The sequence below is a fragment of the Astyanax mexicanus genome, chromosome 7 (genome assembly GCF_023375975.1).
Source record: "Astyanax mexicanus isolate ESR-SI-001 chromosome 7, AstMex3_surface, whole genome shotgun sequence".
In the NCBI taxonomy this organism is placed as follows: domain Eukaryota; kingdom Metazoa; phylum Chordata; class Actinopteri; order Characiformes; family Acestrorhamphidae; genus Astyanax; species Astyanax mexicanus.
Genome location: NC_064414.1, coordinates 33945800 through 34089978, shown reverse-complemented (window position 1 = coordinate 34089978; position 144179 = coordinate 33945800). Strand labels below are relative to the sequence as shown.

The window sequence follows — 144179 nt, the reverse complement described above, 5'->3', positions numbered from 1 at the left end:
TTTATTTTTAAAACGTATGTGTGAAATTTACAGATGAAAAATGTTATAGAACCTATAGAATAGTATCAGAACCTGGTCTGCTGAATTTTCATATGACTACAATCTAACCAAAAATTCTCCAGCACAAAATGTTTTAAATGAGAAATATATTTGACTGACAGAACACTGTACTGTACTGTACCTTCCCAAACCTTCAAGATGCGTAACAGGCAAAGCTGGGCTCTGCATAGCGCTATCCAAGCGTGTCTACATATCTTAATTGAGCCGACTATAAATACGCAAAAAAAAATAACGGCATGCCTGGTTTTGCAGCACACAATGCTCTTCATACATTTCCTGTGCTCCCCTGTACATTCATTACTACAACAGGAGACAGATTTAAACAGAATCAAAGATTCATATCGTAAGTATCTCTCCTAAAAAACAAGTCATCATGACACCAAATTAGCCCAGGCAGGGCTCTGGAGCAGCCCAAACTAATTAAGGTGTCGTGTGATTTTTGGGCTGGCGATCAAGCGGGTGCCGCCTCATCCCATTGGTAATTATGATGTCCATATGGTCAATGCAAAGCTATCTGAGCAGGGGAAATACTATCGGGCTGCTTCTGCTGCGCCTGAGCCAAAAGTTTGATCTTCTCCATTGTTGAGGTCCTGATCAGTGGGCTGAATTATTGATGGGAGCCTTTCTTGAGCAGAGCGCTGGACGTGCTGTAAGAGGAGGCTGGAGGGAGGCAGCTGGGGGGCAGCTCCTCGCCGCAGGCCCGTCCGCCCGTCCTCTCCATCAGCACCAAGTGAAACTCGAGGCTCTTTCCACTCGGCTGCTGTGAGTGAAGGTGCTGCTACCTTGGATGGCCTTCCATGGTTTTCACTTGAATGAAAAGGGCTGCGGCGCACCCGCCAAACGGGACTCGCATCTATTCATAATGGATACTCGGAAGAACAGGTTGTACTGTCTGTGCTACAGCAATGTTTAAAGTGCATCAACACCGCATCCCAGGTTAATATTTATTATGTTTAACATGTTAGATGACTTCTAAAGTTACTTTCCTACATATTTCATTCAAGTTACATAATTGTTTATACTCAATTAAATAAGTGATTACTGCATACACATAGTAACATTACATAACAAAAAGAAGTCAAGTTATTATTAGTATTGCCAAAAGAATAAGACTCTTCGGAGCAGGTAAGCATGAAACTATTGGTACCATGTCTAATGCAGGCTTGAGCTAAAGGGTATTCAATGCCAAACGTTACATTAATACATTAATGTTTTTTTTTTTTATTTAAGCCCCTTCATGAAATAAAAAAATAGTCTAAGTCTTACATTACATTTGGCAGACGCTTTTGTCCAAAGCGACTTACAATAGTCAAGTACAAAAGTAATAGAAGTTAACGGTAAAACATTTTTAGATAGGGCCTAAAGGAGTTCAAAGGGAAAGGATGGGATAGAGGAGTGAAGGAGGGGAAGAAGGAAAATTCTAAATGGGGTTAGAAGTAGTTAGTGTGTTAGAGGTGTTAAGAGAGTAAGTGCTCTTTGAAGAGCTCTGTCTTCAGGAGTTTATTAAAGATAGCGAGAGATTCTCCTGATCTGGTAGTGGAAGGTAGTTTGTTCCACCATTGGGGAACTCTGTATGAGAACAGTCTGGATTGCTTTGTGTGGATGTTTGGCAAAGTGAGGCGACGTTTATTGGAGGAGTGCAGTGGACGGGAGGTAGCGTAAGCCTTCAGGAGTGATCAGTGCAGGTAGGAAGGAGCTGTTCTGTCATCACCTTGTAGGCGATTGTTAGAGCTTTGAATTTGATGTGAGCAGCAACTGGTAGCCAATGGAGCTCAATACAGATCTGGAAAAAAATATGAGACCACTTTAGTTTCGGAATCAGTTTCTCTGATTTTGATATTTATAGGTGTATATTTGAATAAAATGTACATTGTTGTTTTATTCTATAAACTACAGACAACATTTCTCCCAAATTCCAAATAACAATACCGCATTTATAACATTTATTTGCAGAAAATGAGAAATGGCTGAAATAACAAAAAAAGACACAGAGCTTTCAGACCTCAAATAATACAAAGAAAACAAGATCATATTCGCAAAGGTTTAAGAGTTCAGAAATCAATATTTGATTTAATATTTTGATTTAACCCTGTTTTTTTATCACAGTTTTCATGCATCTTGGTATGTTCTCCTCCACCAGTCTTACACACTGTTTGTGATCATCCATCTTCCTATTGGTTATACTCCAGAGGTTTTCAATTTGGTTAAATCAGTGTTCTCTTAATTTTTTCCAGAGCATGGATTTAAGTTCTCAAAAATGTGGTCACATAAGCACAAAAGTGAGCTGATGTATTGGAACCGAGTCGCTGTGCTTTCCTCCGAGTGTGCTGTGATGCTACTCTGCAATGATACATCAGCAGTATTTGGAAAAGAGGCAGTGGCTGACTTCACATGTATCGGAGGAGGCATGTTCTAGTCTTCACCCTCCTGGTTTTGGGGCATCACCAGTAATAGGGGGAGTTGTAAAGAGTAGGTTGGGTAATTGGCTGTGTAAATTGGGGAGAAAATGGAAAAAAAAAGTTCAGATAGACTGCGACACAGAACTAATGGAAATGATGGAATATGAGTTAACACCAGGAGTAATAAAATATGTGGGTGATCGTAATGTTTTGGCTGGACCTAGACGGGGCACTAACATTCATTCTCAATTAACTTCACTAACTTTCCAGCAAGTTCTCACATAATGACAAAAGCTTTAGTGCCTGATAGCCTCTGTCTCATAGCTTACTCTATATACAGTGGAACCTAACTAAGCCCACTATCATGGATCAAATGATGAGCGATTACCTTTAGGCTCTGCTCTCTGGCTCTGGAGTGGGTACATTAGGTCCACTCTGGCCTGTGTCCGAGACCCCTGATCAAGCTCCCCCAGTCCACACTCCACTGCAGCCCACTGTTTACCTGCTCCAGCTTTAAAGCTGATAGACAACGCTGGCATCCAAGCTGAGTGAATCTGACAATTGAAATAGAGAAGCTAACAGAGAAGAAAAAGGTGCTTAGGTAAACTGTCTCTGCTGAAGTGCTCTCCTGACTGCAGCTCACGCGCTGTGTTTAAAGTTGACTTGTTTTCGCGGGCAAGCTAAAGAAGCAGAGCACGAACGTGTCAGTAAGTAAATGTGCTGCACTCGAGGCCGTGTACATACGCACTGCTAAAGGAGGAGCAAATTACACTGACTGAGTGTTAGCACTACATAGAATGATGATGAGAACACTATCTCTGCTGATACTGAAAGAGCCAGGAGTATCAAGAGTAAACAACTTAAGGGATATGTTTATAATACTTCATAGCAGTATTATAGTAGTAGTATTAGTGTTTTTATGAATGTAATGTTATAATGCTTCATGACCAGCCTGCTCTAAAAAGAGATTCATATATTTACAACTAATCGCAACAATTTTGAGTTTTGTACATTTTTTGTATTGTTACTAAATATAGTATTGTTACTAAACATAGTTAGACCCTAGTGCATGTGCACAAAATCTAACTACATAAACATACAACAAATAATGCAAAGTAACCAGTGTAGCTTTTTTTTACTTTAACCTACGCCTTAAACTAAACACAAACCTAACCTAAATCTTAAATTAAGCCAAAGAATAAACTTAACCTTCACCTCAACATTAATTTAACCAATACTTCAATCTAAACCTCAAAATAAACTTGACCTACATCTTAAATTAAACCTCAAACTAAACTTGACCTACACCCTAAATTAAACCTAAACGTAACCTTTAACTCCACCTAAACCCCAACTTAAACTTACCTTACAATTTAAATTAAACCTAAACTTAATATATGCCTTAAACTAAACCTTAACCTACACCTTAATCTAAACCTAAATTTAACCTACACCTTAATCTAAACTTAACCCACACCTAAACCATAACTTAACTAATACTTTAATCTGAAGCTCAACCTAAATTTAACCTATACCTTAAATTAAACTGCAACTTAATCTACACCTTAAACTAAACCTTAACTTTACCTACACCTAAACCTTAACCTAAATTTAACCTATACCTTAAATTAAACTGCAACTTAATCTACACCTTAAACTAAACCTTAACTTTACCGACACCTAAACCTTAACCTAAATTTAACCTATACCTTAAATGAAACTGCAACTTAACCTACACCTTAAACTAAACTTTAATTTAACCTTCATCTCAACCTTAACTTAACCTACACCTCAACTCAAACACAAACTACATCTCAAACTAAAAAGCATTACATCACTGTCTTCTCAGTTCTTCTTCGAGTACAAGTTGAAACATCTCAGTGTACTGGAGCTGTAGTGTAAATCATAGTGTAAAAATGATGCAAATGTTACACATTTTTTAAAATACATTTTTAGCAGATTTTTGCCCTAATTGTACGAGATCTTGTTGCAGTACAAAGCCAGACATGTCTGCCTAAGCGCTTTGATCATCTTCATTTCTGTCTCTCCCTCTCTCTTTCTCTTTCTGTAAATGCATGAACATAATGATCCACAAAACACAGTGTACAACTATATGGAGCGGCTAAAAATGTACCATACATTAACACGTATCTGTGTTCAGGATTGAACCAGAACTGTTTCAGTAATGATTACATACAATATCTGTATCACTTAAGAATCATGAAGAGCAACATTTTTTAAGCCTATTTATTTAATTCATTATTGAAGACCCCTGGCTGTTCTGTGCTCAGCACGCGTTCTGTGTGGAGTGGCAGCTCTGCTGAAGTGATAAGAGGATGTTTTATAACGTGTTAAATTAAAATCACATTTCACTCAGTAAATATGTAAATAAAGCATGTTTTGTCTTAAGAGCAGTTTAACCAGAAATTCAGAAATTCAATTTGGTGCTCAGAAAGACTTCACTGAAACGTTCTGTCCTAGATTTTGCCTGATCTGGTTGCCTGATCTGGATTCAAAAGCTAGTCAACTGTACCAGTATAATTAGTGAGGCCATGAGGCATAATCGAGTGTACATGAGTAAACAGAGTTTATGCTGAGTTTATCTCGAGGTCATGTGGGACGTGGAGTGAGTTTAAAACACAAGCAGGTTGCATTTTTTTTTCCTACCGAAAACAATCAAAAACAGAGACTCCACAGTAAAAAAAATACAAGTAATACACCTTTGACTTATCTGTACTTGTAGATCGTTAATTGGCCAAAAGTTTTGGGCACCTCTCAGAGTTGCCAGGTTTGTGGTTTTCCTGGCAATTTGGGCTTATTTGAAAATCCTGTCACGGGCGAAAATTTATGGGGTGGCGGGGTGCGTTTTTTTTTTTTTTTTTGGCTACTTTAAAAAATTACTGCGACCGCCAAAAAAACGAAACAAAAAGTAGGTATTGTCTTGGATGTTACATGAACACAGCGGGTAAATGGGTAGAAGTCCAGACTATTTATTTAAGATGAATAGCAATACATCCATCAAACCAAGCTGAACTGCATGAATTGTTTCACCAGGAGTGGCATAAAGTTATCCAAAAGCAGTGTGAGAGACTGGTGGAGGAGAACATGCCGAGATGCATGAAAACTGTGATAAAAACCAGGGTTATTCCACCAAATATTGATTTCTGAACTCTTAAAACATTATGAATATGAACTTGTTTTATTTGCATTATTTGATGTCTGAAAGCTCTGCATCTTTTTTGTTATTTAAGCCGTTTCAAATTTTCTGCAAATAAATGCTCTAAATGACAATATTTTTATTTGGAATGAGGAAGAAATGTTGTCCGTAGTTTATAGAATAAAACAACAATGTTCATTTTAACCAAATATATACTTTTAAATATCAAAATCAGAGAAACTGATTCAGAAACTGAAGTGCTTTTTTATTTTTTCCAGAGCTGTATTAGTATCATCTTCCTAATACGTGTAAGTCTACATATAGAATATATATCATATATGTAGCATTTGATGTCCTTTAACATTAACAAGAAAACAGTGTGTATATTCATATGAATGTTACACGCATTTAATTACCCCAGTATATGAAGAATGGAAAAGAAAATGGGAATTACTCTTCAGACTTATTCTAAGATGAGAAATTAACATAACCTCCTGATCCCCTATTATTTTTACTAGTGCTCTAGGGAACTGGCTCTTTAAGTTCTTTAAGTGCGCACACACACACACACACACACACACACACACACACTTTCACCAGTCTGGGCAGCTCTTTATTTCTCAGCCTACAGTAAATGGGAAAAAATGAGCAGAGAGGCAGATAAGAAGATGTGCAGCAGAATATAATTAATTAAATGAGACTAATTAGGAACATGAGAGCAGGTGCCAGGCTATGGGCTGACAGCACAGACAGTGAGACAACATGAGAGGGAGAGCGAGAGGGAGAGAGAGGGAGAGAGAGAGAGAAAGAGAGATAGATATAGAGAGAGCAAGCGAGAAAAGAGAGAGCAGTATAGAGAGAGAAAGAGAGAGAGGGAGAGAGGGAGAGCAGGGGGAGGGAGAAAACACTCTGGTTAAGGGGTGTAACATGACAGGAAGAGGGACAAAACAACTTTCTGCATTTTGTCATGTGAAACCCCACAGGAATACATATGACAGAAACTGTGGACCCTAGCACCATGGGGGTCTTTCCTTTGTCTGAGACAGATTATTTTTTTGGCAATTGGAAGTTTGCATAAGCGCAAGATTTTTTCCCCCTAATTATTTCAGCATATGCTCAGCACTGGTGGCAGCATAAATTGAGAGCATTTTTTTCCCCTCCTCTGCTTCTGTTTCAGGGAAAAGAATCAAGCCCCCCTCCTCGCCGCACCCCCCCCCCCCCCCCCTCCGGAGAGCTTAAGTGAGACTTCATATTTAAAAATCAAGATGACAATACTCGTTGCTGCATATACCTGTTACCTGAATTTAATATAGTGTATTTCCAGCACGTACTGTGTCTCTAGAGTAAAATTATTGCGTAACAAGATGCTCAAAAACATGTCCTTCAAACACTCTACATGGACAAAAGTATTGGGACACCTGCTCCTTTCTTTAAAGGACATTTAAAAAGGAGTTCACCCTGCTTTTGTTGGAGTCTCTATTAATCTCTATTAGATTTTGCAGCATTGCTGTGATAAATTGATGCAGCAATAAAAGCATTAGAGCATGAGAATATTGTAACAAAAAGTATCAGGCAAAAAGTAAGAAGTATCATATTAATAAAATAAAATAAACAAAATGTAAAAAGTTATTTGTAAACTCAAAAAAAGAAGGAATCATATGTCTTAACAAAATAAACAATAGATACAAAATACTTAGCTTAAGAGGTAAGCAAGCTTATAATACATGACCAAATGGACATTTTGATTATTCACCAAAATCAAGGGTATTAAAAAGAGTTTATCAAGCACACCCCTTGCCTCCCTTTTAAAGAGCTTAAATGACAATTTATATTTAAAAATTCAATGCATTCAGCGCATTGGTGATGTCAGAATGTGAAATGATTACTACCCTACCTCATCCACAACTCATCACTAATAGATAAACATAATAATTGCAGAGAACACAGTTCCAGTGTTACACAGCTCAAAGCTGTTGGCCTTTTATCTCTCTAGCTAATAGTTTCATGTGTTTCTTCTTCAGAGTGTCATATTCTATTGGCAGAGGTGGGTAGAGTAGCCTAAACTGAACTAGTAATTCCTCAGGTAAAAACAAAAGCAGTCTAGTAAGTTTAAGTCTTAAGTAGTATTTTAATGTAATAATATTAACAAGTTATTTGCATCTTAAATGAGTTGCATTATATATTCTTTAATAATCAGAAATAAAACAGAACTACAACTTCTAATTGCTATAATATAAACAAAATAGAAAATTGCCATTTGTCATGCTCAAATAAGTCCTATGTCATTATTCCAGACAGATAAAAATGCTTAGTTCAACAATTTCTGGAAGTTTTGGGCACCTGTTCTTTTATGATTTATTCTAAAATCAACCCCTTTTAGTGCACACCTGACATTAGCAAAGTTTCCAACACATTGATGTTTATCTGCTCCTCTTTATCTGCTCCAGAGAGTCCTATTCTATTGGCAGCACTCAACATGAGTTAGAGATCTGTGTACAAACAACCGGTGCAACTTAAAGTAACTGAATGGATCATTTTGCCCTTTCCTTACCTTGATAATAAAGAAACAGTCTGGAGTAACCACTATGTGCTGATGGAGGGTCAGCTAAAAATGTATATAAAAGTATACGGTACATGCTTATTACTTAGTAATTACAATGTGATGGGTAAAGAACATGCATACATTAAACAATACCAAGCAAAAGTAGAAAGACTGGTGAACAAAAAATCTTGGAATAATGATAAACGTATTTGATTGATGCAATAATAACTTCCTTTTTAATAATTGACAATCCACAAAAAAACATTATTTGCATTATTTTTTAAATATTTATAGCTGAATATAGGTGAATATTGTCACAGTCATGCAAAAAATTCTTTAAAATGTCAGCTTTTCAGAAGAGGGAAACCCTTCTTAATAATCAATTATTTTGAGCATTTCTATTAGTCTTTAAAATTTTAATAAAAAAGGTTTTATTCCAAAAGCGACAATTCATAATATTAGGATTCTTGTGCAAAAACTTGGGCAATTTATTGATTTCTACTATCAGAAAGAAGATTTATTCAAATTAACGTCACTATAATATTCACAATGTTTAGTTCTGTTCTTTAAATATTCAAAGTGCTATACTATAATTATAAATAGGGGTGGGTGATATGGCTCTAATATAAAATCACAATATTTTATGGTATTTTTGCGATAACGATACTCTTGGCGATATAAATTATACACAAAATTATACACGACAAAATGAAAATTGAATTTTAATATTGCATACGATTTATGTCAGACCCCTATCTGAGAAATAAAAAAATACAAGAATTTGATCAGACTTGTAACAGAAGTCAATGATCCAGAATGTCATGATGACTTATAATGCACTCCAAATATCTCCATGTAACCAGGATTAAAGTAAAATAAATGATACTGGACAGATATAATCTGTCTCTAGTAGATAAATATTGGAAAATGAAAACAGTGTGAAAAAAGTAGTGCCCTGATCTAATAAATAGGGGTGGGTGATGTGGCACGATATTTTAAGAGTATAATATCGTTCACGATATTTAAAAATGTTGGCGATATTATCGCGTACGATATGATATGGCACACCCCTAATTATAAACATCTCACAAATATTTTAAACATATATTAATAGCCTTTAATAGAATAGCAGCATATGACTGTAGGAAATCATAGCACTGGTCGGCTCCTTCTCCCGCCCCCTCTCTCTGTTAGCACAAGAGGAAGCAGGTCAAAGAGTAATTTCTGCCAGAATCTCACAGAGTTCATTAAACAGCTTCATCCGCTGATGTTATCTGTTTACTACAGATTAGGTTAAACACTTCTGACCAGCCTCGCAAATATAAAATGTCATATCTCTCGTTCTGTGGCCACAGCGACCTGCAGGCTGCTGTTTTCATCCAGACACGATGTATTCTGCAGTGTCAAAGTCTGCAGTGTAGGAGCGACTGCATGACAGAAGCTCCGCAGAAAATAACAGGGTGAAAGTCATCCAATTAACCCTCCCCTGCACCTATCAATGCAAAGGAACATCTCTGCACAGCCAATGAGGACGAGCGAGGGGGATCAGCCTCTCATCACAATTCACTCCCTAACAGGTTACAAATGTGGCATGTGATGAATATAATGAGGTCTGATGTCACTTAGCCTGTGGCCATGTGTGTGGAGAGGGACAACGCTGACAGAGAACGAGAGAAAGAGAGAGAGAGAGAGAGAGAGATATTATGAACTGACTGATCTTATTATTTATACCTTACATACATAACCATTGTTCCAATTAGGTTATTTTGCCCACGATCCGATGAGAGTCTTCTAATGTTGAGCATCAGCTGAGACCAATCCAATCCTGCTGCTGATTAACACTGAAGTAGAATCTCTTTATTTTTAGGAACAGATTTTATAATGAGACATTTGGGACTGATTTTGCACTGTTTTTTATGTGCTTAATATTTTATAATCTGATTCTTCTGCTTCACCGTTCAATTCCCAGTTTCTTTAAAACACTGCAATTAAGTCACTTCCTTTGACTCTGACTATGACTAATATCGTTTTTCATTAGTCAACTACTGATGTGTAATCTGTTGTGATGTTAAGGTGCTATGATTTTGGGTGTTATAACTTATATATAACTGTATATTAGCATTAGCTAATTCATGATGTTCATGATTTTCTCCTGGCTAAGGAAAAAATGTAGAACTCTCTTTTACCTACTGAGAACTCTCCTCAGTGCTTCCTGCCTGGCAATAATGTCCTTGAAAACACCAGATGGCGCTATGAACACTGTGCTTAAAACAAAGACATGGAACTGGATTATGCTTAAGCTAGCACATATCAGATCCATTAAATACATGCCTGGATCGAGAACGTTATAAAAACCTGTGACATAATAATGGTTTGCATCACGTTTTTACAATGCTTCTCATGTAAAGTTTCCAGCTAGACAAATACTACTAACATTATGTTAAAAGTACTGACACAAACACTGACACAAGTGACATTACAGAGATGTTTTATAAGATTAAAGCATTAATAAGATTATAAGAAAATCCAGGAAAATGTACAAATTGAACATTCTTGGAACGTTAATTGTAACATATAGAAAACAATTTGCTACCCAAAAACTGTTAGGGTCAAACATGGTAAACAAACAAGGAACTGTTACACACTGAAGTGTGTAGAGCTATACTTTTTGGTCAAATTCATTCCAATTCTGCAAATTCCAACAATGGCGAGTCAAACACTGTATATAGCTAATGACCCAAAACATCACGAACGCAACATAAAAGTATCTTTAGACAAAGATACAGTGACTAAATAAAAAAGGTCAATCATTTATGGACAAACAGAATAGTTAAAATACTGTTTAATTATTACACACAGGTCTATAAGCAGCCTGTCTCTAAATAACAGACTAAACCCATTTGTACATAGTTCACGTATATTATATTTGCATTAAAATACAAAAATAGAAACGGTAAAATACTGTTTACCATATTTTTTAGACTATAAGGCGCACTTAAAATCCTTCAATTTTCCCAAAAATTGACAGTGTGCCTTAAAATCCGGTGCACCCTATTTATAAATTCTACCAATCAGGTTGTAAGAAGCAGTAAAGCCTATTTGCTGAAGTACATTGTTATACAGGAGTTTCAGTGAAGTTTCTCCAGCACCAGGGCTGGAGCAGTATTAGCATTAGCCACTAACTGCGCTAAGCACTAGCTCTTTTGAAGTTCAAGCTGAGGCAAGTATATTGGACTGTGTGTTTACTGTGTTAAAACAAGCTACATGGGACGAACCGCTAGCTGAGTCATTACCGAAACACTCAGGGTTCCTCAGCATAGCGCTATTGGGCGGTGTTTACTAATGCTAAGTGCTGATAACAGTGCTGCTGATAAGCACGCTGTTTAAAATATTGGAGATCTAAGCGCATTACTCACTCAAATAAACAATTTTCAGAAGAGAAATCTGTGCAGATTAACATCCAGCTCTCCTTTGACCAGAAAATAGACCAGAAAATAGACTTTAATTGATACTGCGCCTTATAGTCCGATTTTACGTTGTGTGCAAATTAAAATGATAAGATTTTTGTTTGTTTCTATTTATATGATCATTTGTTTAAAAGCCAAGTTCTGCAACATGGAAATGGAAAAAAGAACAAAAAAAGGTTCTGCATCAACAAATCTATATTCACAGCATCACAAAGCCTTGTCAAGTGCTGACAGTGAGAACCAACAGCAAAAGAAAAGAAAGTTTAAAAGTCCTCTGTCAATCATGAGCAAAAGACCAGAGACCAATAAAAGTTTTTTTGTCTTTCTTTCTTTCTTTCTTTCTTTCTTTCTATCTAAAGAGAGCACAGGAGACTGCTTGAAGAGCTTGGTGTTGGCAGTCAAGATGCTGCCAAGAGGACAGCTCAATATTTCGTCTGAGCTCAGCTGTCAATGGGCCAAAAAAGTAAAGGCAGAGACAGAGAGGCCCAGCGTTTTTTTAATTATCTCCAGCCCAAGCCGACTGTGCATCATCATTAGAGAAACTAAGTAGCAGTGGTCACTGACTCAGGTAGTGGTAAACAGCACAATTAACAGGCTGAGGGGGGAGAACTGTATTCAATTTGAAAGCCTTCTCTCTTAATCCATCTCCACTGATCATGCCCTGTGCTGAGCTATGGGCTTTTACATTCAATTACATTAATCAAGTTAATTCTGGCTTAAGAAGTCAACATTTTAATCAACAACTGACAATTTATACATAAATCTACTGTTGAAACTACTGGAATGATGTTATATAAATATACCGGACAGCAACTTTGTGCCAGTTGGAAACTAACTGTAAATTGCAAACAGGGATTAGAGGAGTCTGAAGTTCATCTTGGTCGGCTGAAGATTTTAAGGCCAGTTAAACGAAATCAAAATTATTTGGCTTGAAATTGTCAGACCAGTTGATGTAGTCTGGTGCAGGCTGCACAATGCAAACAAACCGTTCACCTAACTTCCTCAAGTGTAGAAGTGCTGCTCAGACCGTGTATATATCCTGCCTCAGAAAGCACATTGGAAAAGAGCAAATTGTAAATTGTTGATGCATTAATTTGGTGGGAGAAAATATTTTCCATCTTGTAATAAATGGTTGAATGGACTTCAGCCCCTTGAACTATGTTTTCATGGTGTATTAAAACTACTTTACAAATGGGCAAAACTGTTTCAATAGCATAAAAATATAAGGCCTGTGGTTTAGTTTTTTTCACACTAATTAATGGCAAAGTCCTGAATGTTCATGAAGGGGGGCAAACTTTAACATATGCATGTTTTTCTTTTTGTTCCTCTGGTTTAGTCGCTTCACAGCCTCAAGGATAATCCATGAATGCAATAGTTCTGTTAACCAGACAGGTGCACCAGGAATTCATAAACACAGCTGGAGATTTCCCTGTTTTCCCCCAAAGTCCCTTGCCCTCCTCCCACGTGAGAAAGAAAATCAGTACCACTTCCTATGAACCCTGTATTCATAATGCCTTATGAATGCATTCATAGTGCATTATTTGAATGCCTTAATACCTTATAATGCCTGTAATAAGCCTGTATAATAACTCATTAGTACTTACAGCGACATTCATAGCACATTATAAACTACAAGTATAAGGGTTCATAAAGAAAGGGGTTATAATGCCATTGTACAGTGTAGAGTTGTAATGCACTATTACACAGATTTGGTATATTTTGGTGTAATGCACTATAATATGCAGCTATGATTTCTCAAATTAATATTACTTTTATATAAATGTATAACACATTATAAAGCCTTACATACAGTCATTACTGACTTTAAGTGAAGTGAATTTTCATATGCCTCACTGTAATATCTTGACAGTAATGACTATATAATGATATAAGGCTTTATAATGTGTTAAACACTTATATAAAAGCTTCATTTGAGAAATCATAGCTGCATAATATAATGCATTATAAATATATATATATCAAATCTTTGTTATAGTGCTTTATCAACACTACATTGTACAGTGTTCTTATGAACAGATATTATAAGGCATTATGAGTCATTTCTTTATAAACCCTTATACTTGTAGTTTATAATGTGCTATGAATGTCGCTGTAAGTACTTATGAGTTATTATACAGACTTATTACAGTCATTATAAGGTATTATTATAAATGCATTTATAATACATTATGAATACAGGGTTTATAGGAAGTGTTACCAGAAAATATTTCTAATACACACTAACACAAAATGCGCAAGCCATAAACACACTTCCGTTTGTTTCACACTTATTAAAATAAAAAAAGTAGCGCAGCAGTTATAAGACGTTATATGTTAAGATCTGGGAAAGTTTAGGGCTAAACTTTTTTTTTATTTTCTGAGTCTCCGTCCATCCAGGGGGATCTCTGTAAATCAATGCAGTGCGAATGTTGTGAGGATTGATATTTGCTTTGGCTTGTATACTCTCTTCTAGCTCTCTTTGCATTTTTGCTTGCTAAAGTGTCTCAAACACTAAGTGACCCTGAAAGCCGGTCCTGATTAACGAGGAAATTCACAGCATTCTCCGTTTAATCAGACCGGACAGAGGTTAGAACAGCTCAATATAAGAGATAACCACTCTTTGATCCAAACAGCCATGCAGAACCTGGCAGCAGCAGCAGCGTCAGAAAATGTACTGTCAGGGATTTTGGATTTAAATTTGACCTCATTAGCCTCGCAGGGATGAGTGGGAGAGCGAAGGGACAGTAGAGTAATATACTTCCCTCCGCTAAAAACGAACTCAACAAACTTTCACAGCCAGTGATCTCCACAGTATAAGAGGATATGTTAGGAATTTAAATGCAGTGAAGGATGATTATTGTTTCGGGTGAGTGTTATGACTAAAACCACACAATACTATTTAAATGTATAATATTAAGATTTTCTGAGGTTTGCAAACAAGTTTAAATGGACAATATACACAAGTAAAACAGAAGTGCCATATTAAAAAATATTTACTTCATTTACCTTTAATTGGATGCCATTGTTAACCGTCAATTTAGACCACGTCTTTTAGACAATTCTTCATTAAATGCTGAAAATAAAGTAAGGGACAGTAGATTCAAATTATGTAAAAAAAAGTGAAAAACATAATTTTAGAACTGATTCAGGTAAACATATACACAGTAAATTCAGTAAAATACAAAAATGCAGTAAAAAGTAACATCTTATTTTTTTATAAATATTAACGTTGTTCGAATTTTCTGAACTAGTTTAAAAATCAAAGCTTGGTTCCAGATTTCTCATGGACGCCTCCAGTCAGCTCATCACCGGCTTACCCAATTTAACACCACTAACCAATAATTTCCCAAACTGGTGACTGTGAAAAAAATGTAACTGTAAAACATATGTAAAAGAGGCCTTTTTTATGATCATTGTCACAGGTGTCTAAAACTTTTGCACAGTACAGTATATCATCACTGTTCCATGAAAAACAAATATCTCAATCTCCATTTCTGTTTTATTTTTTTTTAAATGTATACATAATTTGAACTGTGCTTTACACTGTATCAACATTTCATGATGAATGGCCAACAGAAATTCTCTAAAATGACCTGAAAATAAAATGTTTTCCATTGAAAAAAAAAAAGTTAAGAAAAAGTTTTTTTGTTAGAGATACATGTTATTCATGGGACAGCAACACAATATGTAGTACATACAGTATGAATATGATTTATTTTATATACTGTTGAAAGTGTCATAACAGGCTATTGCATACATGCAGTTACTTTTCAATGCTGGGTTTAATTTTTATATGTCTTTGCATAGCGTCCTAGAATAATGTACATTTCCCATCACACACTCAAAAAAATGCTCTAATAATTAATTTATCGCAATAATGATATGGTCATATCGACATATGTCCATCTCTAAGCACTGTGTTAATATTTTATTCTTTGTCCACAAACTGAAACAACACATGATGAGAATGCCAAAACCAAGTACTGTACCACCAATGTGCAATACATTCTGACAGAGGAATGGACTGTTATGAAGTGATATATATATATATATTCAATACTCAGGTGATCAGCCTGCAATACTTATGTATACAGGATCATCAGTGAACACACTGTGTAGTGTAGCATTTTTAAGCCTCAACTTGCTTGGTGAAATCTTCACACAGAGAGCCTCTCATAACTAAGGACTTATTTCCCCCCAGACCTAAATGTAAAATGTATTCACAGATAAGGAATGTTAATCCTTTCAGTCTAATGAAGTAACATGTCGCTAATTAATATATGCCTTTTAATCAGACATGCTGACATTCAGGAAGACACTGCCAGGCTTCCCTCTGCTCATAGAGGCTGTGTTAATTGTTCAGATATCAGCGGTGCCATCCAAATCCCTTGGACCCTTCAATTATCCGGAGGGAGCCACCGCACGGATTGCCTTCGTCTCGAGCTGCGGCTGAAACGGGCTGCTTTTTGTATCCACGCCATTCTCCAGTACGGCTTCCTTCAGCGGCACACACCTCAGGGGCAAGCGTCCGCCTTTGCTGTTGATTTTCATTAATTTACAGACACTAAATTTGCCAGTTTGGGGCACACCCTTCTAAACTGCGGCTGCTCCAGTGCTCCAGAGCAGCCAGAGAGCACTGCACTCCCTTTCCTCTCCTGGCAGTTAAATTAAATGGAGTCAGCCTGATTGCTGGAAATCACAGGGCTGGGTGATAAAGCAATTAAGGCCCTCTAATTCTTTAGCCAGGAAAGGGTCGGCCCAGGCCTAGGAGATAATTAACTATATATAATGAAATCCTTTTGTTGCCTCTTTTTTGATTCGATTTTTGTTTCCTGGTGCTGCTCGCGGCATAGGAGTGCAGGTCTGTGTGGCAGGGGTCTCCCCTCTGCTAGGTTGTCCAGCAGATGAAAACAGATCTTTAGTTAATAGGCTCTCTATGGACAGATGAGGTCTATTAGGAGGTTAATTTGAAAATGAATGGAGGGACCAAAAGAGAGAGGCCATGGATAGAGGCAGTGCACAGAGGCTCAAGCGCACAATGTCCACTCCAGTTCTTTTGTAACTCTCCTTGACTGTTTACTGCACCCCTTAAATACACACACTCTTCCAAAACTAAATTAAACGTAAAAGACAAATAAAATTAAAAAAATTTAATATAAAGAATCTTGAGAATTAAAGCTTAAGATTTAATGGCATTAAATTACAGATACAAATTTGTTTCAGTGAGTGTCAGTTATATAATGACAATTCTAATCGTGTAAAGAAATAGAACACTATTAAATACACAATCGATCACAATCGATTTTTAATGATTAGTTTATATGTAAAGATAAGGACAGACAGTGCTTCATTTTGTGCTGAGTTTAAACTCCGCCCACTAGACAGCAGTGTTGAACTCTACCATTAGATCACATTCTTATGACTGCATAAAAATGTAACTTTTTTTTGTAATTATATGTTTATTGAATTTTACAAACATTACAGTTGTATCAAAACAGATTTAAAATCTCTCGCCACATCAGTATCAGAGGAGGTTAACATAGCACTGAAACTGAAATAGTTAAAAAATAATTAAATAAAAAAAATATATAAGAGTAAGACAGGGCAAAATGAAATAAAATTAAATACAGATATGATACAAAAGAAAGAATTACAGATCGTCCAGTTTTGTCCAGACTGATGACCAAATTTGACAGAATTCTTTGTGTCTATTGTGAATTTCAAAAGTGAGTTTCTCAGATGGGAGAAGGTTAGATACCTGTGTCAACAACATATTGAGTGAAGGAACATTTGGAGATATCCACAGCAGTAAAATGCATTTTTTTGGCTAGATATGACAAGACTAACATGTAACTTATATAATTATGATTAATTATATTTTTAAGACTTTAAATGTTATTTAAACGATCACAATGTATGGTTTTGCTCAAAATATTGCAATATACACTGTATTATCTTAACCCCTGTGTCATAAAACATATAATTTTGCCAAGTTCTTACCAATACACAGCCCTATTTAATAATGGTAAAAAATTATAAACATAAACTACAGATACGGTTTAAAGTGTTATCTTGCTTGTTCTACATTTACAAAGCAAGATCCTCCATTTAAATCCTCCTCCACCAGAGGTTAAAACGCATTTTTCTTCAAGATACACCCTCTGATTTTCCCATAAGGTGCTCTAACTTGCACACAAATGGGTATTTCTATTCAGCAGCGCTGGTCCTAAACTTCTCCATGGAGCCATTTTAAAAAAACAGCAAAGCATTGTTCAAATGCATGGCACCACCCCGCCTCCCATTTCCATTTTTTCCCACTGCCCAGGAAAATATGATCCGAGCTCATTGGTGTGTGTATAATGAGGGGGTTACGGTGAGCTGAGAGAGGTCGTGTAATTCCCCGTACCGGGGGACAGGCTTTTTGGGGGAGTTGGCTGAGCACTGCTGCTCTGTGATGCATGCACTCGTGTGTGCCAGTGACGACCCTTCCAAATCCAAGGTCCGATTTAGGCATCGCCGGCATTAAACACAGTTGGACTGTATCAATTTCTCCAGCTATACATATATTTTTCCCCTACCAAAAACTAGAATTGATACTAAATGAATGATGTATGAAGTGGAGAAAAACATGCAATGGAGAGTTTCGTCATGAATAGAATGAACAGCATGGCGAGGGAAGGGAAGTGAAATCAAATCTTGCATGGTATCTTATTTCGATTTCTGTTTTTAAACAAAGATAGGTGCCACATAAGGGTTTTTTACAGAACCTAAATAAAGCACCACATTTGGCTCCACCCTTTAATAGATGGTTCTGTAAGTTTGGATCGCAAAGAACCTTTAAAAAGGTTTTGCACAGTGTTAAAGCTTAAATATCAAAGTTTTTTTTTTTTCCTGGAACTGTGTATCACATGTCATTTTCATCATTCCTAATAGCTACTAGCTGGCACAGGGAACCACATTCAGTAACATAACACAATAATTTCTAAAGGTGGATAATATGACAATATTTTATTATATTTGGTTAAATTTAGCTATCATAATACACAGTACAGTTTTCTGAGCACATTTTTTACATCATTAGCTGCATGTTTTATGAATTCCTTATTAATTACAAAGAGTGCAATTAATCTACTTTTTTAGGATGGGGCACAGCAGTTTTAAATAAAATATAAAAACAAAAAAATATATAAAAATGCTTCTGTTTTAGCATTGCTAAACAGTATTTTTTTCAGCATCTTGTGGGTTCTGTGCTAAATGCTGCTCACTTGCTTACTGTACTATGGTCTGTTTTCACACATGCACAGACTGAGACATACAAGATTACTAAGATTGCTGCCACTTTGCTTGGGAGGTCGCAGATTCAAATCCTCGTCATGCAGCTTGTCATCAGCTGCCGGAGCCCTGAGAGAGCACAATCGGCCTTGCTCTCTCTGGCTGGGTAAATGACACTCTTTTGCCTTATCACTCCTAGGGTGATGTCAATCAGCGCAAGGCGTCTGTAAGCTAAAATTAACACAATATAATGAAATATAGTCATATATAGTCTTCTCAGAACTATTTTGTAACATATGCATATTTATATATATATATTTATATGGAACATCAGTCACTTTTATAATCAAAGTCATTGCACCTTGCACTTTGCTCTGTTAATTATTTAATGACCATTAGCAACATCAACTGCACTGCTCCGTTTACAGATAGATCTTTACGTTGTATAATACGTTTTTTTTATAGCCTTATATATTTTGTATTCTTCTGTGTTTTAATTTATGTTTAATATGTTTTTTTATTGTATTGTGCTGTTGCTGCTGGATGCCTAAATTTCCTTTGGGATAAATAAAGTATCTATCTATCTATCTTATAGATAGATAGATAGATAGATAGATAGATAGATAGATAGATAGATAGATAGATAGATAGATAGATAGATAGATATAGTAATCAGATTATGAACACACTTAATGTGAGAACCAGTTTTTAAGGAATCTGCTGCTATTGGTGCATTTTGTCTGTGAGAAATAATATTGTGATAAATATTGTGTTTCATGAACATGTCATCTCTAAACATTGTGATATAATATTTTTACCATTTCGCCTGGCCCTAGTGACATCATATTATCACTGTCACACAAAAAGATTGTATCTAAATTTTTGTTACAATTTGAATTTGGATGTTCTATACAGAATATTCTAACAGAATAGAAATGCTTTTAAATGACAATAAACTGACTTCAAGTAAGAGTTAGGAAGGTCTGTTCCTTCTTTCTTTCTTTAAAAAAAGGACCTTTTTACAGATAAAATTTTTTTTGAACAACAATATGTTCATATAAATGTTTTTTTTTTCTCTTTTCTGATTCAAATTTCTTAATATCGTATCAAATAAAACCCATAATATGTATGTTAGTGGATTTCCACTCACGGTGTTGTACTGTATGACCTAGTTTATAGTGGAAATGCCCCATCCCCAACTTCATTAAGTGAGCCCAGTTCATCTTTCATCAGTGCAGCCTCTCAGACGTGGGAGTAGCCCCGCTCCAGCAGAGGTCACTGGCATTAGCATATCATTTGGCAATATGGCCAGGCATTGTGGGAGCTCTTCCCAAAGGTCTGTTTGTACCTCCCCACGGACCCAAAAAGCCATCTCAGTCCAGGGTTAAGTAGCCCCACTTAATTATGATAAAGACATACGGCGCAATGCTAGTGGCTCTCCGCCGCCTGTTTAAATACCCGGTATGGTCAACGCTCCTTTCCCTTTGACCGTCTGACCTCTTAGGAAAGCTTCATCCATCATCTAACTCCTCACCCCAGATCATCGCAAATCATTACGCCTCTACATGGTGATGGCCACACGCGGCCCCAGCCTGGATTGGGGGTAATCTGTTCAGGTGATCAATCATGCCGGGTGGCACCCTTACATCAGGCTGTGATGAAGCCTATTGGGCTCTGGGGGAGTGGGAGGAGCGAACCGTTCCACAGAGATTGCTCAACACATGTCAACACCACTCTATCTCAGCTAAAGCCATTGGACTTACATTAAAACCCATTTAATCACTGGGAAACACCATGGCCTATAATCACACAAAGGGCCTTAAACACCTGGGTATAGCTAAAACAGATTTTCTGTCATTTCATCTCAATGGCTCCTCTTTTCTGCCTATTTTCTAGCCTACATTCACAAATGTTTCAAATTTTTTTTTCCATAATAATTTTATATAGTGTGTAAACATCTTTAAAGTTTCAACACATCCCAAACAATCCAAATCTAGAGAGTAAAAACATTCCAAAATGTGTTTAGAATAAAATATACTGTTTATCCACCTATTTACCATGCAATAGTTTAGTCTCACTTATTTAAATTAAAGTTATAAGAAGTGTTTTAATCTGGACTGCAATAGAACGCAATACAGAATAGCCAATCAGAAGAGATCTCTTGAATATGCATATCACTATTAAAGACCCAGTATTAAAACTAGCTTATACAGATAAGAAAAAAGAGCCCATAACATGATATGCAAAAACTGTTATAATATAAACAAATATGAACAATCTTTTGTTGATGTAGAAACTTATTTTAGGATAATATTTTGATGATATATAAAAACTTATTTATTAATAGTTGTCATGCAATTACATATAACTGTATTGTCATGTAACACTTTGCCCTCACACTCTTCCTTGTCATTGCAGAGATGTTGAATTGAACCTTTTAAATTAGGCCCAAAAGTAAAGTAGGTTCTAAGTGGCTCAGCAGACTACGATTCAAAGATCATGGGTTTGAATCCTGAGTCATGCTGTTTCGCCACGAGCAGCCAGAGCCTAAGACAGCACAATTGGCCGTACTCTGTCTGGGTGGACAGATGGAGGTATCTGTCCAGCTCTGTTGGCTGATGTATCAGAGCTGGGGAGCCGACACTTTCTTCCAAGTACTGATTGTCTTGTGTTGCTGTGCTGGCAGCATTTTAAAATAAAGTGGTGTTAGACTTTGTATGAATTGAAGGAAGCATGTGATTTTGTGGTAGGTCAATTAAAAGGTTTGACCAAACTGCAGAGAAAAAATAAACGGTCAACAGACAAGAAAAATGCAGACTTGAGAATGTAGGCAGGCTTGTTGGTCTCAGTAACTGAATGAGAGAGGTAATATAAATAAAGTAAATGGGTCAATTTGAGGTAAATAACACAGCTTGTTTGACTATGAATTACTACTCAACTACATTTGACTATATGAACCTAATGGCCTTTTATGGTTTATGTTCAATAAAAGACAAAAATTAATATATTAATTTTGTTTGGGCACATACAGTGTTTGAGAAGTAGTTTGGAATCGGAGGGACTGTTATTGTATTTTGTTTAATTTAAGTTATAATTTTGTCTTAAAGAGGCCTGAAATGGGAAACAACAAGAAATTAGGTATTTTAAGTCTATGCCAGTTATTCATTCACTCATTTGCTCCTCGGCTAAAAAAAAAATGTGTACATTTTAAATTGCACAGTTTAAAACACTTTCTTAGCTAAAAAAAACGAATGTGATTAATTTATTTTAAATACCACAGAGCATTCATACGCTATATTTGTTTAATTGCTTGACAGAAATAATCATGTTATAGATTTTTCTATGTATCATCTATACATTTTAGGTTTTTTTAATTGGATAGTGCATTTTTTTATTGTATATTTTTTTAATCTAAAAAAAGGACCTTAAAAAGGGGTGATAAGTAAATAAATGATCATTGTTTTTGGAAGATAATCTCAAACAAACATCACAAATAAAAAGTAAAAAAAAAAAAACTTGGCCTACTCCCCCCCCTTCTAGATTTCCCCAAGCTGAAGATGAGCTAGTGACCCCACTTTGTTGTGGATCTGGTGCAGCGCTCTAACCCGAGGGCATGTGTTGTCATGCAAGTGAGATAAGTTTATTTTGCGCGCGGCCGGCATTTGTTCCGTCAGGCGGTATGGGCTCTGGACCCTGAGCAAGAGCAGTGGGGAGCCCAGCTCAGCACCTGCAGTGCTAGCAAGGTGGTTACGGAGATGCTTTGGCCGCAGCCCAAATATCTGCCTCTACCTTCTGTGCAGAGCCCAGCCTAGGGAAAGCAGGAGGCAGCAATATTGTGGAACAAATGTCCTCTAATGCGAGCCTGCTGGTCGGAGGCTCCAGTGGGGCCTGCCGCCGCACTGCCCCCGTTTACCCTTCACGCAGGCCGGCCGGCGGCACCACCGAGGTAGAGTTAAAGGCAGGTTAATGCTGTGGGGACTTCCAGATGCTCCATCGCCCTGATACTCAAGTCCAGCAACAAACAGGTGCTGACAGCCTGGGCCAGGACTGAGCTTCAGCAGGTTGGGTACACCGGTGGGTGCCGGAGACGAGGGGCTGACCAGGTGCAAGATAAATTCAAGCTAGATCCATATATGCTTCCGGACACCAAATCTGCTATTAAGTGCCTTAAAGCAGCAGTGCCCAATATTTTTTGTTTTAAATTGAAAACAGTAGTATTCCTAAATTGGGAGGGGAAAAATAGTCTAAACAATTCTGCAATGTCTAATAAATTTGTTCTAAAAACAATGGTCTGGTAGGTTTGTTCGGTGTAACTGATCTCTATATTCTGACAGTATTCCATACATTTATTTCTGGTGATTTTGAAGAGTTTCTATTTGGTCTGTTCATCAAGATATTTTGGCACAGTGTAAGGGACAGTTTGTGTGTTAAGCTTATTAAGTAAACTAAAAATTAACAAAAATGAAGATACGTGTTTTTCATAGGAGAGCGACGATATCGTGTGCAATTACACAATCTTACCACAGAGGTCTCTAAATTACCCCCTGCCACAATAATAAAAAAATAGCTAGCCAACTGTTTTTTTAACATTAGAACATAATATTTTAGGCACTTTTGGCATTCATTTTATTTTTACATTGAAAGCAGTAGTATTTCTATATTGGGAGGGGCAAAATATTATAAAATTATAAAATCTGTAATGTCTAATAACGTTGTTCTTAAAATCGTGGTCTGGTAGGTTTATCTCTTTTTTTTTTTTTTTTTTTTTACAGTATTCCATAAATTTACAACAAGAGCAAATCATTACACTAAAAACCAAAAAATAATTAAAACAATTAAATGTACTAATCTGCAATAAAAGTTGTCTTCTATATTGTTGCTTTTCAGTAAAAAACAGCAAATTTACAGGAGAGAAAAAAAACTGTAAAAAGACTTTATTTCAGGTCATTTTGGCACAGTGTAAGGGACAGTTTGTGTGTTCAAATTATTTAGTAAACTAAAAATGAACGAAAATTTAGATACTTGTATTTTACTGGACAGCGACGATATGCTTTGTGCAATTACATAATCCCACCATAGAGGTCTCTAAACAATAAGCCAACTAACCAACTGTCACTTTAACATTAGAACATAATGTTTTAGCAACTTTTGGCATTCTTTTTATTTTTAAATTGAAAGCAGTAGTACTCCTATATTGGAAGGGGTATTAAAATATTGTAAAATTATAAAATCTGAATTGTCTAATAATTTTAATAGTTCTTAAAACCGTGGTCTGGTGGGATTGTTTGATGTAACTGATCTCTTTTTTTTTACAGTATTCCATACATTTACAACACAAACAAAACATTACACTCAAAACCAGATTTTTTTCTGTTATTTATTTGTCATCCATTTTGTCGCTTTTCAGTAAAAAACAGCAAATTTACAAGACAGAGAATAAACCTTCTAAACTTTCAATGGAAGTCAATGTAAAAAGAGTTTATTTCAGGTCATTCTGAAGAGTTTCCTTTGGTCCATTCATCAAGAAATTTTATCACAGTGCAAGCGACAATTTGTGCATTTAAATTATGTAGTAAACAAAAACTCAACAAAAATGAAGATACTTGTTTTTCATTGGACAGCGACGATATGCTCTGTGCAATTACACAATCTCACCATAGAGGTCTCTAAATCCTTAAACCACCCCTCCCCCCAAAAACCTTACAAACTGTCACTTTAATATTAGAACTTGATAGAATGTTTTAGCCACGTTTAGCATTCTTTTTTATCATTTAAACCTTTTTATCATACATACAGTACCTCACCCTGAATACAGGTACTAACCTACTTATATTATATTATATTTCTATGTCACATCAGTCACTTTCGTAATCGATGTCATTGCACTTTACTCTGTTAATTATTTAATTATTTATGACCATTAGCAACATCTACTGCACTGCTCCGTTTACAGATAGATCCTTACCTTGTATAGTTTTTTTTTATATAGCCTTATATATTTTCTATTCTTCTGTGTTTTGATTTGTCTGAGTATGTTTCTTATTGTATTGTGTTGTTGCTGCTGGATGCCTACATTTCCTTCGGGATAAATAAAGTATCTATCTATCTATCTATCTATCTATCTATCTAATCTGGAGGCTGTGGATGGAAATGTCAAAATGCTTGTGAAACAGAACAAGCTTCTTATCAGTTCGTCACTAAAACAGATCTTTGAAGTTACATTTTATGGCTTTCAGTGAAACAACAGTAATTAGAGAGACAGCAGCACACAAGCTTGCTAATGTTTGCCCTGTGAGAGACAAGCGGGAGGGTGGAAGTGTTTTGTTTGCCTGTTGCTTTTGTTGCTCTGTGATTTGAGATTTAAAAATAACAGCAAGTCGTTGTGAGGGTTAACAGGATGTTGGTTAATAGACGCTGGACAGGTTAATCATTTACTGCAGGATGAAGACAAAACATGAGCTCTTCTTCTTCCTCTTACAAAAAAGAAGAAACAATTTATACTATAAAATGATGCTGATATACTATTTTAAATTGGTGATATTGTCCTGTTATGCCTTATATGTATAAAGCATGTATGAAGTTTCCTTCTCCTATTAAGCTGTATTTTGGTGACACAAGGTTATTGCTTGATAGCTGTAATATACTGCAATGTATTTTCTAGCATTTTCTAATTGAAAGATAAAAATAATAATTTTCTACTGGCACAATTCTCTATGCACATTTAGAATCAAGTTTCTAAATGTATGTCCAATTTATGAGTGAGAATGAATTAGCAAAATATACACTAATATTTCAGTGAAAATGTATTTTTGCACGAGTAGTACAAATGTAAAAAATAAAAAAATAATAAAAAATACAGCTGTTTAATGTTTTGAGAAAAAACCTGCTCTACATTTAAACTGAAACTAAACACATTTCTATTTTTTCATCTCTTTTTCCTAAACTTTTAATGGAAGGGGATGTTTCTCTTTGTTTCATTAACCTTTCAAGCTCATTAGGCATGAATTTAACCAGAAAAAAACTATACTAACATAAAAAACAAACAAAATAAATTAATTATATTGTGAAATACTGTACAAAAACTGTATAAAAATACGCAAAAGAAAGAATTTGTGAAATCATTATGATGCATGCAGTTGTGATGTAAGCTGAGATAGCATAAAGACACAGGTACAGTATATCTATTTTAAAAAACAGCTGAATAAACCCTGCGCGCAGAACATCAATAAGCACACCCCCCGTCCTTCAGCTATTATAAAGACCAATGCTGTGGGCCGTGTTATTGGCAGGGTTTTTGAAATAATTTTCCTGATCAGTGGCCTCACTATCAATTGGAAAGCTTCCATCTGCATTACTGTGCTCTGTAAGAGAGAGCAATACAAACTGAACGGAGCTTATCTCGTATGATTGGAATTTACTTTTAGTGTTCCAAAAATGACTTTCCATTTTTATGGGACTCGTTTAATTTGTGTGCAATTAAAAGTTGCAAATGCATGAAAACAAAGCAAGCACAGTGCAGCCAAAGGCCAAAAAAAAGGAGCTGAGGGATCGAGAGAAGGGGAAAAAGAGAGAGGAAGAATCATAAATAAGGAAGTGAGAGAAACAGCACAGCAGACACTGTGGAGGTTTACTGATCTGCAGATTGTTGTTTTATGTCTGGATGGACTGCTTCTGTCTCAAATAAGTAGTGTGGGGCACAGTGACACAACAGAGTAACTACAGTAGTTAACTATGGTCAGGTCCACTCATAATCGACAGTATGTATAATGTCAGCAACCATAATGATTACGAATCAAAAGACCACCCAAAATAAAAGAAAGAAAAAAATCCGATTCCTGCTATGAGGAATGTCCAGGACAATGGGAATGAAGGTATTCAAGCCTTCTCAAGACTAAGAAGACAAGCAACACATCTATTTTGAGTATACTGAGAACCCACGATTAAATTAAATTCAAATAAATGATAATTAAGCCTTTTCATATGAAAAAATTGGATATTTACAAACATTACTTAACTACTTTGATCAATTTTGGTGAACATTTGCGACCACATATACATTCAAATGGAATCTTTGAGTCGAATCAATTTATAATACATAGTTAATATAAATTTAGTCTACTGGGATTAGCAGATTCCACATTGGGGTTGTCCCCCAGTTTCTGACACTCACCATCAGTGTGTAGTCATTTTCACCAGGCTACCTTAGATAAACTTACATATCATAAACAGCTCTGGTAATTTAGAGCATTTATTTGCAGAAAATGAGAAATGGCTGAAATACCAAAAGATCCAGAGCTTTCAGACCTCAAATGATGCAAAGAAAACAAGTTCATATTCATAAAGTTTTGAGAGTCCAGAAATCAATATTTGGTGGAATAACCATGTTTTTTAAATATGAATCTGGTCATGTTCTCCTCCAGCAGTCTTACACACTGCTTTTGGATATCTTTATGCCACTCCTGGTGCAAGAATTCAAGCAGTTCAGCTTGGTTTGATGGCTTTTGATCATCCATCTTCCTCTCGATTATAATGTAGAGGTTTTCAATTTGGTATAATAAAAAAAAAACTAATAATTTTTAAGTGGCCTCTTTTTTTTCCAGAGCTGTATAATGATTAACTACTATCTCTATATTGTGGGGTAAAATCATGCAGCATTTCCTGAGCTAACTCACTGCCTGTAAGCTATACTGCTCACTATGATATTTTCTTCACCTGACCATACATTTTTTGTAGTTTGTAGAATTATTGTGAAAAGAAATTGATACAATAAAAAAGATTAAACACTAATGAAATCATTTACAATTTAGAAATAGGACATTTGAAGTTTTAAGTTGAATTGTTTAATTTTGGTAAACATTACCAAATTTTTTAAAGGTAAAATGTTTGCTTAAATTATTTAAGTAAATTAAACTGATCCAGGCTTATAGTGAGTGTACAGTTCTGAAACTGAGACAAAAAGACATCAAACCATTTCATTTTACGGTAAAACTCGAGATAAAACAAATGATAAAAGTGCTTCAAACGTTTTTTTAAGTGATGCTATAGAAGAGAGAGAGAAAAAGAGAAAAAGAGAGAAAGAGAGAATCATAAACAGGGAAGTGAGAGAAACAGCAGACAGTCTGGAAGTTTAGTGATCTGCAGATTGTTGTTTCATGTCTGGATGGACTGCTTCTGTCTCAAATGAGCAGTCTAGGGCACGGCGACGCAAAGGAGGGAGCGATAACCATAGCAACGGCCTAGTCCCCAGCTGTCACGCCGGAGTGGAGATGGGTGCCGTGAGCACGGAGACCACTTAACCTCGGCCGCACTTCAACTTAGGGGAGTCAAGATGCTGTTCAAATCTCCACAGAACTCCACTTAATATGGAGACAATGGGCCCCCCGAGTAGACAAAGGATGCCTTTGAAACAGGTAATGAATAAATGAGCTACGCAAGGGCTCTTCATGTACATTAGCAGCCTTATCGGAACCTCGGACGTCACCTTTCAGAACGGGAGGAGAGGGGAGCCGAGGCTGTGCTTGGTTAAGCTCTCAATAATGTTCACATCACATATTCATTATGATTCATGAAAATCACCAACATCCCTTTTATTTGTCCCAGCCAAGAATAACCTTCATTCAGATGTGCTGTAACCTATTCAACAGACACCAATGACAATATAGCTCTTTCAGCCGCTGCTCAGCGCACGCAGAAATGGGAGCTTGCCTGCCGCTGTATTCAATTACTGACCTGCATTCAATATGGGTAACTAGGTAACTAAGGTCAGGTCCAACCCATAATTGACAGCATGCATAATGTCAGCAACAATAATTTCAATTCCAGAGACGACCCGCTATGAGGAATGGCCAGGATAATAAGCATGAAGGTGTACAAGCCTCCTAGAAGAAGAGTAAGAATACAAGTAGCATATCTATTTTGAGTACGTCCTAAAACGAATGAGACCAAACTAACTTATTTTACAGTAAACATTACAGTAAATATACTTCATATTGTTCTTTGGCCGATGCCATAAACTATGGACCACTTCTGGTTCAGAAATTAATTTAATTAATATGTAATTTTAAATTGTAAAAATATTCTGAACATCCAGCAAAGGTCCTTTAAATCTTTAAAAAAACAATAAGCATGAAGGTAAAAGTCTCCTTAATAGCTAGAAGATAATAGGAAAAATCCTAAAACTAAGAGTAAGGCCGTCTCACCATGCTTAAACCTATGTCATTTAAATAGCAATAGTGCTTGAGAATATATCTATGCTGACAGGCGTGGTTGTCTCGAAATAAGGTAACTTCAGGTAAATTTCTGCTTATCTTGCTTTTTCTATCTTCACAAAGGAAAAAAATCCCAGATGCACCTCTGACTGAAAACAACCTAGACAGGCATCAATAGTCAGACATTCATTGCTATCTTGGCAGTGAACTGTCAAAACAGGCGTACGCACAATGCACGTACACCCCACTCTTGTTACGCACACATGGACACGCAGCAGGGCACAAACCCATAGCGCAAGCCAGTTAGCAGCTATTCAACACTTTTCATCAACAATAAACAAAATGCACAGTAAAATAACATTATACTACAACATTATTCTACAACACAAAATATAGTTTCTTATTACAATAACTTGTGTTAATGGTTGCTTATGCAACAAGCAGACAAGCAGAGCAGTTTCCTCAGCTAAGAAACATTGGATCCCTGAATTAGCAATTCACCAATGTCAGAGTGCATCTGGCTCTTAAAGGAAATGGCAAGTGACGGATTGGTGGATTGGTTTTTTCACATGTTACACCCCAAATCACACCGATGATTATTTAAGAGAATTAGTACATGCATCTTATGTGTTCCAGACACGCAATATGTTCTTTTACGTTGTTAAGTGGTTTTTGAGAGATGCTAAATGTAGAAGCAACATTTTTGGTTCCATAATGTGTAACACCATCAGGTAGTTAAGTTTCTATCAAGGGCCCAGCAGAGTCTCTAAAACTTTGGTCACTCATGAGTTTATCTTAAAACATTAAGATTACCTGCGTAGAAAAGCATACTGCATTTAAGTGCTCATTGGAAGATTGAATTGACCAGATAATTAACTAGCAAAAATAACTCCACTCAGTTTGGAAGCTTATTAGAAGATCCTCCCTTCAAGTATTCACTAAACAAAATTCCAAACAATATGAAGAAGTGGTCCAGAAACAATCTGAAGTACAACCCACAAAAAAATATATGTTATAAGGTACAGTCAGGAACAATAAGCAAGAAGATTCTAAAATCCTAAATAGAATTAAAAAGATTAACATACACCTGTTTTTAGTATATCCTTTGGAGATCAAACCAACTCATTTTGCAATAAAACTGGTGTTTCAAAGTATTCTTTGTGTAATGCCACGTGTAGAAGAACCACCTTGGGGTTAGTAATGTTCATATAACGATGAATATAAAGAGCCCCCTGATAGAATGGCAAGATTTTTGAGAAATGTTGAGTAAAGTTCCACACACTTGCACATCGCATACAAGCTTGATTCTCTATGAAATTAAAGTGGTCCAATTCATGGTTCCTATAGAATTTATTGATATACAGCTCTGGAAAAAATAAAGAGACCACTTTAATTTCTGAATCAGTTTCTCTGATTTAGTTATTTATAGGTATATATTTGAGTAAAATGAACATTGTTATTTTGTTCTATAAACTACGGAAAACATTTCTCCCAAATTGCAAATAAAAATACTGTCATTTAGAGCATTTATTTGCAGAAAATAAGAAATGGCTGAAATAACAAAAAAGATACAGAGCTTTCAGACCTCAAATAATGAAAAGGAAACAAGTTCATAATTATAAAATTTTAAGAGATCAGAAATCAATATTTGGTGGAATAACCCTGGTTTTCAATCACAGTTTTCATGCATCTTGGCATGTTCTCCTCCACCAGTCTTACACACTGATTTTGGATAACTTTATGCCACTACTGGTGCAAAAATTCAAGCAGTTCAGCTTGTATTGATGGCTTGTGATCATGCATCTTCCTTTCGATGATTTTCTAGAGGTTTTTAATTTGGTAAAATCAAGGAAACTCATCAGTTCTTTCTTAACTGGATTAGTGCATGTTTCTCATGTGAAATTGATGTAAAAATATGTCAAATATTTGGAATACTTTATAATAATTTATAATCTTTATATTTATAATATTTATTATCTTGCCCTGGCTTTTCTGTTGTAATACTGGAAACTGTGATCATATCCTACTCTAGCCCATTGCCTGTGTGTAAGACAGGGTGAATTTAGGGTGATTGAGACAGTTCTAAAGTTCTCTTGCCACTAATGGAAGAAATAGCCAAACAAATTATGCATTTCTGTAATACTGAAGATTTATACACAAGAAAATAAACCTTAAAGCTTAATTATGCCACTTGACAATATGTCCCCATCACTCTTAAATCCTATAAGTTTATAGATCTATAATCGGCTACACCACTCTGAACTACTCTTCAGAGGATGCTTCTGAGAAAAAGAGAAAATTCAGCAGTGAATAACTGCTTTCCCAAGTCCACACACTCTGAATCCGTGCCATGCATTGTGCAGCGCTAGAGGAAGACAACCTTTTTGAATCATTTCCAAAAAGCGCACAAGCCATTTGTTTTCCAAATGCATGTTTGAATGATTAATGCAGCGTAAACAATGCCACCAAACCAAATTCATAACATATGACTTTTTAGGGATTGCAAGGTTATGGGCGCCAATTTGAATATGACACTATGAAGCATAAGCATTTTGTGGCATATCATAAATAGCAATTGGTATGCATCACAATTTGGAGCTTAACAAAAGCCAGCCCCCTCCCGAGAAGGTCATCTCCATATTAACATGAGCGAGCAATACTCAGATGAGTAACGATCCATTCCAAATGACAGTGTTTGTTTCTAATGACCACTTCACCCAGGCTCTCCTCGTGGAAGCGTTCTGCAGTGACACACACCAGTGAGGACTGTACTGTTATCAATTCAGCCATCTGCTGAATCTGTCATATGTACAATGTAAACAATTTTATATGGAAAAAACTTCAAGCAGTGCTTTAGACTGGTGGCAGCTCACATGCTCAAATATAATGTTTCTGTCAGAACAAAATGCTGTGATTCCTTTTTGTTTGTTTACAAAGGGACCAATAAAAATGTTCCAAAGGTACTAAAAAATAGCAATGTTACAAATATTGTACTAAAATATTGTACAAATTACTAAATATCAACACTATCAAATAAAAAACAAGTATCTTGATCATTAGTTTACTACATAAACTGTTCCTTAAGCCCTATCCGAACGGGATTAGTTTCTCAGAGGGTCCTGGTGTAATGTTCTCTTTTGTGGGGGATCCTCTGTGATTTTATTCCTGTCCAGAACGACCATGTACATGTGTTTTTCTCTGAGAAAATTAAAGGCTGAATTAGCTACAGCCTTTCGCTGAACTCCATGGTCACCCAGTTTCCGCACCTCACGTTTAATAAAATAGCTATTTGTCCACTTCCACAACCCGTAATTACACTTTAGGTGTGCGTTTCCACAGAGATCCATGTAAACACAACAGAGAGTGGAACTGGAGGAGCTACTGAACGTGAGGTCATGTAACCGAGAAAGCCTGACAACACCGCTCCTCCTGTTTTTTCAATTGCAATTTGGATGTCAGAGTTTTATCACTTATGCATATTTTTCACAGACATCCCCCAGAGAAACTAATCCTGTACAGATAGGACTTTACACTGTGCCAAAATTTCTACAAAATTCCCTGAAATAAAATCTGAGTTCCATTGAAAGTTAAGGTTTTATCTCTCTCCTGTAAAGTTTTTGTTTTGGAGATACAGATACAATATTCACTAGTATTATGTTAGAAGGAAATCTGAACCAAAAGTGGGTTTATATAACACTGACACATTCTCAAAAAAACAGATACTTGGAAGTATCAAGATTGGAGCAACATCCTCATTCCTTTTTATGTCTTTTAACATTAAGAGGTCTCTCTATTGTCCAATACTCAAATTTTTGATTGAGTTAACAAGAAAACATTTGGAGAAGTTTTGGTAAAAGTCTACAGTGAAGGCTAAGTATAAACAGAAAGCTAGCACACATTGCATTGCAAAAATTATTGTTTTTTTATACAGCACTAGTGGTATAAAATGTCCCGAATTAGCTTACAGAAAACAGAAATGTTTAATTAGCTAAATAAAAGTTATTGTTTTCATAGACGTCTATTTTCTGGTCTATTTTTGTACACAAGGCGCGCTGGATTATAAGACGCATTATGCGACACTAGTAAGGAACAGGGGTGTTGCCATGTTTTCCTTCTAATTCAGCAGGTCTCACCGCTGGGTGGCGGCTTATAGTGACTTATGCTTATGCTGCTCCAGCAGTGCTACCCGAAGTTAGCAGCAGGCTAAAGGCTGATAATACTCAGTTCTGAAGGGCGAAAGAGCTAGCGCTTAGCACGATCAGCAGCTAATGCTAATTCTGCTCTAGTCTCGAGTCTTGGTGCTGGAGAACTAAACTAAACTAAACTACTGTATAACACTGCACTTAAACAGAGTAGCTTTACTGCTCCTTACAACCTGACTGGTAAAAGCAATACATAAGACACACTAGATAAGGCACACTGACAATTTTTGGGAAAATTAAAGGCTTTTAAATGTGCCTTACAGTTTGAAAAATATGGTAGTTTTCTGAAAAGACATTAATTGTGCTAGCATGATTATTTTATGTAAAAAAAAAAAAAAAAAAAAAAAATATATATATATATATATATATATATATATATATATATATATATATATATATATATATATATATATATATAGGAAATTAAATTAAATTTAAAGTAGCTTCAAAAAGCTTAGGGCTTGTTTTTTTCTTTATTTATATTTAAAATCTCTCTCTATACTTTTTTAAAAGAGAGCAGCTCTAGTGAGAAGCATTTGTGACAGCAGACCTCTGGCCTCTGCTCATCTTGGTGAGGCCATTATGGAACTTCATTTGTCAGCATCTCTTCCCTCTCCGGCTGCAGTGTCTGTGCATTGTTGATCAAATAGAAATTAACTGCACCTGAATGACATGGCAAAGACCCCCAGTGGGCCAGGAATCTGCACACAAACTCCCTCTTAATAGACTTGCACCTCATTTGGCCTCTAAAGCCCATTGAAAGGTCCCAGAGGATGAGTGGAGGCTGCAGGCTGGAGCTCCTCCAGCAGCGCCGCAGCAGCAGAGAGGAGAAAGCCTGATTAGAGCGTGCCTCCTAGCCTGAGGAGCTGCAGGGGACAATGCACAGCTTTCCTTTTCAAAACAACAGGCCATCCCGTCTGACCTCTGTCACTGCCAATGTGTGTCACTGCGAGGATGACACACCCACACACAGACACTCAAGCAGTCGCACAACACGTACACTCGCGCACAAACAAAAGCTCTTGTTGACAGATCTCATATTGGCTCGAGCCTCTGTGTACTGTACTTTATTTTCTATTCACTTCTCTATTGCTGATTTGTTTTCAGCTGTCAACGGGAGGTTCAGTACGAAATCACACCCCTCTGTAAACACGAATATTCTACTTTTGGAACTTGTGCTGAGATATTAGTCTAAAGCCTCCATTATTTTCTAATATATAGAATATAGTATAATATACAGCTCTGGAAAAAAATAAGAGGCCACTTAAAAATTATGAGTTTCTTTGATTTTACCAAATTGAAAACCTCTGGATAATATAATCAAGAGGAAGATTGATGATCACAAGCCACTGCTTGAATTTTTGCACCAGGAGTGGCATAAAGTTATCCAAAAGCAGTGTGTAAGACTGCTGGAGAAGAACATGCCAAGAAATAAGAAAAATATTGATTTCTGAACTCTTAAACATTTTTATGCATATGAACTTGTTTTCTTTGCATTGTTTGAGGTCTGAAATCTCAGGCTCTGCATCTTTTTTGTTATTTCAGTCTTTGTCATTGTCTGCAAATAAATGCTCTAAATGACAACATTTTTATGTGCAAATTGGGAGAAATGTTGTCCTTAGTTTGTAGAATAAAACAACAATGTTCATTTTACTGAAACATATACTTATAAACAGCAAAATCAAAGAAACTGATTCAGAAACTGAAGTGGTCTCTTTACTTTTTCCAGAGCTGTAGTTTCTATAGACCACAGCCTAAACTGTGGTCTATAGACTCTATTGACTCACTTTTTTCCTTCAAAATCTTTTAGATTTCATAAATTCTTGATTGTTTATATTATTATATACTGTACATACACATACATGCCAAAGGTCATAGGACAGGTCTAATAGACAGAATAGTTTCATGGCCAATGACTTTTTTTGCCATGACACACAAAAAAAAAAAAAAAATACTGCACTGACCTGCATATGGCACTAAATCTGTATGTGATTTCTAAGTCACTTATCTTTTCACATGGACAATTTAATGCAGATGCTCGTGATCATAATCATCCACTGTGCTGTCCACTGTGAGTGATAATGCCTTCTATGCTGTACTCCTGAGGAATCTTGAATGCACTCAATACTTTGTAGAACGTACCCACTGTCAGGCCTCATTAGACTTTATAGAGGTTAGAAAGAATAACTGGAGACGTGTTTGAGTGCCAAGTGTAAATGCATGTGGCTAAAATGTTGTAATGATACAATTCAGATACTAGTCACAATCCTGATTCACAACAGCCAGTGTATCTGCAGGTTTTAATTCCACTTGTTTAATCATGTGCTTTTTCTTGGCTAAAATGAAAACTTCGACACTTTACAGATAAGATTTGAGATCCGTAAGTTAACAAACTGGTGCCAGATACCACAGGACATCTTTATAGATGCTGTAGGAGTAGAAACTGGGAAATATTGTAGCCAGCTACTGTTCTGTTACAATAAATGTTATTAGAACATTCATTTAAATTTTTCTGTTTTTACTGAACATATTTTGGAAATTATACTTTTAAGGTTTTAATAATGTTAGTATTCATGTTATGTTAGAAACATTCTAATAACATTGGGATGTAATCCATGATTATGTCTATATGTCTATATTTTTATAAAGTTCCTGGAACCTTATTTCTGTAACGTTACAGGTTAGCCTTCATGCAACCTTTTCAAAATGTTGCTAAATGTTCTCATAACGTTCTTGGTTAGCTGGGTACCACGTTTGTCCAACTTGATGTACAAGTTTGTGAGATGTGATGTTTACCATATGTTCATTATATAGTTATTATATATTTGTTTTAATACACTTACATTTACATGCTTAATGGGTGGCTCCTCCGACAAACTGTCAAATAGAGTTAGGTTGTTTTCATGCAGCTTGGCATGTTCTCCTCCACCAGTCTTACACACTGCTTTTGGATAACTTTATGCCAAAGCTCCTGGTGCAAAAATTCAAGCATTTCAGTTTGGTTTGGTGGCTTGTGATCATCCATCTTCCTCTTGATTATATTCCAGGGGGTTTTTAATTTGGAAAAATCAAGGAAAAATATTTTTTAAAAACATGTAGTGATCTCTTTTTTGTATTGTTTGGACAGGTTAGGACTGGTTAGGCAAAAGTACTGAATGCTTACTGTAAAAAAAAAAAAAAACAGGCCAGGTTTTAGAAGGTTAACCTTGCACACTGAAAACATCAAATGACTATACATTATTTATTTATTTGTTTATTTATATTCTTTATATTCAAGTGCTGAGAAATGAATGCTTCTCTAGATACATTATTAACATTTTATTTGCACGTAAACCTAATATTTTACATACTTGTATAGTACTGTTTATTTGTAGCTCAGTAGTAATAAGAATTGTAAGGGTTTATTCTTATATATAAAATAGAATCAAAAAGATTTTTATTTCATTTGATTAATGTGGTACTGTGATCATTCCAGCCTTGTGCCAAGTGATGCCAGGTGGGCTCTGGACCCACATGGACCCTGGCCAGGAAGAAGTGGATATTTATTAAATACCATAAACAAAATACACAAGTAGAAATCAGATAAATACAAAAAAATATAAACATACATTTATGTAAATGCAGATGTACATTTAAGATTTAGGTTTTTGTCTTTGGTCAAGAAAGAGGAAAAGGGCCTCAGAGCACTTATTGCTTGTGTACCATGAACATCGGAATGTGTGTTTGTGTGTGCGTGTTTCTGTGTTGTGTGTGTGCATGCGCGTGAGTATAGGGTGTGAAGTTGCATATATGCACATACAGCACGGGGCCATATGCCTTGCAAACTGATGAAGGAAAGACAAATTAAATAGACCCTGTTTATTCATATGGAGGACTGAGATGAAAAATGAACCGCAGCAAGCAGCACGTTTTGGAGGACATAGTCGTCACACAATTCATTATATAGGAGTGCCTGTGGGTCACCATGCTTTATCTAAATCAGGTGCTAGCCCATTTTCTCCCATACCGCCAGGCAAGAGCCATGTGTTCTATGATTAACCTACTTCAGGAAGAGTCTTCAAGACTTGCCCTTTCAATGCTATCTCCTTGAAAAAAAATATGTAATATGTGTGGTTATTTTTGGTCAAGGGAAATAATTGTTAGAGCACTTATTATTGCGAATCATTAAACACTTACGAATCTCTAAAGGACAGGTACAGAAAAGGTACAGAACAGGTGCATAGTGAATTTACTGATATTTACTTTTAACATTGTTAAAATGTATTAACAGCTTCAGAAAACACAGTACAGCTTAAAAAATAAGACTACCTTTATAAAGGGTTTATGAATGTTTATAAGAGAGTTTATTAATAGTTATTAATTAGGTTGCAAATGCTTTAAAACCCAATAAAAAGCAGTTTTCAAGGATTCTAGCAGACTTTATAGTTATTCACATCACATCACATGTGGTACACTGAGCTGTTACTCAAAAGAGCAATTGTTAAAATAAGATAAATATAAGATCAAATAAAATAGAATAAAGTATATATCAAGATAAATACACAAAATATATAACAACACATACATTGAAATGACAACAGTGAGCTGAAAATTTGCAAAGTAGTGATTCCACACTCATTTATACTGTCAAACCTCAGATCTTTCTAGATTCTGATCTTACTTTGTGTATTCCATCAATCAGCATTAAACTGTCATATTAATATATTTGTAAGTATGTTTAAATATTAACTATTAAAAATTAAATGACTAAGCAAACTAATGATCACTGTTGCCTTTTCAATTAAAGTGTTGTAACTGCTTATCAATGTTTTTAAGGCATTTACAACCTTATCTATAATAATTATATTATAACATAATTAATAAACCATTTATAAACCTTTTATAATGGTAGTCTTACTTAAAAGTGGTTCCAAAAACACTCTACACTGGACATAGGCTTCTGTATTTGACTTTATACGTCCTTTGGTGCATTAAGGTGAGGTATCTTCATGTCTTTAAAAAGGGTCTATGGTGTAATACAGGTTAATCTGAACTTCCTCCACATTTAATTCCCAATCTGGGCGCATGGTGTTGCCAGTAAAGTCCTGCTGGATTCCAGTGTTTGCACAGATCAGGCGTTGTTTTTGTAGTAAGTCATTGTAATTCACCATAAGCCACTGACACGCCTTGATCCAAAATGGACTTAAAAAAGAGGGGGGAGAAACGTGACAAGAGGCAGCAATCTAATTCACCCAGAGCCAGACTGTCAGGGCTAATTACATGTGATTGTGAAAGTGTGCCTCAGAGCCGAAAAATTTAATTTGCTATTGATTTGCTACTTAAATGCCTCACGTCCATTCTTATCATTATTACATGGAAGCCACACTGCCAATATGTAGAGAGACCAGACACATCAAAGCACGGGTCCAGGCACAAGGTGCTTTCTTTAGCAAAAATCAGCCCCAACATCGTATTAATCCTTATTATCAACCTGGCCTCGGCATCTGACACCTCAGCATGTCAGCGCTACATGTACAACACGGGGCAAAAGAACCAGCTGATTAACATTCATCTAAATTTAATTTAATTGTGCTCTAAAAGACCCTGGGCCTACTTCTGTGGAGCAAATATTTAATAAATTATGGACACTTACTCCAATAGCATCAACAAGAACTTTGTAGTTCGAAATCAGTTAAATACACTGTTAGCACAAAGAATGAAACTCTGAAATTACACAGAACATCACAAACCTGTACTGAAACAAATTAGATTAATGGCTTATTAAATAAAAACAGAGCACAGAGTTATTAAGAGGGTAGGTATGGTGCATCAATAAACAAAAAAAAATTGCCACACAGGGTCAAAAGAATGAGAAAAATAATCCTTAACAATCCCATGCACAAAATGTTATTTTATGATAACTGTTACAAATGTATCAAACTATTAAAACACTATAGATATTTTATTTTATTTATATCACCCAAATGTACATATATTCATCCCACTAGTAAAAGCCCTTATATGTCTAAAGCTACAACACAGTGAAAAAAAACCATAACAGGTTGCTACACAAACTAGGCCTCACAACCATGGGGTTTCCTTTGCCAGTGTCCGCTGAAGGCTAACTCAAACTTAGCAAACTAAAAGTGCTGTAGCCAGGACAACTAGCAGTTTTTCATGCTAGGCTAAAAGCTACCCTGGCTATAAACGCTGCAGCCAGTGAATGGCAGACACACACACTACAATGTTACAGTGTTCCAATGGTACCGTATTTTTCGCACTATAAGTCACACTTAAAATCCTTTAATTTTCCCTAAAAATCGTCAGTACATTGTTAGGAGCAGTAAAGCCACTTATACAGGAGTTATAAAACAGCATTATACATGAGTTTCAGTTTAGTTCTCCAGCACCAAGTCTAGAGCAGTATTAACATTAGCCAATAACCATGCTAAATGCTAGCTCTTTCACTGTTCAGAGGCAGGTGTTATTGTCCTGTAGCCTGCTAGCATTGCTAGGGACAGTTTTCAGGAGAAAACTGCTGAATTAGAAGAGAAACATTGCGACATCCATGTTCCTTATTAGTGTCACATAATGTGCCTTATAATCTGGTGCACCTTCTATATGAAAATACATTACAGTACATTACATTACGCCTAGGCCAAAAATATCATACATTGATAGTGCACCTTATAATACATTGTTCTTTATAATCTAATCATAGCATAGCTTATTATTTTGTATAAGGCCACCATTAAAATATAATTAAATGTCATATGAGGCAGAATAACAGGGTTCTAAATAGTTATGGGAATGTAAAAAGCAATTTGAGCATTCTTCTCCACATCCAAAGTCTCTAATTCACTATGTACACAACAAAAAAAACAGCTTAAAATACTTAATATTTACTATCTACTTATTCTTTGACACATTTTAAAAACCTCCTTTATGTGATTGAACTGTAATTTGCTCTGGATATGAGTGATAAATTGGATGAATTATATAACACACTTTTAAATGTATTTGCAAATCATATTTTGCAGTAATATAGAAACGCTCTCAGTCCACAAGAAAAAGCTACTACTGTACATAAATGCTAGATTTAAAATGATTTTTCTTTTTAATGCAGTGTTTCCTTAATAAAAGACAAAAGAAAGATGAAAAAGTGACATGAAGGTACATGAAACAGGAATCATTTTCTCATGCAAACATTGCCCATAAGATGCAATGTCAATTCACAAAAACATCCTTATATATACATATGTAGCTCCAAAGGACACTACATTTGACTTGGCAATCTGCAACAGAATTTAACAGAACTGAGAAACCTATAAGCATTCATGCATTCTATACTTCATGTGTCTGATCCTCACAGCTTGGAAGCAGCATGTGATGAGGGAGGCCAAGGTAGCGGATGGAACAAGACAAAAAAGTGCCATGGCTCATTTACCTTGAAAATGCTGATATAATGGTGGGTTGCACTGTTGCCCTAGCATGCAGTGCTAAAAATACTGGACTAGATTCCTAACGGCATGCACCTACCTGTAATTAAATATATAAGTGCATATATAAGTATAAGTGCTGATGATGCTGATATGATGCTTATTACATATCAGCACTTCATTCAGTAGATTTAGTAGATCATAGATGTAGTAAAATCTCCATTCTCAATTGCCTATTGCTCTGTATCACCTATACATTCCTGTATGCTGGAGTACAAAAAAAATACAATAAATTATTAAATATTAGTGAAATATCAGTAAAATCTGTCAGCTGTATATTATGAGAGCAATTATTTACAAACACCATTACTACTACTTTTACTACTTTATTATTTACATATAGACCTGACATAGATGTATCTAAAGTAGGGCTGGGTATAATTTTAAAATGACATTTTAAAATTGCAACCAATTCATAAAAAGTACAAAAGTATTCTCACACAATGGATTTATTTAACAGCCAACATGAGTAATCTCATTCTCATACTGTCTCTATGACAGGCCAGGCCATATTTTTGGATCTTTTTGGAACAAACAATGAAAATGTTTGCGACACTTTTTTTAAGAACAAATAAAACACCATTACTTTAACTGCTTAAACTGCAAATATTTTTAAGGAATATCAGCATTAGATTGGCAAAATTCAATTATATTTATATCAGTGGTGTCAATCGCTTTAAATTGAAAAGAAATCATGATTCTTTTTTTAACGCTGGAATTTCAAGGATTCAAGGATTCAAGGAGATTTTATTGTCATTCGCATCACATGTGGTACATGAGGTGGAACGAAATTCTGTTCTCACGATCCAGTTTACACCCAAAGAGCTGTTATTAAAATAGATATATAGATTAAAAAAAGAGTACAATAAAAAATATAATATACAAAATAGATAGATAAATACCCAAAAAGAATAAGAGAAATAAATAGAGAGTAGGAAGGTTTCAGCAACATGAAGTCCAGAGTGCAAGTGTGCTATAGCAGCATGATATGGAATTAGAGCAGTATTATTGTGAGGGAAGAGGAATTATAGTGTAGTGTGGTTCAGATCTGGCAGACTAGATCATTTTGTATTGTATTATAATATATCAGGGTAGAGAAAGGGGGGACTGTGCAAGTGAGAGAGAGAGAGCAAGTGGTTGAGAGACTGAATGAGCGAGAGAGAAGGAGAGACAGCATAAATAAGAGCAAGAGAGAGAGAGACTTTATTTTAACACAGTGGCAGTGTGTGGAAAATTTGAATGAGCATTAATTTGACTGCATTTCTGCACAAGCTCTCTGCTTGTGTGTGTCAGGACACCGGCGCCGTTGTTTTTACGCATTTGGATGCAAAGACATTTCGATCAGTGTCTTTTTAGTATCGAATTTCGATTCCCAGCCCCTCTTCTTGAGAGGTTTTTTTTTCTGAGTACTAGTTTTCTGAAAAACAACCCTGATATGATCTCTCTGCCACCAAATCAGTTCAGAGTCTATTTATCTTGTCTCATAATCACAGTTCAAACCAAGCTGAAAAAAAAACTACAAAAACATGCACTCCCTATATCTTAATATCTTAACTGTGCTCAAAACCAGGTCTTAACCTATTTGTAAACATATTTGCCAGCTGTCACGTTGGTCCTTGGCTTTCTGATCTGATCTAAAAATCACAATCAGTATTACTGCTACTGTTGTGTGCTTGTTAGTGTAGCTGAGGAGCAAGAATTCTCAAGAGAACAGAGTATCTGTAGTTCTTTTTTTTTTCTTCTTCTTCTTCACAGAATTCTATACGCTGCTCATGTGAGAAGAACAGTTCCTTTTTTCCTTTTTTAAAGTGCTGCTTGCTTGTTGCATTGTGTAAACATTTCATGACCAATGGACCAATACATATAATTATTTGGTATAAAGTCTTGTTACATTAATGTGCATTAAGGTTAAGAGCATTTCTCCCACAAGTTGCTATTTTGGAGATATGAAGGCGCCGTGTGTTTTAGCTTTGCTTTAAACAGTGTTTTTCTCTAAAAGTCTTTAATTGTTTCATTAATCTTTAATACGCGTTTTATTACAGTGATGATTATATGAGCAGATACTGTATTTGTGTCCTCTTTACTCATGAGAATGTTTCTGAGGCTATTACTGTAGTAGTAGTAGTAGTAGTAGTAATAATAATAATAATAATAATAATAATAATCATAATAATAATACATTTTATTTATTTAGCGCTTTTCAAAATTCTCAAAGACACTTTATACACAAAGATAAGGCACAAAGTAAAAGGTACAGTTATACCAACAATAATAAGGGATACAGTCATTAAATTGAACATAAAAATAAGAATATAGGCTGTTTTACCAATGACAACTGGTTAAAAAAAAGAAAGAAAACTCAAATATAGTTTCTACAGGTTTTAATATTACATTACATTAAATTACATAAATTAAAAGCAGATCTGAAAAGGTGGGTTTTGATAAGTGACTTAAATGTAGACAAATCTGAACAGTCTCGAATGGGTTTGGGGAGAGATTTCCAAAGAGAACTCAGCTATGGAGAAGGCTCTGTCACCCCAGGTCCGGTACTTAGTCTTAACAGGAATGGACAATATATTAGCATCAGAAGAGCAAAGGCTGCGGGAAGGAGAATGGCGATGGTGCAGGTCAGTAAGGTAGGACAGGGCCTGGTTATGAAGAGCTTCTTAAGTAAACAGAAGAATTTTAAACTGAATGCGTTGCAGAACTGTATACCCTAATAATCCTCTCTGAGTTCATTTCTCTGCTCAGTCATCACACAGGACCCAAAGTGAGATAGTAGTAAGGCTAGTTGAGGTAATTTCAGTAAGTCAAAGGGCACAACCTGACCAATAAAATGCATATTGTTTGGTTTTAAAACACTGACTGCCCGCTATAATACTGTTCCCAGACATTTCACTCATGTTTACCAGCCACTTAAACAAGCGGTTTGATGATAGGGCTGACCAGCGCTGTCATATCCGATAAGTACCCCTTCCCTCCTCTTCCCGCTTCATCTCTACTGACATTTGAGGAATATAAAATTCTCAACCACAAAATGGATGCTAACACTGACAAAGAGGGCTCATGATTTGTTGAGCAAGCAATAACTGGCAGCTGATGAATATTTTGAGGAGCTGAACGGTGGTGTTTATTGAGTGGCTGGGAGGCACTGGAGGGGGAGTGGGTGTGTGAGATCAGGGGAAGTGTTTTAAGAAAGGGACGAGGCAGTGGGTAATGCTTGAGTGGCTGTGAATTAGAATTAGTGGCATAAATTGATTGCTATAAGCGGGCTGGCAGACGGGCGAGATGTTCTACCTGCTCCAGATTCCTAAAGATTTCCCTTCATCTGGCATCACCTGCAGCTCCGGCTCACTCCTCAAAACCATGTCACACACACTTTCTTTAATGACTACTCACCGCAACAGACTTTTTACAAGTATTACAAGTTCTTCAAGAACACCTCATGTAACCATTAGGCCTATTAGGCCTAATAGGTTATTATTTTAACTCTCTAGATACAGGCGAACAATTTTATACAGAATCAAAAAAATCTCCTATAGAATTTCCATAGTATTTGATAGGTTCAATTATTACAGTAAATGAGAATTTGTTGTTAATATACAAACTGCTTGTGCTCCCAAGATGCACAACTGGCTAAAAATCTATAACAAATTACTACTTAGGGCCAGAGGAGTGATCTATTGTAGAGTCACTTCAATCTATTGCCAAGGGAGCACAAGTCCAACCCCCAGCAATGCCACAGTTATCTGTAGCAGGTGTAGATGGTGTAAATGGCCTTTCTCTGTTGGTGGTTAGGATGGTACTCCTTGCCCTGCATTCTTTCAATGGAGTCCAATTGAGAAGTGTTGCCAATAGTATAGGACCCTGGGCAAGACATAGGCAAAGGGGGTATAAAGGGGTAAAAAGGATGTGGTGGGGTGATAATCATCCAACATCATGACCTCACTAATAATCTGACTGCTGATGGCGAAATCAAATCTTTACAATAATGCTCTGAAATGTAGTAGAAAGTCTTCCCTGGACAGTTGAGACGGTTACACCCACAAAAGTAGGATAAACTCTTTTTAATACAATTGATTTTTTAAATTAATAGTTATTACTTAACATTAGCTTGATAATGGTGTAGTGATTTTGGGTAACAATGCCCAGACTAGGGTTTAATTTTCCAGGCAAAAACACAATGATAAAAGCATCTTTATGCTTGACTTCGAACCCTACATTGGCCCACGTGTAAAATTATTAAATAGATTGTTTTTCTGGATAAGAGTATCATATATGTACCCTATTTTTCTGACTATAAAACACACCAGACTGTACAGTGAATTGTCAATAAACATCTACTTTCTGGTCTATTTTCATACAAAAGGGCACCGGATTATTAGGCGCATTAAGCAACACTAGTAAGGATGCCTACAATAAGTGAGCAAGGGTGTTGCAACTTTTCCTTCATATTTAGCAGGTCCTGCTGCTGGGGGTGCACCTAAGTAAACAAAATTGTAATTCTTTATGTAGCTTTACTGCTCCTTAATACCTGACTTTTCAAATTCATACATACAGTAAGGCGCACTGACAATTTCTGGGAAAAGTACAGGATTTTAAATGTGCCTTATAGTCCAAAAAATATGGTAAGCAAAACATCTACATGTAATATCTATATTTGGGCCTTACCACCCACACTTTATACTATAAAAATGAGAAGTAAGCGTTTTATTAGGAATAAGGAGTTTTCATATGAAAGACTACTATATACACATGCATTAACAAATAAACAAACAAGCAAACAAACAAAACAATAAAAAGATTGACTATATATTACATTTAAGTGGCTGTCAGCAAGTGTTTTTCTGTGCACACAAATTAAACTCAATGCTTAAACTTAAGTAAAATAAACCAGCTCGTAAATAAACCCTGGTTAAAAAAACTGATTAACCGAGACTAATGTAGAGAGATATCTTTTGCATGATTGTGAGAAATGATGTGTATAACTCCACTCAAAAACTTTGCAACAAATTAGCAACACATTGCACTTTTAATGTATGTTGTGGTCCGTTGGAAACCAAAGCACAGTGCTGCAGTCCAGCTGCAGTAAACCTATAACATAAATAATTTTTAAAAAATGTCATTGGGGGGAATAGGTGAAAAAAAAGAATATTATCATGAAAACCCATGATCATCCTGTGGGAAGGCTTGGGAACGTGCACACCTGTATAAGTTATGAGTGCAGGTGAAAACTGGCCAGTGTGCTCATGGTAAAGTGTCGTGAATTACAGGCGTGAGCTCAAGCGAGGCCTGATAGTGGGTGCCAGGTGTATTAGACATTCTGTTTCTGAAGTTGTGCAGGTATTTAACATTCCTTAATCCACTATGTCACGTGTGTAACAATTATACATCACAGAAGGCATTACCACCCACAGTGGACAGCGCACTGAGCTGTAATGATGATGAAAGGCGGAATCTGGCTAGAATTAACTAATTAACTAATTAATTGCAAATAGAGTAGCAATTCTTGCAGAAATCACATCCTGGGTGGGAAGAAGCCACTATCTCCCCACATCACTCCAAAAGTGATGTCAATCAGCACAAGTCGTCTGTGAGCTGATGTATCAGAACCGAGTCGCTGCACTTTCCTCCGAATGCGCTGTGATGCTACTCAGCAATGCTACATCAGCAGCAGTTCTAAAAGAGGCGGTGGCTGATTTCACATATATCGGAGGAGACATGTGCTAGTCTTCATCCTCCTGGAGTTGGGGCATTACTAGTGATAGGAAGATTACCTAATGAGTGTGTTGGGTAATTAGCCTTGTAATACAATGGGAGACAATGTGAAAAAATAGAAAATATTTTAAAAATCTATAATTTTGCAATAGAACAGGCTTTAACCAAAAAGTTAAATATCTGACAAATATTCCAGGTCAATGTACTAATAGCCTCTCCTACACTGTACAGGACAGCACAGTTCAAATTTCTCAATCTAAGTGTGGGTGTGTGTTGTGTGTGTGTGTTTGCCCCTGGAGACTGAAGCTGCCAGTGTAAAACCACTCCAGTATTTGTTGTCAGGGCTGAGGTCACCAGACCAGTATTGACCTTTGCAGGCCTATTTCAGTGATGGGCATTTGTCACTCTGCGGAGGCCGATGTGCTGTAATAGATTATTGACCAACACACAAGTCTCATCTCGCCATGTGGTCTGAGCCCTGCTGCTTTCTTTATTACTACAGAGGAAGCCTCCAGCCATGGAGAAAGAACCACCTCATCCACATTTCACACTTCAAATGCCGAATTACACACATAATGCAGAGTGTAAGGTATAGCGGAGCACAGCGCTGAAACATGGCTGTTCTTTTCAGCATGGGTAATGCTCTCACTAGCATTGCAAGACACGTGTAACTGCGCTTTATTTCACACCGCCAACTGCCTCTCCTTCTGGTGATTCTCCTTCTTACTGAGAAAAAAAAATCTGCGCGAGTTCTGTATAAGCTTCCGCTTAAAGACTAAATCAATCAGCAAATAGAGCACAAGAACACAGCAATATGGACTAAAAAAACTCACCATTTCAAAGTAAGGAAGCGAGGCTAGAAAAAAAGTGCAGCGATTTGCTCCATATTGTGTTTTGTTTTTGGCACAGTCTGGAATTTTTAATTGTATGATAATTCATCTCGGAGCTCTAATTTACCCCCCACCGTTCGCTTTATATGTTGGACCATTTTGTGAACCGTTCCCCAGAATGCTAAATGAGCTACCGGTTAAAAAAAGCCTGTCTCCCAGCTAAAGCACATATTTATGGGCATATTTGTTAGCTTTTTGTCAACATTAAACCTTTGGGCAAATGAGTGTCCGTATGTGATGTTTTCTGTTCACAGAGCAGAGTTCTATGAACTTCGGTATACTTCAGCCTCTGTATCTCTGTATCCAGCTTAAACGCAGGACACAGGCCATTTCAAAACACTCCCATGTGATCTAATTGCACTTCTAAAAATGCGTAAAATATTAAATAAAGCATATTAAAATGAGAACTGGACCAGGGCTCCACATTGGTTTAAGGAACAAAATATAAAAAGAGAAACAAACTCTATTTTGCTTGCAACAAAAATACAACATAAATATAACCCAACACTGCTTAATATAATCTAAACAATTTTAATTTGAAACATATATTACTGGTTAATTATGTTATTTTAGCATATATTCTGTATGTCTCACCTTCTTAGTTTCGAATATTTTTTGGATCACCACTATGTCTGACGATAATTTATTTTACATATCATTTTAAACACCTTAGTGGCATGTACTTGGTGTTGTAAATAGCATATAGATTCATTTTTAGTACAATCTCGAATGTTGTTTATACATGATGAGACATATTTCATAGTTGCATGTTGGATCAATTTACTGATTTACAAATTGATTATGCAATTTTAATGTCTATAGGCTTAAGGACTGACAGAGGAATATAAATAATCATAATTACCAGATCAAATTGCTTTCCAAACCTGCTATTTCATTTAATTAAACCTAAATACAGACTATGTACCAGGAGCTGAATTCCAAATCTTTTATTGTTGTTGCAACCAGTTCATGAACATTAAGTTGGGGTTGGAACACAAAAACAAAAGCGTTCAAATGTCAAATCTGCTCAGAGTAAAGTCTGGGGCATACTAGTAAAACAAATACAAGTAAAAGTAAAAGATCCCTTTAGGATAATTTTAGGGGAAGAATAAAGAGAATAAAATAATCAGGTGTGTAAATTGTATATAAGCAACAGATTAAAGAAAGATTATTATAACGGCACATTTTATTTACAAATAATTATTAATTAGTCCACTTAATTGGAAGAAATGTTGGACAGTTTAAACAAAAAATGTATGCCTGTATGTCATTATGGGATAGTATTTAAATTGTAGCTTCTAAACGGTCTGTCACTACTGAATCTTTTTGACTTTGATTGTGTGTTTAAAGATAAATATTATGTTTTGTGAAAATGTTTCTGAAAATCACGATATTTTACATGGTATTATTTTTCATCCTATTGCCCACACCCACAACAAGTTAAGTTACATATAGTTATTACATGTTATTTTATCATATAAGTATGCTAAACTAATCAAAATTAATTCATTAAACGTATCAATATTTCCCAGCATTATCTATATCCTTATTTCTGCCTCTACAGGGTTCTTTGTTGTTTATTTCTTATGCAAATAAACATCAAGAATGAATGGCATATAGTGGGCCTGTGGCAAATGAGCCTCTACTGTCGCTGTCTATAGCGGTGTGATATTTTTGATGTGGCACTCTAGGTCTGCAATATGTCCCTGCACTCTTGTACCGTGTAGTAACTACCCGCTGTTCTGAGTCTTTGGCCCTGTCTGTCAAACAATTCAGGGACATTTAGTATTATTTTACCATAGCTTATTTAACCGCAGGAGGCCTATTAATTTCACTGGGCTCTGTCCTCTCCAGAGGCTATCGATGTACGGCGGGTGCCCCATTATTTCAATATATTTACATCTGTGGTCAATGAATAATAAACGAACAGCCTCACCAATAACTCACTGCGTAAAAACACACACATGGGGGGAAAAAAAGAACACAATCCGAGATCATTATATTATAGGGTTATCGCACAAATATCCCCAAAGCACATCAAACATGACTTCTCAATCACAAATATTAACATTATGTCAGTGATATTAGTAAAGGCGTCCGTGTGATTTATTTTACTTCTGTAACATGTCCAAGGGGGATAGAACAGCAGGCTGCTGCAAAGAAAGTCTGCAGCAAGATGAATTTGGGCTATTCTTGGCATTGTCCCAAACATGTCTGACCCTTTGGGTGAACTACATCCCCGTCTATAGCGCCGGGCTAATGGAGGTTTATTTTCTATTGGACGCTGCATCCTCCTGGCACGGATCAGCCCGGTTTGACTGGCTGCGGAAGCAGTGCCAACGGAAAACATCATAGAATATTAACCCTTTTTGTTGTCTGGCATCAGCACCAGATGGTGCAGCACATCGGAGCACGGTAACAGCTGTCAATTTCAAGGTACTGCCTCTAGTGGAGCCTTTTTTTACTCACAGGGAGTGGGAGAGGATTTTTTAAAACATAATAAGCGAAACTGAATCAGACTGCTTCATTTGGGAGGCAGATACAGCCTGGCAAATTCCCTACTGTAAAATAAAAAAAAAAGAAGAAGAAAAAAAAAAAAACGAACCTACAGACTCGTATCAGTGGCACATGCAGGCATATCCACACTGGCTGGGTTGGAGATGTGTGTGGTGTGTTGGAGGGGAGAAGGGGAGAGAAGTCAGCCGAGGTTTGCCCTCCCTCGTGAGAGCACACAGAGAAACACACACACACATACTCACGAAGAACGCTGAGTCCCGCTCCCTTGAGTCACTGCTGACTCCTTTTAAATTAAAACTGAGTCTTCCAAATAAATTCCTCATTGTGGGCCCTCAAAGCACAGGAAAGTTGCATTTCGCCCAAGTGGCGGCTTGGGAATTGTCCTCCTAACCCACTCCCGATTCTCTGATTTACATGATAAAGGCAGAGGCTCGGCAAACTGGCCCTGGAGCGCCGCTGCGTCTCATTTATTCATTTCTTTACCAACATCACTTGCCTTCTATCCAAGGCGAGTGAGGAAATCATAGGAGCAATTTAGATTTGGTTTAACATTCTCCCAGCGAGAGAGGACAGGGAATTGCCTCTGTGTAGACTTTCTCCCTCTCCACTCGCACCTGGCAGCTCAGTGGAACTCTGGGAGGGAATAAGTTGGAGAGAGTACACAGCAATGCCTGACCTGTCAGTCAGCATGGCAACACAGATGCTGCCCCATTATTGCTTTAAATGTAGATTATCCTCTCCAGCCTAATTTGCCTCTGACACAAATACTGTAGCTTTAAAGCCAATTGACGGCACACAGAGATCAGCAATTACCGAAAGCCGATCATACGTGCCACATGGCTCAAAGACACCCCTGCACACATCCTTTCATTTATCGCTTTAATTGTACGCCATTCCTCCCAAACGTAATTCGCATTAGACCCAAACCCGACACGCGGAAATCAGCAGTGACTGATAACTGATCACAAACTGAACACAAGGCTCAGCTGCACTCTTGATTCCAGTGCATTTCAACACTGTGAACAACTCTACTGCTCGATTCTAATTCAAGACCCAAAAGCACATACTCAATTGCAATGAGAAAGTTTCAAGCAAATGGACTACATCAATTCCAAACCTGAAGTAAATCAATTGGGAACTGCTGCATGACCTCAACCACCTCATCATCTGCGATGGCAGTCTTTATATATATATGCCTGTCTGGCTCAGACCTGCTCACCATGCTCTGCTGATGTTCACACAGCCCTCAGACTTCTCTATCTACAACACAACTCACCACAGCACAACTTTTCTATTAGCATTTCTATTAGCAACACACACCTTCAATAGTAGTAGTGATTGGTGATTTATACAATCATCGCACCAAAAAAAACAAGCTGTACCAAGAAGGATAATCTTCAGTAATGAGTCCCACTGATGGCTTGATGGAGAAAACCAACAGATCAACGTGTAAAGGTGCTGTGGTCAGTTTGTGTCACATGTCATGGTGTGGTGCACAATTTCATACAATTTTGAAACAATTCCAGATAACCATTGATCTTATATTCAGGCACTTTGACAGTCTAACGTTATATTAATGAGGTTCCGCAACCAGTGGCCCTACCTTTTCTAAACACACACTCTAGTGCACTATTCCTACAGGACAATGCTCATCCACAAACTGCTGCAATCTCAAGAGCTTGTCCTGAAAACAGATAATATGCTACTAGATACTTGGCCAGATCTATTCCTGACTGTAAATCAAAAATGAGGATGCACCTGTGTGAATTTTAAAGCTATATGGGACATATTATCACAGGACACCATTAGGAACCTCTACAAATCTATGCAGAGACATGCTGTATTAGACATGCGTTACACACTACTTCCGCATGTGTTTCTCACTGAATATGACCAAGAGCTGCCCATATCATACCATCTAAAAAACAATCATTTTATAATCACCTGATAACCAGATAATATTCTTTCTGAATAGCACTGCAATCAGGGGTGCAGCTATGTTTGCAATTATTTCTTCGATGATGAGTGCGTATTCAATAAAACATATAAAATACATGACATAACATGCTATGTTTGATTAATGGTCATTTGAGTTGCAAGTTAGAAACCATGGGAAAAAAACAAACATGTAAATTGTAAATTTGGTAAAAAAAACAAAAAACAAAACAAAAGAATCCTTTTTCTTCCTGAACAAGACAAACAATGGAGCTTAAAAGAGAAGCATATCATTTCCATACAAAAATATTCTCTGAGTTTTCATTTTCACAATTAGCATAGTTTACTGTTCAGGCTCTCGCTACATCCTCCTAAGCCCCCCCCCCCCCCTTCATTTATCTTAAATGGTATCCTCCCCCAGAAAGATTAATTGAGGCTGGAATAAAACAAAATGGCTCCCAGGGGGTGGACGACTGTTTGTTATTCATGTTGGTCTGAAAACGGCAACAGTAAATCCTCTAAGTTGTTGTTAAGCTGAGGGTATTACCATATGTGTGCCATTTCCATAGAGTGACAGCCCCCCTGGATCAACTGGGGACTATTGATCCAGCAGCACTCCATTTCAAGTTAATTGTGCTTGAAATGAGGTGCACACTCCCGAGCATACCTTTGTTTGAAAGGTGGTTATTTATTTTTATTTGGCCGGATGTTGATATCTGGGAACAGGAAATATTCCATACTCCAATCATTCTTTTCGCTTCACAAATGCGATGATTAGCATACTTAAATCTGTCGATAGGTTGAATACTGTGTCGTTTGGTTTCAGAGACACGTGTGAAATGTTTAGACAAAGCATTTCTAATAGCTGTTTGAAAGGAGGAGGACTCTCTTATATAAGCAATCACAACAGGGCAGAGTTTAGGTTTTAAGGATATTAGACTTTATGTTTGATTGGTGTTTGATTTAGTCAATCATGCATTTGTTCATTGCTCATTGATTTTCTACAACAGGAGTTTAGATTCTGAAAAGAAAGAAAGAGAACATTAGTGAAAACTGCCATATGAGAAATCATTTTCTAGCTGATTGAAACAACAAAAAAAGGATTTTTAGTGTTTAAAGCAGCCGTGTCCATGTGCAGCTGCTTATGCAACACTTCCTGAGGATTATGCTCAATTCGGAAGTTCAGAAATGGGAATAAAATAAATGTAAAAGAGGAGCAAAAAGAAACACAGATAAGTGACTGGTGTTGATCTGAGAGCTGTGCCTCTCTCGCTCATGGGCAATTTGGGCTATTCTCTCCTGTGGGAAGTAGTTGTAGAACTGTACAGAATGTTGCTAGATTGCTAAAGCATAACAGTTTTAGTATTACAAAATAAAACTTTAAGTTTGATTGTGGTTTGATTTAGTCACTCATTCCTTTGTTCGTAATTCATTGAATTTTTTCTGCAGCATTTCAGGTTCTGAAAAAGAAAGCGGAAGAACATCAGCAAGAACTGCCTTATGAGAAATAATTTTCTAGCTGATTGAAACAACAATAAAGAGACGTGTTTGAAGCAAGCCTGTCTATAAAACTAGCATAATGTGCAGCTGCTTATGCAACGCTTCCTGAGGATTTTCTCTGAGAAGCTAGTTTAGTGTTAATTCCTGATCAGAATGAAATGCATCTGCTGAAGAAACCTAATTTCAGGTGGGCAAAGCTTGCCTGAGACACCACCCAGAGAATATGAGCCGGAGCTTTGTGCACTGTATAATCTCCGTCATCATTAAGGCCAAAGCCGATTAGTGTACGTGACACAAGCCGGGCTGTGTACCTTCGACTTCTGACAAAGATGCACAGAAAGTGGATGTAAAGAAAAGCACTCTCTCATTAGTTAAAGATGGAGAGAGGTAGAGAGGAGGTGGAGGAGGAGTAGGAGGAAGAGGGAAAAAAAACAGGATAAGCTCAGTTACAGACCAAACAGTAGCACTCTCTTGGATTAGAGTCCTAAGTGGCTGCTGCGTGGTAATCCCCATCGAGAGACAGCAGTGAATAGAAGGAAAATGAGAGTGGATCTAAAGGAGAGAAATGACAAAATATGCCTCGTTCCTCTAGTGGGATACGGCTTCTCCTAAAGCAGATTGAGCCTCACAACACATCATCGTCTCAAGTCATTACGGTTAGGCCTGCTCCGCCAGGCTGCAGTTTACAGGGCCTATATCTGAAGCAATATCAGATCTAAACAAATAAAAGGGGTGTAATGGATCGCATTAAATGGACAAGCATACTGACACACTATTTAATTTGCATGCCAGATTAGCCTACTACTGGTAGCACTCTGGCCTCAGGGGCACCCCCTCCTTTTATTAATAGGATCTAGTCCCTTAAAATCCATTAAGTCAATTGAGCAAACCCATGTATAATCTGATTTCAAATCCACCATGAAAATGCTTAACCAGTAGCCCCTGCCCCAGGCTGCCTTTCCCAGCCGCCCAACGCCATGCCAAGCAACGACCGGCCAGGCCAACAACCCGCAGAGAGCAGCCCACACAGGAGAAAGCTAAGCCCTCACTCCATGTACTGCAAGAGAAACCAAACCTTCATTATCCACAAAACATCACATGCCTCGAATACCATCCGCACCACTCACTACTGTGCTCGCACTACAGATCGAGCCAAGTCCGAACTATGTGTGCGGCACATAGATTTTCATATTTATTTTGTTCTATTTAATGTGTACTGTATAACAATTGTGCTGACTCATAAATTAATATACATACCATTAAAAATAAAGATTTAAAAAATATTTATATTCCTTGGCATTGTTCCTCATCTTGCTTTTCAAGTACAATTTTACAAACAACAAAGATTTTACACCCAAAATACACTATATGGACAAAAGTATTCAGACACCTGCTCATTCTTTTTACCAACAAATTCAAGGATTTTGACTATTTAAAACTACTACTATTTTGGAGCATATCTGTGAGGATTTGATTGAATTCAACAAAAAGAACATTTATGAGTTCAGGATGTGAGGGAGTTCATCATTAACCACTCCTCAACCACTCCCCCAACTCCCCCACTGCTCCACAACTCAACAGTGGATAGGCATTAGGCATAGTGTCTCATAATTATCTAAGTTCTGTTTTATTGGCAATGTTTTTTAAAAGGGATTCAGCATGCTGTGTGTTTACATCTGAACAACTAATCCAAGGCAGGTGACATAAGCTGGTTGCTTAGTACCTTTGATTTTTAAAGCAACATTGGATGAGTAAATGTTTATAAACCAGTTATAAATCAGTTTATTTTCTAAATGTTGTAAGTTGTTTCATAAGTGCCTTTATTAAAAAAATAAATAAAAGTCTAAATAAAGCACATTATATTTTTTTATGTTTTTATGTAGAAAAAGAAAACAAATGTTGCTATATATGTATTAATTGAAAGTTCTTATTTAATGAAATCTAACATTGAATTAAACTAGTAGTCATTTAGTAAGTTACTGTTTTTGCCCTAACAAAACCTCTATAGTAACAAACCTCTACCTCTGTAATGGTAGATCCTAATGGCGTACCTAAAAAAGAATTGGATTATTTATTTTCCATCGGTTCAACTGGTTATTTGTCAGAAAATGTATATTGACATCTGCATAAGATTATATGTAACATTCATTAAATATTTGCATATTTGCATTCAAAAAATAATGCAGTACTTGTTAAGCACATATTGCTTTTAAACACAAAACTGCTGCAATTCATTCCTTTTTTAAAAAACAGAAAAGCACTGTTATAAAAATGGGCTTTTGACTGCAATCAGATCGTGACATCAAATGTCTCAGCATCGGGTGTAAAGTCTTTCCTGAAAAGTAGAGTTTTCTGTTACTACTACAAATGAGGGATAAACATTGTATTCATATCAAAGTCAAATCTAATTGGTTCATATAGTGCTTTTTAGAACTGATGTCATAAAGCAGCTTTACAGAAATTTGGTAGCAAGATAAATAATCAGACAAAACATAAAACATCAAACATACGGCAGCAATTAGAAAACTGCTAGTTGTGAGTGCATGTAAACATCAATATAGTCTGCAGTGGAGGGTGAACAAGTAATTGAAGGCAGGTGACATAAGCTGGTTGTTTAATACCTTTGATTTTTAAAGAAACATTGGATAAGCAAATGTTTATAAACCTATAAAACTAGAATCTAGGGCTGTCAACGTTAAAGTATTAATGCACATGATTAATTTGGAATCAGTAAGATTATATATATTTTTTTAACACGATTTATTATACCACCAAGTCATCAAATATACTTTTTTTTTAATTGAGCTAAACTGTTGACAAGGCACAGTTTAATCTGCTATATTAGCCAGATAAAATACTACTGTGAACAAATGCTGGCTCTGCTGCTTCATGCTGTTTACATGCACGGTATGTGCAGCATTCACTGTTTGCTGAAGCAAACCATTAAAAAAAAAAGGTTCTTTAGGAAACCAAAAGTGATTCTTCTCTGCAATTTCTTTTAATAAAGCCTGATTTTCTAAAGAAAGTGTCCTAAAGTGTTTCTAAAGAAAATTGTCCACAGATTTCAATGATCTGCTGAATTTACAAACAAGCCTTACACTGAAAAGGAAGATGAGCAACGGAAGACTTTATACGTTCAATTATTTTAAAGCTGTGGCTGAATCAGGACAGCTCAGAGCTGCAGGGGTGCAGAGCTATGTAAGAGATGAGCAGGCAGAGTGTGCTGTGTATTAAAGAGGATGGAAGGGTGTCCACTGGCAGCTGTTTGTGGGCTTGGTGGAGCTCACTGCTGGAGGCACTCTGCTCTGTGCCCCCAGCACACACGGCCTGACATGGTCAGGGTCATGCCTGAGTGCCCCGGCCTGCCGCCCATTTACAGCTGCTCCCCCTGTTTCTCTCTCTCTCTTTCTCTCTCTTTCTCTCTCTCTCTCTTTATTTCTCTCTCTCTTTCTCTCTCTCTCGGCGACTGGGGGATAGACAGTCAGAGAGCATAGATCCACACTGGGCAGCTGCACAGGCCAGGAGGACGCACTCGTTTGGGAAAAATTCATGTAGTTTATAATTGGGGCCAGAACTGGAGGGGGATGTGGAAAATGTTTCAGAAAGCCAACAAGAGGGCATGCATTAAGCTCCTCTTGTTTTGGCTGCTGACATGTGCAGACAAGTGCTTTTTTTTGCCTTCTCAGCGAACCAAGTGTGAATTGTAAAGAAATTTAAAGCAGTTTACTTTTTATATTGTTAACATATCAGAGAATGATCAGTTTGCTTTGCTTAAGTTCGCGTAAGAGCATATAAGTCTTTTTACAAATAACCATATATCTACTTACGGAGAAATCAATTATTTTCCTAAATGCTGTAAGTTGTTTTATAAGTGCCTTCATGAAAAAATAAATATAAGTCATAATAAGGCAAATTATATTTTTATATGTTTTTATGTAAAAAAAAAAAAAATAATCTAACACTGAATTAAACAAGTAGTCATCAAGTAAGTTATTGTGGTACCACTTTAAAATAAGACTACCTTTATAAAGGGTTTATAAATGGTTTACAATTAGTTTATTAATGGTTACTAATCAGGTTGTAAATGCCTTACAAATAATCAGTTATAACACATACTTAGAAAGGGCAACAATAAAGATGGCTGTGGGTTCACTATTTGGCAAACAACAGGTCATTGTTGCCCATTCCTACATATGTGTTATAACTCATTATTAATGATTTTTAAGGTATTTACAACTTAATTAATCACCATTAATAAACGAATTGTAAACCATTTATAAACCTTTATAAAGGTAGTCTTATTTTAAAGTGGTACCATTATTGTTTTTGCCCTAACACCTCTATAGTAACAAACCTCTACCTCTTTAATGGTAGACTGTCATGGAGCATCTTAAAAAAAAAAGAAAAAAAGTTAGGATTATTTCTTTTTAATCAGTTCAACTGGTGATTTGTCAGAAAATATATATTTAAAACACAACAGTTAATGTAACGTAACTGATGTATTTATTACACTTACTATTCACATCCATGCTATGATGTAAATACAGTGTCTACTACCAAGAATGAATGGGGCACAAGACTGAACAAAAAAAAAGTGCCACATAATAATTCCCCTCGCCTTACTACGAAATATTGACGTGCTGTTTATTCACCATTGCATGCAAAGTTTTCATAAGGTCTGCCAGCTGCTTCCCTCTCCAATGGCGCATTATGAAAATACTGATGTTGGCCCTGAATTACATCTGTGTTCTTTTCCTGTCTGAATCCCATTAACATATAAAGTACTGCAAGAGCGAGGTTTGATAACAGTTCATGCATTAACACACAAGGGACGCCCGTGCATCCCTGCATTTCAAACACCAAACGCTCCCAAGTGCCATGTTGTATCAACAGAATCTTGCAAATCAGAGCCGCTTTGTCTCCTTCCTGGAGGAAGCCCCCCCTTACACCCACCACCACTGACAGCTGACCGTAGAGCAGTTTGCCCATCACTGATTAATAAAATCTCCATTCTTCCAGCCGGCACCCAACCGGCACACACACGTTGTCTGTGGATGTTGACAACAACATCAGCAAGCAAACCATTCAGCGTGGCTACAATAGCACTGAGCGAGACTCGGCGGTGAGCATCAGTGCTCATTTCATTTGTAAAACACCAACCACAAGAAAAAAAAACCTTAATCGAACCGAGCAATTAGTAGCCATCCTCCTGGGGACTTTGCTTTGCCCCTAACCTTTACGCAACGGTTTATGTCAAAGGATTTGTCACCTCCACTGTGAAGCCTTCTTGGCTTTTCAAAAATACACAATAGGAGGAAAGAAAGGAGGAAAAAAAAAGTCCTCCAATCCTCCGCTGAGGATTTGGGCACTTATATAACTCCCAATTATCAAAACTTCTCCAGGCAGCCTCACAGCCCTCTGCTCTGTTTATATGACTCACAAAATATCTAATACTCAACTGTGTATAATGCCAGTATGGCCACATGACTGCAGCAAAGGCTCTCGCACTTTCTGCCCCACTGAGTCAGGCATAATGGGTGTCTTGAAGGCTCCAGGCTCAGGCCAGCAATGCTAACAAAGCCTCGGTGGCTTGCAGGGAAGAGCATGTCTTCAAGCAACTTGCCAAAAACTCATTTTCAGGAGCACTCAGGGATTTCTGCAGGACGCTTTGGTAGCGCCATGACATGTCGGGCTTTAGATATCATGGCACAGGGGGGATTTGAGGGTGCGGCGTGAAGTGAAAGGTACCAAAATAAATGGCTTGAGGACATTTACCACAGAAAAACAAAAAGGAAAACAAAACAAAACAAAAAATATATGCTTGAATGGATTTTGCAGAGGTGATTTAACTTTGTGATTATTTTACTACGAGCTGGATTGCACTAGATATAAAGTTAAATAAAAAAAAAATCAGAACAGAAAAACAGAAAAAAACACTAGTAATAAAAATCTTCTGCTAATAAAAATAAAAGTCTTCTGCTCAACCATTTGGTAGAACATATTTGAGTCACTGACACATAATACAGAAAGTGCTGAAATTAACCCAACCTGACTGTTCCATCTCTACCAATCAGCAGATGTACAGTACCAGTTAAACCTTTGAACACCTTCAATTAAATGTTTTTTATTATTTAAAAAAAAACTGTATTGTGGATTAATACAATGCAGAGTTCATACAAAAAGTCATCCAAACTATAAAGAACATGTGGAATTATTTAGTAAACAAAAAAGTGATAAACCACAATATGTTTTAGATTTTAGATTATTTTTTTAAAAGGCACCTCCTGCTTAGATGACAGCTGTGCACATCTTGGCTGGATTTTCTCAGTCAACTTTATGAGGTAGAGTCACCTGGAATGGCTTTTAGTTAACAGCTGTGCTGAACTTGTCAAGAGTTAATTACCTGAATTTATTGTCTCTTAATGTGTTTGAGAGCATCAGTTGTAAAGTTTTGAAGAGGTAGAGTTTGTATACAGTGAATAGCTCTATTTAAATAATATTCTAATCCGTATTATGGCAAGAACTACTCAACTAAGTAAAGAAAAATCTTTAAGATTAAGGTCAATCCACGAACTTTGAAAGTTTCCTCAAGTGCAGTCACAAAGACCATCAAAAACATTAGGATGAAACCGGCTCTCATCAGGAATGCAGCAGGAAAGTAAGAGCAAAAGTTACCTCTGTTGTTCAGGAAATGTTCATCAGAGTTACCAGCCTCAGAAACTGCAAGGTAAGAGCACCCCAGATAAAAGCAATTTAAATGCTTTTAAGTTATTACATGATTCCTTATGTGTATCCTTATGAATGACTTCAGTGTGAATTAACAATATTGAAAAAAAAAAAGAAAAACAGTAAAGAAAATACCTGAATGAAAAGGTGTGTCCCAACATTTGTCTGGCTCTGTAAAACACACCAGAAATGTGGATGTTTTAGGTGGAATTTTGGAAGGTAAATATATAATTTTAGCATATTTAGGTTTCAGGGGATTTGATGAACGGAATTATGTAACTTTGTACAACATACACTTTACACTTTATTATTATATTGTATTTGTTGTTTTTTTACCACACGTTATCTCAAACATTTGGCATTTTAAGACTGGGGCCTTTAAAAAGGATATTACCTTAATAAACCTTTTAATATTAATATTTAATAACCTATAATAATATTTACAAATAAAAATTTAAAATATACAGCTTTGGAGAAATAAGAGACCACTTAAAATGTTAAGCTTCTTTAATTTTACCAAATTGAAAACCTTCATCAAGTCTGATGATCACAAGCCTTCAAACCAAACTGAACTGCTTGAATTTTTGCACCAGGAGTGGTATGAAGCTATCCAAAAGTAGTGTGTAAGACTAGTGGAGGAGAACATGCCAAGATGCATGGAAAAAACTGTGATTAAAAACCAGGGTTATTCCACCAAATATTTATTTCTGATCTCTTAAAACTTTATGAATATGAACTTGTTTGAAGGCGCTACAATTTTTTTCAAGAATTACAAGAATTTTTGGGAGATTTGGGAGAAATGTACTTCATAGTTTATAGAATAAAACTCCAACATACACTTTTAAATAAAAATAGAAAAATCAGAGAAACTGATTTAGAAACTGAAGTGGTCTCTTGATTTTTTTAATTTTAAACATTGGGTTGATGAGGATCTCTTGGTTGATGAGGAACTTAAGTATTTTTCATTTAGAGAAAAACAGAAATAACTCCATACACTTCATAGATACACACCACACACCTGCTCCTGGAGGTCACATTACACGTGGATAAAACATATTCATGATCCAGACTGAAAGACTGATGGGGGCATTACACTTTATGCAGCCTGGCCCAAGCCTCACTGACCAAGCCCCACCCCCCCCCCCCCCCCCCACCTCACCTTCTATCTCATTCTTTTTTTCTCCTCTCTTGCTCCTTCTCTTCTCAAGCCTTGACTCTTGTCTCTCTCTCTCTAGGGCCACATTAATGTACCTGTTTACCTGATGGGTGGTCTTGAGCCGGGCTCAAATAAAGCCCCTTTCCCCGCAGATCTAAGTGTAGAGTAGCTGCTAATCCGATTTCAGGAAACAGCCAAGCCGCCCTCTAGCTTCCCAGCTTATTTCTACACCGCCGTTGGACGGAGTTGGGAGGGAGGGTGAGTTGGAGGAGTTGGGGGGGTGGGTTTGGGAGTGCATCATTCAGCAAATATTCAAAGCCAGACTTTGGGACCACCTAACCTGTGGCTTTTATTGCCGACCCCGTAATGAGGGGGGGAATATTACCTTTTCACTGCCTGTGCTTTCTTAACTATGTTCTGCCCTCACAGGGACATTACAGTGGCCAAATATAAAGCCGGGTTTCATGGAGCCCGGGCTTATCTGGCCTCTGAAAGTATGTGAGACATGCCGGCGAACAAAGGGCCGTCTCTCCGCCAGCAAGCAGGGTGAGGGGATCTCTTTCAGTGGCCACAGATTGCCCTGTGTTCCCTTAATTGACAGACCCTGGCCGGCTGGGACAGAATTGACATGCAGCTGCCCCTGGCCTAGCCCCGTGCAGGTAGACCACCTTTCAGCAGGGAAATTGTCTCCAATCCTCTGCTCTGTGTGGGGGTCCTCTCTGCACCGGCCCCACAAGCTCACTGTGGAGCATGTTCTCTCCAAAACAGGCAAAATAATAATAAATAAATAAAAAAAACGACCATAAGCATTCACCTGGCTCTTACCATACGAACAATTTGCCTTAGATTCAATTTGCTGTTCTACTTACTGCACAGGTACGTTTTGCATTTGAGTTATTTGCAAACCAATGTATTAAATAATCTAAATGTTCTGCAAAGTTATGTAGAAAAGCAAGCATCATAGCCCAACACCTGTCCAGGTTTGAGCACTTAAGTCTTTAGGGTCTGCAGGATATCCTACACAGAGGCTCAGAAAAGGGGGGGGTGGAAACCTGCTCCCTTTCCTGCTCTTCCTTTTACCCAGTCTGGGGAAAGCATGGCCTCAGCTGGCCAAATGCAGGCAATGCAACTTGCTCCCGAAATGCTTTTTTCTGACTTAATCAGGTAACATTAGTAAGACCTTTGCAAAATTAAGCAAACCTAAAATTAACTATTTAACTCTGATGTCATTTTGTTTTTTAAACATGAAGCAAATAAATAAACAAATAAATAAATAGATTAAAGAAGAAGAAGAAGAAGAAGAAGAAGAAGAAGAAGAAGAAGAAGAAATAAATAAAGGATAAAAAAAGAAATATAAAAATGATGGTACACAAAATACCATCACACACAAAACTAGCTAGAACTAGAAGAGCTAGAAACTATATGCTTTAAGCATTCTTATTCTTAGTGTGCTTATCCACGATAGTCACACTGGAGGACATGTAATGCCTTATGCAATGTTAAATTAAATAAATTAAATTACTAACACATTTTCCTACTTTTGTACAAAAGTAAATTCACATTTTACAAGGCATTAGTACCAGAAGAAGATTATATCTGCCATAATTTCTTAATTTCTTATGTTTTAAATATTGGGACATGTTGGATTATTCACTCCTGGTGACTTCTGATGAAAATTTTGATTTAAAAAATCCTGTTTTTTATTGGAAAGATTGGAAAGAGTATGTTATAAATGTAAAAAATACTGTATTTTGTATCATCAGAATAAGATATGTATTGCAATGTCAGGTGTTATAAATATTGCACAGCATTACAGTGAATCCTTTCAGTTGTACACATTTTTAAAAATACAATTTGTTTATTGCCACTGCAAAACACACATTATTTTAAAATGAATAGAGTGATGTTTAGGTCAGGTAGCTGCAATACACACCAAGACCACACAATTACACTATTAAAAGTAAATAAAAGTAAAAAATTAAATTAAATAGGAATAGATTAATTATAGATAAATAAGCCAACCAAGTGAAATCCAAGGTATAAAACAAACAGTAAAAAAAGGATATTATGGGAGCAAAGTTAATGGAACAGTACTTATAGTAGGCAGTAGGCAATTTGATGTTCAGCCAGATATTGGTCAAATTTGCACATTTTAAAATAAGACCACAAAGGTTTATACTATTTTCAGCTGCTACGTAATCATGGAAATTGTACTTGCATCCAAGGAAACATCATACCAAATAATTCAGAAAGCTAATTACAAATAGCACAAAACTGAAAAACATAAAAAAAAAGTTAAAGCCTAAACTTCCACTTCATCAGGGTCAGTAACTTCCAGTCCTCTAGCACATGTACTGTGTTACGCTCCTCCATCGTCCCTCTAAACGTATGACTTCAACCATAACAGACAGCTTACATTCTCCTTATTTAATCACCTCATTGTGTGGAACCCAGCCAAACAAAATTATTAGCACATTTATTCCTATTTATAAATTCAGAAGCAGCAGCAGAAGAAAAAAAAGGCTCTGATGTGCACTAAATAGAGCATAGCCATGCACATCACTTGACAGATGACACCAGCTTTTAGGAGCTTCTTCCAGCATGGGGCAGTGTGTATGTACATACAGTATGCAATGGCATCAGGAGACATGAGTGTCAGTGCTGATCCCTGGTGTACTGTCAGATGTCAGCGGACCCCAGGGACTTCCCTTTCAGCAGGGAATACAGCCGGCCATACGGCATCTGTCGCTGCCACTCAAATCAGCCTCCACACCGAGCCTCACCCACACCAGACCGGACCAGTGCTGCAACACAGCCAACTGATGGTCAGATTTAATAAGGCTCTTCAGCCCTTTTCCTTTTTTCTCTTTTTTTTTTAAGTTTTGTAGTGCTGGATGGGATTCATAAAATTTATAGAAATGTATTTCTTTAAAAAAATAGTATGATATCCGATGACATTACACTGCAGCCAGGTAAACTTCTGTAAACTGTAAGTTGTTAGAAAGTGTATGTACTGAAAAGAAACTTACTTGGAGCTAGAGTTGCACAAAATATTCAAACTTCAATATGTTCATGTGCAAAAAAAATCTTATCAAACAATTAAAAACCTAACTTTAATACTTTTAAAAATATTGCAGCTGTCACAGAAAAAAGCATGTGCACTTCCATTTGTGCTGTTTTTATTCTACTTTTTTATATAATTTCTGCAAATGTTTTGTCTCAAAATTTCATGATGAATTGACCAATAAAAAAGCCCAAAATGAATTTGTGAAAATTCAGATAGTTGTTCTTTACATTTACATTTACAAATTTTCTCAGCTGTTCTTTACATAATCTCAAAAAGTTCATTATTAACGGACCAAAATATATTCTTAACAATTACTTGGTATTAAATCCTTTTTTACTCTGTCTTCCACTGAAAGCTAAAAAGGGTTTTTCTTTCTCTTTAATTAACTGTTTTTTGTGACAGCAACAATATGTTAGTTAGAAAAAATTAAACAGCTTGTGTTCAGACAAAATTCTTCGCCATAACATTGTGTGACAACACTTGTTTTTGAAATCATGCCAGTCCAAGTTTTAACTGGCCTTCTGAAGCCCATCCTAGCGCACAAAAATATTTATTGTTTTTTTAAATGCACTGAAATGAACTTATGATATTCTGTCAAAATAGATAGAACTACAAATCAATGTTTTTTTTGCAACACCAAATCCAAAATACGGGACAGCAGATACATATACTGCCTAACTCTGGTTTCCCTGAAAGTTTTCCATTAATAAAATGGTACGTGGATGGACACCTTTGAAAGCACATCAGAAGCTCAGGTAACATACAGCAGTCAGGAGCGCACTGCACTATCCATTCCTAAATACTCCGGGTGCAGGTAGTGAGTGTATTTGATGTGGGGCCAAGCAGGATGGCGAGGGGGCCCACACAGCGGAGGTAACTCCAGTCTGAGAGAAAGGGCGAGATAAGACCGTCCCATCTCAGCGCTGCCTCACTGTTACCTGAGGAACGCCGCCCGAGTCAATAAAAGCCCTCTTGTGTCTGTCAGGGCTCTTTCAGTGCTCCGTTTGATGGCCCATCATTCCGCTGCTGCTCCGAGATGACCTTGATCCCACACTTAGCCACGGTGCAGCGAGAGCCCGTAAACACAGCCCACAGAGTCCAGCTCTCAGCTCCCTAACTGCCCCGCGCATTACAAACAAAGGTAAATAACACATGGCTGTGAATGCGACTGGGGCCATTTGCTCTGATACCTGGACGTCCACGAGCCCCCCTAAGGGAGAGAGTCTTCATTACTCATCTCTGAGAAGAGCAGTGCAATGAAAGCCAAGCCTACAGCAAATCAATAAACTACTGCTTTATGGAACAGGTATGGGAGAAAGCAAGCGTATATGTTTATTTCACTGTTTAATCAGATTACAGACATGTTTTAAACGTAATTGTAACCCACAGATTTAATGTTAAACAATTACTTATTCCCCTGAACCCTAGACTTAATTATATTATACAGCTAATAATCCTCAGCCTTATTAGTCTGTAACTCCTGTAAATTATTTAACAACTACATTGTAAGTAATAGTTTTGAGGTTAGCACTTGTGAGGGTGAGCATCTGAAACATAGGCCTCATACTGGTCCTTGAGTTAAGAGGTTGACTTTAAATAATTGATGATTTTTGAGAGACAGCAGGCCTGACTCATCAATCGTTATTAGTACCAAGTTCTTACACAGTTTTCTAAAAGATTGGGATTTGTTCAGTTAACAAGGAAAGCGATTAAAAATGGGTTCCATCATTACATATAAAAAACAAGACCAGTTTAAAGCAATAGTCTGTTTTCTTTAGGGGATTTGGAGATTTAGCTCTGGTGAGAATGTGTATTTTCACACATGCAGAAGAGTACTTATAAAACGTGCACTGTGGTGCAGTCCCTTTTTAAAGCAGGTGAATCTGATCAAAATGTGGAGATAAAAATTTCTTCAGAGGAATCAAGAGAATTACATAGCTACTATTGTTCATTATTACCAGCATAATAACTTGACTTAGGATTCAAACCATTTAAATGCAGATATACCTGTATATTGTCTACAGAAACACACGTCAATATATTATAGTGAATGTTCAGATAAAGCAAGCACAATTACTGGGTAAAATTCTATGTTTTTTAGTATATTGTTTTTTTTTGTTCTTTTTTTTTGTAATTTATAAAATACTGTTAGAATGCAGAGCGCATTTACATCCAACAAATACAAAAGAATAGCATATTAAAAATGGGGAAACTATGCCAGAAGATCTTCTTTCAGGAAAACTCCAGCAAAAACCTACCAGGTCACTGTTTTTTGGACTAAATCTACAGTATTAGACTTTGCAGGGATTTTGTTTATATATATTAAGTCTCTGTCTCAGGAATACTATTTCTTTTAATATGAAGGAAAAAATCTTAAATACTGGTGTTATTGGTGAATGAGACCAACCATGGTAGGTTACATATCATATAATTAGATATTTAAAAACACATTCGCCTTTTGTCTAGTTTAATGTCTGTTTGGCAAGTCCTAAAAGGGAGATTCCTAAAGAGAGACTAAAAGAACAGCACAAAAAAAGTGAGTGAGTGCTGACTAGGTGAAGAGGCATGATGTTCTCTCCACTGGCTCCTCCAGTCCTCTCAGAGACGTGAGTCTCGTCTCAAGCACTTCAAATGTTATTGCAAGCTCAGTGGAGCTCTTACCAGGGCACCAACATTAGCCGCCTCCGCTAAAGAGCTTTCTGGCTCCAGCAGGGGTCAGAGAAACTAAAAGAAAACAATACGGACGCTCTAGCAGCATGGGAACAACAAATAGCCCGATAGATGAAATGGATATTTAGGCTTTACCGTCTGGCAATAATGTATATTAAATATTTACACGACTCCTGTATCCTGGGGTGCTTCCGTACACAGAGAAGAGATAATACATTGGTTTAGAAAAAAATGCATTGATATGATATTGCTATTTGCTATTCAAAAAGTATTACATCTATAATACATCAAAATATTTGCAGTTTTTAACCACTTGAAATAATGAACAAATCTGTACATTATTTAGGGTCAGAATTGTTTGCATTTATGGACTAATATGACTTTACATTGACTTTTATTGAAAGTTAAGAGCTTTTTTTATTTTAAAGTTGTCATCTTAGAATTTTGCATTTATTTGATATTTGGTTACAATTTGATTATCCTTTTTTCATTTAATCACATTTTAAAATGGCAAAGTAAACCTGTATGAAAATCATTCCAATATTCAATGTTTTCACATATTTTTTATGTTACAACAGCAAATATTGAATAGAAATAGTTTGATGCATTATCATTATCAACAACACTTTTAGCATGTTCTTACTATCATTCTGTATACCAAATTTATACTGTATATTAATATTAATATTAATGTCACTAAAAAATAATGTTTCATACCCTCTGCTGTCTGATCAAAAATAATAAATTCTGCAATTATGATCCCAGCACAACCCCAAACTCAACTGTTTTTTTTTACATCACATCCTGGCAATGTGCTATATTGGTAAAGTGTACTTTGCACAGTTCACACTCCTACATTACACCTCATGTAACAACCAACATGTATCCATAAGTAAATTAACAGTAATAGAGTTACACCCACTTTTTTCCCTGTTCTTCATGCTGTATATCAAACAGATTTTGGTATTCAGCAAAGGATATACAAATAATTCCTTCAAATAACTCATTTGAAAAAGCTCTAATAACCTCATAAACTCTTAACATGACCATAGCAATAAAGAATATGCAGATGTCTGTTGTCATGCACTGATTCTCAATGAGCTTTAACCAGAACAGAGATTTATTTGCCCAGATGTATTCTTCAGGATAGTGACAGTGAGCTAGACTACACCAGCAGCAAACACAATCATGCATTTCCAAGTGCTTCTTGATAGCCGTGCTCATCGCTATAATTTTCCAACTCCTGGCCACTGATTGCTTTTCAGCCCAGAGGTGAATATTACATGCTCACTTAGCACCTGAGATCAGCAAGGCCGCTGTGTCTTCCCCTCCAGTGGCTACTTGGAAAAGGCAGACCCTGTGAACTCGACACGCCATGCAACCATCTACCACAGGCAGCAGCAGCTAGTGAATGAGGTATCCTGCTAACAACCTATTTGTGTGTATGGGTGTGTGTGTAAATACCCAAAGCCTTCAACAACTTTCCAATACAGCAGCTTGACATGTTGTGCATTGAGGAGAAATGAAGCAAAACCCAAATAATAATAAAATAATTTGTATAGAAACGACAGCAGTAATAATTAGGGGTTTGGGACTGGAGAAATAATAAAACAGTTGCTCGTTCTTTATTGTGCGCTAGATGCATTAGAGTGCAGTCAGTGTGGCTGAGAGGTGTTTTGTGTATTCACAGGCAGCGAAGGACTTAACCCTGCTATCCAGGGGTGAGAATACAATGGCTCAGGCACCAGGGGTCTGAAACTATACACTTTAATAAAGTCACCAATGGCTAAATGAGGAGCTGCGATCGCACTCACATTACCAACAACAAGGGCCGCACTATGCCTCAAGGGGTTTTGTTTTCCACAAATATGCTAAGCTAATGCAGACCCAAAAACACAGAAACTTGATCACAACTTGGGTTGGTCAGGTTTTGGAGGTTTTAGCCACCGCAGAGAGCTTTTTTTCTTCCTTTTTTTTTTTTTTGCTTTCAACCAACAACCAATACCAAAAGCTTGGACCACCACAGCTATGAGACCTGAGCTTAAAAATATATCCTATGTCCTAAAACCTGCAGCCGAGCAGCTTAGCTGGTGGCAGGTTACTACCTGGTGGCCTCTGTGGCGAAACAGGCTCAGCAAAATACAGTAGACCTGTCATTTTTCTTTGTGTTTGGTCCAAAGGTCCACTCCTCTTACGTTCTGTTATGTTGCTGGAAAATGTATAGAGAACATGACATAGACAGGATGAGAGAGAGAGAGAGAGAGAGAGAGATTGAAAGACAGAAAGAAAAAGAGAGGGAGAGAGAACACAAACTTTGGAGGCTCTCCTTTGGGCCTCCCATTTGGACACAAGAGAGGTCGCAACCTCCCTCTTTATTTTTCCCAAGGCTGTTGGGCTAATGAAGTAACAACAAACTGGGCCGGCGGCTAATTTGGAGTGGCATTTCCTGGCCCCTCTTGGCCCACAGAGATGTGTTTCATTTTCTCTTATCAGTGCTTCAGTCATGTGGCTTTCCGCATGGACGCCCCTGTCTCCCCCCATCGTTGGCCTAATGGAAACTTCGTTAATGTCATTAATCTGCCGACTAGGACATGCACTAAACACACATCAGCCTGTTTGTACCAGCTTTAGGGGGAAAATGCCAGGGGCTGTTTAGACTTGAGCATGACATAAAAGACGCTCCAAAAACGAGATTTCGTCATCATCACTGGTTTGTGTGGCAGCGTGTGCGCTCTTCGTTCAGGCCGCTGTCTCGTAATTCCTTGCCAAAACAGTGTGCGGCATGTGCACCACATCCTCAAAAACTTCACTTCTGTGTGTGTGAACACTCACTGTCTTATACACCATAAGTGACAATTTGATAAGATGATGAGAATAACATGACTGGTGATCACTATTCAGATAATGCGTGCAGATACTGCACTACAAAACTAAAAATGTCACAAATCAGATGTCAAATGATGAATAAAAAGTACAAATTTTTAACACTACTAAAATATAACTATTTAATCGCTTAATCACAGCAACAATAAAGCACTGGGGGAAATAATAGAAGAATGAAAAAAAGGACATAAAGTGTCAGAAAAGGTAGAAAAGAGGGCTAATTCTGTACAAACATACATGAGCACAACTTCACATATGAGCACACCATATCAGCTTTGTAGTCTTTTTGTCTGTTGGTGTAATTTTGGCAATACCAAGCTTTTTAGGAATTCATTTAGTTTCATTTTGTTATATTTAAAAGGCCCATCTCAAAGGCCTGTGTGGTAGCTGCCATGTTGAGCTGGCTGGCACACAAAGAGATGCTCCTTCCCCTCCTCACATCAAAACAGAGAGCCTGCATAAAGCCACCTTAATGATGAGTCAGGTGACTCTGAGAGGCCTCTCTAATTAAGAGACTTCATTCACACATTCCCTCCACTCCATGAATGGCCACTCTCAGACTGACATGTCATATAGCTCCATTCATAGCGAGCAAAAACATGGGGGGGTGCAGAGCTCAGCTGGGAGGGGATGGGTAACGGAGGGGACATTTTCTTTTGTGCGGCGCTAAGCTTCTGGGGCCAAATGCCAGCAGGCTTACCCTAGCGCTGGCTGCCCATGTGTTTCTCCTTTCTCCCACATGGAGTAATTAGGAAGATCTTAATGGGTTTCCAGGTTTATTAGTGTCCAAGAAAAGCTTCAAATGTCACTTTAATTAAAGGGGATTCTGCAGACAGCTTGTGTGGCAATGTCACCCGTTCAGAAGAAAAAAAAAAATCCCTGTTTGGGCACAAGGGGAGTAATGGGCCAGGCCCTCAATACACACAAAGAGACCTGAAGTCCTAAATGGAGACCATCTAGACCCATGGTCAGAGACAAACTAGATCATTTGACCTCGACAGAACATTGAACTGACAGCAATTATCTGCTTAAAATGCCACACAGGCCTACACAAGGCCCCTCCTTTCATATCAGCATCAGCAATTCTCCTCCAAAAAACCCGTCCCATTGAAAAAAAAAAAAGAAAAAAAAAATCACTCCCAAATTATTTTGGAGGATAAATTTATTCCTGGCATATCCTATGCTCGTTCATGCAGAATATAAAATCCTAGATTATTTCTTGCTTGGTTAACTCGCATCCGGTCTCCTCGTTCACAAAGCCACTCTAATGTTGCCATTAGTTATGCTTCTCTGGTGGCCAAAAGATGAATCCTGAGGTCTTCGCATCCAATAAATGTGTACATGAATGGTGGAGGGAGATAAAATATATCACCAAGATAGAGAAGAGGCCAGTTCATTGCTGGAACATCAAAGTGGAAGATAATTAATCAATATGAAAATGACATGGCTTTCAATGTTAAATCTTCAGCTCATGAAAGTCTTTTTTTTTTAACTTAAGCATTTTCACTCAGAATGGTGCTCCACTCTCGATTATTAAAAATAAAAAGGAAATGGATCATATAAAGAGTATGTCAAATAATTTTTTACTTTAAATATAGAAATGTATTATTTACAGAAAAACACAACATGTTTTAAAAAATCAGGAGAAATGTTGTTTTTATTCCCCTATTAAATATGGATGAGTTGCACATTAAATATGATTTTTATTTTAATATTATTCAAATATACAAATTTAAATTCTAAAATGTATTATTTCAATATTAATGCACATACAATATAATCAGCATAAAATATAATTAAAACAACCAATCTTTAATTTTGATAAAATCACAAATTAAATTGGGCACACAGAACATACATAAAAAAAAAAAATCACAATTTCTGCTAATGTTTAATGTTTAACTGTAATAAAGCCTTAAATTCACAGGTGCCCAAACACAAAATTTCCAGCGCAAAGGCTGAAAGCTACTATGGTTGTCTTGCTGAGCAAAGAAAGACAACATTTCTGAGTTTTATGGCCCAGGTGTGTAATCGTATGGGCTTGGAGCCTGGAAAGGTGATCTGATAATTGGCCACTGGGGAAACAACTGTGTGTCTAGGGATTGTCTGAAGAAGATAAGGGACAGGAACTTGTAATCAGGTATTTTATTAAGTGTCAATTTGCCACAACAGTGTATCCTCACAGACACAACATTAGGGCTCCGCAAGTTCTGTGAAAATTCCTCTTCGTTACGAAGACACATTTTTAGCTAATTTTCTTCAAAAACCTATAGAATGAAAATCTCTGTGACTATTTTCTACCAGTTTAGCTTAATAAAAAAATACGAAACACATAAATCAATATAACAAAAAACAGTGTAGATTAGTGTTAATTTAAAGACAAAAAAAGTAAAAATACAAGTTCTATTTTTTTTTTGCATCAGTTTTACAGTGATATCAGCAGGATATATAGTTCATACTATGTACTGTGTTAAAAATTACAGTGCTTTCTAGTCTAAGCTCAAACTTAGTACAAAGGCTGCTGCCACTTTTTCATGCTGCACAATTGCATCTGGTGGCAGCAAAGCGAAACGGCAAGCTTTATTTTCCTCAGACAGTAATGCTAGCGTACCTTTGGCACAGAAAACCAGTGCCTCATACCTCACTCAGGGCAGCTCAGTCAATGGAACAAAGTTAGAAGAATGGAATACAGTCACAGAACAAAACACACACGCCAGAGTGCCAGTGGAGAGACTACGGCTGGAATTCCACTCTCTCTGTGTGCAAGATGAGCAAAACGGTGACAGGAAGGAGTGGGATGGGGCCTTTACTCCTAAGCCACGCATGTTTTGAGCCAAGAATAATTTCCATTTTCACAGGCAAGACTATAGCCATGGAATACATCCATCAGTGTAACTACCTAGCTTCAAACATCTACTTGTGTGAACTCTGCACTAATACAAGTATGTTTTCTGTGTTATACTAAACAAAATGTATTTCTATTTTGTCATGGAACGTAGTTTAAAGGCCAACAAGGCAAAGATCCCTGCATAACAACTCCCAAAATCATCTATGAACAGTTTATTAAAGATAGCCTTAAATCAAATTAAATTAATTTAATTCAAATCAGGTCTATTTTCACAGCACATTTGAAAAACTTTTGCATCTTAGTCGTTACAAAACACTTTTTATACAAAATAAATAATATATACACTGAACTTATGTGATAAACACTTCATTTACACTATAAGTGTAGATAAATAAAGTTTAAAAAAAAAAACGACAAGGTATTTATATATAAGCTATGAAATATACAGATGTAAATATCTATCTAAACAGATATGCATTGGCTAGATGTGAATGCAGATGTATGCCTCTTAATCGCTGTTGGATAATGAAGGAAATAAATATTAGTTGCACATGCAGTGCATGTACAGTCAGTTAAAAATAACTTATGTCAGAGTAAACATATTAAAAGCTCACATTTTGCTGTAGCAAAAAATAAATAAATGAATAATTAAATAAAAATTATTGAAATTAAAAAAAAAAAAAATGTCAAACATACCCTAGATGTCCTGTGTATGTGTATAGTGATTCAATGTGATGCTCGGTTTTGTCTCGGCACAGTTATAAGTGAAAAGAGATAAAGGTTGAGCTGTTTGCTCAGACAGAGAGGTCCACCCTTATTTATGGATTCCTAGCAGCGGCGCAGACATCAGTCCAGCCCAGTGTTTTGACGGGACACTAATGTTGAGCTCAGATGAGGAATCACTTTAAGGTGCTTTCTGACACAAGATAAATGGCATCTGACCTGAAGACACTGAGAGGTGAGAAGCCTTGTGGCACTGTTGTGGTGCCGTTCTGAAAACATTTCCTGTGTTGCTTGAGAAGCTGCACACCTTCAGGTCCCTTTCTGTACACCAAATAAGCTTTCCACAGTTGCAGGAGAGAGAAAGTAATAGCACTTAGTTTATTGACAGGCAGAGAAACTTAGTTTATCGTAACCAAAGACAATCAAGTGAGAATTAAAGCCTGCGGTTCAAGAGTTACAGTTCAGAAGTGGATCTTGCAACATGACAACTAACACAACCGTGAGATGACAGCCCCTATATTCTGTGGAAATAAAAGAATCGTTTAGCTTATCATTTCTATTTAATTCATCCATGTCAGTCTCTCTAAAACGAACAAACAAACAAAAAAAATCAGATACTGTAAAAACCAATGGCACAAAGTTCCTGAACTGAATGAACGCATGCGTGATTTCTTACATTCTTCTCTCAGCCACATAAATGATCAAACCTGATGACAGTCTAAGTCTGAGGAAGAGACAGAGCTTACAAAAGGGAAAGTGACAGGCCCTTCTACAACAGATGTTTCTACCGAGGGGAGTCTACTCTCCACTGAGCAGTCTCACACATGAGAGACACCCAAAGCTTTGGAAACAGTCCTGAAAATGTATGTTCACTAGTAAGTATGCTGTCTCCCATAGTGACTGCCGCTTACACAAAATATCCCTGCCATGTGCAAATTTACAGGGGAGCGTTCAAATCCTCCTGCAAATATAAACATCTCTTTATGTACCTGATGAGAATGACATCTCCGTTAGCGCCAAAACAAAGGCAAGCAAACTATGTTGCACCTTATCATAAAAAGATAAGCTTCTATCGATCCATAATCTGGACCAAAGCCAGACTATTGACAGGAAGACAAAAGACACCGGCGTGGTCATTTGTCAAAAATGTTGTGCCCTTACTCTATCATGGAAACTGAAATTTTCCCACTGGAAGTGATAACACGCTTGTTCTTGAGGTTCAGCGGATCAATATTAATATGTGGGGGGCCCAGAAGACAGATGCAGGACACAGTTTAACCAGTTCAGCACTGAGTTATACACTCACTTGCTGTTCTGTCGCAGAAGTCCCTTACAACCCAGAGTGAGTTGTTTGAATTATATGCTGAGCGTCTGTGTTACACAAAGATAACCTACAGTGTTAATGTACTGGATAAAGATCTCAGCTTTTCACAGCTTTAAAGTTGACTTTCTGAGTGGACAAACTGCCCTTTGAAATGTTTGCAAAACTAGCAGTAAAACGAGTAGGTCTCTTTTAGGAGTGCCAAAATCTGTGGTTACTTCACAGGAGCATAAAAATGGCAAAACAGTGATGCACATTTATGCGCAGAGAACATGAACATTACAGTACAATACAGACAAAGAAACACATTTATTTTATGCAGTCTGACCAATACAGTCTCTAATTCTAATTCTGAATTTTAAAAATAATATTAGGAATATTATGAACTGATTATCTTATCTATTTAACTATGTAGTGAATAAACTAAAAATGTCCCCTTACTGGGCTACAAAATATAGTAGAACATAAACAAAAAATCTTTTTTTTCTTTCTCTAAGCTCTAAATATCGCTTTATAACAAGCGATTTTTAGCAGTGCGTTCAAGCAAAAACATGGCATGTTCCTCGTCTAAACTAGGCTAAAGCTGTGTCCACTTCACAAGACGGCATTATGCCTCCTGTTCATGGTGGGTCTTGTGGAGCTTTGGCCAGTCTGGTGCCCATTTCCTTGAGACAGGATCTAAGCAGGAGCCAGACGGGAAGGCAAGCATGGCTCGCAGGAGGCCGGATAAGCCAGCTCTGATGGCTTGATACAGCTCCAGACCCCCAAGCCTGATACGCTGGCCACAGAAGCAGGAAAAGTTTGCTCAGTCTGTCAATAGGCTTCAAGGAATTACACTGCTTGTTCATTTAATTATAAATCATAAAGCACCATAAAGCTGTATGCATGTATATTTAAAACTTTACAGGAAATAAATATATTATAATTCAAACCAAACGCAGACTTTCAATGTGAAAAATATTTAGATGCAAACAAAGAACAAGTTAAAGTACATTCCCAAACTAAAAAGCCCTACATTTATATTTTATTATTAACATTATACTATTATTATACTAAATTATATTATCATATTTAAAAATACTACTGTTATTACTGCTATTACTCCAATTACTATTACGATAACTCATATTAATAATGAACAATATTAAATACTAATACTAAAACAATAACAACTTCTACTACCTCACATAACATTAGTAATAGTTTAATATGGATATTAATAAAATGAATAATAATATATAATAAAAAATATATTAAATACTATTAAGACACATTACTACTACAATTACTAATAATTATAATAACACTGTAAAAATAGTAATAACACTGCATATTATCACAGTTATATACATATAAACCATGTAAATAAATTTTAAATATTAAAATAAGAATGATGTTCATTACTGCAATGTCCTTCCCTCTCTTCAGCAGATAATCTGCACTGTCTTTTCATTTTCTATAACACATATTAAAGTCTGAGCAATGCCATGAAATGATACATTCAAGCAGCTCAATTACAGAACAGATTTGCACAATTTCTATCAATTTCTGTGCAGAGCAAACAAAATCCACTGATTTGATTTGGGCACTTAGGTAATTTAATTCAAGGTAACATATAAATCTGAGCTAATACATTTTGTGATGCAACAATATACATTCAAGAAAATATAATAACATTTAAATTTGAAATCACTGTGCCTGAACCGCAAATCATGCATTAATAAAATAATTAGAAAAGTGTTCCGAAAGACAGCTCCTGGTATTATTGTCTAAAGTCGAGTAAAAGGTAATTAATTTGGCAGTAAATTATTTGCACTGTGTTTGGTTCATCTAACGAAGGAGAGGAAATTGCAAATCAGAACTGAAGTCTTCTGCCATTGTCTCTAATAAGATGGAAATCTTTTACATTAAGCACAATATACACATTGTGTATCCTGACCCTCCATTGTGATGATGACATGCTTGAGTGTGCCACTTTCTGCACGTACAAATCTGATACTTCTTTGACTACAAATTGTTTCCAATAAATTAATGTACCTAATTTACCTCAGAAAGTTAAGAAATTAAAAATTCTATTTAGAATTAGCTTTAGAATTTACAATAAGAACATAGAAACTCATTCATTGGTTGCAGTGCAAAGGATACACATGACTTAGACAAACAAAAACATAATACTGCAATTCAAGTGAAAAATTACACCACCTACTATAAACATTTATTTAGGATTTAATACAATAAAAAATCGAATCTGGTTTAGTGACTAAAAAATAGCATTTGTTATTTGTACTATTACTTGTATTATACTCTTCATCTTTCATAACTTGTTCTATAGCTAAAGCTAATTAATAACGGAGGCATAATGATATATAAATGCATTATGCAGGTCCCTGCAGGTTAGGTGATGGTGGTCTCTGTGGCCCACCTCATGCTCCAGGGTTTTGGCACACTGGCAGATGGGGCAAATCATGCCATCAAGTGGAAAACGACTGGATGCCAAGGAAACATGAATGAGTGGCTCAACTAGAACCTCTAAAAGCTAGTTCCCTCAAAAGCGACAAAGCAAAAAATTAAAGTTGGTTAAAAAATGATCTTTATAAAAGGAATAAGGCTTTAAAGATAATAATCAGGATTGTACATTTGTTTTTAAGTAAGGTTTTATTACAAAATATTATATTACAAGCAGCAGGATTTATAGTAAGATCATTCATTTTAAGAACATAAAAACTAAAAGCAGCATGAAAAATGTATAATTAATATTTAAATAATTATTTGTAATTAAGATCATTAAATGGTTTATATATTTACAAAACAGCAGTGCATTATACATGTTATCAATTACCATGCAATAGGGGACAAAACGTTATAAATGAAATTATAATAAGCCTAAGCAGCGGCATGTGTAGATAGGAATGTGACTCAATGCAGCCATCTAGTGTTGAACTGAGCTTTATATTTGTCTGCTTATAAATTTATACTAATTTCCTAAATTGTATATTTCATTGTAGATTTTAAATATAGAAACTGTTATACACACATAAAACTGCTTTTATTAAAATATTTAAAAGACAAAATGTATTACATTTAAAAATAGAATAATTCTTTCTATGTTTATTTTACATACTAGATTTTGATATTTTCTTATTATGAAAATTAGTTTTTAAATATATTTAAAAAAAATAATTTAGCATTTTACTCAAAGTCAGATCTAACAATGAAAGCTTTATTCTATTGTGAGCATGCTTTTGTATTTTTCTGTCAGATGTATTCCATTTTTATTATACTATATATATATATATATATATATATATATATATATATATATATATATATATATATATATATATATATATATATATATATATATACATATATTACTACTGTCATTGATATAATAATAATTTTAATACAGCCTTAATACAGCCTAAGTAGAACAAATGTTTAATTACATACAATATTCAAAACTAAATAAAAAAAACAAAAATGTTAACATATTCTATTAAGTAAAACATAAATAAGATGAAACAGTTGTTTTTAACCAGCTGTGTTCAAGTTAACAGCTTGGTCATATTAATGTGCTGCTCTCTCTAAGAGAAACACAATGAGCAATATCAAGGTCTGTTATTGAGGTCATGTCCATATTGTATGGAATTATTGTGACAGGCCTAATTTTAATTATTTATTTTATATATTTATTTATAAAAATATATATATATATCATTTTACATTTTTCCACCAGTTTGGAATACCAATTATCATTTTTATAAAAATAAAAAACATATAGTAATATTGAGATATATTAATATTTACTTTTAATTAATTATTTGCAGTTTGTATGCTGCCTTTTTTTGTGGTAGTTTTGTTGTTACATTACTTTATTTTTGTTAAATTTTTTATTTTGTCACACTAAATTGTGTCTTGATAAGTTGCAGTTTACGAAACAGACAAATATTTATATCTTTTTTAGTTTCTACTAAATAAATACAGCTGTTTTATTTGTACTAAATAAAACTTATTTATATGTATTTTGTTGCAGGAGCATATTTTAGCATTAAAATATTTTTTAAAAATGCAATGTTTATGTCATGTCGCCAATGTGTCATGTCATGTTTATGTCATATCGCCAAGAATGTCTTTCACAAAAATATCCTGAAATTTCATGATATTATTTCAGGGCCATATCACAGACCCATATTCGTTTTTAACAAATGTGTATTACTATGTATATCATTAATATTATTCTTTTTAGATATATGTTACCACATGTATATTATGTACATTGCATATTAGTTTTTAGTGATGTGTTAAGACAATATTTGCCCGTCACAGTAACTGCAAACATGAAGTGTAGTTAAATATTCTGATATATTCTTACACCATCTACTTTGTTTTCTCCACAGTACAAGGATAGGTTTCATTCACGCATTCATTTCGTAAGACAATTCCATGCGCCTCTGACCTGAGAGGGTTTAAACAGAGTCCAGCCAAGTTGCAACGTCTTCTTCTAGACTCATTATCAGCTACATGTACTGTGTTTCCAGGTCTGGGCTGACGGAACTAGGCAGCTAGCAAGAGATGACTCGAGAGAAGCCGAAAATGGAAACTCGCACACACACACACACACACACACACACACACACACACACACACAGACACACACACACACACATAACTCTACATTAATTATGTAAAAGTACACATCTATAGTGCCAGTATGTGTCCAGGAGGCGTGGCAGTGTGAATGAGTATAACAACACTGAACCATCTGAGACCATGTGAGCTCATTCACTCTTACCTATTGCCAAGATGTAACTCACACTGACAGTGTACCTCTTTGTTTATGGTACAATAAACCAATAAACATCCAAATAAACAAACAAAACTCATCCTAATTTAAGAAAATAAATAAATAAATAGGTCATACGCATACACTCATCACAGGATATGTGAATATATATATATATTTACCTCAGTATTAATCATAAAATGTATTCAATTCATTGCTCAAACTTTAAGTTAAGTATGTATTTAATAATTAAAGTGTACCGTTGCAGATAAACTGTTTGAAATTGAAATCATCTCATTGAAGAGCACCAACATGAGCAATAAGATACAAAGCACATGATACTAGTTTCCCATGTCAAAACAATGAAACCCAAGTCTTGCATTCAATCTTGCAATCAGCTGTGCGACGATATTTTGCCCAGCTTGTAAGTGATACTGAGACTAATTAGCTAGTACCTCTAGCTGAGTCCACGATGATTAGTTGAATGAAAAAAATTGCAGACAGTTTGCATTGGATAAACAGATGTGCAAGGCTGTCTAAAAACACATAGTGTGATATTCTGTGACACATACTGTGACATTTTTTTACTTCTTGAAAAAAAATGTGATACGATAAATACATGAAATCCACACAAAATACTACTCTGAAATTAATGTTTTACATTGTCTTAAGCAGTCTGCACTTCATAATGTAGGCCAGTTCTGTTTGAAATGTGAGATGTTGAAATGTAGGCAAAAAATACAATTTTGTGCACAGTACTTTTACCACGTACAATGTTATGTCTGCTATAAAATGTAAGCTTATAGGGGAGGATGTTACATGTTACAAATTACTAGAAGAGTTTTGATGATTTCATAGCTGTCATGAAAAAATGTTGTGTCTCCACTTTTGATGTTTTTCACTTTTTGACTTAATTCTTCTTGAATCTGTCAGTTTTTATTTATATTGCCAAAAAATTACCAATAGAAATGACAGAGAAATAAATGTTTTTACAATGACTAGTACTGGGTACAATGTAAAAGTGTCCCACCTGTGTTTTGAATATAATTTAATGCTGTAAAGTTTGTCCCTGCTTTACAGTTCCCCTCACAATGGAAAAACTGTATTTGATAGTAAAACAAAAATTGTCTTTAATGATGACACAAACTTTGAGAAACCCATTATGTTTATACCCATTTAAGTTTTCAATGTTAGTCATCCCTGTGTAGAAAGAACACTTAGAAGCCAGGGCACAATCCCATTTCACCCGCTTCCACTTAGCCCTACCTCTCTGTTTAGTTTGTGCACGTCTAGGGGTAGGGTGAACCAATTCTTGTTAAGTTCAAGGGTTTAGGGGAAGTGTTAGGCCCTTCAAACTGATTTTTCAAAGGCACACTAAAAACAGAGAGAGAATATGAAACTACGAGAATCACTGGCAAATTAACGACCGCATATTGTGATAACCACGATGTGATGAGGTCAGTAAAACTGCTCATCACCAGCAGTGTATGCATTGTAATACTTACCTGTAATATTTACCAGGTTTTACTTACCTTGATCATCTGTATGTATATTTTAGAATGTGGGGGGTTACTCACTCCATAGGGTACGCTGAAGGGCCCACTGCTTATTCTGGTGGGGGTGAGGTCAGTCCTAAAAAGTATATTTTGTTGTTAATTGTGTACACTATGTTTATGTCAACCGGTATTGTCACAAGCCTAACTGATTTTAAATGTTATTATTTTTACCTACCTCCATAAGTTAGCACACCTGTGGAGAAAGAAATAATGGTTAGTTCCATGTGAAGGGGTGGGGTTAGGCCCATAAAAAGGGCGGGGCAAAGTGACCAGGGGGCACAGTTGCCAGATTTGCAGTTTTCCCACCAAATTGAGCTTGTTTAAAAATCCAGTCGTGGGTGAAAATTCAGGGGTGGCGGGGTGCGTTTTTTGGCTTAATTACCGCAGCTGCAAAACAGAAATTGGGTGTTGCCTTGGATGTAACGTCAACACGGCGGGCAAACTTGTATAAGTGACAATACAATTAATCTTCCTTGGATTGATTACAATATTAAGAACCAGGAGAACATAACGACTTAAGCGAGAGAGAGAGAGAGAGAGAGAGAGAGAGAGAGAGAGAGAGAGAGAGAGAGAGAGAGAGAGAGAGAGAAATCACATTGTAATCAAAAATCACAAGGTGATGAAAAACATGACGAACAGAGGAAAGAAAATACTTTAGGAGGGGCAAGAACATAAATGAGTAAGTAAAGGTAAATTCTTTATTTTTGCTAATTATGTTGCTATTAATTGGTCTTGGCTTGGATATAAAACTGTTGTAAAACTAATAAAACACTAATGTTACAAAAATATTAATGACTTTAAGATAAATTACAATACTAATAATAAATCCCTTATAAACAAAGTACTAAGTCGTACATTTACAGTTGTTTAGCCATTTGCTTCAAAGTGTGAAAGACAAATATTTTGGGCTAGTTTAAGCTTCTAAAGGGCGGGTTTTAGACTGAGTTTGGGCTGGATATTTTTGTCTGACCTGGCAACCCTGCCAGAAGGGGCTCTGTAGTACTACTAAGCTATACTATCCAGTAACTTCATGTCACCCTGTACGGGAGTCCGACGAAGCATCTTCACACTATATTACCAAAGTTCAGTTTGTAGTTTTAATGTTTTATCGCAGTTTTCCTCATACCAAGCATAATCATCTCGGTCCCTAACTACATTCTTCGTCCTACCTTAAAGCTGCATCATTTAGGAAAACAGAAAAATAAATTAAGACGTACGATGCCCTAAAATGTACTAGGTTGCTGAAATTTAGCACTCCACTTCTATTAAATTAGCCCGGAGGGTGGCCCACTGGTTCTTGAAGGGTTGTTTCAATTCTTAGGGGAGGGATTTCACACATTCCCTTGTAACTCTGTTTTAAACAAGTAGTAGGGGCACAAAATAGAAATTGGATTGGGACTAAATATGGTCTGTAACACAGTCTGTATTCTGTACCCCTAAAATACTACTGCAGTGTGTGTGAGGTAAGAAAGCAAGATTTCTTTGAGTGGCAAAAGGTATGTTTAGACTAATACAGTAATATTAATCTTAATCAAGGATAAAGACTTTTATAATACATTTGTTTATTTTGACTGAATCGCCATTTTTTTTTTTTTAAACAGCTTGACTCAAAGTCACTGTTTAATCTTTCTATGGCATTGAATGTTTATGTTTGTATGTTTAGTTATATTCGTGTATCAAGGAAGAGAGTTGGACATTCTTACAAAATTGGATTTACCACATTTTCTTCACTTCAAAACACATAAAATAGGGGGGGGGAAACAAGTAAGAAAGTGCTCAGGTAAGAAGAGCGTGTGAGGACATGCCCCTGCAGCACGAGTGTGTGTGTTTACATTCAGAAGGAAATGATGTAAGAGATTTTGAACATACGCCGGCGCGCAGGGTTAACCACTTAGCCATTGGAAGCTCACATTACATGGCTGTGTAACACAAACAGCTTTATTTGCAAGTTTTTTTATCCTGTCAGTTTAATTGAATCTCGCTTCGTTTTTTCTCGGATTTTCCTTAAAGGTAAGCTGTTTCTGTTTGCTTGCTAATGAGCTAAGTAAGGCAAGCAAGCTACTCATAGTTAACAGTAAATTCACAGTGATGTTGTTGGTTAGCGTTATTTTAGCTCCAAATTGTCGTTTACCTTGCTATCTGTGTGCATTGTGATATAAATTAGCACACAGTTAGGGGTTATCGCTAGTTAGGTCGGAAGCTGTTTTGTTCATAAACCTCAATAGGCTGTATAACTCCTCTCACAGCTAACAGCTAGGCTAAGCGAGGTGCTCAAAACAAATGGTGCTAAGCTAAACTTATGAAAGGTAGCTAGCAGAAGCTTGCTTGCTAGCTAGATTAATCTACTGCTAGCATTAATGTTTTCTCCCTAAATGCCATTTAACTTATATTCACAAACTTACAGAAAACGACTCTGCGCAAATGTAACTTTAGTTGTTGCCAAGGGAGACAGGGGATAGCTAGTTAGATTAGCTGGGTTAACGTTGCCTGGCTCGGGTAGGTAGCTAACTAGGTTAGCAAAATAGCATTCTTCCAAGTAGACTGTGGTCTTCACAGATAACGTTACTTGCTTCTTCGCGCATCTAACGTTAAACATTATCAAGTGTAAAGACTAAAACAGCTAACAGCTAGGTTAGCTAAGATAACTACAGTCTGCTGTTTGCAGCTCTAAACATGTAATATTATCAATTCAGCTAATGCTATTTATGTCCCTAGCTAGCTGGCTAGCGCTTTGCTGTCCTCTGCTGCTGAATGCACTTAAAGGGTTTATTAGCTAACGCTAATTAACCTAACTGCGTAACTAACGTTAGTGCCTACGCTGTTTAATTTGCACGTTATTACCCTGCATTCGAAAATACATGTAACGGTCGTGTAATAATCTGCGTTTTGCCCAGTTTCAGGTGGAATGGAGCTCCAGAACATTATTCACGATGCATTGTACGACTTCGTCCGCTCGCACATACCGCACGCAGATCTGAGGTGATTCTCTTCTCAAACCATCACTTTATGGAAACCAATGACGCCTAATTCAGTTTTTAACAACTATTATAGTTGTTCAAGATTTAGAGTAATTTAGTTTTTACTAGTAGAAACTTACATTTTACATATAAGTTGTGTTACTCTCTCTTTTATCTTCAAATACATGTTACTACTAAGAACCTCAGTTATCTAATTACTTTTATATTAGTAGAAATTGTAATTCCAGACTGCAATGTTATGTTCTACTAGGACAAAAGAATAGTAGATATCTGTAACCAGAGTTTTAAACCAGTAATTACAGATAAGAGAGAGTAAAATTCCATGTAAATAACACATAACCAGAGATGTATAATCTACTACACACCCAGACTTGAGTAAAAGTATAAGTTCTCTAGTGGTTATCAAAAAAGTGACTTGAGTATTCCAAAATGTACTACTCAAGTACTGAAAGTAAAAGTACAACAATTGTGTTATGTAGTTATTACAGAAAGCAGTCAACATTTTTTAAAGTGAATTTTTATAATTTAAACCAGCAACAATGCAGTGCATAAAAATGTATTGAAGTAAAAGTATTAACTCACCGTACATATGTAGTAAAGTAAAAGTGGAATTAGGAGTAAAATGTAATACTCCAGTAGATACAGTTACAGCATTTTAGTATTTAAGTACTGTAGTGAAGGAGTTTTGTTCTACTTCAAACTTCATTAAAGAGATAAAATGTCTCTCTCAGCACAAATACAAGAGAAACAGCCATTCCTTTAACGTTTCCCTTTTCTCATCCTTTCGTTCTCAGCACTCTAGACGATGTGCTGCTTTCCTACATCACTGGTGTTTTGGAGGATTTGGGGTCACAATCAGGCATTGAGGAAAACTTTGATGTGGAAGTGTTTGTTGAGATGCTGGAAGCTTATATTCCAGGATTTTCTGATATTGACAGGTAAAACAACTAGTACACATTTTGTAGATGGTTGTACAGTGGTCTTTAATATACTTACTAATCTGTACTAAATATACTTCCTTTCCTTCCTTTCAGTGTTCAGGTTTGCGAAATGATGTTTAATTTGGCTTCGAAATTAGCCTCAGCACGGAACTCGGGTAATAAATACATCCTAGCATAGGGATCTTTATATTGGAATAATTCTATTACGTTATTTAATATTGTTTATGTGGTGTAAAGAGACAGTTTTGCATATATGAAGCTAAACTGTGTTTTGTAATGATGGTTCAAGAATCATTTGAGGAGAAGTCTGGAGAGTGGGATGTGCCTTTGACCACTGTCTCAGTTAAGGAGGCCTCTGGACCGAAGGTGCAAAGCCATTCATCACAGGCAGAGGGAGCCACAGCCAAGGTATTGAAACTGCGTCTGAGTTTTCAGTATTTTCCTGTTATAAATGTATAGCCCAAGCAAGATTACTGGCAAAATAGTTGAAGTTTCTAAAAGCATCTTATAATTCTTTTGTTACAGTCTACATACACTATATGGACATATATACTATATGGTCTTGGGACACCTGCTCATTCTTTTTTTTTCTGAGATCAAATTTGTTAGAAAAGAGTTCTGTAAGAGTATTCAGTTTTTCTTGAAGAATCTGTCTCCATTGTCCAGAGCAGGCTTTCAGTGAGATTTTTGATCATTGCTGTGTAGATGTGACTGCATTCAACAACAGGTTCAGAATCATTTGCAATTGAAATCTTGTTGATTACTTCAGTTAGCATGAATGTATCTCACATTAAGGTACAGTGGCAGTATTTAATTAGTGTGTGTGTGTGTGTGTGTGTCTGTGTCTGTCTGGTAGACAAGCATTTCAGAGTGGGAAGAACAAGAACAGCACCTTCTGGAGATGTTCCCTAAGTGCAGTGTGACAGAAGCCAGAAGTGCATTGTCCATTGCTAAAGGAGACATGGAGGAAGCTGTTAGACTCATCATTGAGGGAGATGTACAAGTTAACCACAGCCCTCTGCCCAGTGTGAGTAACCTAACCATAATGATGTCATTTGTTTATGGAATAGGTATTTGTTAGGATATATGTCTTTTAAATTAAAACAAATCATAATTATGAATTTAAATTTAAATTTGCAAGTAATATGACTTCACAAAATTATGTTTTTAGGCAAACCAAGGAAAAAATGTTTCTCTACAGGCAGATGACAAACTTAAAGCAAGTATTTTGGAAAAGTAAGTTTGCACAAAGCGTTACTATTTTTAATAATTTTATACTATTCAATTTACATAAATAGTAATTTTTTGGAAGAATTTCAAGTAATTATCCAAATGTACACCGTGTTATTTAACATATATTGTCTTTTAGATATATGTTGGTTGATAATGAGGAAGATAAGAAAATCCACAGACCAGTTATTCCTAAAGACGTGAGTATTTTTGTTAGTTTTTTGTTTTTAAAGATACCTCATTGGAAAACACTATGGGCAGTGTCCCAGACTGGGATTAAGCCTTGTATTGAAATACAACATTTTGAATGGAAATGTTACATTGAATGGAACATATAGTCTATGACTAGGCCCTCTGTCTGGTGGAACTGCCCCTAAGTGTGTGTGTAGTTCTGCAATACTAATATCTTGCTTTTTGTCTTTAAGGCTCCAAAGAAACTGGTGCGTTATCATGGCAACCAAGTGGTGACTACCAAAGGAGAGCGCTATCACCTAGTCAAGAAAGATGAATCGGAGGATATGAAAAAGACTTATGTTAGCCTCAAGCCAGCACGCAAATACCGCTTTCATTGATGAACAGTCGCATATCTTTTTAAACTTTATTTATTTTTACACACGTGTTTAACCTACTGGTTGTTGCTCTTTTTTTTTCTTTCTTTTTTCAATTACATCCCTTGACAGCTGTACTCACTGTTTAAATGTAATATACAATTTATTTTTTCTTTATAAAATGTAACATAACTACATGAACATTTGATATCTGGGTAACATGAGCTTGAAAGATAATACCAGATATAGGTGTAATGAACGATCTCTTGAAGGATGTTTCTTTGTGGCTATTCTGTCAAACAACTAGTTCAGCAGTTACTCAGTTAATAATTTTAATTTCTGGGTGATTTAAAGTTTAATTCCCAATTATTCTCAAGTATAAAATATTCACTGTTTATTTTTTTATGCTAATGTATAGATTACAGAAAGATTTCAAAATTTCGTATCATTACCATGCAGTCAACTTTTCTCAAGCTGGGCTTGGGTGAGAACACACTCCAGTGTTATTTCACATTTCATCTTAAAGATGAACTCCAGTGTCAAAAACACTCAAATGTTTAAGTTGTCTTGAGTGCTTTTGTTTCGATTAAAATATGTGTCCAGTACCACCCCCATTTCATTGCTTGAAATGCCTATCCTTATCTGTGCCTATGAAATACAGCCAGATACAAACTTTGGTGGTTGGATGCTCTTGGTGGCTGTTATCAGGCTCTCTTGAACTAATTTATACATTATTTTCTATAACTGGACTACATTCTGCCTTCAGTAGAGAAGACTACCGAAGGACAGTAAAAGGCAATATACAAAGTAAAGAATATGTTGCCTTACTGTTATGAGCTTCACGTGTCTGTCTTTAAGCTAAAATTATCATTACATGTGAAATATACACATTACGACTAGTTTGGTGCTAACACAGTAAAGCAAAATTCCAACAGGAAGCTTGGGGAAATCATTATGCTAGTAGTAGCTGGACAAGTGAATGCTAGTAAAAAGTTCAATCAAAATAATAGGCAACAATATGTCAATTCCAACTGGCTCAGTACATGCCACTGTTACAAAATTGCATGCTGGTGTATGCCATCAGGCCAGTGTTATCAGTTAACATTAGTGCCTATTTCCTAGCTAGCATGTATCATTCTATTACATCTGTACCTTCCCTAGGAAGGCGTGTCCCACTCCTCCTCATTTGTCTGAAAACTGCACTCCTGACATGATAAGATATATGAAAAGGGTGTAATGCATGTAGAAATAAGCTCTCTCATGCTGTTCTGGTGTATGAGAATCAGGTGGGGAAATCACTCACACTGCTGTCACTGTTGATGCCTTGATCTCTTCTACATGTGCAAGCTGTTTCTCCAGATTTTTTAAGACACTGCCCACTTTGTGGTTTATATTATTTCATGACTAGGGATGCACTGATTTTTTTTTTTTTTTTACCAAAACTGGACTAAACAAAACATGTTGCTAATTGTCAGATACCAAATATCAAACATTTGTTTGCAGGTTTTCATTAAATTTACTACTTAAGAATGCATATAATTACATTTATTCTCAGCCAAATAACTTTGGTGTGTCCCTAATCGTGAAATAATGTCATACGTACATTTGGCTCTGGAGTGCATCTGTTGTGATCTTAGATTTAGTCTGGTTATACAGTGTATCATATTGTATCCTACCAAGTTAATTTACTTATTTCATTTATTATTCTGTTTTAGAAGTATTGTGTACTTTGGTGCTTACAGGTCTGCATGGTTTTTGATTATGAAATTACGTTCATGTAACCCATTCTCACTATTCATAACTGTATTGTATCTCAGTGTTTCACATTTATGTTGTTATACTCAATTTGTGCAGTGTTTCAGAGAGGGGATGGCTACTATATGATCCGCTAAACTGTAAACTCTAATCTGCATAAGCAAAAGTTTGGGATGCTGATGTCAAAATTATTTTTGCTGTGTTTTTCTTGGAATTAAAGATGAAGTGAGATATGTTATCTTGTATTTGCTTAAAGAAACATTGTAGCATGTAGCATTTTTACCTTTGTGACTCCAGAAATGCGGAAATGCATGCAGGCTGTCTTTCGAGAGAGGGTCTAAGTGTCCAACATCGTTTCTAAAACGCTTCATGTGACCATATTCCCCCCCCCCCCACAATAGTTGAGATGGGTATCGCCATTTAAGTTTTATCAGTACTTATGCCATAGTAGAAACTGTTAACATATATTTTTTATTTTAACTTCTTCTTTTGTATGAGGCAACAAACTTGCATATTCAAACACATCAAGCTAACAAGGCATGGCCAGTGCTCCCACTAAGTAGTTGACCAGTGTTGACACGCATGTAGGTTTTATATTTAACCCTCTGTCTCGCAGGCTCTCCCTTCTCATGTGTACCTGAGCCGCATTCAGCTCCTACAAAACATAGTAAATCTATTTTTAAACAACATTAAATCACAGTAGTCATAAGGACAAGCTAATTTGTAGAGGAGTTTATGGCCCAGTCCCAGTTCTCACCCTGAGAGCCCCTTCTGCAACAGAAACTTTTTAATGGTGTTATTGAAGGGCAGCTACAAGGGGTGTAAGCTTTACATTCCTTTACTTGTATTTTCACTGTGCTGCTGCTAAAACAGATACATGGTCAAGCTTTCAAGTATAAGGAAACCTTAACATCACTATAGCAAATTAGATAATAGTGTTTCAGTAAGGGTGCTTGTGAACTCGTTTTAGATATGCTAAATGATAAATGAAACACCCTAAAGCCAGCCTTGTGGTCCTCGCAGGTACAGATGAGGACTACAACTAGGGCTGGGTATCAATTCGATTTTTTTTCTGTGCCTTTTTCAAAATTTGAACCAAAAAATACAAAAAGCTATAATTGTTCTCACAAAACATGTTTATATTACAGCTGACATAAGTAATATCATTCTCATACTGTCACCATATGAGGCTACCATACTGGATCTTGTTGGAACAAAAACAATGAGCATGTATATTTGTAACAATGTATATTTTGGGATCAAATTTCGATACCCAGTCCTAACTACAACAAGGCCCCAAGTGCATATTTTGAACTGGGGTACAGTTCGAGACTGAACGCCGAGATCCCACCCAAGAGGCAGCAATGAAAAAAGCTGTGTTCACAGTGTTTGAGCTGTGTTTTAGGTGGTTTATTATATCTTATTTTATCACCTGTGTTATTACTACTTTAGTTGATTTGTGGCACTTGGGGTTTCAAACAGGAAAGAGAGAAGCACCCATACCTATCTCTGGCAGAAAATGATTTCCTATTGTAGATAAAGCTTTAACCAAAATAACACTGCAATAATTTACTGGTTATTCACGATGCCAGTTTAAAAAAATATATTTTATCTTGACCTTTTAACCCGATTTTCTGGACAGAATGACCAAATATATGGTCGTACTGATTCTTATTAGTTGATTTGCCAGGAGAGACCATAGTCCTAATGTATTTTTTTTAAGACATCACACACTAGAATGGTATGCTGTATTACATTTCTCTCATCAAGTATTCAGAACCTGCCTACCACAAGTGGCAGCCTTATGAGGAACCGATTTCTCAAACACAATGTTGCTTTTAAGAAGTACAACAAAAGACTGGTTTCTAGAAAGTCTTCTTTTATTTATGAACTACATGCACGAGAGGTCATAACATTGTCAGTTTTCAGTAGCCATCCAATTCAACAATACAGCAGAGTGAGTAGTTCAAGGTAACAAAAGGTCAATAAAAAGGGGGCATAGGGCAGGATCATGCTAAACATTTTTGTATATTATAGCTTGCTTGTTGGTAGAACACCAGCATTTTAATTTCTCTCAGAGAAACGTCTAAAATAGCTGTTACTCCCAAGGACTACCACAGAAAAGGCCAGTGCCTTATATCTTGGTGATATTCCCAACCAAAATGGAGAATACAGTAAAGTGGGGGGTTCATTTAGATGTGACTTCTAGCCCTGAATACAGTGTGGAGTCAGCAGAGCCCAGGCACACATCAAAGTTAACGGGAAAAACCAAAATCAAATGGGTTGGAATCACAAAGACTATATTCCTTTAGCTTTTCAGAGGGCGAATACAGAAATACAGAAAATATTCTTCCATTTATTCATGACATCCCTATTGACAAGAACAAATTCTACATCACCAATCCTAATCCAAAAAGCTTTAGGAATACAGGCCCTGAACTTGTACTTGGTTTGCAGTAATTTATTTATTTATGTATGTATTAACAGTTTTCACCCAATAAAAAAAAGAAATAAAGTCTTTACTTCCATATTCTATAGTCCCCATCTCAGCTTGTTAGGTTAAGTAGTAGGTTGAAATACTTCAAACTGTTTTCATAGATAAAAATCAGGCATTCAGTTGTAATTGCAGTCTTTTATTTTCACCCTTCAGAGCTAAATCAGAAGGAGTTGCAAGTGTTTTCTACATCGCTACGATTACTATTGGGATATTTTTTAAATCATTTAAGTGCTCAAATTCTTAGTTAGGTTAAGTGCTGTAACAACTTTCTCTCCTTCAACCTCCATTATAAAAGACAATGTTGTCTTTAGGCTTTTAAAAAGATTTCTAAAAACGATTTGTTTTTTAACTAAATCCATTAATCAGATGTTCAAGCATATTCGACTCCATGTTAGGAAAATGAATTTGGCACATATGCAGGAAGTAACATACACTAACCAACACTACATTCTACCATGTTCAATGCATAATAGCCCACGTTATATAATCAAAAGTATAAACGTGGGCTGATTCATTGTGATCATTTATGGACTATACAAAAATGCTTAATGCATTGTATTTTATTTTTTCTTTAAACAGAGTACCATGGCCAAGATAACAAATACTGACATCTTAAACTGAAATCATGAATGATGTTACCTACATTATACAGATAAACTAATAGATAAATAAGATCAAGGTTAATCAAATCTGTGGCATTAAGCACATCAGAGACTCCGCATTCTTTTTGCTTGATTTTGGATTATAGAATTATTTATAAATACTATAACAGAAAACAGTAATAATACTTGTTTTCAGATCATTACCATTATCAAAAGCCTGACGGGTTTTAATAATGATAATACTTGAGTTATATCCATAACATTGCTTTTATTGATTTTAGACAGCAATTTACTGAAAATGCCTTGTAAATACAGTACATTAAATTACATACTTGCCCTCACTTGCAATTACAGTCCTGAAAATGTACCACATGTAAAACAAAATATGTTACATTCAAACAAATATACAAGTCGAACAAGAGGTGAATAAAACATATGCCTGAATGAACAGAAAAAAAAAAAAAAAACAATGTAGAAATACTTAGCAATCATCAGACTTCATTTAGTTATCCATCTATGACAGGGCCACGTGTTCCTTCAGCATTTTAAAACAATACTTCCTGTTGACTGCTCCTGTTAACCTCAAACCTAGTGACAAAACATTTTAGGCCATAACAGGGATAATACAACTAGATACAACTTAGATTTTAAATCATTCAAAAGAGGGTTTTTTGTTGTTTTTTTTTTTGGTTGCACAAATTACTTTTATACTTTAAAATTGTAAGTGTGAGTGATTCTAGTTAAGCTTACTTGAAACCTGCTAAATAACCGTCATGTTTTGTGGATAACCTTTGCTTATGAACAAGGTCTACAAACTGTAGGAATTCAATATATTGTTTTGGCACCATGCAATCAACAATGAAAAGAGGTGGTACGGTAGATGTATCTGTGCTTTGAATGGTTCTTCCCCCTCCTTGCTGCAGCATGTCACTCATCAATATGCACCAACTATATGCTTATGACTCAAATGATGCACCAAGTTCTGTATAGTGGTACCTTCCTTGAATAGATATAGGACTAACAAGACAATAACTTGAGACAATCAAAGCAGACTTAAATACAGGCAGCCAAAACACTGCCAGACATTGTCAATTTAACAGTCTAAATGTAGACAAGCAAACACTCGCACATCCCTACACTCTCACAAACAGCATCCGTCCAAACGCACACAAAACCAAGTGCGAAGTCGATTAGCTTGGACCTTGCTCGTAACGCCCCTTGATCATCATGTTCAGTAATGGGCCGACCTGTGGAACAAAGACATACTGCATGTTAAATGGCTAAAGTGCTATTCTGACTTGATTGTTGAAGCATCAGCAGCAATATTCAGACATATTGTGAACATACATTATTAGGTACAATATAAATGCTCAATTCAATTCTGCCTGAAACCAGGTTTGCTACAAATATATCCGTAACTAGGTTATTGTCAGGGTCAAAATACAGAGGGAATTTCTGCAACGCACTAATCTTGCAGACGAGTTTAAAATAGAATAGCATTATGATTAACTGCTCTACTTTTTAGTACCTCATGTGGGTCCCCCAGGGCCTCTCCCAACATCTTTTCAATGTTCCTCATAATGGCCACCTTCTGATGGGCTTTCAGTGGGTACTCTATCCTCTTTGGAGTAGGAGCTCCCTAAAAAAAAAAGACAACAATCAAACTTAATGGTTAATTTGTAATGCCAGAGATCTCAATACTCTGTATTGTACTCGCAATGTTGTTGTGTGTTTTGGGGCAATAATATTTTTCAATACAGCATGTGCATGGTGTTCTCTGCTTACTTGCGCTAAGATGCCTAGTTCTGATCATTGTCAGTAGATGATTAAACAAATGATTCATCCCTCACGTTAAATCGTTTCAGAAGTTTGTGTGTAAAATAAAACCACAGGTTCAGGTAATATGTGCTTTTTGGGCTGTCCAAGCCAAAACACACAACAACAACAACAGCAGTATAAGTCAAAAAGCTAGGAGCATGTGAGGCACTTCAGTAATCAGTACGGGTTCATTTGGAAGATGTCCATCTGGTGTGCCTTTCTATTTTTAGGAATGCTCCTGCATTTGCTGACACCTCTTCAGCTTCTATATTCGAAATACATTTGCAAATGTGTTCAACTGGATAAGTTGTAAACATATACATCCTTAAATTTAAAATGTTAAGTTTAACATTCTACTGTGGGAAAGTAAAGCATCAAACACCCAGATGTTAAGTACAGTCATACCTTGTACCAGAAGTTGACAGTGATTGTAACCCCTCCATCTAATAGGGACTCAATGTGATGCCACCTACAGTAATAAAACAAACATAGCCTACATTACCAACACCATAAATTCAATGTCACCCACTCTCTGCACAGGTAGAGTTCATCAATAAGTCATTAGATAGTGAGCACTTGTTCTGGCTCTTCGCTGGGTGAAAATGAAAACAGTGAGTGTGTAAAAAGACCTGTCTATATGTCTGTTCATGTTACTATACTGTATTTTTAATTATGTTTTTTAAATAAACGTAATACAAAACTATTTAAAATGCTAAATACTACAGAGAGAAAACAACAACAGCTTTCATAAAAAAAATGTATGTTCCAAGTATTTGCAATGATTCTATTATACATACAGTACAAGTTATAAGCATCTCTTACCAGTACATTGGGATGTGTAACACATCACCTGGTCCAACAACAGCCTCATACCCAACAACATCTTTAAATTTTGGAAACCTTTCATAATCAGGGTTTTCAAAATCAACCTACAATGAAAATAAATGTCATTAGCAACAATATTATTCATGTATATTTATTCTCTAATAGATTCAAATTATTAATGCAATCTTTGTACGTATTAAACAATACATCCCAAACACGGGATTATCATACATTTTTACTTTACCACTAAGCAAACTACTTAATATATAAAACTAAATGTTATTGTTTGAAAGATTTAATACCTGGCTCTGTCTGTCACATGGATGATGAACAGGGTAGGGGTAGAGACACTCAAACTGGTCCGGAGGAAAAAGAATACACCTCTTGTGACCTTTTATTTGTGCAAAAAAATTCTGCTGCTCATCATAGTGTGCTGGTGTCACATTTCCTGATCATGGCAAGAGGATAAGGGGAAATACATAAACATATAACAGATACACATTAGAATGTTAATGAAAAACAAAATGTGAAATATAGATCAATACTCCACAGTGTTGTACCTTCCATGCCTATGAGCAGCAGATTAGATGTTAGCTGTCCCCAGTTTCTTTTGGTTTGCTGTTTGTTGATCCAGTTCCAGTTGAATCCCAAGAAATCCACAACAATTTTCCGCCCAACTGTGTCGTTTAGGGTTTGCTGCAAGTATACTCTGGGAAAAAAAATTATACAATTAGTAGATCAATAAATTAAAGGCTTACCCTAAAACTGAAAACAAATGTAGTTGTAATTCAGTAAAATGAAAGATATAGTAAAATGAAAAATCTATTTTCCCCCAAGTGTAATCAATCAATTAATCAAGACATCCTTGAATTACAAAGTTTGTTTCTTCAGTTTTGCACTGGAGCTATGCAGCTACATATAGCAAACAAGTAATGAAAGCACAAATCCACCAATCGGCCCTGTACAAACCTAGGGATACATGACATGAAATGGCATAAATGGCAGTGTTTGTGATTACTCACAGTTTGAAATACACTCACCGAGCACTTCTTTGAAAAAAATAAATTTACACGATATTTACACAGTATTTCTTTAACCAATCTCCTGGGAGTTCCGGCACCACACTTGTTACAGAGTTTACTCAGAACTAACAAAAAAAAATCCTGAAAGCGACAAACAGAAATGCTTTGTTGATGAAAGAGGTCAGCAGAGATTGGTCATACTGGTGACAGAAAGGCTACAGTAACCCAACAAACCCACTCTCTCTAGCTGTGATGAGCAGAAAAGCATCGTAGAGCCTGTTTACACATGGTCACTTCATGCATCTTAAGTAAAATGTAAAATAGCAGTGCAAACCAGTGGTGTGCAGTAAGGCCACTAAGAGGGGGGGGGGTGTTATTGCAGAAGTGGTACCCACTATATTAACTGCACGCCACTGGTGTAAACGCAGCCATCTCTCCAAGGTGCATTTGGCAAAGAAAAAAAAAACAACAGTAATAACTGCAGTACAACGAGCAAATATGCATGATCTGTCCCACATAGCAATTTGATTTCAGTATGATTAACTGGATACAAATTTGTCTACACAGTGTACCCACATGTGGTTAAAATCTAATGAGGACACAATCTAGTCACATGAAGTGACCAGATGTAAATTTGGTCTCAGAGTGCATACAATGTTGTACATTGTGACAGACGGGTTACAATAGTAGAAAAACAAATTGAGTTGTTACTATTGTCAGCCAACAGATAGCTGAGGTTGTAATAGGAACATGCTTACCAAAACTAGACAGTTGAATAAAGAAAACATAGCCTCTTGTAATGAAACACGGTTTATGCTAAGCCACACAGACAGTAATGTCAGAATTTGACACCAACAGCATAAATCAATTGACCTAAGCTGCCAACAGTCCAGGTTGGTGGCAGTATTGTAATGGTTTATGGTATTGTTAAGGGAGTTTCTTCTTGATACATTTTGGGCCTTTTAATACCAACCAATCATCACTTGAATGCCACAGACTATTTGAGTATTGTTGGTGACCATGTGCATCTATTCATGGATAATATGAACTCATGTTTGAATATCTTGATAATGCACCATGTCATACAACTGTCATGTTATGCAATTACTGGTGTTTTAGTTGCTGAATTGTCTTGGAGAGAAGGATGCACTTACAATGCTGTAACATGACTCAGATGGCTCAAATTATCAGTTTTAAATGTCTTTGGTGTGTTCCACCTTGCATTTTTGTGTGGCTTGGCCTTATTCATATATAATCTTGATACACAAAATACATTAAGTAAGCAGGTGGAAACTTTCACAATACTTTCACAATAACAATGTTAAGACTTTAAAATAGGCTTGTAATATCGGTACTTTCTGACAAACCAATATTTTAAACATTCCCCATGCCTGCAGCATTTTTTCACCATCTTTTCTATCCATGAGCACATAAATGGACCTGAATATAGTAAATCTCTCAGCCGTGAATAATAATTCACTCTGCCATAAAATCAGTCAGCAAACTTTTGGAATTGTGAAAATGTAATGTGCAAATATAAAACAAAAATCTGTGGCATTTTATGACCTTTGGGAAATAGATTTGAGACTAATTCACATATTTTTTCTTAGGTAAACAGTTATAAAAACCTTTTAAAACTTTGTAAGGCTCTGCAGACATCCTGTAATGAACTGAGTGTAGTAAATGTAGTTTGAGCCAAGTCTGAGATGATTCAGACATGTATTCTCCTTCAGGTAAATGAATGATCATAGGCTTTCTAGTTTACTAGCCAGCTTACTTCATTAGATCATATATCTAATGTAAAATAAACCTAGCAAATACAGGGCACCCATCATGTCCAGCTGAGTATATTTAGGGTGTGTTCAAGAAACCTTTACCAAATTATTACTAAATCTAGGTATCCATAGTTTTCTTAACCCCATTGCCTGTGTATATTAGTACTGACTCTGCTGTTGTGGCACAAGGAAACATTCTAAGCTGAAATGTCACGTTCTGAAGAAAGGTTTTAAATATCGTTAAGGGTAGGTCACATGATATAAAACAAACTGAACCACTCCCTTACACAGCGCGGTACAGAGGTGACCGCTCCTGGTCTTGATGATCCACCACCAAGGAGAGTTTAGCACCTCCAACCCTAATATAACCTGCATTTTTCAGGTAATAAAAGCAATTTAGGTGCACCTGAATACTGTTTCAAGATGGTATATATCCAGAATAATGATTGGGCAGTCCTGCTTTAGTAATTGTGCCAGAAACTGAAAAAAGATATTCTGACTAAAAAACAGATATGCCATGCAAACAAAGACTTTTAAATTGACAAAAGCATTTCAATAAGTTTAAGGCTAAATAAACAAAAATGACCAATGTCACCTTACTTTACATTCCACATTTGTCCTAAGAAGCCAGCTGTCTACTTACTAAGGAGTTAAATCATGTGTGGAAAATGACTTGAGAAGCTGACTGCTCATCTGTAGGATAGGGTTTGGAGCATGCTTTTGGAAATCGGTACCTTCAGAAACATCCTCCATATTATTGAATGCATCCATATATTACCCAATCTTTCCATTACTAACATTACTATACTGGGCTGACATTTAGCTATACATGTAGCATTCATGAAGCTCATGGGGCAGTATATAAAATGGCAAGCATTCCAATGGCATGAATCACAACCTACCATTTTTTCAGAACTACCATGCGGAAAATGAGACTATATGTTACAGTTTGGGGAAAATGTACATCTAGGGACAACAAACAAAATATTTGAGCCCAGACTAGAACACAGTAAACCATTATTCATAAAGAAGTGAGAACAATATGGCTTGAACAGAAATAAGGCAAACAATATTTTTTTTCACTGTTCCTATGGCTATTCCTTTTCTGTAACAATACAGCTTGCAAATATTACGGCATGGGTATGGTAGTCAAACCCTAAATGAAGATGTCAGTGGTCTGTCTGTCTTCCGGCTGGGTAACTGCTTTCTCATGCCCTGCAGCAGTTTTATTTTCTCTACTGGATTTCTAGGGCCTCAACAGTTTTGCAACTTTGCAAAACTGCTGTTTACAGCATTTCATTCTAGATTTATAATTCCAAACCCAAAATAATAAACCGCATACAAGCTATATAAACCATGCACTCAATTCTGAACTATGCTGGTGAAAGAAAAACCCACATTAATTGTGTACATATAAAAAGGCCTGGCACAATAATTACAATATTGATTTATCCCACAATAACATTTCCAATTGCAATATTTAAATATTCTTAATAATTAAAAGTTAACTGCAATGTGCATTTGCCTTATTATGCTATTACATTATATTACATTATATCAGTGAAGTTAAATTCTCTTAAAATGACAATATTGCTTATCGCAATTATTTATAAAAAATATATATAGATTATTCCAAACAAATTAACAAACATACAGAATCAGTAATTACACATCCCCACTCACCTCTCTTTTCCATCCAGCTCCTGTGTTTGATGCATCTTTTCTACAAATTCGGAAAACTTCATCTCTATCCGGCGTGATTTTGGCACAAAGTTCTCAAAGTTTGACATTTTCTTCTCATCGTAATATAAGAATTTATGGTTTTCAGCAATGTACACAGAGAAGTCCCCATTGCCGATGTTCTCTTGCAAGTAATTTATGTCCCACTTGAGTGCTGGATACACCAAGTTGGTGTCTGTTAATACAACAGGTTCCTGTCAAGAAGAGAGCAAAAGTTAGCTGTAATGCAATAATACATCAAGCAATAAACATATTTAGGTTGGTATATATACTTAATTCATTCATGTTAATATTTGTCGCCTTAAAATACATTTTACCAAAAATATAAACAGTCAATAGTAAAGAAAAGTTAGAGTAATGTAATGCGTAACACAACCATCTGCCTTATGGTAGAGCAGGGGGCCTTATGGTAGAGCAACATGCAAAACTCATAGGCTAACACCTATCTCTAAAAATGATTCAAATTTAAGGTCACTCTGGATAAGAGCTTTAATCAAATGGCATAATTGTAAACATAAATAAATTAAAATTAGTGCCACTAATTTTACCAGGTCTATCAGCAGCACTAACAGTGGTTGACTGTAACAAAATAAGTGGGACTGTAAGTTACTGTAGATTTTTGTGCATCTTATTTATTTCCATTTTGAGTGTTTTTTTTACTTTAACTTCACAACATTTTAAATATCTCACGTTTTACTTTATTACATTATGTGGAACCTGTCATTCCCTTTGGTTTGCAAAATTGTAACATGGCAAAAAAAACATGGTGTAACATGGCGTCCCAATCTGGGTACAGTGCGCATTTTGTTTTGAAGCTGTTTTGGCCTGTTGGACATAGCTACCCAGTGCAAGCATGCAGTTTAACATAAGTGCACCTATATAAATCATGGACAGATGTTGTATAGTAAAGGAAAAGGAAAGTAAAACATGTTGCAAATAAATGTTAAACTGAAACTTTTGTTGTTCACAAAAAGTTATTTACAGCAACTTAGTTCCACCTAATAAAAAAAATTGTTTGCCCTCAGTGTTTTGTGTTTATGCTCATTTTAAAAAAACATTAGTGTCTGACTAATTAATGACATTCTATTAAAAGACATTTAAAGTCAAGTACTTTTCTACTTTTACCAAAGTGGGGGTTGAAAGAGATGACCACTTTTATTGGAGTAATATTTTACCTTAAGAGTCTCTAATTTAACTCATAACTCATCCACAAATAGATATAACTTACACACCATATCATGTTCATTGGCTTTTGTCACCTGAGTCAGGCTTGTGAAGAAAATGTGAAAATGTTTTAAAGACAGGAACATGTAAGGATTAGGATCTCTTCCACCCAACCCCCACTGCCACCCCACCCCCATACCATTGTCTTTCAGGAGCCAATGTGTGTGCTGTAAACCATATTAACAAATACAGACTTATTTCAGTATATTTGCTTGTCTTTTAGCATGCACGCCTACATGCATGCATTCCTTCAATGTTGCAATCAGACATATGACATGGTGAAACCAGGGTCTATGTAAGTATGTGCATAGTTAGGCCTCGTAAAGTAAGATTTCCTACAAAATTATTATCCTAAAAGTTAATTAACTTTCAGAAAAAAACATTTAATCATAACACACTTCTTAGAATACAATACCTTTGTTATAAGATTATCACTTCTATGTGATATATGTGATAAAAGTGTATGAATAAGGGCGCTATTTGGCAAAACAAGACACTGTGCTGCTGCAGCCGCTGCCAGTGAGAAAGTGAGAAGTGCTACGTGACCGAAGGAACGTACACAGTCCAGCACGTAGGCGTGCAGCCTGCCTGAGCTCCGACCGCTCCTGCCCGTAGCGCGCGATAAAGCGAGGAGACGGAAGCGCCGGGCGGCAGATTAAAGAGAAAAGCCAAGAAAACGTAGCGTTAATTAGAAAGAAGCATTTTGAGTGCTTTGTTTTTTTTTAATCCTGTTTTTTTTTTGTAATTAATTATGTACTGATGACTTTTTTTACATTATTGTTTAAACCATGAACCAGATCATATTTATTTTATAGCCAATGATATTTGCGTCTTTGCACTTTTGTTCTGTTAACTAGAGTGTTTATTGGCTGACTGCACGGTTTTCTACCAAAGGTTTTTTAAACCATTAGTCTATCTGTCTATCTATCTATCTATCTATCTATCTATCTATCTATCTATCTATCATAAAAGTAACGTTATAGTTATATAGTCTGCAATCTACGTGACACAAAGAACTAGGTACATGCACGAATTTCTCACTTAAATCCCAATGTCGTACGATTATTAAAACACTCCATGTGCCACACTTGCAGCAGCGGAGGCGTGGAGCCCTGATTACACCGACAGCGTGTGTTATTGTAGCAGCCCGAGTGCAGCTACACAGAACCGCTAGGTAGCTAGCCAGGCAGTAGCAAGCAGCAGAAGAAAGTGTAACAGCTACATTATTTAGCTGTTTTAGTACAATATTCATATTTACTGCACAACCTGAGCCAACGGTCTACTAGCTACCAAGATAACATGCTAACCCGTCCAACTTTTCCTTTCACCAGGGCATAGATTTAGCTCAAACTAACAGTTAGTTTATTTGTAACATGTCACTGGGCTATGCTGAGAAATATCACCTGCTATTAAAATCCCCACGTGTGCCTAAATCTTTATAGTAACAAAACGCAAACTAGTTAACGTAGCTAACTTGCTATGTAGTTACCGTCTTTATCCTTTCAACAATTGTGTAAAGTCCATTTTATCTGTTGTTTTACTAGCTAAGGTTTACAAAGATGTATTTTAATCAATTGAAACGAAACGAAAATCATTCGCATTTTGCACTTTTTCTATGAATAAATACGTACATTTTATATTGGCTGATCTCATCATATAACGTAGCTAGCTAGTGCACTGTTACGCATTTTTATACCTTTTGCACAGTTAACCAGCTATTTATTCTTCTGAATTCAACTTCTAACATACAAGCCAACTGTGGAGAATCTAGGTCCACAAAGTATAAATCCGCGCCTGGATTTTGTTCCGACTGCCTGAACAGAGCTCCAGTTGCAGCAGCACGGGCCACGCAGTCGGAACAAAATCCAGGTGCGGATTTCTATTTTCTGGACCTGGATTCTTCACCTATGGTAAAAGCTAGCTAGCTGAATCCCATAATGTAGTGTAAGACTGGGAGGGCGTATGTAAACACAAGTAAGCACAAGTCAGTAGTTATTTAAGCTAGCTCGCTAGAACATTACTATATTATAGATAAACTTATTCAACATTTTTCTAGTTTGGCTAACTTAGCATACAACACTTCACCTAACCTAGCTAGCTTCAGAAACCTCCAATGCTACTGTTATCTGCTGGCTGGTGAATTTAACGTAAGTTAACCTAACCTACATGATTCAGCCGGCTAACTGCTAGCTAGCAAGCTAAGCAACTCCAAGACAGCGTTACCTCGTTATCGATTAGCAGCTCTGCCCGAGGGTCCGTGTGCGATAGCCGCGGGATCTGTCGCGTTTGGAAAGGGTACTGCCGAAGCTGAGAGTCAGTCCAGGCTGAAGTGTGAACACCTGAATAAGCGCTAGCACCATCATCGGCGGTCGTGGGGTCGGCTTCTACCACTGTCGCTGTTGCCATTTCCTCCGTTTCTTTGTTCGGCTGCTGATTGTCCCCGCAGACTGAACGCTGAGTTCTCCTGGTGTGAGTTAAACTAGCTGCGCGGGCTAAAGCGAAACGGTTCAGAGCTGAGCTCTGTTGACAGTTTAGCTCAGGCTAACTGGCTAACAGGTGAGTGAGCATCGCGGCGGGGCTGAGTGAGTGGGGCTGGTTTGTTTAGGAGTAGCGGCGGGCGGCGCTGTGTGGATCGGTTTCTGGAACAAACGGCGTGAAGCCAGAAATGCTGCCGTGTTTCCTTTCAAAAACCACACCGACTGTGGCGGTGAGCCCATTCTCCCCCAAACTGAAAAAATAAAACAACAAGCATTTATTTTTTATTTTTTTTTTTAATGAATTGCTTAGTCATTATTTTGAGATAATAAGTCGTTATTTTGAGTTCCCAGTAAACACAAGTACATGGACAACTTTCCAACACCCACTAATTTAGTCGTTTTCCAGATGATGAAACAGTCAAGAGGTAATTTATTATTTTAAAATACTGTCTCATTATTTTAAGATACTATCTCATTATTTTTGAGATAATAAGTCGTTATTTTAAGGTACCATATCATAATATATAATTGTTTTGATATATTGTCTCGATATTTTGAGATAATAAGTCATTATTTTAAGGTAAGTTGTTACTTTGAGTTACTTTGTGACTTTGAGTTCCCAGTAAACACAAGTACATGGACAACGTTCCAACACCCACACATTTAGTCGTTTTCCAGATGGTATGTTGTTGGTAAAAATAAAAATGAAACACTTTAGAGGTACATTATTGTGCAACTTTACTCTACCTTTCCACAACAGTTTACCACCACACCTTGAATACAACATTGGGTGTTTTTGGGTTGTTATTTTAGGATACTATTTTGTTATTTTGAGAGACCATCTCATTAATTTGAGGTACTATCATTATTTTTGAGATAAGTCATTATAAAAATACGTTTTCATTATTTTAGAATACTAATTCTGAGACTACTATTACATTATTCTGAGATAGTAAGTAATTATTTTAAGAGGTAATTTGAGATAGTGTTGTTATTTTGAGATACCATCTCATTATTTTAGGAAACTAAGTCATTAATATAAGATGCTATATACCGGTAATTATTTTCAAATAATAAGTTCCCAGTAATCACAGCTATGTGGCTACAATGTTCCAACAACCACAAATTTTAGTTGTTTGTGACATAGGTTGTATGTTGTTAGAAGGTCAAAATGAAACCTCACAGAGTTGTTTTATACTACCTTTCCACAACAGTTTAGCAACATTGTTAGTTTTCAGTAATAATGACACTAACATATTCACAGATTAAATACCACATTGTGTTTTTGCAAATTGTGTGTTAGCTTGGTTGTTATGACTGATTTGCAGCCTTTCAACTTTTGCAGCTGTGGAAAACCAACAAACCTGAATAAAAGTACAGTGAGTTTCTGAACTGCTGGACATGGTTGACAATTTGTTAGGATGTTAACAGTTTCATTCAGAGTTTATTGATGTGAAATGTCCTGTTCTGGAGTCACGATTGTTCCCAGCCATGGTGATTAGACCCAAATGCCCAGCAAACACGGGAGGTATATTATTGTAGCATTGTAAGAGTCTTGTTTAGAAAATGTAAACCTTTTACAGTGTTGTGAGAGTAGTTTTAAAATATGGTTATGGCCAATATTCTACAAAAAAGAAACTTCAAATTTTTTCATTGTAAAACTCTCACTTGTAGCTCTCTAAATTGCAACCACTGGATCCTGTCACCAGCACCTTAAATAAATCTCATTTAGTCATTTTATATACAATAGACCATGTAATATAGCAGGTATAGCTTTGTAGGCTAAATTTGGCCACATTACAAAGAGAATTCCAAAGATTCCAAGAATTGTCCAATTTTTAGCCTTACACTTTCCAGAAAAAATGTAGCCTGAACATGTAGAGTATGATCCACAATGGGCCTTATGATCACTTTGCATATTAATCTTGCATGGGTTTATTTAGGCCCCATAGGCGATGTACATCCCAGATAGAGCCCATGTTTAACCCCTCCTGGTCACATCACTGACCCTGATGTGGTTCATTACTGGCATCCATATGTGGGGCCAACATGCAACCCGCAGGCAAAACCTATACAGACCCCACATGGGCATGCTATCGGTTCTATTAATGGTTCTTCACCGAGGGCTTGCAGGTTGTGCTGTGCCCACAGAAAGCAAGGGCATGAAAAACTCTTATCTGGGGTCACAAAATGATGTACTGACCATCTCCCCTGGGTCATATATTACATTTGATGCACTGGTCTTTGAGTTGCTTACAGCCAGTAATGCAGCACTACTCTGAAAAGGTCACAGAACATGATCATGCCTATCCTGCTAAACTTCTCCAGCCCTTAGGCCTGGATGGCCTAACGTTTGGCCGGCCTGTACCTCGGATTAAGTGTTCAGCAGAGCAGGGCCGCCAGCTCTCACACTTTGGCCTTGAGACTCTCGCAATTAAATCTAATCTCACAGTGTCACACCACAATCTTAACAACCTCTCATCCTAAATATTACCTCCAGATAAATATGAGCACTCATAAACTTTCTGTCTGTAGCTCCTGCTCTGGCCTTCACTGATTTTTACTGGCAGTGGCAGACTTCTGTGTTCCCTAAGAGAATTAAAGATAGCACACTTACTACCTAATCAGTCACTGCCCATCCATGCGTGTTGTAAACCAGTGCAAGCAGACTGGTATCTATAGGAACAGTAAACCAGTGAGCAATGTCTGCAGCATGACTAATCACTTTGGCAGTGTGTGAACAGAACAGAGTGCAAACACACACCAAACAGACAAGAACTGTAGGAAAGGGTTAATAACAAAACTGAGAGGTATTTACAATGCTATGTGTCATTACAAGCAGTCTTGTTTGAAAGCATCGGTGATGGCACTTAAATTACCATGAGAAAATATATTAAGCAAAAACATATTTACAGAAAATGTATGCATTTTATATTCATTTGGTATATACAGTTCTGGAAAAAAATCCGAGACCACTTTAGTTTCTAAATCAGATTCAGGTAGTTTAGCTTGGTTTAATGGCTTGTGATCATCTATCATCCTCTTGATTATATTATTATTTTATTTTTTTCAAGAGCTGTATGTACTGTAACATTAACAAAATGTATATACTAAAAACTATGTTGGAAACATAAATTTGAGAATAACTAAATTTCCATTCTGTAAAAACGTGTAATTGGCTGTAATGCAGATGTGTAAAATGTGTGCTGTCCCAAAAAGTGACAAATAGGTGAATCACATAGGATATTGCCACTCTCGTACAAAAACCTTTTATCCCAAATAAGCAATTTAACAGAACACCTTTTATGATTAAATAAAAAAAAGTACAGGCTGTCCTTGTTGAATAGAGTGGCTAATTCCAGTATATTCCCTCTGTCGGGATACAACTGATATCTTAAAGGGTTATTACTGTCAAGCTCATAAAAAAAGTTTATTGGTGTAAAGTTGCTCTTCAGACATTTATTATTTATTAAATATTTTTTGTTGAAATTGCAAAAACATGACAACTAAATGTTACTTTTACCTTTCAGATTGGCATATCTTGAGAGTTTCTAACACTGTACTTTGAATAGCTATATCATTGTATATAAAATGGATAGGTAACTATGACCATGTATTGTATATGATGTTATTATTAAAGAGCTAGACATATTTGGTTATGATTGATTTAGCACAGTAAACTAAAGTAAATTTATTCTTAGAATTAACAACAAGTTGGTGTCAACCTGACTTAGACAAGTAGGGGGGATAAAGAAGCAATAAGGATGCATGAGCACAATTGTACCAATAAATATATATTTTTGCAAATGTATTGCTTAACATGACTGTTCAAGGAGGAGTAGTGTGGTTTAGTGTGCCCTTCTAAATCCTTTTTTGTCTGTGTTCTCTATATAGACATTCATTCTTATGCACAGAAAACACTCAGCTGCTTCCAATACTTCAGCTTTTAAGACAAGATCAGCTGAATTAGAACATTTTAGCTCCATACTGGATATTGCATTTTACATTTGCAACAAAAAAAAGCAAAAAATGACTTAATTAATGACATACAAAAAATTATATTTGGATTAGAATTACATTTTACATTACATTTGCAAGTCACCATGTAACTGATGCACATCTGAAAGTTTCACTGTTGTAGTCATATTTACAGCAACTTAATTCAGTTCACCAGCAGATGGAACTGTAGCACTGCTGAGACAGACATTAAAGAACACTGGTGCTTGTAACATCTGTCTATCACATAGATATAGATATGCAGAATGTTCTTATGAATTTTGTAAAGGTTTTTTACAATATAACTATGGAAAATAATACAAAGCATAACTTTTAGAAACACAAGATTAAACTGAAATTGAATGTATATTCTGAAATGTGACTTTCAAATAATTTGTGATTTGATAATAAGTAAGATGTTTTGTAAAAAACGATTATTTAAAATTATGATGCACGCTATCTGTGCAAATTTTAATAAAGCATGTTCTTAGACAAATGTTCATTATCATAAAACCAAGTGCCTATTTTTTTTACATCATTTAAGGCCTGCAGCTATGTTATGTGAACATTTGAAGATGAATGAACCAATTATAACAAATAAAATGTCATACGTTAATTTGCATAGCAATTTTTTGTAAGTTACCCATTTGGATCTGCATTTTTTAAAACTGTGCCAGTCTATCAAATAGTCATTAATCAGTAAAACCTAATCCCACATCCAAATCATGTAGCTTAAAACAATGATTGTAAGGAAGTGTCTACTGCCTATATTTTCCCACCCACCACTACTCTCACATTCATACTGACCTTAGCCCCCTCTTGGTGTTGCGTCCAGAGCTCCTAAGCCACAAATCCTATTAGTCAAGGTTTCTCAGAACCATTAAATGTAATTTTCACATTCTCTCTGGATTGTATCATCACTCCACTTGGATAGCTTTACTTAGTGATTGTTTTTCTTGAGCAAATCAATTAAATAAACTACATTTATATATAATTTACTTTTATAGTAACAAAATCCTGCACTTAAATGCAGTGGATTTCCCACCGAAATGAGATTGCTTACGGTTAATTAAGACCAGAAATGCATGTTGACCTTCCAAACTGCAAGTAGATTTAGACATACTTGTGTAGACAGCTCCTAATCTTCAGCTCCTCCTCTAGAGTGTCACCTCTCTCAGTCACCTCAGCCTTATGCCCCACTGCAAATCACAGTGGCAAGGCCAACCTCTCTGTCACATCTCTTCTCCCGTTTGGATATACACAATATAAGGGTTTAGCTAAAACATTTGGAGAAAAACTAGAGAAATCTAGGGTGAGATGGGTCAAAAAAGTCAAATGGGACATTTCTTGCATGATGGGGAAAAATAACTGCTGAGCCTTAGCTATGAAAGCACAAAACAAATATAATATCATTAGTATTCCAAAAATAAATAATGGAAAATTGCTATTTAAAAAAAAAAAGAAAGTTTAAAAACTGTTCCAATTTCCCCTACTTCACCCTGTGTTTTAAAATGCTCTAAATAGAAGCAAGGGACATAGAAAGCATAGCATAGCATCTGAAATATAGTCAAGTGTTTGACCATGTCATTATTTTTAAAATTAGGGTTTTCATGAAAGTATCTTTAATAAAAAGATGGTTGTTAAATGTTAAAAAAGAGTAATGATCTTAATACTTTTTTTTGCCTTAGTAAGTCATGTGTTTTAAAAGTTGTAACATATTCTGCAGGTTCTTCTTATTCTAGATGGGTGGTTGGAACTTTGATAGCAGTAGTTCCAAATTAAAGCCCTATCTGATTAGTTTCAATGGGATTTTTTCCTCCTTTCTTCATAAATAAGATGTCAATGAGGTGCTTCATTGACACGTCTCTTAGTAAAGAAAACTACACTTGCAGGAATGAACTTATCCCATTCAATAGAGGTTTAATCAGCTTTTTTAAGGGAACATCACTTTTGGAGGGCTTCAGTTTTGTCAGTGTGCGCTACTGTAGAGTTGGCACTTTTGCAGGTGGGTTGGTAGCTGGCAAGTATTTGTTTATAAACCCTACTTGTTTAGGTACAATACTTGAACTAACTTCTATTCATCAAACAGTGTGAATCCATGCAAAGCCTTTTCCCAAAGTCCCTTTGAAGGCGACAGCCCATTGAAGGAGGAGGAGAGGGGGATTAGCTTCTTCAGCAGCGGTGCATTTCCGAGGGAGCTGATTAGCTCGCCATTCATTGTTAAATCGAGCAAAGGAAGGCCCTAGAGGAGTGAAAGAAGCCAAATAGGTGGGCTTGGAATAAAACATCCACAGGAAGCCCAATACAGGCAACATGAAGTTTCCCAACATTTTTTTTCCCCTGAGATGATGGCGTGAAAAGGAGATTAGCATACAAAATTAGAGGCAGGATAATTTGAGGGGCGACTTGGTTCATGTTTTCCCTCTGTCTCGACAAAGTTAATTAAACTAGTATTAAACAGTAAAGAAACATCCAAGTGCCAAGGCGTTGGGAGCTCTTTGAGGATTACTAAGACTTTAAAAAAAGCATTTGAAAAGAAGAAATTGAGGAGAGGCGTGAAGGAAGGAAGACTATAATTAAAACTTTTTTTTTCTTATTGTTTCCCTGCCCCAGGGTTATCTGACACTAAATACAGAAAGAATACGGGAATATATGCTGCAACCTTCAATATAATCTATACTGAAGACTGTTAGTTAGTGTATTGTTGATATTTAAATAAGCAACATGTTCAGACGTTCATATATGGCTCTAGAACAATATGAAAATATCATAAAATGAGTTATGAGAGGACACAGATTACACTGCTTTAATTATAAAAGTATGGTGGAAAAATACAAAAGAGAGCTAACAAACACCACTACATAATACTGTATATGTGCAATAAATAAACAATATACAAAGTGCTTCATCTTATTTACAGAAAATTTACAAATTTGACATACAGTGTGATTATTATCCCAGTATCAAAATATAATAACGCTTAGTTGCTTTAGCAGCTTTAGCATAATACAGATAATGGATACAAGACAGAGGCTCGTCTGTTGGTGAAAGTCTGGGAGACACTATTTCAAAGCGAATCTAATGTTCTCTATTTTATGGTTAAAAAGCTTTTCAGTGCTATCCTAAATATGCGTAATGACAGATGTCTAAAGTCCTTCAGAAACATATCAGGTTGAGGAACAGTTGTGAATACAGAAATCTGGTTTAAAATCCGTGACCATCACAAAGATATATTTCCTTTTTTTGCATTTCAACAGCCAAACAATATTTAAACAACACTTACATTTTATTACATTTTATTATGTTGAAGCCTTCAGTATTCCTTTAGTGCTTTTTCTTTAAGCGAAGGCTTTTCCTTCGACTCGCACTGTCGTTCTTAACCCGCTTGGTCTTCTTGACGCAGTAGTACTTGGTCACAGTCTTACGGCACTGGTCACATTTTACAGCACAACACCAGTGGAACTTGCAGTTGCAGCTAGACACTGTCTCTGCTCTGCGTTCCTCCACGGCCAGTCCACAGTCACTGCAGAGCCGCTTACAGCTGCGCTTCTCCCACTTGCTCAGGTTCTTGCCCTTCTTCAGGCATTCTCGACCTTCAGTGCCTGGCAGGCCCAGAGTGCGGTTTTCCACACAGTAGTCAGGAGAGTCTTCCAGATGCACCAGTTCTTTACGAGAGATGGAACTGAAGGTTTCAGCGATGGCTCCACGGCTGGCTGCGCTGTTGCCTGCGCCTCGCAGAAGGTCCACCTTGATGGCACGATGGTACTTCTCCTTCAGGTAGTTGCCCACTTCCCGAAACTCTGGCAACTGCAGCCAGCAGGTCTGAGTAGTGCAGCTGCCGGATACCCCATGGCACTTACATGTTCTCTGCATGGTTCCTTTCACTGCCTGGATTTAGTAAAAAAAAAAAAGCCTTGGATTAAAGAAATTACTTACGTGCCTCATGAAAGAGTGCATCTCAATTCAATTCCGTATGAACAATTCCACATTCTCTTTGTCCTATACCACATTCACTAATTTTAGCATCCGCCTCTTTCTCTGTTTAAAGACAACTTGATTGGATTTGAATTCATCAGTTCAATTCAACTATACAATGAAGTCTTTATTGGTCGGACTATATGTTCAAAACATCCACTTGACAAAAAGAGGAATTCAGTGGTTTAAAGAAGAGCTGGTTCAAGGTTCAAGCCTGAACCAGAAGTGTGTTTTTTTCCTCTTTTTTCAACTTTTGTGTCCACACAATAATTCTTGACTTCAACCGAAACAAACATCTGTGATTTGAAAAGAGCGATCCTTTTCTCAGGGAGGCACTGGCTCTCGATAGGAGGCAGAATCAAGGTTTCACAGCGAGCCGAATTGTTCGGCACAGAAAAAGGGGAGTATTTATTTAGCATGGCCATTGTCAATATGTTTTCTGCCATGGGGATACCCAATGGTTAATCCTTTCAGGAGGAAATGAAAAAGAATTCTTTCGCATTTTTTTTCAGTTACAATGATGCTCCAGGTGCCATAGTGAGCTGACAAAACCTGCAGACGGGCCACTGGCAGGAAAAACAAAGAGCACTTCAGCTGCATGGATGTGATCCCTGTGGCTCTCTCAAGTGCAACAAAGACCAACATAAATGTAAGATCCTTATTGCAAGAATAAAACTAAACACTTATTTGAGGAGCAACAGAATACAGAACCTTTGCAACGTGTGGCCCCCCTAGGTTTTCTAATTAAGTTCGCACCACTGATCCCAAGAATCTTGAGTTGAGATCTTGTCATAAAGGACATTCACAGGACATAAATAGGCCCATCTGGTACAGCGCACACACACTGTTGAGGGAACGAGTGGCACCTTGCTTATAAGGCCATGAATGAAACTCTTGGGTGGTACGCGATCATTGGGAGCACTGAAAAATGATTCAAAAGGCACTTTACATTCTGTTGGTGGCCAAGGGAGCTGCCTATGTTTTGAGCCCCATCTCATAATACCCCTCCTTTCCTCTACCAAATTATTTCTAGCACTCTCTCATGGTCTAAAGGCGGTAAGAGGGACTGGAGAACCCTTCTCTGACGTTCAGAATGGTAGTAATACCTTGCGCCCTGCTTCATTGTTGTGCAGGTTCATGGCAGCCCGTGCATCTTGCCCAGTTTCTAGAGCATCCACAAACTGCTTGGAGATGGCCTCCCCAAAACCCACATTGTCACTGCAGCCTCCCCACAGCCAGCCTTGACCACCTGAAATGCACCAAAAGTTTTACAACATTTGTACACCATTTAAATAAGCTACACAAGAAAGACATATACCAAAAAAAGTTACATTAAGTCACATGTTAAGTTGCGTGTTTTTCTTTACCTCGCTGACCATTCCTTGTGTCATCACAACCACAGTTGTCAAAATCTCCAAGACTGCAGTTCCTAGTGAGGGTGTACATCACCCCAGCAGAGCTGATGGCATGGACAAAAGCTGTCTCCCGGTTTGCTACAAGTAGACATAATGTAGAAAAAAATTACATTTTTTGTTCTCAAGCTTCTCAGTAAGTAGTTAAACCTATAGGGGCAGGGGATTAAACCTAGTCTTGGACTATGCAGCATCAATTGAAAAGAAAATATAGTGCCCACTTTGACTAGGCTTAATCCCAGTTTGGGAATCCAACCCATTAAGTTGTTTAATCAGGCTTAAAAAAAACACAATCCATCTTACAATACATACAAACTTTCATAATTAAAGACATAAAACTATGAAAAGCCCTGCTAACAGAAATCTATTGTATGTTGCTGTTTTCGTGCTACTTCTGGCTACAAGAAAAATTGATTCAGGCATCTCTACATTGGCTCCCTGTCAGTTATGTGATAAATTAAAAATGGTACTCAGTTTTTAAGGAATTGTATTATCTGGCCCCTCAGTATATCAGTAATATGATTTGTCTACGTACCTCATGTAGGACATATTGCACCACTAATAAATTCTCGTTAACTGTCCCATGAGGGACATAAGGGCACCAGTCCATTTTCTTTTGTTGCCCCAACTGCCTCATCTATGGAGGAATATAAATCTTACCCTAAAACATATGTATTTTCCTTGGTATGTAATTGTGTCTGGCCCTAATAAACAAATGGGGTATGTCATTTGTATCACATGCTCTTTGTATCTTTTTTTATCAGGTTTTATGTGTATTTTCCTAATTTAAACTGTCTTCTTATAATGCCTGTTAACTGTACAGCTCTTTTGCCAAGCTTCATTTTAATTGGGCTCTAGATTCAGTGAATTCAACAGAACAGAACTGTATCAAATTCCTTTTAAAAGTGTATTCATATACTGTATATATTGCATGTGTTACATTTTATATGACAATGGTGAAATACACAGTAAATGTACCAGTGTTAAACTGTCTAACTATACTGTCAATTAATTCATTTTTTTTCACCAAGGACTATCTGCTTTATTCAGGATCATGAACTTTCTGATCATACACACATTTAATTGCGTCATTTTACACTATTTTTATTAATATTATTTCTTTGTTTGTGTATGTACATATATGTTTATTTATACAGAATGCGCGTCCATTTGTTTGTTGGATGAAACAGTGAAGCGCACAGCTGGCATAAGCTCAGCAGCCTCTCAATTAGACAGGGGTCGGCACTAGACAGGGTCAGGTTCCTTTTTGGCACTTGAGGAATGCCCATTGAATGGAGCCTAAGGCAAACCTTTGACCCACACCCTTCAGACTGAGAGGACATCCATTTCACTGACTCTTACTGCCACACAATATCCTCTAGGTACCGATTCTATTTACCTTCTAGTAGACCACAGGCTTGATCCATACGAGAACGCAATTTTCACAGTCACATTAAAAGATAAGAAATGTCCTGTGTGGAAAGCAAGCTGCTAATTTACCTTTCTGGGAAAAATAACTAAAAGACCTATAAAAACCTATAAAGACCTCTAGATATAACAGAAGGCAGTCGGCCTACTAATTTAAGTATTGATTATTGGACAGAAACACTTACCACTCCTGAGCCCACTGTGGGTGGAGAGCTGCAGGGCCCGTTCCGGACAGTTCCAGCGGTCCCAGGCAAATTGATATTTGCATTCTTCAATTCCACTCTGAGCTCCCGCAGCCACACTGCTTGAATATATCAAATAGGCCTGCAAAAGCATAAGCTTATTTTTATTTTTCAGATTTTAATGTGTAATATAGCTTACAATACATTTGGTATAATATTGGCATAATTTAATTTTTTGCAGCTTCTTTCATAAGGCACACTGATCCCACCAATGAAGACATCCATCTTTGGTTTGGTTTTAACTAGGTAGCTTGTTGAGGCTGAGACTGTTGTGACTGATACATGCTAATATGCTTCAAGTGGTCTAAGAAAGATCGCACTACAAATGCTCTCATAGGCGACTGGTGTGCTAATGATGACCACCCACCAAACCCCCTTCCCCAGCCACTCAGTACAACTGGACCCTTCACCACATCACAATGTGAAGGAGTTCAAGTGTGTGAAATCTGTCTCCAGTGTATCCCACAAATGTGAATTCCACCACAGTGTCAGGAGAAGAGGATGTATGCTTAAAGAAATCACTACCACCATGAAAATGTTCTCAGAGAAAAAAAATCTTTATCACTGGGACTGTTTGCAGTGTGGTCTTTCATCTTAAAATATTAATCCACTTTAATCAGTAATGTTGGGGCATTTTGAAGGTTCTCTTTTTCCTTTTAGATAAAGATCTGGGGGAAGATCAAAAGAATGTTGGCTTACCTTTGGGCCAGTCATCAGGAAATTATTCACTGACCTGGAAGATAGAGCAGCCTATTAACTAAGAGCAAAGGGTGTTAGTTCTCACCCATCAGCAAACCTCATAGTCCTGTCTGCATACTCAAAACATTTATTCAGACGTTCATATTATATACAACAGCGTGATAAGTATCATAGTTCACGACAAGGTATGCTAAAATTGTGAGGTCCAAAAAAACGAAAGCCTTACATATAAACGATTTCAAACGAATTTATGTAAATCCTTCTTTTTGTAAAAAATAAAAATCTATATATATATATATATTTAATAATAAATAAATAAAATACTAGTAAACAATATACAAAATATTTGGATTTGAAAAAATGAATCGATTCATCTCAGTAATTATTAACAGTTACAAAATCCGAAAAATTCACGAAATAAAAGGAAACATAACCTACTGTTTTTCTTTCTTTTTCTAAATATTTAAAGGCCCATTGTTACTCTTGTAAATGCTGATTTATTTATCAAATTTATTAAACAGCCTTCACGAGAAAAAAACAATTAATGTAATATTACAAACGGCTAACAGCAGTTTTATTTTTAACTCTTATTTCTTAAAAAAAATATTGCCTCGGGAAAAAAAGAAAAAGAAGATAAAATATATATAAAACTTACCAACTGCAGCACGATTTCATGTGGACCATCAAGATGAACATGTAGTAATAAACGTCCAAATGTATGAACATCCTGAGAGAGGGCTGATGGACAGTTCTTGAGCTTGAAAGAAAGCTGCAAGCGAGCTGTGGAGTTACATGCAGAACTCAGAGGCTGGGCTCTCATTTGTGAGCCAAAGGGGGCTCTGAAATGGAGCTGCTCTCATCCCAACAAGAGATTATCTGCTTCATTAAAGATTTTCCCCTTCTTACTGCTTCAGCCAATCAGAACTATTGTACCAAGGAGAGATTGAAATGATCAAAAGGGCACCCTGGGTTCCTCTGGCCCAGCTAGCCGGGAAGGGCTCACTGTGTTAACAGTTGGAGGGAATGAATATGAAACCGAATGGGATCACTGATCTCCTCGATTTGGGCCTTCAAACTCCGTTTGAGGAGCGGTCTGAGAGTGGTGGTCTACAGTGGGCCAGAGATGAGCACTGCCCGGGGATTAGCGCGGTTATCACGGATCAAACAGCAGATGTTATTTGTATTCTTTCTTGTTGAGGAAATTAGCGCAGTTTAAGATGAAATCATCCATAATCCAATCCGACCCTTTATCAGCACAGTTTTTTGCAAAGCACCTCAATTTCCCACATTCAGGAAAAACGTTACCCAGATAACAAAAGTATGTTGAATCAACGTTCATTTCCATCAGTTCCGTCGCAAATGCACTGAAACAACGCTGATCTCCGACGTCAGAACTGATTCATTTGTGCACCTCGATTTTTATTTAACAGTAAATCAACCTTATGCTTTCAACTGTTTGTATTAAACTTTACCTTTAAGAGACCACTTAAAAATACAAAATTGAAAACCTCTGGAATATAATCAAGAGGAAGATGGATGATCATCATCAAGTCATCAAACCAAGATGAAATGCTTGAATTTTTTGAAGTTATCCAAAACATTGTGTAAGACTGGTGGAGGACAACATGCCAAGATGCATGAAAACTGTGATTAAAAACCAGGGTTATTCCACCAAACATTGATTTCTGAACTATTAAAACTTTATGAATATGAACATGCTTTCTTTGCATTATTTGATGTCTAAAAGCTGTGCTTCTTTTTTGTTATTTCAGCCATTTCTTATTTTCTGCAAATAAATGCTCTAAATGACAACAGTTTATTTGGAATTTGGATAAATGTTGTCCGTAGTTTATGGAATAAAACAACAATGTTCATTTTGCTCAAACATATACTTATAAAAAAGCAAAATCAGAGAAATTCAAAAACTAAAGTGGTCCATTCATTTTATTTTCCAGAGCTGTATTTATTGTTTGTATTGTATTCATGCTGATGCAGTGTTCTTGTATTGTAAAACGGGATATTTAAATAATAATAATAATAACAATAGTAATAATATTAATAATCTTTTGCCTAAAATCATTGTAAGTAGAGAAGAGCCCCAATACTTTAAAACGTTTAATGAACGTTTAAAAGATTTGATATCAGATTTTCAACACCAACTAATGCTTTCTAAGCAATGTTTAACGGTGGTTTTTCATTGCCAGCAATAAAATATGTAATGCAACCAGAACAGCAACATTTATTCAATGTTCTTTATTATCAGGGTAAACCGGATATAAACTTCTGTCATTAATGAATACACTCTCAAAGGGAAAAAATAGTGCAAAACTGTCACCGTCATTCTAACCTCAATCATATGTTTTCATTCCCTTCAGTTAAGGGAGTATATAAGTGACACATGCTTGTAGTTTCTTCACTGCTTTATTTTAGGGACCTGTTGGACCATAGTTGGACCTGATGAATCACTGAAGGATCGTGTTGTACTTTGATGACACCTTTTCACTATTTGTACAGTTTCTGATCAGCATAAATGTAGCCTTTGTTTCTACAGTATTTTTTTCTGATAGTAAAGAACTCCTAAACGCTAAAACAACATTATCCTCTAGAGATCCGTGTTATCTAAAATGTCTCCGAGTAAATCCACTGAATAGGCAGAGGGCAAACTAAACACAGACTAAAGCAGATCAATGTAAAGAAACGAATTGGTGATGAATCTGTGATTATATGTGCACGGTTAATCCGGAGAGAAGAAAAGCTCTTTTAAAGTTTTTTTTGTGAAACTGCTCTGGTCTACACCACTGCTTCTGTCTGCCGCTTTTTTCTTCGGTGCAAATTCGGATTAAGGAAAGTTATCTGGGAGAGACCGGACCTTTTCGGATTATCCGCGCGCTGAGCTGAAAGAGTTTAATGAAGTTGGTGTGGGAAAACCGACAGTATTAAAACATCTATCGTTGTATCATATAAACATATACACACAACATAATATACGCACATTTTGTGGATTTTCCATGAAAAAATAAGCTAATAAATCCTCGCGTCACTAACAAATAAATACTTTTTCCAAATGTTTTAAAATTTATAGAATATTCAATGTGCCATTGCCCAAATGTAATGTTTTTATTTGTTTGTTTGTGTCGAGGCATATTCCATGTAGAGAATGTGTATTTATTTGCACTTAGTGAATCAAAAACACATGTAATTTGACCACGGATGAGACCCTTTTTGCATGTAACTTTTGACACATTTGTATATTTTGCATATTTTAACATATTTGAACACACGGACATTTGAATTTTAGGCCATGTTGAGTGCTGAAGGTAATATAAACAGACACACACACACTATATATATATATATATATATATATATATATATATATATATATATATATATATATATATATATATATATACATACAGCTCTGGACAAAACATTTGACCACTTAAAAAGAGGATTTTTTTTTTATTTTTCCAAATAAAAAAAAACCTCGGGAATATAATCAAAAGGAAGATGGTTGATCACAAGCCATCAGACCAAGCTAAACTGCTTGTGGCATTAAGTTATCCAAAAGCAGTGTGTAAGACTGGTGGATGAGAACATGCCAAGATGTATGAAAACTGTGATTAAAAACCAGGGTTATTCCACCAAATATTGATTACTGAACTCTTAAAACTTTATGAATATGACCTTGTTTTCTTTGCATTATTTTAGGTCTGAAAGCTCTGCATCTTTTTGTTATTTTAACCATTTTTCATTTTCTGCAAAAAATGCTCTTAATGACAATATTTTTATTTGGAATCTAGGAGAAATGTTGTCCGTAGTTTATATATAACTATATATGAAATATTTTTTTTTTATTGTAAAATCTAATTAACAGAAATGTTAATTTCTTGTAAGGGAAAAAAATAGGACACGCCCACATGCATTTCTATTTTAAATGCCTAACATTAGAATAGGGTGCAATACATCAGATACAGATGACTAGAATATTGTTAGAAAAGGTGGAAAGATCCGGTCTTAATTAAGCTTAATTAAAATGACTGCCATCAGCACTGTGAGATTCGTAGAGATCTCAAATCATTTTACAATTTTAAAATTTTAAAATACATTAATTCGGGTTGTTTCTTAGTTTAATAAATCCCTCTATTAATATTGTTAAAAGAGATCAAATGTTTAAATGTTTAAATACACAGTACATAGACAATGTTGTCATTTTTTGTAGAAATAATTATTTTCATCAGCGGAAAGATTAGCTTATTGTTGGTATTACTTTATTTCAACTTTTAAATACTCAATAATAAACCAAAACAGAAACTAAGCTTATTGAGTTTAATTGTTAAATCTATCCAATCATTGCAAATTCACGTAATCCACTTACAGTACACACCAATACTACTACTACTACTAATAATAATAATAATAATATTAATAATAATAATACTTACGTACGATAATTATTATTAATCAAATCTTACAAAATATTGCACTGTAAATTTCAACATTTTTGTTGTCGTGTAGTTGCAGTTTGCACTCAGTAGATGGAGGCAGAGGTTCACTGATACAGGATAATAACGTTTGCTATGGGCGGAGCTACGAGCCTAAAAATCATCCATACTATAGTTCATCATTTTTCAACAAATTTTATTTGATTAAGAAAATTGTACACGTTTAATTTATTTCAATTATTATTAAGGATTCATAAACTCACTGCACAACTAACAAACCTTTTTCTACTATAGACAACTTGCTTCATTTATGTGAAAGCCTTTGAAATGGTGCCTGTTTTAAAGCTCTCACCACAGGTCAAGTTTACTGAAATAAAGTTAAAATACTGAGAAACAGTACAAATGTAAATATGTTTTAGGTGTAAAATATCAGTAGTTAATGCAAGAAAGCATACAGTATTTATACACAGCATGTGTACAATGAGAAACAGACCAGAACGAGTAACAGGCCAGTAACCTGCTCTTCAATTGTTTTCAGTGTTTTCTATAGACCAGGGAGCTTCATTTTAGTCATTCTTAACCAGATCACAACTGAAAGTCCAGCTGTAAGGATCAACATGATATATGATAGGATAAAGCAAAGTTTTTAGGTGGAAACACAAAAAAATCACTTACACTTTGGTCCATAGCAAACTAAACACATTATTTAACATTTACATGCACACCATTTTTTTGTAGCAGGGGTGGAAAAATATTTTACTCTAATATGAGTACTTGCTCAATTAAAAATAGACATATGGAGAAACAAACCTAAGAGAGAGAGAGCAAAACAGTAACAACATTTTAAGTATACTCAATTAACACAAAAAAGTAAACATTTTAACCAAAAATTAAAAGTTTCTTTTATTCAGTAGTTTATGTTGTGGTGGTGTGTGATGCAGTGATGCAATGGCTAATTGATGGTACTAGCCCTCACACAGACAAATCATAGCCAAGCAAAATATATTTTTACACTGATATGAATTTGGTTGGATGTTCTAGTCATATGAACAAAGTTCAAATGCACAAGAACTTGTCTGATTGGCAAAATACAAAGGAAAATTCTTACAGCCACTAAAACTTTAAATTAGGGGTAAATGAAAAAAAAACTCAAGAGTGTCTCGTAAATGAAATTCAAGTACAAATCTTCTAAAATATCTAAAGATATTTTAACAAGCTAAAGTTATTTATCAAATATTTGGTCAACCCTAATTTTAACACGATTATCTCCTGGAAGGTTTTGGATATACAGCCTCTTTCATTTAAACAGGTTAAATAAGATCACTACATTCCAGTTTATATGAATTTAAATGAAGTTTTCAGGATTATAGGCACTAAAACCATCTATAGTACTTTAAAGTGCAAATCACATTTAATTTTGGCTTAAATAAATAAACACATTGAGAAAATCTTAAGTAACTTCTAGAGTGATTCAAAGCTTGCCAATCTGTAACGCTTGTTAAAAGAATGGCTTTAATGAACAGCGGACAGTGCTTGATAGTTCAGTGAGATAAAATTTGTATTTTTTGTCTGTGGGAGGTAACCATGGGTGTGCACTAAAGAGACAAAGAGATAAAGCCATGCAAAAAGGTAACTGTGTTGGTAACTTGCTTTGAAGTATCATGATGTATCAGTAAATTCTCAAATCAGACATCAAAGCCAAATTCCAGATCCAGATTAGAAGAATGTTTAAAATGTTGCTCTATCCTGATGTGTTGGGAGCTGGTACTGAACAAAAAATATAAACTATCTGGGGGGCTTTTAGGGCTGGTTTGAAATCCACTGGTTAAGATGATGGTGCAGAGCTAAACCTTCCAGTTGGATCGTGATCCTCACATCAACCTTTTTTTTTTCCTTTATTTTTTTATACAATGTGCAAACTTATTCAGATGACTTTGACTCACTGTGAAACCAGGGGGCAAGGACAATCCTGAGAATTGTGTATGACAGAAAAACCTCATCAAATATTACATTTGAATGTGCACAAAGTACAAAATTCAGGGGCACTTATAAATATGGCATGTTAATTTTTTTTTTTTTCTTTAAAAAAAAAATAAGTGCTTTCTTTCTTTGAGCAATGAATCGACAATATAGTAAATTTCATCCAGCATTGTTTATACTTACTGGGGTATCAGCAGTTCTGACGGGCAGTTTAGTTGATCTGTTTCACTTTACCAATTCAATTTAGTTGAGGTTCAGTGGGTAAAAAAAACCCATCCTGTACACAATAACGCAAATGTTGCTTTTGAAGCATGAATGATTTCCAAAATTTAGTTTTACAGCAAATTCTGACGATGAAAATGTAACTAAATGTGCTAATATGTAAGAGATTAATAGCACACATATACTGTATATGATGTTATATGAGCTGGAATTGGACAGCCTGCATAGTTTGGTGGCGTGATTCTCTTACATTAAAGCTGCATTTTACTGTTTAAACAGAACAGACGTGTGCCTGTTTAAACAGTACTGCAACAGCTCCCGCCTCTGAGGCAGAATAAGAGCCAGTCATGTTTCCCAAACAAACTCTGCATCTAAATGAACTAAATGGACAGTGGTCCTAAAGCCAGTATTAGTCTACATACCCCAGACAAGAATTCTTAGTTTGTTGTAAGAGTGGAGGCATTACTAGGATCTTCACTGCACGCTCACTGCAAATGTTTGGAAATATTGTATCTGGCTTGTCATCACATGTGTTTTGCTTCTGAAACGTAATAGAGACCTAACCACTTTTGTGACTACCATCCCCAGTGCGCTGTACCCGGGCCATGACCGTGTCAGGAGAAACTTTCTTGCAGTCCTTGGCCAGGCCAAAGAAGCACATGAGATCAATAAAGCCCTTTGTGATGTTCAGCCGGCTGCCGAACTCGCTGGCAGCGTAGTCATAGGGGAAGGTGTGGTGATAGTTGTGGAAGCCCTCCCCTGAAAAGAGACAAAGAATGCATTACCCCTTGTGACCCTGTTTAACCCTGTGTTACCCTGTCATCACATATGATGGTCCTGAAGATAAACCGGGTTAAGATGAGCTAACCTGATTATGGTGGGTTGTTTTTCATCAGTCAAAAACAAAATAACAAAAATACTGAACATGCAAAATATGTGAACTCTTCTGAATATGCACAACCCAGCCTTAAGCACACAAACATCTCTTAACAGTAAATCTAAAGAGGCGTGGTGATGTCTGCGTGGATAACATTAATGCATGTTTCTGAATGGCTGGCTTTGTTTTTATCCACATACCCTTACGCATCTGCTCTTTTTACCTATTTATTTCTGGGTCAATGCATTACTTTCATTTAAAAAAGGTTTAAATGCATAGAAAAATGGCATATTTTCGTAGTATCACTCATGGTTGTATTCACAAAACATTAGTTAATTGTCATTTTTGAGCTCATATATCTCATTTATACAAAAACTCTAGCACTACTGGTAAAAATTATGTGCATTAATTACAAATCCTTATGTCATTTTATGTAGTACATAAACACATCACTTATAAATTTTACTTAAGTAGTAAAATATAATGCTTTACACACAATGTAATAGAAAATACCTACCCACAGCACTGAAGGCCACAAATCTGTTCTCTCTTGGGTTAATACTGCTGTCGTAAGGCCTCATACCCCACATGTGTGCCGCACTATTGACCAGCCAGGTGGCGTTAAGGACCACAGTGTATCTCAGGAGCCCTGGGACGAAGTAAGCCACCCAAAAGTCCTCCCCCCACAGATACCAAGGCACCAGCGTGGGGAAAAGGAAGCACATCACCAGTATGGAGAGCTTATAGTGCCTGAAGTAACAAACAAAAAAAAGGTTCAAGGTTCATTTAAGTGCTTATCAGATTCTGATCTAACTGAAACGTGCACAGAAAACACGTTCTAGAAATGATTATCTTGATGACAATCAGAGAAATATTAAGGGAAAAAAACTTTCCCACCAATTACCATTTAGCTTCTTCAACTAATAAACAAGAACATCAGGTGAGGCACTGAAATACGTTAAACACAGCTGCTGAAAAACATTTGCATCAAGATAAACGCGCTGAAAAACCAGTCGCTGTAATGCTATCTGATTTGGCAACTCTCTGAAATATGTTCCGATGGCACCCTTTGACTAGTAGACTTTAGAAGTGTTAATCCCTTTTTCAAAGAGGTTTAAGACTTTTGTGGGACTTCATCCAAGAGCATGGGTTGGGTGACTGTACTCTGCTCATTTACTGACCGTGGCCTGATGGGCGCTTTGGCAGAGGCAGCAGACTTTCCCCAAAGAGGTGTGAGAAACACAGCAGGGGGGAAATAGGGTTCAGCCATGTTTTTATCACTTTAGTAGGTGCATTCAGACTGGTATTCAAGCAGCATTATATATATATATATTTCTATAAAGCTAACGCAAAATAATGCAGGTGGTACTGACCTATTGCTGTGGGCTCTGGTCACTATGACAGCTAATAACCTTGTAGCAAAACATTGCATTTAGATGTTCAGACTTAAAAAAAACTATAAACTAACATGCTAAATCACGGGATAGCAGTATGTGAATTGATCATGAAGTGTTATCTCAGCAAATGGCTTGGGAACACCCCCACCTGTAAACGTTGTGAGATGCTATCTTTTGAGTGAGGTTAAACACTGGCCAAGGTGCTCACAGTGAGGCGACATGAATTATCAGTGTTCAAGTGAGGCCTGATAGTGGGTGTCAGATGCATGAAACATTCCATTTCTGAAGTTGTTTGGGTGTTTAACATTTCTCAGTGGCACATGTGTGCAAGTAAAACATCCCTAAAGGCATTACCACCCACAGTAGACAGTGTGTTGGGTAATGATTGTGAACTATTGCCTCCTCGAGAAATTACATCCATATTAAATGAAGGAGTCTTCACATGCATATCCCAACGGTCATTGCTTTTTAGAGTACTTTAGATAACATAGAACATGGCAAAAGTCATGGGACATAATTCTAGTTCCTGTGTATGTGATGTTGGGAATGTCTATTTAGTGTATATAGATTCAATAAGTGATTTTACAGTTATATTATTAGAGAGCTTTATGTGCTTAATCTGCAGAACATTTTCAGATGTTTTATCTGAAACGTGCAGAGCAGCTAAAATATGCATTGCAGCCTTGAACTGGGTAATGAAAGTGAAAGGCACTGCCACACCTGCACTTTCACCTTTTACAAATGAGTTTGAGAGTTTGTCAACAGCTTTCGGTCCATGACGTTACAAGTTTAGTACTCCAAATACAACAATACACAATTTGTATGATACAAATTAGTACCTTCTTTGGAACATCACCACTCCATCTGCCTTGAGGTCACTGAGGTCAAGCTTGGCTCCTTTCTCAATGACATCTGGGTGCTTACGAACCAGCAGCCAGCCAATGTGGGCAAAGAAGAACCCTCGGGTGGCATTGTGTGGGTCTGCATTGGTCTCTGAAAACTTATGGTGGGCGCGGTGGTCTCTAGCCCACTCAAAGATATCATTCTGGATAGATATATAAAAAAATGTCAATAGTTAATTAAATGCGACTGCAAACCTGTACTGCATTTACTGCCATAAATACAAATTAGGATCATTTAAGTTTATAACATCATTAATTGCAGCAGATGACTGGGAGACATGGTTGAATTACTTTCAAACCAAGTTCTACTACCCAGTAGTATATAGAGTCTATACCTCTTTTCTATAACCTTTGGCCTCCTTCAGGTCCTCTATTGCTAACGTACCTCATTATTTGTAAGTTGCTTTGAATAAAAGCGTCCACTAAATGCAATCTCATGTAATGTAAAAAAAAATTAAATGCAACTAGTTACCTGAAAAGCCATGGAGTTTGCAACGGCCAGGAAGATTCTCAGTGGCAGTTTAGCTTTGTAAGACCTGTGGCTCCAAAGGCGATGAGCCCCTGCTGTCACCCCCAGAGCACTTACCATGAAACACACAGCACCTGCAGAGAGAAAAGGAGGAAAACAGTGACCTGTTGCGTTAGAATTCACTGTAAGGCTGTTTAAGGACATGTTATTTATGTTCTGTTCTTGGTGACTTGCGTGTCCTCCTCAAAAATGTTTGGCTAGAGGGCTGAATGTCTCTCTATGTGCTCGTAGACAAGGCTGCTCAGACTGAGAGATCTCAATCTTGGCAGAGAAACAAGTACTGTTATGAGCCAGTCTGCCACACAATGGATAGCCTATTGGAATGCTGATTGTGTATTGTTTAATAATATAAAAAATATTATGCTGTGCAATGATGATTAAAAAAAACATACATAAACAAACAAACAAACAAATATTAGAACGATTAAGATTACAGGATTATCTCTTTCTCTCACTCTCTTTCTCTCCATCTTCTGTAAATCTATCTATCTATCTATCTATCTAAGGAAGAGATAAGAAAGAAAGTGAATCTTACATGTATGTGAATAGAAAATTAAAAATTGGGGTGTGTGTGGGAACTTAGGCACTGCAACACATTTTTGATAAATGCAGGCTCTCTTTTCTAACAATAGAGGATGTGTTCATCCCACCCTTGTGGTAAGAACAGCATTGGAACACCACCTCGCTTCAGTACACACACACACTGACACAGACTAGCTATTTCACCCAGCAGACACATGACCCATCATTATAAGACCACTTAAAGGCTCTTGCACTAAACAATGTCATCAGTTTGGTCAATATGAACTAACTAGCCTGCTGAAAACAACATGACATGCTAGTTAATCTGGTATGTGTTTAAGTGTTTAAGCAATATGACCAAGCTTGCCCATGCTGATTCACCAACATTACCAAGCATGACCAAACTGGTTAATGATTAGCATCGCCAGTAAGGCCAGGCTGTTTGACCAGCATGGCCATGCATGCATGTTGGTCATAAGCAACCAGTTTACAAGCATAGAGCAATATATTTTCACCTTAATGACCAGCTTTTCAACCATCAAAGACAATCTTAGAGCAGTGGTTTTCAAACATTTTAGACAGTGTACCACCCCCAAACTAAACCAATTAAGGTGCCACCTTGATTTTTTTTGCACAAGGAGTGGCATAAGGTTATTCAAAAGCAGTGTGTAAAACTGGTGGAGGAGAACATGCCAAGATGCATGAAAATTGTGATTAAAAAGCAGCAGGGTTAATCCACCAAATATTGATTCTGAACTATTAAAAATGTATGAATTAGAACTTGTTTTCTTTGCATTGCATCTTTTTTTGTTATTTCAGACATTTCTCATTTTTTGCAAATAAATGCTCTAAATGACAATATTTTTATTTGGAAATTTGGAGAAATGTTGTCCGTAGTTTATAGAATAAAAAACAATGTTCATTTTACTCAAACATATACCTATAAATAGCAAGATCAGAAAAAAATGATTTAGAAACTAAAGTGGTCTCTTAATTATTTTCCAGGACTGTATATGCAAGCAAACTGGGGGCTGAACAATATGAATAAAAATGCAATGTGTAATAGTGCTTTTGAATATCCTGATGTCAGTAGGAAACACAATAAAACATCGCTACTGAAATGTATCCTGGAAATTCCAATAAAAATGCTGCAAAATTATCCAACATTTTATCCAACAGTGACAATATGTCATGTCTCCAAGGAAACCAGGCGAGTTCTTAAGAGCCAGGGATTTGGACATCCCCTGGTAGCCACATGCATTTACTTGTATAATCTTTTGTTTTTAAAACATTAAAAAATATTATTTGGTGGTGTACCACCTTGGTGTGCTTCACGTACCACCACAGTTTAAGAACCACCATTGTTTTAGAACATTAAAACCCAGTTTTTGTGGTTTTGAGCTATTTTGTTTTAGCAGGTGTATTGACCTATTACTGAATGATGTATTACTAAACAATAGGCTGAGGCCACACTCACTCCAGAGCAGGGTTAATTTAGAGGCAGATGTGACGATGAAGAGGCCGTAAACCGCTCCGAGGTGCAGCAAAACCATCAGAATGACGTTCCTCCACACGAGCTTTGTGGCGGGGCCTTCCTTCTCCGAGTAAGATTCAGCAAAAGCGTCGTCTGTCAGCAGCATCGCTTCGGCCATGTCTGCTCCGGTGCTCCGCTGCCTGTTCTGGACTGACTGCCTCTTTGTGTCCGTCATTTTTCTTTTTGTTTTACAGTAATGTGTATTTTGTGGATCTAGGGCTGAAAGAAAGGCATCATTAGAGTATTTACAGCGAGGCGCTACAGTAAGCACATGATCATGATCATCATAATATGTATTCAGTTCTATATGGGTGGGTCTCAACTATAACAGTTAAATTTACGTCCCCGCGCGCCCTCTTCCTCTTCCTTATCCTCCTAAAAGCACAGCAGCGCCACAGCCGCTGATTCACTATTCGCTGTGATCCGCTTACCTTTAGAGCTGCGACTGCTGCTGCAGGAAAATCAACAATTCATCCAGCTCAGCACGTCCGGAGCGACCGCAGCCACACAATGGGTGTCTCTCAGCCTGCCTGACTCCTCTCGCTTACCTCAGCCACTGGCTGCCGCCCGGCGCGTCCTACAAATAGCTGCAATTGGCTGGGAGGGATGGATGCCACCTAGCCTGTCAGTCTCATTGGTCGCCTGCTCATCTGATGTTCACGCTGAAAGCTACAATCTAAACAATCTGTTTTTTTCCCCCTCCCGGTGACCATTCACTGCCGCCCAGCCACAATCACACAAGTTTCTGCACACAGAGACAGACGGAGTCGTTGTCTGCAGTGACTCAGTCTATGTCCAGCAGTAACCCCACTAAATGTAGGTCACAGCACTTTCACACTGCTGCATTTCTCTACTGCAGTTTAACATAAACTAAGCCTATATCGCACACTATGAGCATCATTAATAAAAGGGCTAAACAAACGGTTCCATTCCATTAGGTTCCAGACAGCCTGTAACTGTTTCAGTTCAGTTTTTCTTTTACCTTTTTATTTATGTCTTTTTGTAATTTTTGGCATTCATTCCTGCTCTACAACCCTGAACTGATCAACACTGATCAGTCTGATAACACTGGGCGTTTACCCATCACACCTGCTCACTCTCAGAACCTGTTTTTAGATTAGCTATAGCTCTCCATTATCCATTATGTGCCCCTTACCTTTTCATACTAATAACTCATAACCTGTTTCTACAATAGCCGTATCTCTCCATTATCCTTTATGTGCCCCTTACATTTTCACGCTAATAACTCATAACCTGTTTCTGCATTAGCGATATCTATGTTATCCATTATGTGCCCCTTACATTTTCACATTCATAAATCGGTATCTGTTTCTACATTAGCTATATTTTTCCATTATCCATTATGTGCCCATCACCTTTTCACACTAATAACTCATAACCTGTTTCTACATTAGTGATATCTCTCCATTATCCATTATGTGCCCCTTACCTTTTCACACTCATAACTCATAACCTGTTTCTACATTAGCTATATCTCTCTATTACCTATTATGTGACCCTTACATTTTCACACTAGTAACTCATAACCTGTTTTTTCATTAGCTATATCTCTCCATTATCCTTTATGTGCCCCTTACATTTTCACACTCATAACTCATAACCTGTTTCTACATTAGCGATATCTCTCTATTACCCATTACATGACCCTTACCTTTTCACACTAATAACTCATAACCTGTTTCTGCATTAGCTATATTTCTCCATTATCCATATGTGTTCCTTACCTTTTCACATTCATAACTTAGTATCTGTTTCTACACTAGCTATATCTCTCCATTATCCATTATGTGCCCATCACATTTTCACATTCATAACTTAGTATGTTTCTACATTAGCCATATCTATGTTATCCATTATGTGCCCATCACATTTTCACATTCATAACTTAATATCTGTTTCTATATTAGCTATAGCTCTCCATTATCCATTATGTGCCCCTTACCTTTTCATTCATAAATAAGCACCTGTTACATTAGCAATAGCTTCATATTATCTCTCTGTACTGCTGTTTTTGTTTTGTTATTTGTTTGTAATGTGCGGGTCAACCCGAGAAGGAAGAGTTCCTCTGACTGAGTCTTGATTCCTCCTAAGGTTTCTTCCTCCTAATGTAAGGTAGTTAAGTAAGTTAAGTGAACTAAATTACCCTGCTATTCCACCAGTGGACCTCATGTTTGTAATTTTTTGCACCCCCTTTTTTTCATTTAGAAAACCTCTAAGGTGACTTCTTATTTTATACATAAATTTGACTAAGAAGCTTACACATTCACATCTTTCACTGGAGGAATAGTGAAAAAATTAGGTTAAGTGGAAAACTAGGTTAAGTCATTATACGTTGTTCTGATCATGTGTACAAGAAACACATGAAAGGGTCTCTTCAAGACGAATTGCTTCTTCTATTCATTACACATATTTTGAACAAAACAAGATTTTTGGCTACTGTGAAGGCCACTGCAATATGTTACTTTTTAGTCAGATGTTTTAATGTACTTTTAAACTGCTGTGAATTTGCAATGTTTTTAAATACAATTTCATTAAAACAGTTTGATTTCAATGGCCAAAACTGTCTTTGTAACTTTTATTTTTTTATTTTACTCAAAATGATTTATATCCAAGTCTGCTTCCAGAATCCAGTTCTGTTTAAAGTTAAAAGTCTATTTTCTAGTGATTTGAAGATGACCATGTCTTTTTTTTTTTAGCATATTTCACAAAACATATCAAAGGTTTTTTAACTAGACACAGAACTGGATTCTGGATTCTCCATTATCCAGTCTCCAGTCCTGCATTTTGTAATCACTGGTCATAATGGCATAAGTAGTGCATCTATCAAAGTAAAAAAAAAGGGCAGCATGTTCTTTGATGTAACTGATTTGCTGCCCAAAGTGTCATTATAACCAGTGATTACAAAATGCAGGACTGGAGACTGGATACAGTGTCTAGTTAAAAAACCTTTTATATGTTTTGTGAAATGTGCTTAAAAAAAAGAAATGGTCATCTTCAAATCACTCGAAAACTGTCTTTGTAACTCTTGCAATTTTACTCAAAATGATTCCAAGTCAGCTTCCAGAATCCAGTTCTGTTTAAAGTTAAAAGTCTATTTTCTAGCGATTTGAAGATGACCATGTCTTTTTTTTTTTAGCACATTTCAAAAAAACATATCAAAGGTTTTTTTAACTAGACACTGTATCCAGTCTCCAGTCCTGCATTTTGTAATCACTGGTCATAAGACACTTTGGGCAGCAAATCAGTTACATCAAAGAACATTCTGCCCCTTTTTTTTTTTACTTTGAGAGCTGCACTAGTTGTGCCACATGTACAAACCATGTATAATTTTGAAACATCCTCTAACCTTGGATAAAATGATTACATGTATCCAGTGCAAATATTAGATCAGCAGTTTGGTTCAGAGAAATTATGAAAGCAAATGATGAAACCAGACAACACAGCAGGCTTTGGAGGCATGACTGCCTTTAGAAATGTAATTTAAGGTACATACAGTGAATTATACCAAGAAAAAAAACTTAGGTCATTTTCTAAGCCTGTAAAACAGTAAATCTCAAGAGTCTCCTCATTCTCAGAGCTGTTGTTAGGCTTATCGTTCAAACATAAGCACCAATTCACAGTGAGGTGTGTGTGGAAACATGTCCACTGGGAAAGCCATTGTTGGAGTAAAGGCCTCTCCAGTGAGCTTCTTCTGCCAATTTGGTTTCCCACAAAGCTCCCTGAAGTTTCTCATAGCTTCTCCCTCCGGCTTGCAGGATACGTAGATAAGTCTCCGTATGTCCGTATGGTTGCGCAGGGCTCGGATCACTCTGTAATGCAGGCCTGCTCTAGAAGGATTCACAACAGCTGTGAGCCCACCCTCAGAACCCAAGGTGGGCATCAGCTTAGGAAGAATAACCTCAGCTTTTCCTGCAAGAAACTCACAGTTCTGAATGTCATTTAGAGCTGCGTTATGTTTTGCATCCTCCACAGCCTGCTCAATGAGCTCAACACCGATGACCTTCCTCACTCTTTTACTTAAGGAGATGCCAATAGCTCCTGTACCGCAGCATACATCCAGCAGTGTGCCATTCTCACAGTTCTGGCTCAGCTCTGCAACAGTGTTATACAGGGCTTCTGCTGCACCCCTGTTCACCTGAAAGAAGGAATCAGCAGAGATGCGGAACTTGAACCCGAGAACCTCCTCATAGATATGTGGCTCTCCATGCAGAAGCTGGTATGGAGACTCTTCATGACTGCATCTGGTCATGGTACTTTCCTGGAAATAAAGCGAGTCCAGCTGGCAAATGGCTCCAGGACCTTCTGTAAAATACTCCACTAAAGCTGCTTTATGGAAATTTATCTCCTCAGTAGTTAGCTTTTGTGGATGGAAGTATACGATAGCCATGGTGTTACCAGCAGAGTTTGTTCTCACTGTAATTTCTCTCCAGTGTCCACCATCATGAAACAAAATGCATGGCTGCAATGGTGATACACGTATGAAATCTTCGTAACACCTTGCAACTAGGCTGTGCTTCGATGGTACGTTGCAAAGATGGTCACCGTGGACACACACAATGTTTCCACTTTTTCCAGTGCCAATATAATAACCTACCGTCTTTGGATTTCCATCGACTCCTCTGTTGATAGAGAAGGTTGATTTATTGCGGTATCCATACCTCACTGGTGAGGGAATGATGGGTAGCAGTGGAAAAGGGAGCTCTCCCTTGTTAGACAAGACAGATGAGTCCTGAAGCACCTCATTTGTCATCTGAAGTAAGATCTTGTGCTGCTGTGTCTGTTTCCACTGGAGCTGCTCTTCATAGCCCATTCTCCACAGGGGAGTCACAGCATCAGCCAGTCTTTCCTCCCAAGTGAGAGTCTCCCAGCCTGGTGGTCTGAGTAGTTTTGTTCTTCTATTCTTTTTAGTGCTGACAGAAGAAACTGAACTAAAATTGACTGCTACACGGCTAACAGCTGCTTTAGCCAGCACATTATGACGGTGCTGTAGATGACCAGCACATTTCAGCAGTGAAAATATCTTACTGATGTGCATTTTAAATATACTACTCCTGAATGACAAGATCTAAAACCACACAGACCATGAAACTGTACAGGCAGTGTAGTGTCACCATTGGCACCAGTCACTTTTCCGTCCAGCCTGGTTCAACGTGGGTCTGGGAAAGATTCGCACATGGCACCATTGTGTCATTGAAGCTAAAATCCAAACATTTGCAAAAACGTGTTATGTTGCCTTATTTGCGACACGGTAGCTAAATAAAACAGAAACAAGCTGCGAAACTTAACCTAAATGAACTTTCTGACGCGTGATGGTAAACTCGAGTAGCTCAAACCGCTGTACTGTCGAGTAGTGCTACCTATCAATATGTGCTACGTTCTGTTCTGCGCATGCGCGGACGGTTTCGCGGATTATTTCTGTTTAATTCGGCTTTTTAAAATGTAAGCATAGTGTTAATATTAGCCTGAGTCTTACACAAATAGATATTTAAATTAATACAAATATATACAGCTTTGAAAAAAGAGAGCGCTTAAAAATGATGAGTTTCTTTGATTTTACCTAATTGAAAACCTCTGGAATATAATCAAGAGAAAGATCGATAATCACAAGCCAACAAACCAAGCTGAACTGCTTGAATTTTGAGAAGGGTCTGCGCGCAGATCTCATTTCTGAGCCCTACCTCTCCTGTGGTACCTACATGAGGCACCACAGAGGAGGTGGCATTTTTGCACCACGAGATAAATAAAGTTATCCAAAAGCAGTGTGTAAGACTCGTGAAGGAGAACATACCAAGATGCATGAAACCTGTGATTAAAAACCAGGGTTATTCCACCAGATATTGACTTCTGAAGACTTTATGGATATGAACTCGTTTGCATTATTTGAGGTCTGAAAGCTCACAGCTCTGAATTTTTCTTATAGAATTAAACAACAATGTTCATTTTACTCAAACATATACCTATAAATAGCAGTGAAATGGTCTCTTAATATTTTCCAGACCTGATTTGTTATTTTAATTAATTTAAATACATTGACACAGTGGTGAAGGCTTTTCCCCTATACATCTGCTAGGAGCATTTTCTGACAGATATGATTTTAGCCGTTAAAATACCCCACCTGCTGTTTTTTTCGGTACCTGTGAATGTATGGTGGTAGCACGATTTGACAAGGTCGCACAAATCGCCAGAACACCCTGGCGCTTTATTTTTGCTCCTATTTCTCCCCTGCGTCATTGCGAGGCGCCACGAATCTAGCGAAGTTCCGCCAGAGCTAGTTTATGGCGAGCCTGCCCACTTTCTAGCGCCCCGGCTACGTCAGAAATAAAGGACTGCACACCACTAGAGGGAGACCACGAGTGAGTCAAATACGAATGGGTTGAATGGAGCTAAACGGCTAAAACACTCATTTAAAATGTAATTAGCCACTTGCACAGAATATTAATTTAATTTTAGAAAGTAGAATAAAATGTCTAAATGTATATACATATATTATTATTATTAGTAGTAGTAGTATTTTTTTTTACAGCAAACTGTTTTACACTGTCAAAGCGCTAACACTGCTACTATGTGCTGACTGGTTGGTGATCTGATGTAGTGTAGAGATAGATGTATGGTAACAAAGTAGAAGTACTTCACTACTGTACTTAAGTACTAAAATGCTGTGTCTGTATCTACTGTATCTCTATTTTTTCTCTTACTTCCACTGTTACTTCAGTACATATTTTCCATAAGTTTCATACTTTTTTATGTACTGCACTGTTACTTATACAATTATAAAGGTACACAAATACTTTAGTACTTCCATTTAAGTGTGGTTCTTAAAGAACACTTCAACTTCTACTCAAGTCACTTTTTGATTGAACACTTAAGTCGGAGTCTCTCGGTTTAAAAATGATCAAACATTTGCTCCATATGAACCCATTTACTTTGGACTAACTCAGGAGCGCCCCCTGGTGGGGTGCAAAACCCGGAAGAGACTCTAAAGTGGGTATTCTCCTGTGTGGAGACTCTGTGGTTCCGCTGTCGCAATGGAATCAAACAAGGACGAAGCGGAACGATGCATCGAGATTTCTCTCTCAGCGCTGAGAGACAGTCAGCCCGACAAAGCCCGGAGGTTCCTGGAGAAAGCGCAGAGGCTGTTTCCCACAGAGAAAGCGAAACGTATGTAAAAACAGGCTCCCAGCAGCACTCACACCGGAGAGAGCGCTAGCCTAGCCTAGCCTAGCTGTGTTTAGCTACCAGCTGGCTAACGATAACCACAGAACTGGGTTAGCCAAGCTAACTAGCTAACTCTAGCTTCCTGTCTCAGAGGTTTCTTCTGGAGCTGATCCAGTGATTCAGAGGTGTTCAGAGTGTTTGTGTGCTGTGACATACTCTCAGATTGATAGCTAGTGCTCGCTCTCCCCCTGTCTATCTCTCTCTCAGTAATCACACACTAGCGGACTGAACTGCTATGTTGTTTATATAATTTATACCCGTGTTTCTCAGCCCTGCGGCAGGATGATGCAGCTGATCAAAGTTCAGATGTAGTTAGGCTGGTTGTAGCGTATGTGTAAGTGTTTACTAAATTCAGATTTACGCTTTAGTAAATATAAACGGGCTGCACCACACAAACTGGTATATACCTAGAAGCAGACATGTATAACGTACTAGAGACTCAGATTGAGTGTTAGTGAAAGTGTGATATGAACTAGCGTGGAAGTTGAATTTTTCTTTAAGCACCATATTTAAGTGAAAGTACTAACGTATCCAACTTCTTTTGTACTCAAGTGTTGCAAGTAGTTTATTCTAAAAATGTAGTACTAAAGTGCTAAACGTAAAGATACAATACTCCTAGCTGGCACTCAACCGACCTTCAACGCTGAAATGTGGTTTAAGTAATGTTTAATGTTGTTTCAACGTTGAAACAACATTTAATGTTAAATGGTTGTGCAAACGTTGAAATTTATGTTGAATCAACATAACGTCCTTAACCTTCTGTCTTATGAATCAGCAATTAACATTTCATCAGCATATATAAAATACGCAATAAAAAACGGTTGGATAGAGGGATGTAAAAGTGGTTTTATTCCATTTGCAGTTTTTGCTTTTTAATTTGGCACCAATTCTTCTCCATACCTGGGGGTGTATTCATGTTCTATTTGTTTTACTGTTTTGCTTTTGAGATCAGATGTTGAATCAGATTGGTAGAGGTGGGTCACATTCTTTATACTCAGTTTTACTCTTGTGTTGTAAGTTTATTGTTAACACTCTCTTAACCATTGATTTTTCTACTTTTAGTGAGCTATCCTAGCTGGCATTTCAACGTTCGTGTTATGGTTGAATCAACATTGGATTTGGTGTTGATTTTGAAAGTGAATCAGTGTTGATATGGCAAGGTTGTTTCAAGTAACAGTGAGCGCATCTACTGGTCTGGCAGTGATGATGTGGCTTTGGAACAGTTCCTAACATTCTTATAATTGTAAGGAGTAATGATGCAGCACATACAAATGTATTGGAGTACAATTATTAAACTCATGGAAAATATGTAATCAAGTGAAAGTGAAAGTAGGATTTGTTAAAAATCTACTGAAGAGAGGAAAAGGGCTAATTATAAATTCTGGAACCACAAATGGACACCTTCAAACAGACAGGCCGACCAGTCATCTCAGTACATGCGGTAGAGATAGAGAGAGAAAACAGAAGGGAAGAAAAAGGGGGACTAGAAGGGTTGTGTAAAGGGAGTGGGACAGGCCTGTTACCAGAGTGCAGGAACTGGAACCATGAATAGATACCTCAAGACAGAAACTCTGGACATAGGGGAGACAGAGAGAAAGAAAGATAAAGATTAGGACAGGGTTTATGTTTGGGGTGTGACCTGTAAGAGTCAAGTCAAAGTCAAAGTCAAAGTGGTTTTTATTGTCATTTCAGCTATATACAGAGTACACAGTGAAACGAAACAATGTTCCTCCAAGGACCATGGTGCACATAAACACAGTGTAGACAGAACAATAGTGCAACAGTACAAAAGTGTAGACAGACAATACAACACAATACAAACAAAGAATAATAAATAACAAGACAGTGTGCAAATTTTGCAGTGTGCAAAAAAAGACCAGGTGAGGTAGTAATTATTCTATTACACAGTGTGCAATAGAGTCCAGTGAGGTAGTAGGGTTTTTAGTGCTTTCCATTTTCTGGGGTAAGTGGGGTAAGAGTGTGTGTGCATGTACAGAAAAACCATCAGTTCAGTCTCTGCAGTTAAGGAGTCTGATGGCTTGGGGGTAGAAGCTGTTGCAGAATCTGGTCGTGCTGGACCGGATGCTGCGGTACCTTCTTCCCGAAGGCAGGAGGGAGAACAGTTTGTGTGAGGGATGAGTGGGGTCATTCACAATGCTGGTTGCTTTGCGGATGCTCCGGGTGGTGTAAATGTCCGTGATGGAGGGGAGAGAGAGATGCTGATGATCCTCTCAGCTGTCCTCACAATACGCTGGAGGGTCTTGCGGTCAGAGACGGTGCAGGTCCCAAACCAGGCAGTGATGCAGCTGCTTAGGATGCTCTCAATGGTCCCTCTATAGAAGAGTGTGAGGATGGGTGGAGGGAGACGGGCCTTTCTCAGCTTCCGGAGGAAGTAGAGACGCTGCTGGGCTTTCTTGGCTGTAGAGCTGGTGTTCAGGGTCCAGGTGAGGTTATCTGCTAAGTGGACACCAAGGAACTTGGTGCTCTTAACAATCTCCACAGAGGACCCGTCGATGTTGAGTGGAGAGTGGGTGTGTTGTGCTCTCCTGAAGTTAACAACCATTTCCTTTGTCTTGTCCACATTCAGGTGAAGGTTGTTGACTGTACACCAGTCTGTCAGCCGCTGCACCTCTCTGTATGCTGACTCGTCGCCTTTGGTGATGAGACCCAGCACGGTTGTATCATCGGCGAACTTGATAAAGCTGTTAGAACTGTGTTTTGCAGCACAGTCATGAGTCAGCAGGGTGAACAGCAGAGGACTCAGGACACTGCCCTGGGGGGCCCCCGTGTTCAGTGTGATGGTGCTGGAGGTGCTGCCCCCGAACCGGACTGACTGGGGTCTCCCCGTCAGAAAGTCCAGGATCCAGTTGCAGAGGGGGGTGTTGAGGCCGAGCGAGCTTAGAGAAATAGTAAGAGAAATAGTAAGAGGGACAACAACAGTAATGATTCATCTAAGTTAAAAGACTAATTGTTTGTTAGTTAACAAGTTGATTAGTATGATCGTGTACTGCTTTACACCACGGCTGTTACAGTTTTATGGTCAGATTAAAGGCTTGCATTCACTTTCTCTCTTTTTCTTTGGTAACATTAAATCCTAAAATCCATAAAGTATGTATGGTTGTGCAGTTTCTACAGTGGCCCATTTTCCTAATATAAATTGTTCTCTCAGGATTATTAGAGTCTATATCCCAAAATGGAGATGCACACGGCAGTGCTAATGACTGTGGAGACACTGACAGCCCTGGAGTACGACACAGAACCAGCAGTGCTGGAGATCACACCTCAGGAGCAGACAGTGCCACAGATGGAGCCAAGTCATACACACCAGATCAACTGGATGCAGTCAAAAGGTGTGTGTTGTATTTTTCTATTTGCAAGAACTTTTAAAACTTATTTTATCAGAAATACTTAGCTTTTAATTATAACTTAATAAAGATTGATACAATACAGTTCGTGGTTGATTAGATACAGTCCCCATGTGTCCGCACGATTAGGTATATCTTAAATGCATCAGTATGAAAACAATCCTGGATTTTAGATACACAAGAAATTCTCCCCAGTAATTAATCACGGCTAGTAGATTCAGGTGATTTCCACTTAATAGATATATATTTTTAGCAGCATGGAATGCTATCTTAATATATAAGGTTTAGCTACCCCATATGATATTCTAACACAAATTCATCTCCTAGCAGGGTATGTTTTGGTAATTGGGGTATATTTACTTTGGTGAACTCTAAAATGACCTCTAAAAATAGCCTTTTAATATCCTTTCAGAGTTGGGTGATTAGATGCACTTTTTGATGCATCAAAAATAACAAGGTCTTGCCCTTTGTTGCTATATAAATTAATTAATTACAGAATCCAACACTGTGAAAGTATTTTTTATAATGTTGTAAAGCCGCTAGCTAACATGTTAGCCTAGGACTAATTTAGTAATGAAGAGTTCACTTTTTTTTAATAGGTATAGTTCACTTTGATTTACACGTACTTGTGTACTTTCATATAGTACTTATTTGTGCAGTGTAGTTATTAAAATAAATGCTTAATTTTCTGTTCTCTGTTGAATGTATTGTTTGTCTCATTTAGGATAAAAAAGTGCAAGGACTATTATGAAATCCTTGGAGTCGGGAAAGATGCCTCAGAAGATGATCTGAAAAAAGCATACCGAAAGCTGGCATTGAAATTTCATCCAGATAAAAACCATGCTCCTGGTGCTACAGAGGCATTTAAAGGTAAGAAAAAAACGCATGTTTTTCACTTTCTTTCCACTGGGGGAATTTTATATTTGACATTTAAAGGAAAGTATTTCATTTTTAACACTTCCTCCTTTTGGTTATAGCCATAGGAAATGCATATGCTGTTCTTAGTAACACTGAGAAGCGGAAGCAGTACGACCTTTATGGTGAAGAGAAAGTCCACCCATCACGTCATGGCCATTCTCATCGTCACTTTGAAGCAGACATTTCTCCCGAGGATCTCTTCAACATGTTTTTTGGTGGTGGATTTCCATCTAGTAAGTGGGACAAAATCTTGTTTTACATTTAAGACCCATCGGTTAAATGAACCCCCCCTGAATATAAGCTAATCACTGGTGTATTTAAAGATTATTTTTAAACTATTCCCAGGTAATGTCCATGTATACAGTAATGGTCGGATGAGATTTGGCCATAACCACAGACAAGAACGACGAGAACAACAGAGAGATGTAAGTGGCAGTAGAGTGAAAATACTTTGTAACATTATTATGAATTGTACAGAACATTGTAAATATGTTCATGTAAATCGTATCCTGACTGTCACCAAAAACCTTCAGAAAAGTCAGAAAGTGAAAAATAGAAATATATACACATACACACATACACACAGTGCATATATGTATGAATCTATGTATTTATAAGAGAATGTGAGAAACTATTACTGTCTTGGGTATTGTATATATTTTTTTCTATTCAGCTTTGCAAATATCTAATATTGCATAATGACTAGGTAGAAGCTTTTCAGTCTCTTAAGAATGGCATAAGCAGCATTTAACACAATCTTTTTTTTATTTAAAATCTAGGGAAGTCTTGCTTTGTTTGTTCAGCTGATGCCCATCCTCATCCTCATCATAGTTTCTGCGCTCAGCCAAATGATGGTTTCCAGTCCTCCCTACAGTCTTAGCCTCAGGCCGTAAGTTTGCACTGCCTCATTTCACTTTACCTAATTTGTTGCCTGTGGTAGACAAGCACATTTCTACCCGTATACCATCAAATCATAAGCTGGAGCTGAGGAAGACTGCAGCTGTGTCCAAAGCTGTGCCCTATTTGCTATTCCCTACGTGTGAAAATCCAAAAAAATGACATAATGTGAGTGAGCTCAATGCTGTGTGACAGCCAATGTATAATCTGAACATTAGTCTTTTTTTTAGCAAAACAATTAGGGATATTAATGTTCCCTGTCTGATATGAGGAGCTGTTTTGTCAGCTATAAATTTTACATTTTACATTTGACTGAAAGCCAAATACAGAACACGTTTTTAGCAGGTTCTCATTTATTTTGACTCTTTCTTAATTGCATAAATGAAATAGCCTCTTGTTGTTGTGTCTTGCTTTTAAAAATAAAACTTTTTAAACTTTTTTTAATATGCCAGCAGACATACAAATAAAGCATAGCAGTAATTTTGCTACCTAACATTTTACAGTGTTGGCCCGTACAAATATTAAAACCCTACAGAGGACTTTTGTTCGAAACAATTGATGCAGAGACAGCAGCTGGTCACTGCTGGGCTGAAAGACCCAAAAAGTTCAGACACAGTTGCTAACAATTGGGTTAAAGCTGCAGGCATTGAGAGGTTTATCAATGCTAGCTAACTGTATTTCCAAGCTGGATTACTCGCTGAGGGTATATCAGACAGTCCTTTTAATTTTTCACACTGTTCTTTGTCTCTAGGGAGCCTTACTGTCTGGTTTTAGCTAACACTGACATCTTTTCGGCTCTGTTTTGTGTATAAATTATTTGGCCTTTTCTTTTAATGGTACTAACAGTTTGTTATTGTCATTTTCAGTATGTTTATACAGTGCATTGTAGGATTGCTGTACATACAATTTTGCAAAATTGTAGAACAACAAAAATGGTCATTATGTCGTGAATAGGGTGCAGTTTCAGACAAAGCATGCTTTTAAAAATGTATGTGTTTATTTCTTTTTGACCTTACATCACTTAATCTTTCGTATATAACTGAGAAATACACCGATAATAAAACTTATCAGCAGAAACAGCTGATGAGCTATTTTAGCAAAAGTGTTTGTTACTGTTACATGTAATGGAACTTAAAATGTAACATTTTTACACTTTTTTTCAAATGTCTAGGACAATTAGCAGTCACTTTTCAGTACAACCTGTTCTGTTAATTTCAGATATGCATAAGAGTCTTTGCATTCCAGTTTTAGCCAGGTCTGTATTGTCTCTGCTGCAGCCAAGGTTTTTTTTAGACACACCTACAGTTTCATTTATGTACAGTACACTCTGTACTAATACCACCCTCTTGAGGAAAATCGTCAGCAGTCGTTATAGATGCATGGTTACTGAACTGAAAGCCACATCCAAAAGACAGGTTTATTTTAAATGGGTTTGCATTGATTAGTGTTCTTCCAAATGTTTAACAAATTATTACTATCTAATATATTGCAGATCTTCAGGACACACAAACAGACGACAGACTACCACTCTGAAGGTGCCTTACTATGTGGGAGACCAATTTTCAGAGGAATATAGTGGAATCAATCTAAAGCATATTGAACAGAGTGTGGAGGAGGACTACATTTCAAATCTTAGAAACAATTGTTGGAAAGAAAAACAACAGAGTAAGTTACATCAATCTCCATCAGATTTTTTGTTTAAGCACTGTGCACTTTTTGTGTATTCAGTAAAAGCACTGATAGCAGTGCAGATGCTGTTTCCAATCCTTTTGGTTAAAAAAAATATATTGCAAATGAAGAAATCACATTATCTAATACACATTCCAGATTGGACATCTATAAATTAGTGTTAGCATTACTGTATTTTATAGTAGTTTATTGTAAATGTTTTAGTTATTTTATAATTATTTTTTAGAATGCTAACTCATTTGCATGCTATGTTTTTTCTTGCAGAGGAAGGGTTGTTGTATCGAGCACGTTATTTTGGAGATTCAGAGCTGTACCAAAGGGCGCAGAAAATGGGCACACCAAGTTGTTCAAAGCTTTCAGACATTCAAGTCCTGCTGCATGGACACTGAGAGACAAGAGAGTAAGTCCCTCTAAAATCAGTTCATTTGATTAGAGATTGTGAAAACAATAACTAATATGCTTTCAGCAAATTTTGTTTGAATTAAGTGTTTAAAAAGACTTGTTGAGCTTTAATGACTGCCTGATATTAGAAGCTACATTGAGGATGTAAAGATGCTTGACTGCTTTTTCTTATTCCGAATGATTACCTGACCCTTTTCACTTTGTTTTATACAGGTCCAGTGGTGAATGTTAATTTTGAAGGTGACCAAGTACAGAAATATTCTGCTCTCACCAAGCTTTCACTGAAAGCAAAGTGGGAATTTGCACCAGGAAAAGCAAAAATATCTATATCCGTGCGCTTTTGGGGCACATATTTGTCTTTCCTCTCCCCTGTGATGTTTTTAAATTTGCACATCACAGATATTGCTGAAATTTCAGAAGTGGGTCTAAAACTATAATTTTCTCATTTGAAAATGATTACGGATCTTGAGGTTAAAACATACTTTATAGCTGTATTCTGAATGGTAAGCTATGCTGCTAGCTTAATGCTTTTCTTTTCGGTAAGTCTGTGCACCCCAATTCCATTCTAAGCAATTTTAGAACCCTATATTTGGGTTGTCTGAGCCACTCAAGATTTTTAGTATTTTTTTGGACCTGTGTTTTTGACAGCAAGAACTAAATTTAAGTTGTTGCCATTCCTTGTTTAATTGTTCACTGTAGATTTGCCTGTTGGATTTTTTTTATCAAGCATTTGAAATTAATGAAAAGAGATTTTGATCTGTATTTATTAAAATGGAATCATCCTAGATTTCTGTCTCATTTTATTAACAGAAACCGTTTCAGACATGTCTGCATGATGTATACATTATTTTCACAAAACCATGCCAATATTTTATTTAATTTAAACGTAAATATGCATGAAATTATGTGCCTTGATCTTGTTTGAGAGAAAAAGCCTGGTTTAAGATTGGTGGAACATATTTGTCTGAAATAGTTTGGATCAACAGTTATTAAATACTTCAAATTAAGCCACATATAGTACAACTTCTGAGTGAACAGAAGAAAATTTGTCAGATTTTGTTACAGTTATCTCTGTATTTCTCACTGGATTAAAACAGTTAGCTTAGTTTATCCTTGTACAAAATAGGTGTATATATTCAACATTAAAATGAAACAAACACAAAGGTATCAGTCAAGAATCAATTCAGATTCAAGGTACATTTAATGTCATTGCTTGAGAGCAAACAAAACTTGCATCTGTACATGAACAATTCATAAATGGGCACAATATTTGTAAACTTGGCAAAGAAGAATTGTGTGCAAATATTCCAGCATAACAAAGGCACATTGGTTTTACATGACAGTTTCTGTAATAAATAAAGTATCAAAACAATAATAATGTCCTTCTTGAGGTAGGTTTGATAGCTGCCATAGTCCAGTAATGGACTTACAATATAAATTCTTCATATTGATTGTGCTGAATCAACACATTTGGCATGTCTGCCCACAACTTGCATGGTAAAACCCACACATAGTCCAAACATAATTGGAGTCATTTTCTTAAATAAGAAAGAAGGCAAATTACAAAGGAGTCCCCAGGTGATTATATGTAAGTCCAGGTATCCTTTGTGATAGATATCTTTGGGTCATAATTCTTCTATGTACACTTCACTCGAGCTGTAAAGCTTCTTTTTGACCACTGTAAAGCCCGTGCTCAGTCTGACCGTATTACTGAGCTTCATTGTAAACTTTGGCCATAGTCCACCAAGATCTGGACGCAGCAAAAATGTAAGATGAAAAGTTGGCACAGTTGAGGGGTCCACAGATAGTTGTCCAATGCTTTGATAGGACTTGCCATTCTCCACACACAGGTCAATTAGAGCTCCTCTCAGACCACAGGGTTCACCAGCTGCCAGGTGGAGGAGCTCCTGTCCAATGTGCTTCAGTAACTGATGAGGAACCAGAAGCTTTGTCCATCCTAGGGCTCTGGCACTGGCCTCTCCAAGAATATCAGACAGATTGTCCATAGTCTCAGCACACAGTGCCTCTTCAAATGGGTCTTCTGTTGAAATCACTGGAAAGCATCCTATAATAAAAAAATATATATATATATTTAGTCTTTTTGGTATTTGCTTACATTTAAATTATATTTTATTAAAGCACTACACAACTAGAGAATTCAAATGTGATAAAAAATTACAACAGATTCATTTAAACACTGACATATTAAAAAAAAAAAACATTGTAAGCTTATTAAAACGTACCTGATTGTCTTTCCTCAGAGATAGAGATTTGTTTCGTGTGTTCTTCGTGGCTCATCTCCATAAGTTTCTGGACCATTCTTCCCCATGAAAGACGTTTTGATGTGGCGGGTTCTGACGCTGAGCAGTTCATGGTTTGTTATGCAGTTCTGTGCCAAAGTCAGCCTAAACTTCTGCTGGTCAGTTCAGAAAGTCGGCAAACTCGAAAGCGGCTCAACAAGTATTTATACTGAGCAGAGGAAAGCCCCGCCCTTCGCACTTCCCATCCAATCAGATTACAGCGCACGTTCCCAGCGTGCCAACTCGCCCGAGACCGCTGTGGGCCATTGAGCGATTTTGTCCTGACCTGACTGGACCTCCGGGACCAGTGGGGGGTAGAGCCGTATTGATTGTTTATGCCAAAACTCTTACTGCCCACTGCAGTGGAGAAAAGCACGCCCGTGCTGTCCTTATCTTCAGCCTCATCACGAGAAACCTCACCTGAGAACTTCAGAACGTGAGAAAAGATGTGAAAACTCCAACTAGAACATTTATTTGCTTTACTGCTCTTCTTCAGCTTCAAAATATCAAGTCAACTTTATTTCTAGCACCTAAAAATAATTAAGTGTCGGCCAATAAATATAAAGGTAAATATATAGTTAACCTAACGATTTTTTTATTAGAATAAAACAAAAAAGTTGAACGAGCTATTGTTGGCAGATGACAGAAGGCTTGACTCTTTAAATGGACCCAAACACCTGAGAGAATAAATAGGCTTTGTGT

The 144179-nt window shown here is 36.7% G+C and overlaps 7 protein-coding genes across 7 annotated transcripts; 2 read left to right on the top strand and 5 right to left on the bottom strand.

Annotated features, from left to right (window-relative positions):
• The first annotated feature begins 82904 nt into the window (after positions 1 to 82904).
• Positions 82905 to 88789, top strand: cuedc2 (CUE domain containing 2). Its single transcript, XM_049481681.1, has 9 exons — positions 82905 to 83088; positions 83973 to 84057; positions 84851 to 84994; positions 85091 to 85152; positions 85287 to 85405; positions 85854 to 86024; positions 86169 to 86233; positions 86367 to 86427; positions 86653 to 88789. The coding sequence occupies exons 2-9, from the start codon at positions 83984 to 83986 to the stop codon at positions 86797 to 86799; spliced, it is 843 nt and encodes a 280-aa protein (XP_049337638.1). The 5' UTR covers positions 82905 to 83088; positions 83973 to 83983; the 3' UTR covers positions 86800 to 88789.
• A 2359-nt stretch (positions 88790 to 91148) lies between these two features.
• hif1an (hypoxia inducible factor 1 subunit alpha inhibitor) lies at positions 91149 to 102702 on the bottom strand. Its single transcript, XM_007249496.4, has 8 exons — positions 102257 to 102702; positions 98753 to 99003; positions 94833 to 94981; positions 94575 to 94720; positions 94270 to 94376; positions 93853 to 93916; positions 93158 to 93268; positions 91149 to 92876 (listed from the first exon to the last, which is right to left on the bottom strand). The coding sequence occupies exons 1-8, from the start codon at positions 102437 to 102439 to the stop codon at positions 92820 to 92822; spliced, it is 1068 nt and encodes a 355-aa protein (XP_007249558.1). The 5' UTR covers positions 102440 to 102702; the 3' UTR covers positions 91149 to 92819.
• A 6634-nt stretch (positions 102703 to 109336) lies between these two features.
• wnt8b (wingless-type MMTV integration site family, member 8b) lies at positions 109337 to 116164 on the bottom strand. The gene is made up of 6 exons (XM_007249499.4): positions 114918 to 116164; positions 114263 to 114296; positions 113507 to 113645; positions 111849 to 111974; positions 111588 to 111730; positions 109337 to 110394 (listed from the first exon to the last, which is right to left on the bottom strand). Exons 1-6 carry the CDS (start codon positions 114986 to 114988, stop codon positions 109831 to 109833), a joined length of 1077 nt encoding a protein of 358 aa, XP_007249561.2. The 5' UTR covers positions 114989 to 116164; the 3' UTR covers positions 109337 to 109830.
• Positions 116165 to 118886: 2722 nt separating this feature from the next.
• scdb (stearoyl-CoA desaturase b) lies at positions 118887 to 127262 on the bottom strand. Its single transcript, XM_007249500.4, has 6 exons — positions 127102 to 127262; positions 126614 to 126889; positions 124558 to 124688; positions 124023 to 124228; positions 122304 to 122536; positions 118887 to 121668 (listed from the first exon to the last, which is right to left on the bottom strand). Exons 2-6 carry the CDS (start codon positions 126843 to 126845, stop codon positions 121469 to 121471), a joined length of 1002 nt encoding a protein of 333 aa, XP_007249562.2. The 5' UTR covers positions 126846 to 126889; positions 127102 to 127262; the 3' UTR covers positions 118887 to 121468.
• Positions 127263 to 130134: 2872 nt separating this feature from the next.
• trmt2b (tRNA methyltransferase 2 homolog B) lies at positions 130135 to 132067 on the bottom strand. The gene has a single exon (XM_007249501.4). The coding sequence runs from the start codon at positions 131724 to 131726 to the stop codon at positions 130281 to 130283; it is 1446 nt and encodes a 481-aa protein (XP_007249563.2). The 5' UTR covers positions 131727 to 132067; the 3' UTR covers positions 130135 to 130280.
• A 1615-nt stretch (positions 132068 to 133682) lies between these two features.
• On the top strand, positions 133683 to 141964 carry dnajb12a (DnaJ heat shock protein family (Hsp40) member B12a). Its single transcript, XM_007249502.4, has 9 exons — positions 133683 to 133849; positions 137076 to 137256; positions 137996 to 138141; positions 138249 to 138422; positions 138535 to 138614; positions 138969 to 139078; positions 140579 to 140751; positions 141040 to 141175; positions 141391 to 141964. Exons 1-8 carry the CDS (start codon positions 133717 to 133719, stop codon positions 141162 to 141164), a joined length of 1122 nt encoding a protein of 373 aa, XP_007249564.3. The 5' UTR covers positions 133683 to 133716; the 3' UTR covers positions 141165 to 141175; positions 141391 to 141964.
• Positions 141965 to 142342: 378 nt separating this feature from the next.
• LOC103024026 (DNA damage-inducible transcript 4 protein) lies at positions 142343 to 143635 on the bottom strand. The gene is made up of 2 exons (XM_015605855.3): positions 143421 to 143635; positions 142343 to 143242 (listed from the first exon to the last, which is right to left on the bottom strand). The coding sequence occupies exons 1-2, from the start codon at positions 143548 to 143550 to the stop codon at positions 142803 to 142805; spliced, it is 570 nt and encodes a 189-aa protein (XP_015461341.2). The 5' UTR covers positions 143551 to 143635; the 3' UTR covers positions 142343 to 142802.
• Between the last annotated feature and the right edge of the window lie 544 nt (positions 143636 to 144179).

Bases quoted from the DNA above. Each gene is read 5' to 3' on its own strand.
- scdb (XM_007249500.4), bottom strand. From the start codon at position 126,845: ATGACGGACACAAAGAGGCAGTCAGTCCAGAACAGGCAGCGGAGCACC. The intron at 122,537-124,022 runs GTACTAATTTGT...TTGTTACTTCAG, and splicing joins GTGGTGATGTTCCAAAGAAG to GCACTATAAGCTCTCCATAC. The intron at 121,669-122,303 runs GTAGGTATTTTC...GTCTCTTTTCAG, and splicing joins TGTGGCCTTCAGTGCTGTGG to GGGAGGGCTTCCACAACTAT.
- trmt2b (XM_007249501.4), bottom strand. From the start codon at position 131,726: ATGCACATCAGTAAGATATTTTCACTGCTGAAATGTGCTGGTCATCTA.
- wnt8b (XM_007249499.4), bottom strand. From the start codon at position 114,988: ATGTTCATACATTTGGACGTTTATTACTACATGTTCATCTTGATGGTC. The intron at 113,646-114,262 runs GTAAGCCAACAT...ATGCTTTTGCAG, and splicing joins TCCTGATGACTGGCCCAAAG to GCCTATTTGATATATTCAAG. The intron at 110,395-111,587 runs GTATTACTACCA...TACTAAATCCAG, and splicing joins ACAATGAAGCAGGGCGCAAG to GCAGTGAAAGGAACCATGCA.
- cuedc2 (XM_049481681.1), top strand. From the start codon at position 83,984: ATGGAGCTCCAGAACATTATTCACGATGCATTGTACGACTTCGTCCGC. The intron at 86,025-86,168 runs GTGAGTAACCTA...TTATGTTTTTAG, and splicing joins ACCACAGCCCTCTGCCCAGT to GCAAACCAAGGAAAAAATGT. The intron at 86,428-86,652 runs GTGAGTATTTTT...TTTGTCTTTAAG, and splicing joins GACCAGTTATTCCTAAAGAC to GCTCCAAAGAAACTGGTGCG.
- dnajb12a (XM_007249502.4), top strand. From the start codon at position 133,717: ATGGAATCAAACAAGGACGAAGCGGAACGATGCATCGAGATTTCTCTC. The intron at 133,850-137,075 runs GTATGTAAAAAC...TTGTTCTCTCAG, and splicing joins TCCCACAGAGAAAGCGAAAC to GATTATTAGAGTCTATATCC. The intron at 138,142-138,248 runs GTAAGAAAAAAA...TTTTGGTTATAG, and splicing joins TGCTACAGAGGCATTTAAAG to CCATAGGAAATGCATATGCT.
- LOC103024026 (XM_015605855.3), bottom strand. From the start codon at position 143,550: ATGAACTGCTCAGCGTCAGAACCCGCCACATCAAAACGTCTTTCATGG. The intron at 143,243-143,420 runs GTACGTTTTAAT...TTTTTATTATAG, and splicing joins CTCTGAGGAAAGACAATCAG to GATGCTTTCCAGTGATTTCA.
- hif1an (XM_007249496.4), bottom strand. From the start codon at position 102,439: ATGGCAACAGCGACAGTGGTAGAAGCCGACCCCACGACCGCCGATGAT. The intron at 94,982-98,752 runs GTGAGTGGGGAT...TTTTTTTCCCAG, and splicing joins GAGCTGGATGGAAAAGAGAG to AGTATACTTGCAGCAAACCC. The intron at 94,721-94,832 runs GTACAACACTGT...TGCCATGATCAG, and splicing joins GCTGCTCATAGGCATGGAAG to GAAATGTGACACCAGCACAC.